Source organism: Eleutherodactylus coqui, chromosome 11 (assembly GCF_035609145.1).
Source record: "Eleutherodactylus coqui strain aEleCoq1 chromosome 11, aEleCoq1.hap1, whole genome shotgun sequence".
Classification (NCBI taxonomy): Eukaryota; Metazoa; Chordata; class Amphibia; order Anura; family Eleutherodactylidae; genus Eleutherodactylus; species Eleutherodactylus coqui.
The window spans coordinates 26,383,342-26,527,520 of NC_089847.1; positions in this window are offsets into that span (position 1 = coordinate 26,383,342).

The window sequence follows — 144,179 nt, forward strand, 5'->3', positions numbered from 1 at the left end:
GGGCACTATTACTACTGGGGACATTGAAAGAGGGCACTATTACTACTGGGACACTGACAGGGGAATCCTGTTACTACTCGGACCATTAAAGGGGCACTATTACTACTGGGGACATTGAAAGAGGGCACTATTACTACTGGGACACTGACAGGGGAATCCTGTTACTACTCGGACCATTAAAGAGGGCACTATTACTACTGGGACACTGACAGGGGGATCCTGTTACTACTCGGACCATTAAAGAGGGCACTATTACTACTGGGACACTGACAGGGGGATCCTGTTACTACTCGGACCATTAAAGAGGGCACTATTACTACTGGGACACTGACAGGGGGATCCTATTACTACTCGGACCATTAAAGAGGGCACTATTACTACTGGGACACTGACAGGGTCATTGAGAGGAGTACTAATATTGTTGGGTTCACCAAAGGGTCTCTTACAATATTGGGGCCACTGAAAGAGGGTTCTATTACTACTTGGGCCGTTTTTACTGCTAGGGTCATTAAAGGGAGTCCCTATTAAAATTGGGACCATTAAGAGGGGGCACTAATATTATTGGGGTTACTAAAGGGGTCCCTTATACTACTGAAGCCACTGAAAGGGGGTGCTATTACTAGCGAGACCAATGAGAGTGAGCACTATTACTAGTGGACACATTGAGGGGGGGCACTATTACTACAGGAGCCACTAAAGGGGGCCCTATTACTATTGAGGCCACTGAGAGGGGGCACTATTATTACTAATGACGGAGGTGAATACATACATTATGACAAACCAAGACCCTAGCCACTCTCCTAAACCTGCCCATTGTAGCTAGGCCGTATTTTTTGATGACCAAGGTGGCAACACTACGTGAAACCTGCGAAAAACTTGTAGTGGCACAGAGGCTACATCAAAGGAGGCGCCACTGGACCTGATAACATGGACCCTTGTAGCTTGCACCCCTAATCCAACAATTTTCATCCAGAAAGGTGTAAAGGTAGCGTCACCCTGAGCTCCAGTCCTGCCTAACTGGGCACTGTATGGTTGTATTATATGGGAGGTATGTGGTACCCCATAACGGAGTCATCCCCCCTGTATACAATTATGCAAAAATGATAAACCGTTGAATCATTATGACTCTGGCCACGGCAGCACAAAATAATGCAATCACAGCTTGCAATAACCTGAATGGCTCAATAGAGGGCAGTGTAGCCTAACAGCAATTAGCAGTCGTCTGCATTCGCTGCGATCACTTCTAAGCTGATTATACTCAGGCAGTCTCCTCATTAAGGCTACAGGCCATTACTGTAATATAGGAGATAATGGAGGCATGTTCAGGTTCTATGTGTCAGCGGTGGGTTCTAGGTCAGCGTACGGCGCTGGATGTATCTATATATGCCAGCAGACGCTATTAGTCCCCCTGGGCTCGGCATTTATGCCAGTGAGGGAGCCGATGGACCTTTTCACATTTCCAGGCGATTAGCCGCTATTTGTTGTCAGGAAAGGCTACTCATGTACAGTCAGAGATCGCAATCTTCCGCCTTTTGATTTATTGCTTTTATGAGCCGCTACTTTTTGCCGTCTCCGCTTAATCGTCTGCGGTTTTTGCTCTACTTTTTTTTTCATTCGCGTGTTTTCTATTACAATATCTACAGACGTTTGCGAAAATAACGACGGCGAGTTATTCAGACGAGGTCATAGCTTTCTGCGGCTACAGAATCCTCCTCTCTTGAGCCAAGACTTCTCAGGTCGGACGTATTTGCGCGCTCATTTGAGCACGAAAAATTGGCACTACGCAGGAAATAGAATACATTGATTTCCATGGGTTCGTTCACAAGCGCATTTTGTTCTTTGCGTTTCGGTTGCGCAAAAAAATACGCAGTGTGCTCTATTTCCTGCGCATCTAGAACTCATTAAACTAGTTGGCCATTTCAATGGCTGAACGCATCGGTACGTTAAAATACACCGAAACGCGTGGAAAAACGCAACGAGCATTCCACGAAAAAACGTAAATAGTCGTACGCTCGTATGAATCCAACCTGACGTTCAAAAAAAAAACTTTGTAACCGCGCTGATATGAACTTCTGCAGTGAGAATGGAAAAAAAATTTACGATGAAGGACTTAAGCACACGGGCGCATACGCAAATACGCTCACCGCAACAGAGAGTATTTGCGCATGAACTAGTGAAAATTAGTTTTTTTTCTTATTTTTGCGCGGTAAAAAAAAAGCTGAAATGTAGGTCCTGCCTTTTTTTGCGTGTATAAAAACTACGAATGATAGTTCTATTGCGCAAGAATCACGCTAGTGAAACTGAAACCATTGAAATCATCGGTTTTGTTTCGTCGCGTTTTGTGACCGTGATTTTCATGCCCGCAAAGAGTTACGAATTACTGAACGTTGGGTTCATTCACACGGGTGTTAATATGCGTGTGTATATTCTGAATGAACACTTTAGGGCTCATTCACATGAGCGTGTTTGCGCGCGCAAAATTTGCACGCACAATATGCGGAGAGCAGCGCCCAATTTTTTTTCCAGTGGTTTATCACTTTCATGAACGTGATACTGCAACCTACAAAAAGTCATGCGATCGCGTGCGTTTTTGCGCATTTCATAATTGAAGAGTCCCTATATGGAAATTAGAGCCGTGGGCGGGGACTGCGGCATAAAATCATGTGACACGTTTTCCGTGGATCAGTTTCAGTGTGAATCCATATTAGATGGGCAAATTGAGCGATCCAAGTGACTTCCAACGAGGCCGGGTCATCGGAGCTGGACCAGCCGGGGTCTTATAGCTGACTGCAGGGGCTTTTTCGGTGTGGAGAGTATACAGAGAATGGCGTGATCGAGGAACACGTTTTGCGAGAGGGGATCCGGTGGATGGAAAGAATTTTCTTGAAAAAAGGGGTCAGAGGAGGATGTCAAGAATCGTTCTGATGGAGACGCTGCACACTATAGAAAGATACAACCCTGGTGCTCCAACTAACGCGTCCGAATGTACAGCTCGTCATTTCTTAGTACGGATGGGCTATAGCAGCAGATGACCAGTTCCAGCGCCATTGTGTGCATTCACACAGGCGACCGCGAATTGTGCCTGACGTTCTCGGGCGTGAGTCGCATTGAACAGGACACAGTCCCTGTGCTGTATGATGTGCGGGAGACCACAGAGCTGCAACTTCTTTCCACATGTGAGACTCGCACAAAAATAGAACATGCTGCAATCTTTCCGTGTTCCAGCGTCGCCGCAAGAGAAAAGTCGCCCGTGTAAATACACCCATCGCAAGTAATTGGTTGTTTTATTGTGTGCGATTTTGTGCATCTCTCAACGCACACAAATAGCATGATTTTCTCACCTGTGTGGATGCGCTATAAGGCCTTATTCACACGACCGCGAAAATGCCGCAATTTAGCAGCGCTAAAAAAAAACGCCCAAAAATCGTGACCATCTGAAGATTGGATTCCAATGTATTCATTCACATTACCAATTTTTGGGCACGTAAAAAAAATCACGCCAGGAAAAATAGCATATCCGCGACCGTTTTCAGTCCCTGATTTTATACGTCGCGTCAAAAGACCTTGCCCCATCCTTTGCCGAAATACTTAGTTCCCATAGACTTCTATGGAAGTGGAAAAAAAGGGAGGGAGTTTAGCAGCGTCCAACGCTGGGAAGAGCAGACCGCCGGCTCTATTTAACCATCACTAGTCATTCTGATTTCCTCGCCGCAGCGTATTTTTTTCCCGATACGCAGCAGCTGCCCATGTGAATGGCAGAAAATACGCTTTTCAAGATCAGGACTTGATCGTGGCTAATCTTCATTCACGCGATTATATGGCGCGTAGAGGTGAACGCTCGATAGTGATATGGACGTAACTCTTTCATGCTAATAACGCAATTTGGCGCACCTGGAGGAATTTACGCCATGATGAATTCCTGCAGCTCAAAACGGTCCAACGTGCTAATAGATGGTGTAGAATCGGGCGCCCAAAATGAAGGCGCAAAAGAAAGCAATGACTAAAAGCAACGACTGCGAAATTGTAATTTTGGATTACTTTGGACGAATCTGCTGCGAGATCAGCGCGCAAATTTTCATGCGGCCGTGCCATAGAATTCCTTTGCTAGAACCTGACTGGCTGCTGCGAACAATGGATATCTACATATGTATGAATTGGATTGTCGCCGCATCACTTCCCTATTCTGTCCTGTAAATACTCCGCCGCCGCTCTCTGCCTGGTGACACGGCGGCTAATTACCCCAATTTCCTGACGGCGTAATCGCGGCATTTTCTGTCGTTTTATCTCAGGATTTATATTATCTCAAATTTCAAAGCCGTAAATTTCCGTCTCTTCCCTCCTTTTCCGTCTGATTTATAAACCCCCCCCCTCCCAATAAATCTTCTTACGTGTTTTAGGCAGAGCCATTAACTAGGCGCACGTTAACTGCATCCCGCTAATTGACGCCGTACATTTTATTTTCTTAAGCATGTGGCATTCACAGGAATTTCTCTCTTTTAATTAATTGTAATAAACTCGCACAAAACCATTTAAAATTCATGGACTTAAAAATATATATTCATGAGGAGCAGATGCGGCATCCTTCGTGGCAAGATTCACGGCGGCATGCATATTATTCGCTTAAATGCGGTTTATGTCGCTCAGAAATCCCTTTTAATTACGGCTTGTAGGAAATTAGATGCGACATCACTTGGTGGTTGTGTACAGTAAATTACACACAATCATCTGTCAGATGTGCCCGGGGCCGCAGCGCCCGCGGGTGGCTGAAATGGGCCTAATGGAGGACATTTGAGGAGACTCGAGGGAGAGGAGGATGTTAACCCCTTCATGCCCCGCGACGTATATCAAGGGGTTTGTACGGAAGGGAATCGCGGCATCGATCCAGCTCTTACAGCTAACGCCCACCAGCAACAGCCGCGATCAGCGTTAATGCTGAGCGATGCTGTTAACCCTTTAAATGCAGCAGTCAATTCTGATAGCAGTATTGAAATGTTCACGGGTCCCAAATGAGGCGTGCCGTTCGCTTACCAGATCAACCTTCTGAAAGCCCCCAGTGCTGCCATTGCAAATGACCTATGCTCTGTGTCAGATCACAGTATAAGGGCTTAGTCACACGGGCGCATCAGCGCCCGCGTTACTGCACGAAGAAGACGGACGCACTTCAGGACAGACGTCTCTCCGCAGCGCTGGAAGAAAGAACACATGATCGGAAATGGAGCCAGTCACATGTTCTTTCTTCTGGCGCTGCGGAGATACGGCCGCATCTGCCGATGCACCCGTGTGACTAAGCCCTAATGTAATACTGTGGTATTACATCATACTGCAGGAGCGATTAAACCATCATGTTCTTGTCTGCGATTGGGGCTAAAAAAAAAGTTTAAAAAAAGTTGTATTAATCATGAAAAAAAAAAACACAATAAGGTAAAGAAAAAACTTTTGCCATATTTATAATAATAATTTTAAAAAATCGACTCCTCCCACCCCCCCCAAACAACATATTTGGTATCGCTGTGTCCATAAAAGTCTGATCTTACCCCTATCTCAGGAGCTTATACAGAATCGACTGTGCATCCCCAAGGAGCTTTAACGAACACAACTCGTCCCGCTAAGGGTGCCTACTCACTTGCGATTTTTTTTCCTGTGATGTTTTGCGTTTTTTCTCAAGAGCAATTAGTATAGAATGTGTTCTTGTCCATCTGGGTTTTTTTTCCGTTTCGTGGGGTTTTTTCACATAGGAACTGTCAGTTGCATATGTCTCCTTATTTTTCTCTTAATGCACCCATGATTGTCAATGGAGGGCTGCAAAAAACGCCGCGAAAAACGCGCAAAAAATGTGCGAAAACGCGCGAAAATTGGCAACGCAAGTGGGTAGACGCCCTAGGAAAAAACTTTTATTTTTTACAAAGCTAATTTAATTTTTAAAAGTAGTACAGTAGTTCCATTTCCCTCCACTTAGAAATCTTTAAAGGTTTTTCAGTACATTATATGGTACTATTGAAAACTACAACTCGTCCCGCAAAAAACAGCAAGCCCTCATACAGCGACGTCGTTGCGGAGGAAGAACCAAAATTAAGAGAAAATAAAAAAAGGATGAGTACTTAAGGGGTTAAAAATATTGACATTATTTTTAGACCAGGAATACTTATCTCATGGAGGATCATAATAATAGATAAAAGTGTCTATATGGGGCGTAGAAACGAGGGCAGGAGTGAAGATGTTGCCCATAGCAACCAATCAGGTGACTGTTTCATTGTCTAGCTTGGTCTGTAAAAAATAGAAGTTGGAATCTGGTTGCTATGGGCAACATCGGAAGCGGCTGCATTCCGAGCGGAGGTAGCTATTGACCCCTCAGGTGTGATATTCGCTGACACATACACCACCATTACTATAACTGACACATGGTCAGGTCCCGCTAGTGCCCCGTATTTCATGCGTACAAGGCTATTGAAATGAAATTCTGTGTGTACAAATACACCCGTGCGAGGGCTTCTTCACACGGGCGCGTTTTACTCCCGTTATGCGGCTGTGATAATCACGGCAGAATAACGGGCCGAAACAAAACCCTTGATTTCAGTGGTCGTGTTTCCATTAGTGGTATTCTCAACCGTTAATAGTACATGAGAGAAATGATAGGACTTCCCCCACCTGTCTCCATATAGTTATTACTACAGGGCAGGACCTGTCTTCCCGCTGTTTTCCTGTGCGATGTGTTTTTATTGACTCTCGCGTGAAAAAAAACGCACGTAAAAAATGCTACTGTGAAGGCACCCCAAGGCTCCTTCACAGTGGCGATTGCGATATCGCCGCGAGAAAATCGCGGCAAAACCACAACTTTTTTCCCTGAGATTTTTGAGCATTGGCGCTGCTTTCTCTCACAAAATCATCGCTACCACTTGCGCATTTTTTTCCTCAATTTTTTTCACAAGAAAGACAACGCATCGCACGAAAATCGCAAGTCTGTGCTTTGCGATGTGATAAAAAGGAGGTTCCATAGGGAAACATAGGAGATAGAGCAAAACGCAGAAAGATAGGACATGCTGTGATTTTTTTTTTCACTCCACACTGCATAAGTGAAGGAAACCATTGAAAATCATTGTTTTCATAATTCTGCGCTTTCACTCACTCTTGCTTTGCACTATTTTATCGCCGGTGTGAAGGCACCCTGAGAGTATGATCACATGGGTTGTATCTGCTTGTGGATTTTCTGCAGAAGAAATTACATCAGATACTCCCTGTGGCATACTTTCTACTAACGTCCGATACACTTCAGCTGCTATTTCCCTCCATTCATCCTGCAAATACCCGATGAGTTTTCTCTAAGAAGACAGACGCTGTTCATATTTCCTGACCCGATCTTCCAGTTGGTCCCAAAGATGTTCAGTAGGTTCAGCCGGTCCAATTGTGGAACATCCATATCCTCAAACCACTGTAGAACAGTGTTGGATCTGGACAAGGAGTGTTGTCTGGTTGGAAGTATGGCCGACCATTCCCAGAGTATTACCACATTGTCGGCAGCACATTATTGTCTAGAATGTCAGGATACGCCTCCATGTTCATGGTTCTTGTCACTGCAACCAACGGACCGAGACCATGCCACGTAACACATCCCGGGACCATAACACAACCTCCGCCATACATAACTGTTGGCACAAGACACTCAGGTAAAAGACGTTCCCCATCGTCTTCCACACCCGGGTATGTCCATCTGATGTGAAGATGGAGTAGTGTGATTCATCACTCCATAGAATGTTCTTCCATCGCTCAATTAGATGGGCCGTTGCATTACTCTACATGCTGGATGGCTTGTGTGCAGCGGTATAACCCGTATATCCAGTAGCACGCAGTTCCCATCACAAGCTATGGCTGACACCTTCGAGGGTCTTATAGACACGATCCGTTCTACAGATAAGAGGGTCCAAGTACTTTTTGTAGGATAAGGTATATATTGGGGAATACTCCTGATTAGAAATGAGTGAGCATACTCCTAAGGACAATTACTCGAGCGAGTATTGCCCTTAGCGGGTACCTGCCCGCTCAGAAGAAAAGATTCGGGTGCCAGTGCGGGTGAGCGGTTAGTTGCGGAAGTGAGCAGGAGGGAGCTGGGGGAGAGAGGGAGAGAGAGATCTCCCCTCTGTCCCCCCCTCCCCCGCTATCCCCCGAATCTTTTCTCCCGAGCGGGCAGGTACTCGCTAAGGGCAATATTCGCTCGAGTAATTGTCCTTAGCGAGTATGCTCACTCATCTCTACTCCTGATGTATGCTGCACTGTCGATGGAAGGAACAACGGAGATATGACAGAGCCTTCAGTAATCTTACGCCATATTTCCCGTGAGTAGGATTGGTGGAGTTACCCTTTAAGCAGCGGCGTGAACATTTATTCTAAGCCGCACCGGCTCGGCGTACAATAACTCATACTTGAGTGACACTTTGTAGAAGTTTGTTGACTCTAATTATAACTTGATGCAGTTCCGTATCGGCTTCTCGCTGCCCAATATCTCAGTGCTGTTTTCATGGCAACCAGTGACCCGCTATGTTCCTGCTCATTATTATGCCATCCGCTGGGCATGCTTTCGGTGAAGGCGTAGATACCTTTACATTGTCAGTCGGATGTTTATATTTATCATTTGTCGTTTATAGGGCCGCATCCATGTAGGACCGGAGTGCCGCTCTTAGATACGTGACACTTGAGTAAGATGTGCCAAATGTCAAGCCTTTTATTACTTCTGGCACATCTTAGACCAGCCATGCACCACCTGCTGAAGGCGATAGGAGGTATAACCCGCCATACATTTGTGCCCCTCCCTCCAAGCCCCGCCCACAAAGGGGACAAACATGGCGTAAAAAGCCGAAAAGTCACACATTTTTGTACAAGTAGAGCTTTGTGACTTTTTAATGGCAGAATTAAGCTTGTTCACGACTCCCCCCCCCCCCCCCCCGCGGTGTGATCATTCACCTGTCCTCATATATTGTACTCCACAAGAGCTGCGAAATCTGCAGCAAAGCGCTCCATGACTAACTTGGGGACAGCTTCACGTCATCGCATGATTTGAACCCATATTCACAGTTTATGGTCATTGGTAAAAATGTCTGAAGTTAACCCCCAAAAAATTGTGTTTTTTTGTTTTTTTTTAACACATCTAGGATGTGGCCTTTTTTTCATTTTTACTTCTTCCTCCCCACTTTTATTTATCTATCATCGACGTAGCGGTCTGAGGGCTTGTTTTTTGCGGGATGAGTTGTTTTTTTCAATGGTGCTATGTAATGTACCATATAATGTACTGAAAAACGTTTAGAATATTATTACATTATGCCGCGATCTGGCAAGCAATCTATCATGCCACACCACAGGCATGGCTTGATAGGCAATCTACAATGGCAGCCCTCGGGTCTATCAGAAGCCTCTCGATCCCCCTCCATACAAACCACGAACCTCCATGACGTAACTGTATGTTCTGGAGCCTTAGGCCTCATGTCTACTGGGAAATTCGGGTCACACGCGGATTCTCCATGCAGAATCCCGCAGCGGGTCCCTCCTTTCCCGCAGACATGAGGCCTGAAAATAAGATTTACTTACCTGTCCGGACGCTGCGGATCTGCTCTCCGTCATGGCTGGATCTACTTTCTTTGGCCTGGCGGATGTGCTCAGCACGCCGGCAGTGTGCCGCGCGCATGTGCCATGCACTCTTTTTTTAAATTTTTGAACTCCTGCTCTCCTGTGCTCCCACGGCAGAGCAGAAATTCAGCTGCGGGTGTGCCGAGGATACAGACGGCTTGAATGGAAGCCTGCGGGAGCCGTCCGTGCAGGAAACCCGCAGAAAATGGAGCATGCTGCGGGTGATTTCCCGCATGTGCGATCCATGCGGCAGGGAAAAATGACATCTGCAGGTATTTACTCACCTGCGGGTGTACAATGCATCCCTATGGGGCACTGATCACGCATGCGGGACACCCACGCGGATTTTGTAAATAGAATTAGCCAGTGGGCATGAGGCCTTATCCTTGGGATAGGTCATCAGTAGTAGATCTGTGGGGGTTTCGCCACTTGGAATCCCCACCAATCAGATGACTGCTGGGCACGCTGTCAGTGTGGCTGTGCTGGAAGCAGATAGCGCTGTCAGCATGGCAGCAGCCTGGTATGGTATTATAGGTACAGCTCCCATTGAACTCATTGGAGCTGTGCTTGCGGTGCCCAACCGGGCCGTTGCCATCCGGGTAGCTCTATCTGCTTTTATCTAAAAAAACTCTGGTGTCATCTGGAGGCAGCAATAATAAGACGGACTGCAAAATCCTCAAGACTGATACTAAGTGTTCCTGCTAGTAGCCTTGGAAATGACAGTGTAACACTAGCACGAAGGGTTTATTTTGTGATGATTATTTGCTTTTTCTCTTTTATTCTGTTTTAATGACTATTGAACCCGTGAAGATAATATGTTTTAATTAACATGAAGCGGTAAACATGCACAGCATGAGTATCAGAGGGAGGAAAGTGTGTGGCAAGGATGACTATGTGCCGCACCGTGACATAACAGAGCTTTATGAAGTGAATATCAGGAGCGCCCACACTAAGCTGTTCAGCAGGGTAGACTTTGGGTGCATCAGAGGCCAGAACATGCTGCAGATAAAGCAAATTCTAACTTGACATTCAATGTGCTAAAGTGATATTCCAGATGGGACTTTTGCTACTGATGACTTATCCTTAGGATAGGGCCTCAATAGTTAGGGTCCATCGGCCAGGATCCTCGCCGATCTCTGACTCGCTGTCTGCAAAGCGAGGCTGGTCATCGTCATTGGTGGTCAAGGCTGGAAATGTAAGAGGTGGCTTCTCTCCCTTTGAAATAAATGTTAGTGATGCCTCCAATGACACTTCCAGCTTCTCATTGCAGTCAGATCTGGAAGTGTAATGGGAAGCATTGTCACCTTTGATTTCAGTAGGAGCAAAGGCTTTCTATCGCACTTCCAGCCCTGACCACTGATGGTGATGTTTGGTCCCACTACACTGAAAGGCCTGATCAGCAGGGATTCTGAGCAGATCCTTGACAATCAATCACGGATGACCTGTCCTGAGGATAGATCATCAATAGTAACTGCCCAGAAAACCACTTTAATGTATTAAATAGCAAACTTGATATTGAGACTTAAAGGGGTTGTCCCGCGCCGAAACGGGTTTTTTTTTTTCCAACCCCCCCCCCCCCCCCCCGTTCGGCGCGAGACAACCCCGATGCAGGGACTTAAAAAAAAAAAACGCACAGCGCTTACCTGAATCCCCGCGCTCCGGTGACTTCTTACTTACCGGTTGAAGATGGCCGCCGGGATCTTCTCCCTCGGTGGACCGCAGGGCTTCTGTGCGGTCCATTGCCGATTCCAGCCTCCTGATTGGCTGGAATCGGCACGTGACGGGGCGGAGCTACACAGAGCTGATCTCCGGCACGAGCGGCCCCATTCAGGAAAGAAGAAGACCCGGACTGCGCAAGCGCGTCTAATTTGGAGCTTAGACGCTGAAAATTAGACGGCTCCATGGAAACGAGGATGCCAGCAACGGAACAGGTAAGTGAAAAATTTCCTATAACTTCTGTATGGCTCATAATTAATGCACAATGTACATTACAAAGTGCATTAATATTCCCATACAGAAGTGTATAGACCCACTTGCTTTCGCGGGACAACCCCTTTAACAAGGGTTTTTGAAAAGTCAAGTTGAAGGGGTTGTCCAGGTCTTAACTATTGATAACTTAGCCTCTGGATAGCTCATGGTCATCCATAATTGATCGGTGGTGGTTCTGGAGGTCAAGACCCCAAGTAACCAGCTGTTCACCTGGATGAAACAGGAAACTGACAGCTCTATGCACATTGCGGTGGTGGATATTGCAAACACTGCTCCCACCGACTTAAACCGATCGCCCAACCCACCCGCTGCCACTTCATTGATGCCTCCAGTACGACATTAGGAACCAGTCAAGATCCACCAGAAGTGGTTGACAATCATTTACTGCAGAAATCCCAGGCACTATCCAGCAATAAACAGCTCATTGGTTCAGCGCCGTTTACATACGGCACGTGGTGGTTGGAGAGGAACTCCTGAAGCAGGCTGAGCACATGGGAGATAAGTATTGGCTGTCCCCCAGGTTAACGTTCCTGCCGTGCCACTAGTTTAATAGCTGCAGAAGCGCTGACAGATATCCTTCACTTAACTTCAGATAGATCTTGACAACATTGATGATGCTATGCTCTCCCCAGTCATTTGTGACATAGGGGACACCGTATGCATCAAAATCAATGGACATATCCTCTTCTGGACTTAGGTTCTCTTTACATTATACACCTTTGCATGGAGAGGTCAGTCGATGGGCAGGTGGTAACTGGAGGTAGCTTGGGTTGTGCTGCAGCCGTGAGATACACCACTTGACCACATTGTGAGTTAACAAAACCTTTACAGGGCAAACGTTCTGGATACAATATAAGGCTTCTTTCCAACAAGTGGTTTTGCGCGGCTAATTTAGCCGCTATTAAAAAATCGCAACCATTGGAAGCATTGGATTCCAATGCATTCATTCAGATGTCCGATTTTATTATCCGTGAAAAAATGTCCGACCAGCAAAAATAGGTTATCGGCGGCCGAATATGGCGGCCAACTTTATCCACAGTTGGAAAAGATAGGTCTTGCCCTATCTTTCGCCTGAGATACACTGGCGGCTCCCATAGCCTTCTACGAGAGCTGCTGAAAAAAGGAGGGAGTTTAGCAGTGGCTAGTGCTGCTAAAACATAATCACTGGCTCTAGTAAAGGATTTGAGGTAATTCTGAGGATTTATGTCGACCGAAAGAATAGATGAAAAGGCGCTAACTTTAGTCCTAAGTTGATCGCAGCTTTTTCCCGTTTATGCGCTTTTCGCCCATGATACAGCCTGTGTACGCACGCAATGCCTGTGGGAATAAGACCTAACTCACACTTTACCGGTCTGCGCCCCTTTCGCCTCTGAGAAGAGTCCAGAGATCAGTGGCACTGGTTACCCTACAGGGTAGCGTAGCGGGTCTTCTTGTACCCCTGTGGGTGCTGCGTCAGCCAGGTTCACACGACACACAGTCCTGTAGTGCACCCTCATCACCCAGCATACTGATGCCTGATGTACACTAACGTCTTCCCTGTAGCAGTCTAACACTACAGAGAGCTACTTTTGGCCTCTTTTAATAACTGTGGTGCAGATCAATTTCTACCTCCATGACTCGAGAATGAAATTCTACCACCAGATTTTTAAAGAAACAGCACACATTTTAACAAATGCTCAATAATAAAGCATTTTTTCAACAATCTTCAGGTCACCTGACCCCCCTTACACTTGCAAAAAAAGCTGTAAAATGATCTTAACAGGACACCCATTCCTAGGGAGAGCAGCTACAATCCTGAGTTTTCTCCACCTGTAGAGAATCTGTCTTACCGTTGATTCATCTACACCCAGATCTTCGGCAATGCTTTTATAGCATTTTTCATCTTCATTCATCCCTATGACACATCTTCTAAGGTCTTCTTTTTTTTGCATCGAGGCGTGCTTCACACTAACCACTCTTTCTTGAGAAGAACAGATTTGTCAGTAACCAAACTCAATGTACCTTCATTCAATGGGCAAATCACCTGCAAACCTCACACTTTCAATTTAATTTTTCTTAATAGAGATGAGCAAATATACTTGTTTCGAGTAATTACTTGATCGAGCACCGCGATTTTCGAGTACTTCCGTACTCGGGTGAAAAGATTCGGGAGGCGCCGGGGGCGGGGGGAGGCGTGGCGGAGCGGGGGGTAGCAGCGGGGAACAGGGGGAGCCCACTCTCCGCTGCAACCCCCCACTCACCCATGGCGCCCCCCGAATCTTTTCGCCCGAGTACGGAAGTACTCGAAAATCACGGCGCTCTGGCGAAAAAGGGGCATGGCCGAGTAGGTTCGCTCATCTCTATTCTTTAATTAAAACACCTTTTGCCAATTAATTCTTGAAGACGTCATTAACACAGAGGTTTACTTACTATTCTCTCACTATGGATGTTACTCAATGTGCTCAATAATAACTCATGAAACACCACTGCGCGACCAGAAAACTGGCCTGCGGTACGCAGTGTCAGAAACACGAATAGCAGGGGCAATTTTCTTTGAACCAGCTTTGAATACCGAAGTTTATCTAACATTGTTTGAACAGCTTTATGACCAACTAACACCAGAAGAAAGAATGAGCTGCTTTTTCCAACATGATGGCACAACATGGCAACTTTCCAGCATTCACTGGCACAGGCTCATGACCTGTTTACCAGTGTATTATAAGCAAGAGGTTATTGCCACCACATTCCCTGTACTTGTCCATATGCCCATATGCAATTTTTATCTATGGGGAAAGTTAAAGCAGAAAGTGTACACCAATAATCCACATATCCTGGCTGAACTGAAGGAAAAAAAATCACCAACACTATCCACAGCATCACCGTTGAAGAGCTGCAGGCAGTATCAGCCAGCATGTTACAATGTGCACACGGGTCCATAGAAGTCAATGAGGACAACTTCTAGCATTTGTGGGTTCTTTCTGTTGCAATATTGTCAGCGGCGGGCTACTTTTCCATGACACACCCTGTATAAGAGAACTGAATGGAGACTACAGCATCAACTTTGCATGAGCTGTAACAGGCCCTATTCGCATGGAAGAAAATACCAAACTATTGGCCATTTTAAGCGTACCCTCTTCCGATCTAGGAATTCCACAAAGTCATCCAGAAATGCCAAATTTCATTGATATTTGCATAATCTCTACCGCTTTAGCTGTCTGGTTTCCCTGGACAGTCTGTGAATATCAGGACTGTTTGCATTGATGCACTAGTCACCCAGTCCACTCCTGTCTATATCATACAATCGGAACATAAAAGAAATCGACAAACATATTTTTGCTCCTAAACTCTTTAATATCTGTTTAACTTTTCTCTGAAGTAATGCAAAAAAATACAAAAAGCCTGAAAAGCCATGCAAATTGATTTGTATCATAGCCTGCTAATTATGCGTGACTGTAGCGCTTCTGCCGGCAGAGGGCAATAGCATGCTGGCATTGTGCAGAATGGATCCCTTGTGCTTTTATGTACTTGTATGTAGAAATAGAGTAGCTTTGTTATTGCTAATATTTAGCAATGTATTCGATAAAACAAGGCTATGGAGTATGATTTAATAATCATCACCATCATAATAGTAGTAGTGGAGATAATAGCGTACGGCCAATCTGTTTCCAGAGACCTGAAGTGACTTGCAGCGCTCTGTGAAGAGAATGTTAACCAGGCGTTGTGACAATTTTAAAGAGAGAAGAAATATATTCCTCATTTGCTTGCCCACGTTTTGCAGAGTCACTAAACAGACAGTATTCTTCCTATGGCAGATGCCACTCATCTGTGTATTACATAGATGCCCAGGACCGTCATTAGATGGGGGATCACGGGGCATTGCGCTGATTAGTCCAAAAAAGGGAACATCTGCCGGGTCCCACCATCTCCCAATAATCACTGCATCGGACCCTGATAGTTACACTTCGGTAACATTGGTATACAGGGAATGGGCTCCATAGGCAATAATGTGGTCCATTAAAGGGATTTTCAAGGCCTTCACTGGTAATGACCTATCCTCAGCATTAGTGTTGAGTGAACAGAAACAGTAGAACTCTGTTTCAGGTTGAACTTTGACAAAAGTTTGGTTCGGCATGGACCTGAACCTTGGGTGGTTCAACTCTGCCAAGCCCACTAGAAGAAGAGGGAGAAGAAAACATATTTGTCCTCTTCTTCCTCTTCCTCCTCTTCTTTCTCTGTAAGGGGAAAGTGCTGCATGGCTGATGGCAGCTCCATGTAGCTCTACCACCTCCTGGTCCAAGATGTGGCTGGAGAGAGAAAGCGGAGCAGGACCAGGCACAGGAAGCGCCTGGTGAAAACAGCACTTCCGCGCTGTGCGTGCTCCCCTCCGTGACAGCCAGGGAGGAGAGATTTCCGATAAGAGGCACTTTTTTGGAGAAGCCGCTCTTCTTTAAACATCACATATTACCCCCTTGCCTATACTGACAGTTCATTTCCCTTGCAACCCTTCACCAGTGAGCGCTACCAAGTAGCCTGCCGCTGTCACCTATTTTTCAATTGGACTGGTGGAGGACTTTCTCTGCTGATCTAATGCTCATACTTGAGGAACTTTAGATAGGATCACGTGATATGATCATGAGACCATATCTCAAAGCAGAGGCGTAACTTGAAGCTCCTGGGCCCCAATGCAAAACCTGTAACAGGGCCCCCAACTATAATGCTTTAGTCATAGTACTGGGTTCCCTATATAGAGAATAGAGGCCTTATGGGCCCTCTAAGGCTCCTGGGCCCGGGTGCAACCGCATCCCCTGCATCCTCTATAGTTACGCCAGTGTCTCAAAGATCCTTCAGCAAACCCGTGTAGGTTCTTGCCGGCTAGGGATACTTGCAGACTGCCAGTACAGTGTTCCATCACTCCCCTCAGTCATAGCTGCACCCGGAGCACATGCCCCGACTGCTACCCTCTAGCTACACCCTTTCTTCTATTCAGGATCCTTATCTATTAAGTGGAGAACAGATACAGGGTATCTTTCTAGCATTACACAGACAACCTACTGATAGGAATAGCCAATGTGTAATGCTTCATTTTCCTTTTGGTTGGTGCTGCAGAAAAACTGAACACTTGCTACTTGGTTTTCCATGGCTAACAGCTTATAATTGGGGCCTCAGTTGGTGGATGCTTTGGGATCAACTTATTGTCAAGAGACCCTTTAAGCAGGTAGGGATGCTGCCTGTGATAGGGGTTATGTCATAAACTGAGATAGCCAAGCTTGCAGTCAGTCAGATCAAGGAAATGACCATCACAGCAGGAGACGAGTGTGTTGATCTTGTATGAGGCAGCGACTTTTCCTCTCATAGTGAGGACAGGGGTTCTGCTATGAGGTTGGGCATAAAATATACTGCAGTAAATCATACTATGGGAATGATCACAGCAGCACAAGGGTCTCCATGAAGTGCCAATGATATACTTGGAAAAGGGCCCTACTTCACCATAACCACCATCAGCAGTCTGTGCATTTAGGAAATAAAAAAAAATATTATTATGGTCTTCACTCTGTGTCTCCTCTTTGGTCTTTTTTCTCTTTGGACTCTATCATCCACTACCTCTACTGCCTTCCCTACTCAATTTTTCTCCCCTACTCCATCTGAAGTGAATCGGACAGGGACTGGCACTTTGCTACTAACAGGTATAGGTCTATGAGGGGCTAGAAGTCCAAATTCTGGTAATACCTTACCAGTCTCACCAGCTGTGGCTCCAGACTCTCCCGATTTCGGCGCAGATTCCAATGATTAATACCCTATTTAGACCCAACGATTATTGCTCAAAATTCACTCAAAAGCCCTCTTTTGAGCCATAATCATTGAGTGCATTTACGCGCTCCGAGAACTGTGGTGTTCTCGGAGCGCTCAGCTGGTAGCCAGGTAAGCGCTCCGAGAGGTGTATGCTGAACACAGAATGCAAAACTCAGTGGGATGAGCCAAACACTAAGGCTTTTTGGTTGTCATACCTCAGGAAGAAGGCTCTATTGCAGGGCTGGCTTACAGTCATCATGGCGCTAGCAACAACTTTGTCCATGGCACCACATTTTCTGCTTCAGAACTCTTTATTCTCAACTGAACAGTTTGTCTCCACCATACAGCCATAGATGTAAATGTGTAGGCAGGCAAATGTTGGGGTAGAGCTGTTTCTTGGCACTCTCGGGTCAAGGGTGCCACTTAGGAGACAGTGGGGTAACCTCCTGTTCTAGGATGCTGCAGCCACTGGTAATGGCACCGGGTTAACTAGGACCAGGACTCTCTGGGCAAAAGTGTGGTCCCATGGCTTATCCAAGCCTCAGCCCTCCACTTCATCGTGCTTGCCAACTGGAACTTTTATTCAGGAGAACAATGTAACAGCGTCTCTCTTGCCCAAGAGCTGGACCAAGGTCTAAGAGCAGTTAGGCCTTCTCAGCAGTACTCTGTACGAGTTCCTAATTTTAAAGGGACATACTCCCAAACTTTCACACAACTAACTTTTAGTCCTCACACGTCATGCAGATTCACAATGACAACACAATGCTCACTAGTGGGACCTCATCTGAGAGGTTCCTTTATTAATAGAGGCCCCCTGAGCTGCTGGGCCCCTACAACATCCTCTTCATGTGTTGCACTAATTCTTATGTTCCTATTCAATTAGCAGCAGCAGAGGATGATTGTGTTGATCTTGTGGGAGGCAGTGACCGTCAGCGAGAATAGGAAATTTCTTTCAAATAGTTCTGACATTAGAGTCCTTTAAGAAATCAAGTTGATATATTCAGCTTAGTATTTCATTTCTCTTTTTCTGCTTGACTAACAGCTGCATTATAAGATAGATTTCAGCGTCTTGTGGGCTGTGATTCATTATTAATACCGAAAGCATTGCCAGTCATGTAGGATGTCTGCCACCCCCAGTTCCTCTCTCTTGAGTAGCATATTAAACTAAGGACAAGGAGTGTTTTTGGATGGAACATATCACCCGTGGTGGGGTGGGGATGTGTGGGGGGTCACATTCATTTTTCCTGAGCAGCTGTACGGTCCCAGGTCATGTATTAGAATATACGAGAAAAGCCTGTACTGTCTTGCTTAGTACCTCCAACCTGTTTATCCAAGATGGCTGGGAAACTACTACTCCCAGCACATCCTGAAAAACTTCATTTAACTTAATTGCCCATTGAAATCAATGGAAGGATGCTTACTTTTTTTTTGCGCTCCTGCAAAAATATGCAAACATGCACGCAAATTCTGTCCTGAAACCAGAGAGTGACTTTAAATATTAAGGCCAGCTTCACACGGTACAAGCACAATTTTGCAACTGTTTTGCGCTAAGGATGAGGCTTTTTTGCACGTGTATCCGTCCGTGTAATGAGCTGCATCTTTACTGCCCGCAGGGCATGTTCTTTTGCGTGTAGCAAACAGAAGCACCGATTGATATGGCTAATTAGTTCCAGATGAGTTTTTTTTTTTGCAGTGGAATTGCACAGTGTTTCACCCATCTTCTGGCGTATTCTACGCGCATTTGCGCACCCCCATTGACTTCTATGGGGACGTTTTGGTGCACAAATGCGCAGAAAGATAGAGCATGTTCTATCTTTTTTTTGCGGCTGAAAATGCGCTCATGCGAATGATTCCATTGAAATAAATGGACTCTATTCACTGTGTATTGCACGCGCAAATACGTCCGTGTGAAGCTGGCCTATTCCAGGGCTGTTAGACTGAACCCTTTTATTAGTTCATTATACCCACTGCCAAACCCATCTTACACCATGATAAATTTTACAATATACTTCCTCTACCTTCTATCCACCGGCGTGTGCTAATGCTGGCTATGTGATTTCACCTGCATGCAGCTTTGAAGCGTCTGCCAATGGCATGAAGATGGGCTAGCTAGACCAATCTTCCAATGGTGATGGTGCAATTTGGGTCCATCATAAGATAGATCTGATTGGCCAGTATGTGTCATTTTCCTGCTCCCAAGACTTTACAAACACATAGGTACACTTTTACACATATACACCCCTAGCTACTCTTTAACATACATACATACATAGCAGGCACTGGCGTCACTATAGGGGATGGAGTTGCACCTGGGCCCAGGAGCCATAGGGGGCCCATAAGGCCTCTCCTCTCCATATAGGGAGCCCAGTACTATGAATAAAGCATTATAGTTGGGGGCCCTGTTACAGGTTTTGTCATGGGGCCCAGAAGTTTCAAGTTACGCCTCTGGTTGGGGGCCCTGCTACAGGTTTTGCATTGGGACCTAGGAGCTTCAAGTTACGCCTCTGCTAGCTGGCATACTTTTACGCACACAAGTATACACAAATGCACACAAACACGTAGATATATATAGAGCACATAGCTTTATGAAGAGCTCAGTGGACAACCATGCCGGGGCACCGGTAAGAGGAGGAAAAGAGCGGCATGTACAACAGACAGGCGAGAGGTGGTGCTTAAGCGCCTAACAGTTGTCCCATGCTTAAGGACTGACCCTTATCCAAGCCTTGGTGTGGCGGCCCAGTATATATAAGTATTGAATTTATACATTTAAAAGTCACAGGTTGGGTATGAGCGTCCCCTATCAGATCAAAGGCAGCGGACCACCAGGAATCTACCTGGTAGGGCAGTCCGGGCCGGGTTCTGTCCATGAGCGGTAGCGGCAGGCTTATATATAGATTACATGATTGGGCAGACAGAAGCCAACACTGGAGTTTACTTCAAGCATGCAAAGTTCCCACTTCTTTAAATTCGAGCTCTGCATGCTCAGTGGAAGTGAAAGGGATGTACAAGGTATTCCTGAGCGTGCTGGGGTCAGCTTTAGCCAGCACTAAGGCCGGTAGGAACTGGAGTTGAGCGGAGAGGGAAGTGACATGAGCAGAAGTCAAGCATGGAAGTAATCCCAGTTCATGGCGAGATAACATAGGAGCTGGGGGACAACTGGAAGAAGGCAATAAGTGGTTTTTATATGGAATATATACAATGTGTCAAAGTTAGCCATATTTTTTAAATCACTTATCGGGATAGGAAAAACCCTTGAAAGCATCAAAGCAGGTGGTGAATTCATGATACTAATAAACTTGTGGGTGCTAATGTGATTTCAGCAGTTAATGAGTTTATATTTAGCTGTCTAGAGGAATTCGTCTGCGGTGTGGGTAGATGATAAATTCATACATCTGGTGGACATCGTGTATGGTAGGGTGTATAGTACATGCTTCTATCTCCCATTGCTTTACTCATTATTAGCATTGTATCATGTCACTGGACTTTACACAATGACGAGTCCAGGTTGGATACCTTAAAGGGAACCTGTCACATTGAACAGGCCATCCTTTCTACAGACAGCAGGCTATAAAGCAGGAAAAGCTGAACAGAATGATATATAATGTTGTGGGTAAGTATTCAGTATAACTTGGAATTATTTCCTGTAAATCCAAGCTCCCCCCTGGGTTTATGAGTCCAGTGGGCGGGTCTATTTGGTTAAGTAGGACCGCCCACTAGACTCATAATCCCAAGGAAGCTTAGATTTGCATAAAATTATTTCAGGTTCTACTGAATCTTTCCCCACAATATTACATATTCCGTTCAGCTCCTCCTGCTCTACAACATGCTACCTGTATATAGCACATATTCAATGTGACAGGTTCAAGCTAGTTAGAGAGCATTTGCTTGACATTCGATCAGCGTTCCTACATATTAGGATGCCAATTGGTAACGGAGCTTTTGCTTACATGTACAATGATGAACACTTTTCCATTGGTCAGAAGTAATCATTTAGTATCACAGACATAATGATTATAGTTAATGACCCTCCAGTCAGGGGCTGACAGTTGGTTGCATGGTCTCACAGGGCACCAGCCACCAGTTTGTAATAAGGAGGGTGGGGATAAAGGCTGGCGGTCGTTGCCTCCTTTAGGTCGGCTCTGCTAGATAACCTTTTTCCATGTGTCAGCATCTTGGGGAGCTATATGAATCATCATCCTCCTGGCTCTGGCTCCTCCCCTTTGATGTTCTGAGACACGACTGGCAGCCTATCGCCACCCACACAACATAACTGTTTAGTTCTGCTACTGTATTTATGTTATGAGCTTGGTTCTGGTATTGTATCTATGCACTGAGGTTGATTTTGGCTTTATTTATGCTATGAGCTTAGTTTTGGTACTGTATGTTATAAGCTTGATTCTGGTGTGGTGTTTATGTTATGAGCCTAGCTCTAGTGCTGTGTACATGTATTGAGCTTGGTTCTGGTGCTGTATTTACATTATGAGATTGGTCCTAGTGCGGTGTTTATGTACTGAGCTTCATTCTGGTGCTGTATTTATGTTATGAGTTTGGTTCTAGTGCTGTGTTTATGTTAGGAGCTTGTTTTTGGTGCTGTGTTTATGTACTCAAGTGGCTCTGGTGCTGTATTTATGTTATGAGTTTGGTTCCAGTGCTGTGTTTATGTTAGGAGTTTGGTTCTGGTGCTGTGTTTATGTACTCAAGTGGCTCTAGTGCTGTGTTTATGTTATGAGATTGGCCCTAGTGCGGTGTTTATGTACTGAGCTTGGTTCTGGTGTTGTATTTACGTTATGATATTGGTTTTAGTGCAGTGTTTATGTACTGAGCTTGGTTCTGGTGCTGTATTTATGTTATGAGATTGGTTTTAGTGCAATGTTTATGTACTGAGCTTGGTTCTGGTGCTGTATTTATGTTATTAGATTGGTTTTGGTGCTGTGTTTATGTACTCAAGTGGCTTTGGTGCTGTGTTTATGTTATGAGATTTGTCCTAGCGCGGTGTTTATGTACTGAGCTTGGTTCTGGTGCTGTATTTATGTTAGAAGATTTGTCCTAGTGCGGTGTTTATGTACTGAGCTTGGTTCTGGTGCTGTATTTATGTTATGAGCTTGGTTCTGGTGCTGTGTCTATGTTATGAGCTTGGTTCTAGTGCTGTGTTTATGTTATGAGCTTCGTTCTGGCGCTGTGTTTATGTACTCAAGCGGCTCTGGTGCTTTGTTTATGTTATGAGCTTGGTTCTGTAATTGCATCTATGTACTGAGGATGGTTCTGGTGCTGTATTCATGTTATGAGCTTGGTTCTGGAACTGTAATTATGTTACAAGCTTTGTCTAGTATTTATTCACTGAACTCCAATGACGTGGGTCTGCTACTATCTTGCGGCTTTCTGCACTAACAGAATACAGGCAGGCCGTCTGCCAGCTAAATGTAGAGTATATTGTTTTTTTTTTCTTACGATCGGTGGCCACAAAAGAGAATCCTGTATAAGGTGACATTTAACCTGGTCACCTGAATAATCATCATTCTGCCAAATGTCCACATTTAGTAAGAACTGCTCCACCTACTTTACCTACACTTTCTATACAATATTCGTAGGTTTTCATAAACTATGTAATTGGCACTGCAACAAAATTGAATGGGGCTCAATGCCCATAATTCCCCCCGGCGCCAGTCATTTGCAGCTCTGATTCCCAACCACACGAGTAGAAAGTGTCATCACCACCGCATGGACCGTACAGGTCTCTTCAATTCATTTTGCATCACTGGGGAAAGAATTAAGATTGCTATTAACTAAAGTGTCGGCTGCTCCATTCCCGAAGCAGTGATCTGGTTGTTCCTCCAAGCCACATCATTAAGCCTTGTTAAGTAGGGAAAGAATAAATTGTCAGTTCAGTCTTTTCTTCTGATTCTCCATCCGTCCTCTGCATGAAAAACAAAGCATAAAGCGACGGCGCTATTTGTGGATTTATCCCTCCCTGTAAAATGCAATGATATGTTTCCCGTAAAGTAACCGTCAGCGAGCATAAAAACAGCCGCAGATGTCCACAAATCTATCACGCGTCTCCCATATATTACGGTGATTTAGCATGCGTGTCTGTGATGCATGCAGTATTATCCAGGCTGCAAGCTTGGCACATAAAATGCCCAGGTGTTTAAAAAAAAGGGTCAAATGGGGACAAAGCACAATCTTAATCGAAGATGACAGTAAAGGAACTTCATAAAAGCCAAAAGAAGAACAGCATGAAAAATGTCCCTCTGCTCCCATACATCCTCTTTTTACTGATGTTAGGGATAAAATAACAGTCATCCGTCTTATTAGAGGCTCGTTTAACGCAGGGAGACGCAACCTTCGCTACTGTCACTGAACTACATATCCCAAGATGCTCACTGTGGCATAAGTGACAGCGAATTGTGTTGCTAGGCAACATAGGAGACCAATATTCTACATAGAAACAGGATAAAATAGACTGAGTGTGGCTTCAGTGAAAGGTGTAGTACGATAGAGGTAGACCTTGCCGTTGCGATGGGGTCCCATCCTGGTTGTTTCCATTGCCTTGGCTATTAGTTGGCAAGAAATTGTGTAGGACTTTCCCGTCATCCATTTTTACCCAGGTCTGTAACAAGGGGGTGTTATCTTCATCTAGAGGAAAGAAGGTTTCTGCACCAACATAGAAGAGGGTTCTTTACTGTAAGAGCAGTGAGACTATGGGAGTCGGGCAGGCTATCACTTTGCATGGGGGGGGGGGGGGGCGGGAGTCGGCCGGGCTGTCACTTTGCACTGGGGAGGGGGTGCGGGAGTCGGGCAGGCTGTCACTTAGCACCCGGGGCGAGGGGGGGTGCGGGTGTCGGGCGGGCTGTCACTGCGCACGGGGGGGTGGGGGTTCTATTACATAGACTTTTTGCAGTGGGGGTGCTGTCACATAGACTTGCTGCTGGGTGCTGTCACATAGACTTCTTGTGGGGTGGGGGTGCTTTCACATAGACTTGTCGCTGTGCTGTTTGCTGTCACATAGACTTGTCGCTGTGCTGTTTGCTGTCGGGTGTGCTGTCACATAGACTTGTCGCTGTGGGGTGTGCTGTCACATAGACTTGTCGCTGTTGGGTGCTGTCACATAGACTTCTTGTGGGGTGGGGGTGCTGTCACATAGACTTGTCGCTGTGCTGTTTGCTGTCACATAGACTTGTCGCTGTGCTGTTTGCTGTCACATAGACTTGTCGCTGTGCTGTTTGCTGTCACATAGACTTGTCGCTGTGCTGTTTGCTGTCGGGTGTGCTGTCACATAGACTTGTCGCTGTGGGGTGTGCTGTCACACAGACTTGTCGCTGTTGGGTGCTGTCACATAGACTTGCGGTAAATTGCGATTTTAACATTACAAGCATATCCTGAATTCCACGTCTCTATCCTTCCACCCACTACACTTGCACAGCCGGATCTCCTGAGGACTCTTCAGCAGCTCCTTGTGCACCGATCTGTACTCAGGACTGATGCCCATTGATCAACTCACAGACTGTAATGCATTTTGTTGCCATACCCTCTACACTGTTATGGCAAAATGTTGCTCTCAACTGATGGGAATTGAACCCACATATATGACCAGCTCTCAGAGACTTGGGAGTGACACGACATGCCACTTCAATTCCCTGATGTTCCCTTGATCTAACAACTCAGATGCAAGGTGTCCCCCTGTTCTAAGATGGCCCAGGGGTTCTTGGAAGGCATTTATAATTCCCAGCTTGATCGCTCCAATGAGAGGCAGCCCCAAACAGGTTTGGTGGACCACTGAGTTTTTTGGGACTTTCTTTCAATGATCCCATTGAGTCAGGGAGGGTATGGTTTTTCCTTAGGGAGAGCACCTAGAAGATGTGAGAAAACTTATAAGGCCATGCATGCTCCTCTGGGAAATAGGCAAATGCGAAGATGGTACAATGTCTCTACAGTGCCACCTATTAGAAGGTAGCCTTCTTGCAAGTCAATGTCAGACCTTTTCACAGGTCTTGTAATTACTGGGAATATAAGCCAAAGCCAGAGTCTTCTCCAGAAGGAAAAGATAAACCATGCACTGGCAGACTATTTCTAGTTTTTTACCCCTCATCAGTGTGCAGTAGGTTTACTGGCTAGCGCCAGGAGAGTCCTATGAAGTGAGTTGGGAAGGGTATGATTTCTCCTTAGGTAGAGCACCTAGAAGTTGTGTGGAGGCTTATAAGGCCATGCATGCTCCTCTGGGAAATATGCAAATAACAATATGGAACAATGCCTTTACAGTGCCCCCTATTTGAAGTCAATGCAGTGACCGAGGATCGGGCCACGGCCTAGGAGGCAGCAGGGTACAGTTTGGGCCTTGTCACGATGGCCCCACTGTCTCCCATCCGGAGGGTAACCGGTGACACGTCCAAGGGGTGAGAGCAGGTTAATAAATGGGGAACCCAAATAATGGCTTACCTTAGGTCCTGTTTTGTCTCGTGAAGCCACCGTTTCATCCACAGTGGGGGATTCCTGAGTAAATCCTCTCCCGTGCAGCTTCCGTGGGGGAATTCCTAGGTGACGGAGTAAATCCACACACACATAGGGACTATTTAAGACACAGCCTCCGGAAACAGACGGGCAACTGGTCGTTTTACTTAACTTCAGAAACAGAAATAGTTCCGCAGCTTCTTGAGAAGTGACATGACCGGGATAACTCACGAGGTGACAGGAGACACCACAGTCACAGTTATCTGTAGGTCCTGGCCTGATACCACACTTGTCTCTCTCTATACCTTCCGGTTTACATTTACGGACGGAAACACGCTGCAGAACTTCTAGCAGTAGTCCCCAACTTTCACCAGCCCATCCTCTCGGCCTCCTCCATTCTGTGTCTGTGGGTTGGAGGTACCCACAGACAGCTGCCTTGTCCTCCTCTCACTAGCACCAGACAAACAGAACTTGGACCACCCTTGCAACATCTCGCAAACATATATCTAGACTTGGTCACATGACAGACAAAAGATACATTTTCCAGACAGTCAGCTTGCATACCAGACACTTAACTCATTCAGTGCTGCAGAGTAGGCAATACAAAGAAAGACACAAGACTCAATCAAGACACCTAATTCTTAACCCTTTAATGAGAGGCAGCTTTATGATTGTTCCAAATTGGAGCAAATATACATATCACGCACTTAGTGCATTATATATCTCCTCGTGCTATTATCTCATCCAGATCTGAGAGCGTCACCTGCTGAGCTTTACTGTTCGAGAGGGAAGCAAACGTTATGCTTTAATATAATACTTGTACAAATAACGGCCGGTAATTATTTAGTGAGCGACTACTAATAGTGATATTGAAGCTCTAAAACATTTTTAATTAAAAACATAAAATACAGGGAGGATATTTGACAAAAAGCGGTACAATTACTTATCTTGTTGTTTCTCTGCTCGATATTAAAGGGAAACTTGGGTAAGGCCGGCTTCATACGGCGTAAACGTACTCGCCGCGTCGCAAAATCTGCGCCTGCAATGGGCAGCAAATAGAACCTATTGATTTCAATGGGTTGCTTCATATGTGCGCATTTTGAGCATGGGCAAAAAAACACGACATGCTCTATTTTCAGGCGCAATTGCGCACTGAAGCCCCTATCTGCATGAAATCGAGCATGGAACTGCATGGTTTTGCGGGGTTAAATGATGTCTCCAGCGCCTACTAGGTCAGCTGACCCGCCTACTGAGTCCCTGAACCACTTACAAATCAGCTGACCCGCTGGCCCACCTACTGAAACATGGCGCTGCTGGGAGCGCGCCAATGTGAGTGGTTCCAGTGGTGCAATGAAGTACAGTAAAATCACCAATCTGGGCGCAATAGCTCGCAATCGTGTGCCCTGCATAGTGCATATATGACTCGCGATAGCAAGCGTATATGTGCTTACACCCGTATGTGGCCACCCTAAATGCGCTTATGCCCGTGTGACACCAGCTTCGGCGCTTATTTACGCAAAGGCATTTAAACTACGCATAACACGTGCAACATCAGCGTGCACTATACGCAGTGCGTAGAACGTATTGATTTCGATGGGTTCCGTTCAGTATATTCTATTTTTGTGTGTATTGCGCACGCATTAGGGCTCCTGCACATGGGCGGTTTTGCGCATACTTCTGCGCATGCAAAATCGCTCTCACAAACCGCTGACGATAGAACCCTTTGATTTCAATGGCCTCCAACACTTTCAGTGTGCTCGTGAGAAAAATGCGACATGCTCTGTTTTTGTGATGTGCGCACCCATGGCACTATAGGAGTCTATGGGGGTACGCAGATGTGCACTCTGTCCACACAAAATCGCTTTCACGCTGCTAACAGATAGCATTGAGGACTAATTAGGCTGCCCTGCTGGTTTGATGTGAACGGGCCCAGGAGCGCAAAAAAGAACAGTAGAATGGGTGAATACACACGTGCTGGCACTCCATTCACAGCGCAATCACGTAATGCTCTCGCGAGGGTTTGTACGCATACGGAGCCCTTAAACTAATTACTCTAAACCACTTACTGAAATCAGCGGCAGCGTGCTTGTGGGCTTTTTTGCGGGCGCAAACATGCAGGACATGGAAAAAATACTGCAAAATAATTACAGAAGCTCACAAAAATGCAACGCCTACAGCGCAAACGTGCGGCGCTAATGTGCGCATAGATACGCTTACGGTCGCGTGAAGCCGGCCTAAGAATATGTTTACACGGGGTGGAATTGTTGCGGAATGTCCGCAGCAGAACATCCAAAACATATTCAACATCTGCAGATTCTGATTCAAAAATCGGATTTTGACTCGATGTCAGTGTGATCCCGCAGCTGATGTAAGATGATCTGGCGCTCACCTCTGATGTCATCGTCTGTCAGCGCGCTCCTTCACCCGATACTGAGCGCAGCGCCGCTGGTCAGGTGATGGTATTTTGGATGCTAAATTTTGTGACTTTTGACTGCGGACATTCCATCAGCATTTCCGTCCTGTTTAATCACACCCCAAGGCCGGCGTCCCATGAGCGTAAGCGCAATTGCGCGCGCCTTAACGCAACTTTTTCGCGCTTTGAATGACTTTTCTCTGAAGCAAGTCCCATTGGACAATATATGGATGTCCCACCCCATTTATAGGACCCTGCATATGTGCTACAAGAACAGGACCTGTATATACACCAACACCTATGTAAGGTCGGCTGCACACAGGTGGATTAGCATTGCGGCAAATACCGCCCATAGCATGCTATGGCAAAACGCGATTTCCTCTACGCGAGCGGAAATCGATTGCATTTTTCCGCTCGTGGAGAAGAAATCGCAGTATTCTGTGTGGCTTCCGTGTGGACAGCTTCCATTGAAGTCAATGGAAGCTGTCCGCCCCGCGACCCGTCCACAAGCGGAAAGGTCTGCGTCATCGTCTAGCGATGGCGCGGCACAATCTGTACCGCGCATATGCGCCAGCCGGCACATCCGCAGAACAGATTAGAAGGCGGCAGACAGGTATGTTGGGGTCGCCGACCGGTCACAGGGTCGGATTCTGCATGCGCAATCTGACCTGGCAGCGTGCAGGCGACCGTAAGCTGAAGTAGATGCTTATAGCAACAAATCATATCTAATTCCTAATTTTCCACAGAGCTGTAATCTGATTGGCTGCTGTGTACCTGCCCCGTTCTCCCTCCCCCCCTTCCCCCATGTGTCTATCTCCTGCAGCTCTGGGAATAATCCGGCTCCTCGCACCTGTAGCAACTTGTAAATTAATTTCTACAGATGAGAAAATACGGCGCCTCCGGAACATCTGCTCGGAAATACATAGAAACTTGGCACTGCCCAGGCTACCTGATCCTGGCACCAACTCCCCCGACTTCTTATTTGTGCTTGTAATACAATCATATATCCCGAGCGTCGCGTGAAGTTGTCACATTTCTCTGTATTTCAGTGTCTCCTGGAGAATACACGGTTTTTGGGAAATCTCCCTTTTTATCCGCACATTATTTCCAGCAGACAAGTACATCAAGATAAGGAAGCTGTCAAAAGGCATTTGTCACTTCCTTCAAACCGCGAGCGCTAATCACGTCTGGCGCCAATTCCTGATATTAAACATATTTCCTCACACTCCTCCATTAGTGCGGTTTATGCCAAAATATTACTGCCCAAAATATGTCAGCTTCCCCTGTGTTCTCCTAATACACGTCGCATTACATTAGGAGAGAGCGGCAGAATGTGATGGGCATCAGCTACGCAGCGCTCGTGGATCACCTGGTGACCGCGCTCGTCCAACGCCGGCTAATATCCAATGCAAACTGATTTACATATTTCAGAACCAGCAGATTTGCCCGTAGCAACCAATCTCATTTGCATTCATTAAAAGGGAGCCGATATCCATTTATTTATATACAGTGTATAACGTCTGTTACATACAGGGGTGGACAAAAATATGGAAACACCTTAGAAATTAATGGGATTCTAAACCCTTAGTGAACAAACCTGTTTGCGCCTTAACCCTTTAATAACATGGCCTATTTTGGGCTTAAGGACGCAACGATTTTTGGTGGATTTTCTTCTCCGTTTATCAAAGGTCATTACTTTTTTATTTTTCCGTCGACGCTGCCGAATGAGGGCTTGTTTTTTGCGTGGCGAACTGTAGTTTTTATCGCCATCATTTTTGGGTACATTGACTATATTGTAAAAGTTTTATTTTTTTTTTTTAATGATAGCAGGGAGAGAAAACGCATCAATTCTGCCATAGATTATTTTTTTTTACAGCGTTAATCATGCAGCATAAATAAGACATTCCCTTTTTTCTGCGGACCAGTACGGTTACAACGATACCAAAACTCTTACATTTTTTTAAAGTTTTTCCACTTTTCTACAATAAAAACCCTTTTTTGGAAATCTTTTTTTTTTTTCTAAATCGCTGCATTCAAAGTCCTGCAACTTTTTTATTTTTTGATGTACGGAGCTCTATGAGGGCTTATTTTTTGCAAGACGAGCTGTAGTTATAATTGGCACTATGCTGGGGTACATAAGGCTTTTTTGATCAATTTTATTGCGTTTTTAGTGAGGCAAAGTGCTAAAAATTAGCATTTTGCCTCAGTTTTTTAGGGTTTTTTTAACGCTTTTTTCCATGCACAGTCAAAAGCATGTTCAACTTATTGTACGCGTCGTTACGGATGCGACAATACCAAATATGTTGGGTTTTAATGTTTTTTTCACCTTTTTTTATGCTAATCGGAGAAAAAGCATAAAAAAGGTTTTTTTTTACTTTTTTTACATTTTTTTAATTCATTTTTTTAAATCTTTTTTTTTTTACAACATTTGTGTCCCCCTGGGGGAGTTTTACCACAGCCCTATTGATCGCTGTGATAAGGCATGGCAGGGCTACTGCCCTGCCATGCCTTATCACTTATACAGCGATCTCAGGCTCTGGCAACACAGGACGCTAGAGTCTGGCATCCTGTTGCCATTGCGACAGGCCGGGCTCTTGCGATAACATCGCGAGAGCCGGCCAAAGACACAGAGGGAGCGCGCTCCCTCTGTGAACTCTTTCACTGCCGCGATCTACTTAGATCGCGGCAGGGAAGGGGTTAACAGCGGGGGGCCGGCTGTGACTGACAGCTGGCTCCCGCTGTGGGATAGCACGGGATCATATGTGATCTCGCGCTATCCACAGGACGTAAGTTTACGCCCTGTTGCGGGAAGGGAACAGGAATTTTGTAAATCTGACATGTGTCACTTTAAGATAGAATAACTCCATAAAGGTTTTGCATATCCAAGTGACTGTTTTTTCGCCACATGTTGTACTTCATTTAGGTGGTAAAAATAGTCCGATAGAATTTGTGTATATTTATTAAAAGCGCCAAAATTGGGAATTTTTTTTTTTTAATTGTCATTTTTTTACATTTTCAATTGTAATATATCTAATATGTGCAAACATACTGGACACATTTTTGCTAAGATATATATATATATATTTTTTTTTAACCATTTAGCAGACGTACAAATTTAACATCAACACTTTCTTCCTATTGTGAGGGATTAGCGTTTAGGATCGGTAGCAACCTGGGCATGAGCAGTCAGAGACAGTGACACATAGGATAAAGTCTTTAGTCCAGGCTTGGCCTGGGTTTATTTCCAAGCAAACAAAAGCAAAAGACAGGCCTTAACATCAGGCAAACATAAAGGAAATCCTGCTCGTCTGAGCACTTACTAAACATGTAGCGTTCCTGTCTACACACTGGTAATCAAAATGGCTCCTGCACACAGCCAGCCAGGACTCTCAGACCTGCAGAGGTCTCAGCTCTCCCCCTGGCCCTGTAGGCCCAGGCTTTATAAGGCCTGGTACCAGCCCCACCTGGTACGTGGGAGTGACCATCCCACCCTTCACTTTGGTCACTCCAGGAAAAGCCGGCCCGGATTATGCGGCTTGGAGCCACTTACTTACTACAACGTGTTAGTAGCTTAATGCTACTAACACTATACTGCCGGCTTCCTCCACCGAGCCCAGGCTGCTCGGTGGCACGTATCTGCCCAAGCGCTCCCCAAAGCAGCATAGGAGAGCATCCTAGGCGATATATACCTGCCCTCCAGCACCTTGCCGGTCACCGTCTCACACTATTGAGAGCTTAAACAGATGGCCGTGTTTGTGGAGCTTTTTGCAGACGCAAAAAGTGACAAAACAAAATCATTGATTTCCATGGTTTCATTTTGACTAGCGTAATTCTCGTGAGATATTACCACGCGCGAGAAAAGATAGAACTCGCCTTATCTTTCAGCTTTATTTTTTCTCGCAGGCCCAATGGCGTGGAGTTTGAACAGTTAAAAAAAAAGACTTTCCACTGGTTCATGTTCTAATACGCTCCATAGCGGCGAGTGTTTTTGCGCATGCGCCCGTCTGTTTAAGCCCTGGAAGATTTCCCCAGATGGCAGCGGACAGATGGTATAGTTCACCAGAAGCAGGAAGACTGCAAGCTGGGGGGACAGAAATAATCAGAAGTGTAAGGCCCCATGTCCACGGGCTTAAAACCCGCAGCGTTTTTCCCGCACGCGGATCTGCGCCCCATAGGGATGCATTGGACACCCGCAGGTAGTTAAATACCTGCGGATGTCATTTTTCCCGTCAGGCGCGGATCCGCATGCGGGAAAAAAAAACGCGACATGCTCCATTTTCGTATGGGTCTCCCGCGGGGACGGCTCCCGCAAGCTTCCATTGAAGCCTATGGAAGCCGTCCAGATCCGCGGGAGACCCATACCAGAATTAAACTCACCTGCTCTGGGCGATGCGGTTCTTCCCTTCTTCAGGGCCGGATCTTCTTTCTTCGGCCTGGCGGATGTGCCCGGCGCATGCGCGTGGCATGCCAGAGCGTGCCGCGCACATCCGCCGGGCCGAACAAAAGAAGATCCGGCCGCGAAGGAAGATCCGCATTGTCCGGAGCAGATGAGTTTATTCTGATTTTTAGGCCTCATGTCCGCGGGGCAGGAGGGACCCGCTACGGATTCTACATTGAGAATCCCCGGCGGGCCTGATTTTCCCCGTGGACATGAGGCCTTAATCTGCAGCAAAATCTGCATGTGGATTTTAGTGTTTGTGTTTGATTTGAAAATCGGCTGCATGTCTGTTTTCTGCTGCAGATTTTTCCACTGTGATTCATTTACATTGCACTATACATTGTTGCAGAACTTTGGTACCAACAGTTCTGCAGTGTGTGCAGTCAGTAAGTCCGGGACATGGAGATGCTGTTGGTGTTTCACCCGAAAATAAGACCTACATTGAAAATAAGCCCTACCCTGATTTTGCCAGATTTTTGGGGAGGCTTGAAATATAAGCCATACTCCAAAAATAAACCCTAGCTGCATTACATTAAAAAAAGGAATACCTACCTAGCAGGCTCAGTCCAAGTCCTCCTGCTGCTGTCTGGAGCTCTGCAGTCCTCGTTCGCCCACGGAAGATCACTTTCTGTTTACGGGGTTCATAAATCTCACCTCCAAGAAGCAATGGCTGTGATTGGCTCTCGAGCGCTGCATTGATTGGCTGAACAGTGGTCGAAGAACCAATCACAGCCATTGCATTGTGTAGGCAAGATTAATGAATTGGCCAATCAATGCCATGGCGCGGATCATCGGGACTCCAAAGAGCAGTGGGAGGAGCCTGGATAGAATTTGTTAGGTAAGTATAATAAGAAATTCCCTGAAAATAAGACCTAGCTCCTCTTTTGGGGCAAAAATTAATATGGCAGGGTTTTATTTTCAGGGAAACACAATATTACGTTGCTAATAACCATGTCAGACGGTCCCACAGCTAGTCCGTAGTTGCTCTGGTCTGTGTGGTTGGATACGATGAGAGTGCCGTAAGCTAGTGAGTAGAAGATGAGGACCCTGCAGGTAGAGAGCGGGGGGTGGCCTAAAAAATCTATCAATCAATAGGGGGTAAGTAATAGTTCCTGGTCTCTGGGTAAATATGATGACTTCCCAATATCAAACAATACAAGGCCCCTTTTACACGGAGCAACTATTACTCAGCTCATCACTCAGAAAAAGTGTATGAACAGCAGTCATACAAAATATTGTTTGTAGAGGGGATCTCCATTCAAATTTGTTCATAATTCGCTCTAGTGCGACTTTACACCCGATGACTTTTGATCAATCAGTGACTATGTTTTAGGTGAGCGGAAATGAAATGACCAGTGAGCAAATCATCCCTGATGACCTTGCCGGTGGCCGTGTTCAAGCAGGACGACTATAGTTTGTATTCAGTCTAGTCAAACGATAGTCAACCCATGTAAGGGCTCCTTCAGATGAGCATATGCACAAATACGCTCCCCTCCGCACAATGCAGTGAGCGCACACATGCCTGCGTACTTTACTGTATTTGCGCAGGCATGGCATGTTCACACGGGGAAGGGAACCCCCACCATCCCGATACAAATGGCTATAAAGCCTAATGAGGTCCCAGTGTCTTCTGCTCTGTCAGCTGTTTTAGGCTCCTCCCAGCAGTGGAATATCTACAAGCGCTATATGAGGCTATATGGGGCCATCTTCTGTTGCCGGAAAAAGTCAAAAATGCCCGATGGAGCCGGAGAGCCCCGGTGATCGTGCAGGTACTCCTTAAATAAAGCAGTGCTAATATTCATGGGTGCTGGAATGAACCATTTGTAAGAAGTTCTGCATGACTGACCCAGCGGCTGCTGCGCCGTGCCACATGTTTCAAGATCTAGACATTCATAATCGTGGTGCGCTGCAGTGATAGATTTTTCTGCTGTCACAGTGGGCAGGGCTTTACATTTGCTAATTAATAAAAAAAAAATCTTTTTTTTAACTTTCCTTTTAACCCTTTCCAATCCAATTTCTATCCTGGTTTTCCTAGGGGGCTTACTCTTTTTCTGCCATTATACAATGGCGCTATCTGCTGGCTAAACCCAGTACTACATGAGGTGACACGTTGGATAGGCTGTGTCAGCAGAGAGGCTGGCAATATACAGTAAGAGAACCCTGACGGACGTCTTACAACATAGGAGCTGTACAGCCTTAAATCATAATGTCTTCAAAGGTCAGACAGTGGATTGGAAAGGGTTAAGTCCATACAGGACCTTGTACTAACGAGCAACTAATTCCTTGTACAATATACTACGATACTTTAGTATCAACCAACCACTATATGATAAAACTGTAATACACCTTTAGGCCTTAGTCAGACGGGCGTTTTTAGCCACGATTTCCGCATGCGCATGCGATGTGCGATTTTATAAAACCATTGCTTTGCAATGGTATCGGACACATGAGCGCTTTTTATGCGCTCGTCCGATAAATTATAGAACAAAGAATCGCAGATCGCACCTATCTGCGATCTGCGATTCCTGTTCTCTTCTCTATATGCGCTCAATGGGGCCGGCGGCAGCAGCGCCGACCCCATTGAGAACATATAGAAGACAAATCATTCTTCTCTGCCACAGCTGTAACAGAGAAGAACGATGTTTGCCCATTGAATTCAATGGAGCCGGCAATACAGCCGCTCCATTGAAAGCAATGGGCTGCCGGCGTGCGCGGGGTGAATTGTCGGGAAGGGATTAAATATATAAGCCCTTCCCTGCAATTCATCCTAAAATGTGTTAAAATAAAAAAAAATTGTATACTCACCTTTCCGCTGCAGCCGGAGTCCAGCCGCGGCCGCTGTCAGTTCTCCTGAACTGCTTCTCGGCACTATTCAGCCGGCGGGGCTTTAAAATCCCCGCCTGCTGAATGATCTGCCTCTGATTGGTCACAGCCCTGACCAATCAGAGGCCGGTTTCACTCACACACCCATTCATTAATTCATGAATGGGTGAGTGACTGCTGCCTCTCAGCGCTGAGCCAATCAGGGGCAGGTCTGACTCACATCCATTCATGAATTCATGAATGGGTGTGAGTGAGGCATGCCTCTGATTGGCTCAGCGCTGAGCCAATCAGGGGGCAGGTCTGACTCACACCCCCTTCACACCCACTGCTGGACGGCCGGGCGGAGCTCCGGCTGCCGGGAGAAGGTGAGTATACAATTTTTTTTTATTTTAACACATTTTAGGATGGATTGCAGGGAAGGGCTTATATATTTAAGCCCTTACCGACAATTCATCCCGGGCTCGCCTGCAGCGCATTGCTTTAAATGGAGGCGGCTAATTGAAACGCGGCTAGGAGCAGATTTTCGGGCGATTTGCGGGCGACTTGCGCGCACCGGTCCCGCGATTTGCGGATGCGCATCCGTCATGCGATCCGCAAATCGCGCGAAAAAACACCCGTCTGACTAAGGCCTCAACGAGCAGAAATATAAACAAATCATTAGAATTAATTGTTGCATAATGAAGTTTTGCAACTTTCTAAGGGTTTTCTCGGACTTTAAATAATATTAAATATATTTTCTTTATTTTCCGCTATTTTAAGCCCGTACATTTTTTTGAAGACCTGGAAAACCCCTTCAAAGTACTTTTCATTTCCACCCCTTTAGCATATTCACACAGGAATGTAAGCTTTGTTATTTAACCCTGCACATATATATGCTTTAAAAAGCTTCCAGGAACACGGACAAGAGTCACGGGGGCGGGGCTAGTCTACGTTTACCTGTTTGAACTGGCCAAAAAGACATTTCTCTCCCTATACACAATCTGGGAGTGATCTGTCAGTCTGGGTGGGAAGAAGGTCCAATCGCTGTGACCCTTACTGATCACAAGAATGGAGGGCCAAGATACCTGTAGGAGTGCTGCTGCCCCTTATAGTGTAGACACATTTCTGTTCTCCTCTATTGGCAGTGTTGGGTATTGCAGCTCAGCCCTATCGCCATCATTGGCTCCTTCATTCTTATGACTGGTGGTGATCTCGGCGGTCGGACCGGCACTGATCTCACATTGTAATATTTTAGGGATACTTCAGTAAAACTGTAAAAGTACGGAACTTCGAACGAGTTGTCAGTAGAGCCCAAATGGCACGGACTGAGCGTATTGTATCTCCAGCTTCCTCTTCTTTCATCTGGTCTCGCTCTTTTTCAGGTAATAGATGCCGATAAGAACATGGAGGAGATGATTCAGCATTATGAAGAGAATCACAGGAAGATCCTTGCAACTTGACAGAAGAACGGCGCCGTTACATTGTGCCTTATAATGCAGGAAGACATTTTAAAAAGGGATGATGTGCGCCAATCTAAGAGCAGCCGCCAGCTTAATGCAAGAGGAACTAAGTGGCTTCACTATATGGGAAAACATAGGATATAAATCCAGCTGCACCATTATGGGGGACCGAGAGCCGACTCACAAGGTGCTATCGGTGGACCAACGTTCCATCGCTTCCCATCAGTATCTGATAAGTCTAATAGAGGATATCGTGTAAATAGTCATATTTATTCATCTCCGTTCACCTGTTATATTTCTTCCCTTTAGAGGGCCCATTTCCTTCTATTCCTTACACTGATGTTACTGCTGTCGTTTCTTCATGTTGGTTTACTGAATGTGTTAAATAAACTGGAAGTATTGTAAAGTACATGAGAGTTTTGTTACCGCTGCATTCTCATGATCATTGGTTCACAGCAGGTTTGAACGTGACTTTTAAAAGGTGAGAAAGGTAAAGCAGGACTAAGGGCTCATGTCCACGGGCAAAATATGATTTAAGATCCGCAGCGGATCTCCCGCATGCGGATCCGCATCCCATAGGGATGCATTGACCACCCGCGGGTAGATAAATACCCGCGGATCGTCAATAAAAGGGATTTTAAAAAAAATGGAGCATGGAAAAATCCGGACCATGCTCCATTTTCGTGCGGGTCTCCCGCGGGGACGGCTCCCGCGGGCTTCTATTGAAGCCTATGGAAGCCGTCCGGATCCGCGGGAGACCTAAAATAGGAATTTAAAGTATTTACCATCCGGCGCGGGCGGGGAAGGTCAGCTGTTCCTCACGGCCGCATCTTCCTTGCTTCGGCTCGGCGGATGTGCCCGGCGCATGCGCGCGGCACGTCGGCGACGTGCCGGCGACGTGCCGCCGGCGTCAGGAATTCATCCGCCGGCCGAAAATGAAGATCCGGCCGTGAGGAACAGCTGATCTTCTCCGCCCGCGCCGGATGGTAAATACTTTTAAATTCTTATTTTCGGCGCTCATGTCCGCGGGGCAGGAGGGACCCGCTGCAGATTCTACATGTAGAATCTGCAGCGGATCTGATTTTCCCCGTGGACATGAGGCCTAAGTGTGAGGTATCTGCAGGCTATGGTCCCAGTCCTGGCCTACTGACTTAAAGGGATATTTCCATCTCGGCAAGTTATCCCCTATCCACAGGCCGGTCTGCAGATTGGTGGGAATGTGACCACTGGGACCTTCATAGATCCAGAGAAATTGTCCCCAAGACATCCCTGAAGTTTGACAGTAGTGGCTGCACATGCGCACCACTGTGACATTAATGAGAATTGACCCAGATTGCCAAGTGCTTGAACTCTGCTACCTCCATCTGTCCCAAGGAAGTGAATGCTGCGCATGCTCGGCCACCCTCACTTAACATTTTTTGGCCCACTGGGGTTGATTTCTCTGGATTGGTAGTGTTCCCACTGTTCGGACTCCCAACGATCGGCAAGTAATCCCCAATGCTGTGAATAAGGGATTACTAGCTGAAATGGGAATATCCCTTTAGAGGGTTTTACAACACAAAACCTAATACTAAATCCACTGTAGCATTAAAAACAGCCCAGTTTGCATTACACTTACATTTTAGAATTGCTACAGATTTTCTGATCACCCCACCGGTCACGTGATGCTGCCCCCTTCAGTCTCATGGCTTCTGCTGATGTCCTCTCTACTTCAGATTCTAGCTCCTTCCGGCGTTTTTAATGGTCAACCGAGGAAATGTTGATACATATACTGAGCATGAGCAGTTAAAACATCCAGGTTTTTGCCATGCATGCTCATTGAAAAGGTTCTGCTGCGCATGCGTGAGAATTCCATAACAGGACCAATCAGAGCACTGCAAAGTTATTGTGGGACGTGTTTATGTGCCCCCACGGAAGTACAGATGATTCCAAGATGGCGCTGAGAGATACAGTGGGTGGGCTTGATGAGTAAGAGGGCGATGCAGTGGGTGGCTTCACAATTTGGCTGAGATGCCAATGCTGTGTATTGTGTAAATTGACGCCATAGGAGCCCAGAAACTGCTGCAGACCAGAAGGCAAGGATATAAGCAACCAACCCAACAAATGGAGGATCCATCAGTTTCATGGAAATGTGTAGAAAAAAAAAAGAAAGTAAAAGTATGTGGAGGTATTCACAGTCGTACATGTAATATAAGGAAGGCAAGATTAATACTTTATTGTAGCATCAGGAAAACCCCCTTTAATTACAGTCTGAGGAACCGCAGAACAGGAGTATTAATATGGGTCACCTATAAACTGTAACTATGGATGGTGGCAGATTGTACAGTCAAAACTTCACACTTTTAAACGGCTTATTTCTATTGATAGCGCCCCTCTTGTCCACTGCTAGTGGCTGGTATTGCATGTCACCCCATTCTTTTGAATAAGAAAGACCTCCAATAGACACAGCCAATGCCCAATCTCCCTGCTTGCCCAGAGCCCGCTTGGTATGCTAACAGAGGAAATGGAAAGATTAAGAAGGCCTTTCAATAGAGCACAAAAGCTGCAGAAACCTGGACTTCTCTACCAGCTTTTGGGCAGTAGCCTCGTCTCCACACTAGAACTATATGAGAGCAAACCAAAGAGGAAAAAACAGCTAAAACCGTAATAAATACCAAAGTGTTCACCAAAGTATATATTAGGACCGGCCTTATGGAAGCACTTATATCACAAACCAGGATGTTACTCTACTGGTACTGTAAGCCAGGGGTGCACAACATACCACCTGGAGGCCACATGTGGCCCACAGTGCCATTCTGTGCCACCCAAGCCATCTAGACCCTGAAATATCTATGTGTGGCTGCTCACATGTACTTTCCATGTCAGGGTGCAGAGTGGCGGCACATAGCAGGGCAACAAGAATGGGCAAGTACTAAGGGTGCGGTGTGTAGCCATGTCTGGGTTCCATATATATTAGGACAAGCACTAAGGGTGCACTGTGTAGCCATTTCTATGTCCCCTGTATATTAGGACAAGTACTAAGGGTGCACTGTGTAGTCATGTCTGGGTAACCTGCATATTGGGACAAGTACAAAGTGTGCACTGTCCAGCCATGTCTGGGTCCCCTATATAAAAGGACAAGTACTAATGTTGCATTGTGTAGCAATGTCTGGGTCCCCTATATATTAGGACTAGTACTAAGGGTGCACTGTGTAGTCATGTCTGGGTCCCCTATATATTAGGACAAGTACTAAGGGTGCACTGTGTAGTCATGTCTGGGTCCCCTATATATTAGGACTAGTACTAACGGTGCACTGTGTAGTCATGTCTGGGCCCCTATATATTAGGACAAGTACTAAGGGTTCACTGTCTAGTCATGTCTGGGTCCCCCTATATATTAGGACTAGTACTAACGGTGCCGTGTGTAGTCATGTCTGGGCCCCTATATATTAGAACAAGTACTAAGGGTGCACTGTGTAGCCATGTCTGGGTCCCCAATATAATAGGACAAGTACTAAGGGTGCACTGTGTAGTCATGTCTGGGTCCCCTATATATTAGGACTAGTACTAACGGTGCACTGTGTAGTCATGTCTGGGCCCCTATATATTAGGACAAGTACTAAGGGTTCACTGTCTAGTCATGTCTGGGTCCCCCTATATATTAGGACTAGTACTAACGGTGCCGTGCGTAGTCATGTCTGGGCCCCTATATATTAGGACAAGTACTAAGGGTGCACTGTGTAGCCATGTCTGGGTCCACTATATATTAGGACAAGTACTAAGGGTGCACTGTGTAGTCATGTCTGGGTCCCCTATATATTAGAACAAGTACTAAGGCTGCACTGTGTAGTCATGTCTGGGTCCCTTATATACTAGGACAAGTACTAAGGCTGCACTGTGTAGTCATGTCTGGGTCCCGTATATATTAGGACAAGAACTAAGGCTGCACTGTGTAGTCATGTCTGGGTCCCTTATATACTAGGACAAGTACTAAGGCTGCACTGTGTAGCCATGTCTGGGTCCCCTATATATTAAGACAAGTACTAAGGCTGCACTGTGTAGCCATGTCTGGGTCCCCTATATATTAGGACAAGTACTAACGGTGCACTGTGTAGTCATGTCTGGGTCCCCTATATATTAGGACAAGTACTAAGGGTGCACTGTGTAGCCATGTCAGGGTCCCCTATATATTAAGACAAGTACTAAGGCTGCACTGTGTAGCCATGTCTGGGTCCCCTGTATATTAGGACAAGTACTAACGGTGCACTGTGTAGCCATGTCTGGGTCTATTATATCTTAGGACAAGTACTAAGGGTGCACTGTGTAGTCATGTCTGGGTCTCCTATATATTACGACAAGTACTAAGGGTGCACTGTGTAGCTATATCTGGGTCCCCTATATATTAGGACAAGTACTAAGGGTGTACTGTGTAGTCATGTCTGGGCTCCCTATATATTAGATCAAGTACTAATGGTGCACTGTGTAGTCATGTCTGGGTCCCCTATATATTAGGACAAGTACTAATGGTGCACTGTGTAGCTATGTCTGGGTCCCCTATATATTAGTACAAGTACTAAGGCTGCACTGTGTAGTCATGTCTAGGTCCCCTGTATATTAGGACAAGTACTAACGGTGCACTGTGTAGTCATGTCTGGATCCCCTATATTTTAGGACAAGAACTAAGGCTGCACTGTGTAGCCATGTCTGGGTCCCCTGTATATTAGGACAAGTACTAAGGGTGCACTGTGTAGTCATGTCTGGGTCCCCTGTATATTAGGACAAGAACTAAGGCTGTACTGTGTAGTCATGTCTGGGTCTCCTATATATTACGACAAGTACTAAGGGTGCACTGTGTAGTAATGTCTGGGTCCCCTATATATTACGACAAGTACTAACGGTGCACTGTGTAGTCATGTCTGGGTCCCCTATATATTACGACAAGTACTAACGGTGCACTGTGTAGTCATGTCTGGGTCCCCTATATATTACGACAAGTACTAACGGTGCACTGTGTAGTCATGTCTGGGTCTCCTATATATTACGACAAGTACTAAGGGTGCACTGTGTACTCATGTCTGGGTCCCCTATATATTACGACAAGTACTAACGGTGCACTGTGTAGTCATGTCTGGGTCTCCTATATATTACGACAAGTACTAAGGGTGCACTGTGTAGTAATGTCTGGGTCCCCTATATATTACGACAAGTACTAACGGTGCACTGTGTAGTCATGTCTGGGTCTCCTATATATTACGACAAGTACTAAGGGTGCACTGTGTACTCATGTCTGGGTCCCCTATATATTACGACAAGTACTAACGGTGCACTGTGTAGTCATGTCTGGGTCTCCTATATATTACGACAAGTACTAAGGGTGCACTGTGTACTCATGTCTGGGTCCCCTATATATTACGACAAGTACTAACGGTGCACTGTGTAGTCATGTCTGGGTCTCCTATATATTACGACAAGTACTAAGGGTGCACTGTGTAGTAATGTCTGGGTCCCCTATATATTACGACAAGTACTAACGGTGCACTGTGTAGTCATGTCTGGGTCTCCTATATATTACGACAAGTACTAAGGGTGCACTGTGTACTCATGTCTGGGTCCCCTATATATTACGACAAGTACTAACGGTGCACTGTGTAGTCATGTCTGGGTCTCCTATATATTACGACAAGTACTAAGGGTGCACTGTGTAGTAATGTCTGGGTCCCCTATATATTACGACAAGTACTAACGGTGCACTGTGTAGTCATGTCTGGGTCTCCTATATATTACGACAAGTACTAAGGGTGCACTGTGTACTCATGTCTGGGTCCCCTATATATTACGACAAGTACTAACGGTGCACTGTGTAGTCATGTCTGGGTCCCCTATATATTACGACAAGTACTAACGGTGCACTGTGTAGTCATGTCTGGGTCCCCTGTATATTAGGACAAGTACTAACGGTGCACTGTGTAGTCATGTCTGGATCCCCTATATTTTAGGACAAGAACTAAGGCTGCACTGTGTAGCCATGTCTGGGTCCCCTGTATATTAGGACAAGTACTAAGGGTGCACTGTGTAGTCATGTCTGGGTCCCCTGTATATTAGGACAAGAACTAAGGCTGTACTGTGTAGTCATGTCTGGGTCTCCTATATATTACGACAAGTACTAAGGGTGCACTGTGTAGTAATGTCTGGGTCCCCTATATATTACGACAAGTACTAACGGTGCACTGTGTAGTCATGTCTGGGTCCCCTGTATATTAGGACAAGTACTAAGGGTGCACTGTGTAGTCATGTCTGGGTCCCCTGTATATTAGTACAAGTACTAAGGCTGCACTGTGTAGTCATGTCTAGGTCCCCTGTATATTAGGACAAGTACTAACGGTGCACTGTGTAGTCATGTCTGGATCCCCTATATTTTAGGACAAGAACTAAGGCTGCACTGTGTAGCCATGTCTGGGTCCCCTGTATATTAGGACAAGTACTAAGGGTGCACTGTGTAGTCATGTCTGGGTCCCCTGTATATTAGGACAAGAACTAAGGCTGTACTGTGTAGTCATGTCTGGGTCTCCTATATATTACGACAAGTACTAAGGGTGCACTGTGTAGTAATGTCTGGGTCCCCTATATATTACGACAAGTACTAACGGTGCACTGTGTAGTCATGTCTGGGTCCCCTATATATTACGACAAGTACTAACGGTGCACTGTGTAGTCATGTCTGGGTCCCCTATATATTACGACAAGTACTAACGGTGCACTGTGTAGTCATGTCTGGGTCTCCTATATATTACGACAAGTACTAAGGGTGCACTGTGTACTCATGTCTGGGTCCCCTATATATTACGACAAGTACTAACGGTGCACTGTGTAGTCATGTCTGGGTCTCCTATATATTACGACAAGTACTAAGGGTGCACTGTGTACTCATGTCTGGGTCCCCTATATATTACGACAAGTACTAACGGTGCACTGTGTAGTCATGTCTGGGTCTCCTATATATTACGACAAGTACTAAGGGTGCACTGTGTAGTAATGTCTGGGTCCCCTATATATTACGACAAGTACTAACGGTGCACTGTGTAGTCATGTCTGGGTCTCCTATATATTACGACAAGTACTAAGGGTGCACTGTGTACTCATGTCTGGGTCCCCTATATATTACGACAAGTACTAACGGTGCACTGTGTAGTCATGTCTGGGTCTCCTATATATTACGACAAGTACTAAGGGTGCACTGTGTAGTCATGTCTGGGTCCCCTGTATATTAGGACAAGTACTAACGGTGCACTGTGTAGTCATGTCTGGGTCTCCTATATATTACGACAAGTACTAAGGGTGCACTGTGTACTCATGTCTGGGTCCCCTATATATTACGACAAGTACTAACGGTGCACTGTGTAGTCATGTCTGGGTCCCCTATATATTACGACAAGTACTAACGGTGCACTGTGTAGTCATGTCTGGGTCCCCATATATATTAGGACAAGTACTAACGGTGCACTGTGTAGTCCTGTCTGGGTCCCCTATATATTAGGACAAGTACTAAGGGTTCACTGTGTAGTCATGTCTGGGTCCCCCTATATATTAGGACTAGTACTAATGTTGCATTGTGTAGCAATGTCTGGGTTCCCTATATATTAGGACTAGTACTAAGGGTGCACTGTGTAGTCATGTCTGGGTCCCCTACATATTAGGACTAGTACTAACGGTGCAGTGTGTAGTCATGTCTGGGCCCCTATATATTAGGACAAGTACTAAGGGTTCACTGTCTAGTCATGTCTGGGTCCCCCTATATATTAGGACTAGTACTAACGGTGCCGTGTGTAGTCATGTCTGGGCCCCTATATATTAGGACAAGTACTAAGGGTTCACTGTGTAGTCATGTCTGGGTCCCCTATCTATTAGGACTAGTACTAACGATGCACTGTGTAGCCATGTCTGGGTCCCCTATATATTAGGACACGTACTAACTGTGCATTGTGTAGTCATGTCTGGGTCCCCTATATATTACGGCAAGTACTAAGGCTGCACTGTGTAGTCATGTCTGGGTCCCCTATATATTGGGAGAAGTACTAATGGTGCACTGTGTAGCTATGTCTGGGTCCCCTATAAATTAGGACAAGTACTAAGGCTGCACTGTGTAGTCATGTCTAGGTCCCCTACATATTAGGACAAGTACTAAGGCTGCACTGTGTAGTCATGTCTAGGTCCCCTATATATTAGGACAAGTACTAAGGGTGCACTGTGTAGCCATGTCTGGGTCCCCTATATATTAAGACAAGTACTAAGGCTGCACTGTGTAGCCATGTCTGGGTCCCCTATATATTAAGACAAGTACTAAGGATGCACTGTGTAGTCATGTCTGGGTCCCCTATATATTAGGACAAGTACTAAGGGTGCACTGTGTAGCCATGTTTGGGTCCCCTATATATTAAGACAAGTACTAAGGCTGCACTGTGTAGTCATGTCTGGGTCCCCTGTATATTAGGACAAGTACTAACGGTGCCCTGTGTAGCCATGTCTGGGTCTATTATATCTTAGGACAAGTACTAAGGGTGCACTGTGTAGTCATGTCTGGGTCTCCTATATATTACGACAAGTACTAAGGGTGCACTGTGTAGCTATATCTGGGTCCCCTATATATTAGGACAAGTACTAAGGGTGTACTGTGTAGTGATGTCTGGGCTCCCTATATATTAGATCAAGTACTAATGGTGCACTGTGTAGTCATGCCTGGGTCCCCTATATTTTAGGACAAGTACTAAGGCTGCACTGTGTAGTCATGTCTGGATCCCCTATATTTTAGGACAAGTACTAAGGCTGCACTGTGTAGCCATGTCTGGGTCCCTTGTATATTAGGACAAGTACTAAGGGTGCACTGTGTAGTCATGTCTAGGTCCCCTGTATATTAGGACAACTACTAAGGGTGCACTGTGTAGTCATGTCTGGGTCTCCTATATATTACGACAAGTACTAAGGGTGCACTGTGTAGTAATGTCTGGGTCCCCTATATATTACGACAAGTACTAACGGTGCACTGAGTAGTCATGTCTGGGTCTCCTATATATTACGACAAGTACTAACGGTGCACTGTGTAGTCATGTCTGGGTCCCCATTTATATTACGACAAGTACTAACGGTGCACTGTGTAGTCCTGTCTGGGTCCCCTATGTATTAGGACAAGTACTAATGGTGCACTGTGTAGCTATGTCTGGGTCCCCTATATATTACGGCAAGTACTAAGGCTGCACTGTGTAGTCATGTCTGGGTCCCCATATATATTAAGACAAGTACTAATGGTGCACTGTGTAGTCATGTCTGGGTCCCCTATATTTTAGGACAAGTACTAATGGTGCACTGTGTAGCTATGTCTGGGTCCCCTATATATTAGGACAAGTACGAAGGCTGCACTGTGTAGTCATGTCTAGGTCCCCTATATATTAGGACAAGTACTAAGGGTGCACTGTGTAGCCATGTCTGGGTCCACTATATATTAGGACAAGTACTAAGGGTGCACTGTGTAGTCATGTCTGGGTCCCCTATATATTAGGAGAAGTACTAAGGCTGCACTGTGTAGTCATGTCTGGGTCCCTTATATACTAGGACAAGTACTAAGGCTCCACTGTGTCGTCATGTCTGGGTCCCCTATATATTAGGACAAGTACTAAGGCTGCCATGTGTAGTCATGTCTGGGTACCTTATATACTAGGACAAGTACTAAGGCTGCACTGTGTAGTCATGTCCGGGTCCCCTATATATTAGGACAAGTACTAACGGTGCACTGTGTAGTCATGTCTGGGTCCCCTATATATTAGGACAAGTACTAAGGCTGCACTGTGTAGTCATGTCTGGATCCCCTATATTTTAGGACAAGTACTAAGGCTGCACTGTGTAGTCATGTCTGGGTCCCCTGTATATTAGGACAAGTACTAAGGGTGCACTGTGTAGTCATGTCTGGGTCCCTTATATATTAGGACAAGTACTAAGGGAGCAATGTGTAGCCATGTCTGGGTCTCTTATATATTAGGACAAGTACTAAGGCTGCACTGTGTAGTCATGTCTGGATCCCCTATATATTAGGACAAGTACTAACGGTGCACTGTGTAGTCATGTCTGGGTCCCCTATATATTAGGACAAGTACTAACGGTGCACTGTGTAGTCATGTCTGGGTCCCCTATATATTAGGACAAGTACTAAGGGTGCACTGTGTAGTCATGTCTCGGTCCCCTATATATTAAGACAAATAGTAAGGCTGCACTGTGTAGTCATGTCTGGATCCCCTATATTTTAGGACAAGTACTAAGGCTGCACTGTGTAGTCATGTCTGGGTCCCCTGTATATTAGGACAAGTACTAAGGCTGCACTGTGTAGTCATGTCTGGGTCCCCTGTATATTAGGACAAGTACTAAGGCTGTACTGTGTAGCCATGTCTGGGTCTCCATATATTACGACAAGTACTAAGGGTGCACTGTGTAGTCATGTCTGGGTCCCCTGTATATTAGGACAAGTACTAACGGTGCACTGTGTAGTCACGTCTGGGTCCCCTATATATTAGGACAAGTACTAAGGCTGCCATGTGTAGTCATGTCTGGGTCCCCTATATATTAAGACAAATAGTAAGGCTGCACTGTGTAGTCATGTCTGGATCCCCTATATTTTAGGACAAGTACTAAGGCTGCACTGTGTAGTCATGTCTGGGTTCCTGTATATTAGGACAAGTACTAAGGCTGCACTGTGTAGTCATGTCTGGGTCCCCTGTATATTAGGACAAGTACTAAGGCTGTACTGTGTAGCCATGTCTGGGTCTCCATATATTACGACAAGTACTAAGGGTGCACTGTGTAGTCATGTCTGGGTCCCCTGTATATTAGGACAAGTACTAACGGTGCACTGTGTAGTCACGTCTTGGTCCCCTATATATTAGGACAAGTACTAAGGCTGCCATGTGTAGTCATGTCTGGGTCTCCTATATATTAGGACAAGTACTAAGGCTGCCATGTGTAGTCATGTCTGGGGCCCAATATATTAGGACAAGTACTAAGGGTGCACTGTGTAGTCATGTCTGGGTCCCCTATATATTAGGACAAGTACTAAGGGTGCACTGTGTAGCCATGTCTGGGTCCCCTATATATTAAGACAAGTACTAAGGCTGCACTGTGTAGTCATGTCTGGATCCTCTATATTTTAGGACAAGTACTAAGGCTGAACTGTGTAGCCATGTCTGGGTCCCCTATATATTAGGACAAGTACTAAGGGTGCACTGTGTAGCCATGTCTGGGTCTCCATATATTACGACAAGTACTTACGCTGCACTGTGTAGTCATGTCTGGGTCCCCTGTATATTAGGACAAGTACTAAGGCTGTACTGTGTAGCCATGGCTGGGTCCCCTGTATATTAGGACAAGTACTAAGGCTGTACTGTGTAGCCATGTCTGGGTCCCCTGTATATTAGGACAAGTACTAAGGCTGCACTGCGTAGTCATGTCTGGGTCTCTATATATTACGACAAGTACTAAGGCTGCACTGTGTAGTCATGTCTGGGTCCCCTGTATATTAGGACAAGTACTAAGGCTGTACTGTGTAGCCATGTCTGGGTCTCTATATATTACGACAAGTACTAAGGGTGCACTGTGTAGTCATGTCTGGGTCCCCTATATTTTAGGACAAGTACTAAGGCTGCACTGTGTAGTCATGTCTGGGTCCCCTATATTTTAGGACAAGTACTAACGGTGCACTGTGTAGCCATGTCTGTGAGCAGGATGATGTTCTGATGGGCCTAAAACTACATCTGTCTTTAATCAGCTGGTAGTGATGGCAGCCGTCAGGATTTTATCATTTTCTCTATGGCTATGTCATTGGGAGCGAGGGATCCGGAGACCCCGAACATGTGTGCGCCAATTACAAGTAGAACCATGGAGACACCTTGTAGAGAGATATTATCATTAATCACCATATCTATACAAGAGACCCGGCCTGTGGTTAATCTATCATCAGGTCATATGGGGGAAAATGGGGACATATTGGGAAATCTGCCAAATCTGACACAACCGCAACGTGGATTATTACAGATGCTGATTTATATGTGAAGGTTAATATGGTGGATGGATTCAAAATCTTATAATATAAGATTATATTTACGAAAATAATAATATCTGGCAGTAAGAAAGAAGAATAAACTGTAAGAATGTGAATGTGGCCCCCAAATATCACCCCGCACCAAGTCCTGGACGGCTTCAGCACTCAGACATGACAAGTTCCCACTATAATAATAAAGATTGTCATTAGTCTGAGGAAAATGGTGAGAATATTCCTGTAAATGTCCTTCATCACATCTCAGTAACTGCGGACATACGATTTCAAACTTATCATGGTTGGCTGTGATTGGTCAGTTACTGATCACATGACTGCTGCCATGGTTACAGCCAGGGCAATTGTGTTGTCGCGGCAGTTGGCAGTTGAGAGTGTTGGAGACTGGCGATGGAGAAGGAGGCGATGTCTGCTGGACCAGAGCAGAGCGATTTTATGGAGGGAGAGGAGGAGATTCGGAGGAAGAAAGGAGTGAGAAGACCAAGACATGTCTTGGATTCTTCAGATGAGGCTTCAAGCAAGAGCCAGAGGAGGAAGAGGAGGAGGAAGTCATCGAGCTCAGCGAAGCCCATCGTTCCACCGACTGATTCGGTGAAGAAAGACCTCGTTGGGAAGAAGCGACCCAAGAAGAGGCATCTGGATTCTTCGGTGGGAGAAAAGAACCCACCTGTAAAGATACAGAAAGAAGACCCGGGAGGCCCAGGTACCGCTGGAGATCTGCGGAGCTGTAGGAGCGCATTCACACATGACAGATATTGGTGCAGATCGGCAGCAGATTTCATCTTTTCGGTTGAAGGGGTGAAGTCTGCTCAGGATCCGCATCAAAGTCCACATTAGAATCCACACCAATGGTTTGTGTTTGGACGCAGAATTTGATGCGGATTTTGGTGCAGATTTTCAGTAAGTCCGCTAAGTGTGAACGCAGCCTGAGGGTCCCACACTGTACCGCCATGTCTGGTAATTCATGGGGGTTGTCTGCCGGAGAGGAGGAGGGAGGAAAGTGATCCAAATGTTCCATTGTATTACACTGTATGTACATTGTATGATGTTCCTGCGGTTATGGATGAGCTGCTGAAATGGACCGTTTTCTGGTTCGTCGTCTTCTTACAATTCACGTGTTTTGGGGAGAAAATGATGGAAATGTTACATTGTATCAAACTGTATTTATGTACATTGTATAATGTGAAATGTCCAATATTACTGTGATAAGGGCTCCTGCACACGTGTGACGTATAAACGCTCGCAAGAAGATGGTGCGATTGCGCTGTGTATGGAGCGCTATTACGTTTTCACGTGAACCTTTCCACGCTGCTTACTGTCCTTTTTTGCGCTGCGGAGGTCTCTCACACCCATTTTAGAGCTGGCTGAGCGGCCTAAACAGTCCGAGTTTTATCAATTAATACCGCACAATCGCGCCGTTATGGCGGCTCGGGGGCATTTCGAAATTTTTTTCCCAACGGAAATACAGGTGCAAAAACGCTGAATGTTAGCGGTTTGAGGGAGCAAAATCGCCCGTGTGCAGGAGCCCTTAGAGATGAGCTGCTGGAATGTACCGTTTTCTGGTTCTTCTTACAATTCATGTGTGTTGTATTTTGGGGAGAAAAGATACAAATGTTACATTGTATTATGATGTTTCCCCGAAAATAAGACAGTGTCTTATATTAATTTTTGTTCAAAAAGGTTTAACTTTTTTACATGTATGGCTGACTGGACAGTATTTAAATTGACTTTTTTAATTAACAGTTAGCAGGGCTTAATTATAGAGTAGGGCTTATATTTCAAGCATCCTCAAAAAGCCTGAAAAATCATTTTGCATCCTCCAAAATTCAGAAAAATCATGCTATGTCTTATTTTCAGGGAAACAGGGTATGCTGTATTTATGTAAATTGTGAAATGTCAGATGTTCCTGTTGTTTAGGCCCAATGCCCACATCCTGACTTGTGCAGCATATTGCGCCCGCAGCGAACAGAACCCATTCATTTTAATGGGACAATCAAATGTAGTTTTTCTGCTTACGCCCCAAAATATGCCCGATTTTCTGCAGTTTTGCACAATGCAAGAGCCCATTGATGCGCTTGTGCAAATGCGTTGTGAATACTCCGGAGACCTGAATGAGATATTCTGTCTATATATATGTTTGTGTCCGAAATACACCGATCTTGGCATATTTTGGGCGCGCAAACACGTGCTGCTGAAATGTACAGCTTCCTTGTTACTCGTCTTCTTCCAGTTAGATGACCTATTCTTCGGATACGTTCACACATCGCTGATTTGCTGCAGATTTTGGTGCAGATCTGCCGCAGCAGTCACCCATGCAATTTGTATTTAAATGAAAGGATGAAATCTGCTGCAGATCTGCACAAAAATCGGACAAAATTCAACCAAAAATTGTGACTAAACCTTTAGGAAGTGTGTAGATTCAGCAATTGTTCCTCAGCGGAGGTGATCACAGCGCTATGGCTGCCCCCCACTGTGTCAGGGCTCCTACCCACTAGGGTTTCTTTAACGCTGCGATATCGCTGTGTTTTTTTAACACGATTGTTAATGGGACTTTCTAATGTTAGAAACGCATCGCATAAAAATCATAAAGCGCCAACTTGTGATGGGTTTATAACATTAGAAATCCCATTGACATTTGCGTTAAAAAAGCGCAGCGATATCTTAGCGTTAAAAACCCCTAGTGGGTAGGAGCCCTGACAAGTACCAAAATGTGGTGTTTTTGAAAAAGAAATGGTCGTTTTCCTGCGGGCAGCATGGTGGTTCCGTTGCCTTTCAGTATGGGGGTATCTGGGTTCATATATGACCCCATATTTTGTGAGTTTCCTCCCACACTCCATTGTGAATATAGATTGTGAGCCCCCAGGGGGACAAAGCCCAATGTAATGCTAAACTGTGTACAGCGCTGTGGAATATGTATGTGCTATATATGTCAGTGCAATAAACAATAATGGACCGTGGTGGGTGATCTGCCGTCTATTAATGCCCTTACTATATATATGTTAGTAATGTATGTTATATAAGGAACGCCTCCGACTGCCCGAGTGCCACAGAAGGAGATCTCTGCCAGCCAGAAACTGCAATAGACTCTCGCTATAAGTTACGCCACTTTCTGGTCTATAATGTAGCATATCTGAGGGGTCCGCACCGCTACAAGAGATACAAGAGTATCCGCTGTATGACTGACTGTATAGAGCCTGACACATGAGGGACACTACAAAACACCAATACCTGCTAATCTCTCCCGACTCCTGCTTTCTTACTGCTTACAATAGTGATCATAGGCTATTGCAGACCAGGACATCAGTGACTGGCATCTGGTTGACATGGCAAGCCATCATGCCCCCTCTGTGAGCTTGTTACGTGGCGCAATGTATATTGGTCGTGGCATGGAGGAGTTAACAGCGGGGTGGACTATACTCATCGATCCCCGCTGTTGTAGCAGTAGGCTACAAACAGTCACAGCCGACTCCCACTGAGGGATGGATCAGGCCCCATCTACATGATGCAAGTTTATGTCCTCTTGCATTAAGTGCCACCCTGCTGGGACGTAAACTTACATCATGTAGCAGTTAGTGGGAGTTTGAACCATTCTCCAGCTTTTATCTTGAGCTCATTCTGCATCTCTGTGTGGCCAATATTAGTTGGCTGGTTACCTGGTTGGGCAGCAGCTCCTCAATAGACACATCACCATTATCCCCCCACAGCTTCCATATAACCATGCAAGCAGAGGCGTTACTTGAAGCTCCTAGGCCTAATGCAAAACCTGTAACAGGGCCCCCAACTATAGTGCTTAATTCATAGTACTGGGCTCCCTACATGGAAGGAGAGACCTTATGGGTCCCGTAAGGCTCTTGGGCCTGAGTGCAAGCACATCCCCTATAGTTACATTCCTGCATGCAAGCCTTTAGGCACCAGCCCAGCATTGCTCCACCCAACTTTTTTGCCTCTTCACCAGTCCTAATGTATATTGTATGAATCTGGGAGGGTCTAGAACATGTATGTGCACGAGCTAGTTCCCCTAATGCAACGAAATGCGAATGTGCTAGTAAATATGGTGAGAATATGTCACATTGCCCTGCATCACTTATATAATAACTGATTCCCCAAATACTGCGAGATCCTGTAAGATTCCCTTATGTTATCGGTCCTCCTAGTAGGAAGCGCCTGCGCAGCAGCCACTTGAATAAACCAGATGTAACACCCACAGACACGGCCAAGTGCGCTAAACGTCTACAACAGTTAGATATGACCGATAGATTACCCACATGGCAACCAGCATCCGCAGATATGTGCCCACACTATATGGATAACTGTACCGCCACGTCTGTGAGCCGATAGGACGTAGATGGAGGTTATAATATAATGGGGAGTATATAAAGTCAGGCGCACCCTTCCTATTCCAAGCACAATAACTATGGATTATCTTTAGTGCCGGAGGAATCACAGTATACATGCCGGGCCGGCGTTACCACCCGGCAAACCTGGGGCAGATATGGGGACACACTGAGCCTGGGGGGCCACATGGGGTGGGATTAATCTGGTTCTAGGTATTTTTAAATCCATTGTAAGATGCAAATACAATAAGCTGTGGCAGCGACACTGCAGGAAGCCGAGCGCTTATTGTTCTGCCACCCGGAACTTACTCTACCACACAGACAACATGGTAATGTCATTGCACCGCCTGCGCTGGTCTACATATTCATGGCCAGAAAAGGCCAGGGCAGAGGATGTGATGGAGGTGGGTTTATTATCATTATATTGCTGGAGAACAGTGGGGCCATATCAATTACTGGGGGTACACAGTGAGGCCTATAAATGATTCAAGGGGAACAGAGGGGCCTATAAATGATTCAAGGGGAACAGTGGGGCCTATAAATGATTCAAGAGGAACAGAGGGGCCTATAAATGACTTAAGTGCTTAGTGAGGCCTTATTAATTAGTCCAGGGGAATAGTCAGGCTTATGAATGACTCCGGGGGCACTGTGGGGCCTATAAATGACTGGAGTGCTTAGTGGGGCATTACTAATTTATCAAGGGAAACAGTCAGGCCTATAAATGACTCAGGGGGCACAGTGGGGCAAATAATTTACTTAGGAGCACAGTGCTACCTCTAGAATACTAAGGGGCGGAGCAAGGCCTATAAATGACTCAGGGGGTCACTGTGAATCTGTCACTCAAGGGCCCATGTAAATCTAGAGCTGGCCTGCATGCATCAAAAGGCCAAATACTATTAAAGGGCAACATAAAACCTATTCAGAATACCACGTGCGAGGGCCAACGCACCAAATATGTCTGAGTTCACCTGCGCAAGTGACTATACGACAGCCAGATGAAACAGATCTAGACCTAAGGGACATATATGAGTATACTGATATCACTCCAGCCTCAGTCACAGAGCAAACACTATAAATACTGACTCATATTCTATTGGATCTGAGGGGAAAAGAGAAATAATGTTTGTGTTATTACTGAGAGAAGGATGAAAGAAAACCATAAAGAACAAACTGCTACTAAGTGTAATCAGAGCCGTGTATAGGGGTGCAGAATATATATATACAATGGGCTGTACCGCCTACAGCGACCCTCCGGTCCTGGACAAACAGAGGGGGCCCCACTTCTCTGACCACCTGATACACGCTGTACATTAGTATACATCATTAGTCGTAGACTCTACATGCTGATGGGACCGGACAGGACTGCTCACAGATCCCTCTTCATCCCTACAGAGGTATATTGTTGGCCAGTCCCCAGTATCTCGGCCGGTGGGCAGTATATACAGCACTTATATGTTATTGTGCTATGTGGGGCATGGACTGTATATTTATCATCGCTTGCACACGATTTGATATTTTACTGCTTTTTGATGGTATTTATTGCCACTTATTGAGTTTTATGTCTCGTTGGGAGTTTGTTCTAATGTTTTTAATCAGTGTTATTTATTAATAAAGCTGATATTTGTGGAGCGTGTAGATGTCCTACTGGGTTCATTTCATACCTCTACAGTGATGCTACCCTCACACGAGATAGATAATACAGATACCACTTACACACTGGGCACATACCACTTACACACCGGACACCTACCACTTACACACTGGACATCTACCACTTACACACTGGGCATGTATCACTTACACACTGGGCACATACCACTTACACACTGGACACCTAACACTTATACACTAGATATGTACCACTTACGCACTGGGCACCTACTACTTACACACTGGACACATACCACTTACACACCGGACACATACCACTTACACACCAGACACATACCACTTACATACTGGACACATACCAGTTACACAATGGGTACATACCACTTACATACAGGACACATACCACTTACACAATGGGCATGTACCACTTACACACTGGGCACATACCACTTACACACCGGACACCTACCACTTATACACTAGATATGTACCACTTACACACTGGACACCAACCACTTACACACTGGACACCTACCACTTACACACCGCACACATACCACTTACACACTGGACACCTACTACTTACACACCGGACACCTACCACTTACACACCGTACATGTACCACTTACACACTGGACACCAGCCACTTACACACTGGACACCTACCACTTACACACTGGGCATGTACCACTTACACACTGGACACGTACCACTTACACAGTGGGCATGTACCACTTACACACCAGACACCTAACACCTAACACCTACAGAATGGACATGTAAAACCTACAGACTGGACATATACCACTTACACACCGTACACCTACCACTTACATACCAGGCATGTACCATTTACACACTGGACACATACTACTTACAGACCAGACACCTACTCCTTAGACAACAGACACCTACTACTTAGACAACAGACACCTCCGTCTTACACACTGGACACCTACCACCTATACACTGGACACCTACCACTTACACACTGGACACCTACCTCTTACACACTGGACACCTACCACCTACACACTGGACACCTAACACTTACACACTGGGCACATACAACTTACACACTGGGCACATACCACTTACACACCGGACACCTACCACATACACTAGATATGTACTACTGACACACTGGACACCTACCACTTACACACTGGACACCTACTACTTACACACCGGACACCTACCACTTACACACTAAACACCAGCCACTTACACACTGGACACCAGCCACTTACACACTGGGCATGTACCACTTACACACGGGACACCAACCACTTACACACTGAACACCTACCTCTTACACACAGCACACATACCACTTACACACCGCACACATACCACTTACACACTGGACACATACCACTTACACACTGGGCATGTACCACTTACACACCAGACACCTAACACCTACAAAATGGACATGTAAAACCTACACACTGGACATGTACCACTTAAACACCAGACACCTACTACTTACATATCAAGCATGTACCATTTACCCAAAGGACACGTACTACTTACAGACCAGACACCTACTACTTACACAACAGACACCTCCGACTTACACTCTGGACACCTACCACCTACACTCTGGACACCTACCACTTACACACTGGACAAATACCACCTACACACTGGACACCTACCACTTACACACTGGATTCCTACCTCTTACACAATGGACACCTATCACTTACAAACTGGACACCTACCTGTTACACATTGGACTCCTACCACTTACACACTGGACACCTACTACCTACACACTGGACACCTACCACTTACACACTGGACACCTACCTCTTACACACTGGACACCTACCAAATACACACTGGACACCTATCACTTACACACTGGACACCTACCTCTTACACACTGGACACCTACCACTTACACACTGGACACCTACCAGTTACACACTGGACACCTCCCACTTACACACTGGACAGCTACCTCTTACACACTGGACACATACCACTTACACACTGGACAGCTACCTCTTACACACCGGATACATACCACTTACACACTGGACACCTACCACCTACACACTGGACACCTACCACTTACACACTGGACACCTACCACTTACACACTGGACACCTACCACTTACACACTGGACACCTACCACCTACACACTGGACACCTATCTCCTACACACTTGACACCTACCACTTACACACCGCACACATACCACTTACACACCGCACACATACCACTTACACACTGGACACATACCACTTACACACCGGACACATACCACTTACATACTGGACACATACCACTTTCACAATGGGCACATACCACTTACACACCGGACACATACCACTTACATACAGGACACATACCACTTACACAATGGGCATGTACCACTTACACACTGGGCATGTACCACTTACACACTGGGCACATACCACTTACACACCAGACACTTACCACTTATACACTAGATATGTACCACTTACACACTGGGCACCTACCACTTACACACCGCATACATACCACTTACACACTGGGCATGTACCACTTACACACTGGACACCTAACACTTACACACTGGGCACATACCACTTACACACTGGGCATATACCACTTATACACTAGATATGCACCACTTACACACTGGACACCAACCACTTACACACTGGACACCTACCACTTACACACCGCACACATACCACTTACACACTGGACACCTACTACTTACACACCGGACACCTACCACTTACACACCGTACATGTACCACTTACACACTGGACACCAGCCACTTACACACTGGACACCTATACCACTTACACACTGGGCATGTACCACTTACACACTGGACACGTACCACTTACACAGTGGGCATGTACCACTTACACACCAGACACCTAACACCTACAGAATGGACATGTAAAACCTACAGACTGGACATATACCACTTACACACCGTACACCTACCACTTACATACCAGGCATGTACCATTTACACACTGGACACATACTACTTACAGACCAGACACCTACTACTTAGACAAAAGACACCTACTACTTAGACAACAGACACCTCTGTCTTACACACTGGACACCTACCACCTATACACTGGACACCTAACACTTACACAGTGGGCACATACAACTTACACACTGGGCACATACCACTTACACACCGGACACCTACCACATACACTAGATATGTACTACTGACACACTGGACACCTACCACTTACACACTGGACACCTACTACTTACACACCGGACACCTACCACTTACACACTGAACACCAGCCACTTACACACTGGACACCAGCCACTTACACACTGGACATGTACCACTTACACACTGGACACCAACCACTTACACACTGAACACCTACCTCTTACACACCGCACACATACCACTTACACACCGCACACATACCACTTACACACTGGACACATACCACTTACACACTGGGCATGTACCACTTACACACCAGACACCTAACACCTACAGAATGGACATGTAAAACCTACACACTGGACATGTACCACTTAAACACCAGACACCTACTACTTACATATCAGGCATGTACCATTTACCCAAAGGACACGTACTACTTACAGACCAGACACCTACTACTTACACAACAGACACCTATTACTTACAGACTGGACACCTACTACTTACACAACAGACACCTCCGACTTACACTCTGGACACCTACCACTTACACTCTGGACACCTACCACTTACACACTGGACAAATACCACCTACACACTGGACACCTACCACTTACACACTGGATACCAACCACTTACACACTGGACACCTACCAGTTACACACTGGACACCTACCACTTACACACTGGACAGCTACCTCTTACACACTGGACACATACCACTTACACACTGGACAGCTACCTCTTACACGCCGGATACATACCACTTACACACTGGACACCTACCACCTACACACTGGACATCTACCACCTACACACTGGACACCAACCACTTACACACTGAACACCTACGTCTTACACACCGCACACATACCACTTACACACCGCACACATACCACTTACACACTGGACACATACCACTTACACACTGGGCATGTACCACTTACACACCAGACACCTAACACCTACAGAATGGACATGTAAAACCTACACACTGGACATGTACCACTTAAACACCAGACACCTACTACTTACATATCAGGCATGTACCATTTACCCAAAGGACAGGTACTACTTACAGACCAGACACCTACTACTTACACAACAGACACCTATTACTTACAGACTGGACACCTACTACTTACACAACAGACACCTCCGACTTACACTCTGGACACCTACCACTTACACTCTGGACACCTACCACTTACACACTGGACAAATACCACCTACACACTGGACACCTACCACTTACACACTGGATACCTACCTCTTACACAATGGACACCTATCACTTACACACTGGACACCTACCTGTTACACATTGGACACCTACCACTTACACACTGGACACCTACTACCTACACACTGGACACCTACCACTTACACACTGGACACCTACCTCTTACACACTGGACACCTACCAAATACACACTGGACACCTATCACTTACACACTGGACACCTACCACTTACACACTGGACACCTACCACTTACACACTGGACACCTACCACTTACACACTGGACACCTACCAGTTACACACAGGACACCTACCACTTACACACTGGACAGCTACCTCTTACACACTGGACACATACCACTTACACACTGGACAGCTACCTCTTACACACCGGATACATACCACTTACACACTGGACACCTACCACCTACACACTGGACACCTACCACTTACACACTGGACACCTACCACTTACACACTGGACACCTACCACCTACACACTGGACACCTACCACCTACACACTTGACACCTACCACTTACACACTGGGCACATACAACTTACACACTGGGCACATACCACTTACACACCGGACACCTACCACTTACACACTGGACACCTACCACTTACACACCGTACATGTACCACTTACACACTGGACACCAGCCACTTACACACTGGACACCAGCCACTTATACACTGCGCATGTACCACTTACACACTGGACACCAACCACTTACACACTGGACACTCACCACTTACACACCGCACACATACCACTTACACACCGCACACATACCACTTACACACTGGACACGTACGACTTACACACTGGACATGTACCACTTAAACACCAGACACCTACCACTTACACACCAGACACCTACCACTTACATACCAGGCACGTACCATTTACCCAAATGACACGTACTACTTACAGACCAGACACCTACTACTTACACAACAGACACCTATTACTTACACTCTGGACACCTACCACTTACTCTCTGGACACCTACCACCTACACAGTGGACACCTACCACTTACACACTGGACACCTACCTCTTAAACACTGGACACCTACCACCTACACACTGGACACCTACCACTTACACACTGGACACCTACCTCTTAAACACTGGACACCTACCACCTACACACTGGACACCTACCACTTACACACTGGGTACCTACCTCTTACACACTGGACACCTATCACTTACACACTTGACACCTACCAGTTACACACTGGACACCTACCACTTACACACTGGACACCTACCACCTACACACTGGACACCTACCACTTACACACTGGACACCTACCTCTTACACACTGGACACCTACCACCTACACACTGGACACCTACCAGTTACACACTGGACAACTACCACTTACACACTGGACACCTACCAGCTACACACTGGACACCTACCACCTACACACTTGACACCTACCACTTACACACCGCACACATACCACTTACACACTGGACACGTACCACTTACACACTGGGCATGTACCACTTACACACTGGACACCTACCAGTTACACACTGGACACCTACCACTTACACACTGGACACCTACCACCTACACACTGGACACCTACCACTTACACACTGGACACCTACCTCTTACACACTGGACACCTACCACCTACACACATGACACCTATCACTTAGACACTGGACACCTACCTCTTACACACTGGACACCTACCACGTACACACTGGACACCTACCAGTTACACACCGGACACCTACCACATACACACTGGAAACCTACCACCTACACACTGGACACCTACCACTTACACACTGGACACCTACCTCTTACACACTGGACACCTACCACCTACACACATGACACCTATCACTTAGACACTGGACACCTACCTCTTACACACTGGACACCTACCACGTACACACTGGACACCTACCAGTTACACACCGGACACCTACCACGTACACACTGGAAACCCACCACCTACACACTGGACACCTACCACTTACACACTGGACACCTACCACTTACACACTGGACACCTACCACCTACACACTGGACACCTACCACTTATACTCTGGACAACTAACTTTTACACACTGGACACCTACCACCTACACACTGGACACCTACCTTTTACACACTGGACACCTACCTCTTACACACTGGACACCTACCTCTTACACACTGGACACCTACCTCTTACACACTGGACACGTTCTGGCCACTTATTTACTTGTCATTTAACAATTACAAACTGGACACAGATACCACTTCCACACTTGATAAATACCACTTATACACCGGACACTGATACTACTCACACACTGCACACTTACCACGTATGCCACATACAAGTACTGCACACCTACCATTTACACACTAGGCAAATACTGCACACAGCAGTTACACACCGGACACTGATACTACTCACACACTGCACACTTACCACGTATGCCACGTACAAGTACTGCACACCTACCATTTACACACTAGGCAAATACTGCCCTCACCAGTTACACACCGGACACAGCGCACACTGACGCCACTCATAGAATAGACACAGGACCCAAATGTATATCTTATCCAAAGTGTATATTTCCCTCATACAATCTATATATACTTCCCCTGTCACTCACTGCACACAACTGGCAGCCATAGGCATCAGTACTTGACATCCCCTTTCACCGCTCTCTAAACTCCGGCACTTTTCATTAGCTGTAGCCTAATTATTGTCATGGATTATAGCCAAAGAACAGTCCAGTGTGCTAGTCCGAGCCTGGGGGGCCCTGTGCCGGCAGGAGAGCAGGGACAGCCAGGGGCCACCTGAGGCAGAGACTCCCCAGTCTATAAAGGGGATGTTTGGGAATACAACCAAATTGAGGATATCTGTGCTGCCTGTGGTAACTCCTCCACGGACCGGAGAATGTACCTCTAGACTGGAGGAACAAAAACGAGGGGCTGTGGTCAGCATTAGGGATGGGGCTGGAGCCTTATTGCACAATGTTTGGTAGTTTAAATGGCCCCAAAGATAAAAGTCCAAAGATGTTAAGTCCAGCAAACTTAAGGCCTATTTACATGAGCAGATAATTGCTCAAAGATTGCTCAAACAACCTTTTGAGCGACAGTTTTGAGCGATTATTTTGCATAAAAATTAATTGGTATTCAAGTAGCTTCTCAGCTACTTAAATACCAATTATGTATGTAAATGAAGCCTTCACTGAATGCAGGCTAATAGCCAGAGGCAATTATCTGCTCTCAGATCCTTTGTTCACCACGTGGGCTGGGGGAGGGGTGGGGGGAGGGAGAATGACTGAGAAAAGTGATTGTTAAAATCAAGTGAGCTTGATTTTAATGATCACCAAAAATTGCCCGAAATGCGGGTGCTCCGCGCCCATTTAGACGCACCGATTATCGCTAAAACGATCGCCGATTAGCGACTTTTTAGCGATAATCGTCCAGTGTAAATGGGCCTTAACTCTGGGGTCATTTAAAGCCCCTTGTGTATGCAAAAAAAATACCCAATACAGTTCACCTGAAACAGCGAATTCAGCGAGTTCATGAAGACTGAATTAAATGTCTAGCCATGAGCATCCAACAGAATGGTGGCCACATCAACACATCATAAAGAGCACTTTGTGAGACTTTCCCGTCAATTAACCGCTGAGCAATAAAATTGGTCAACACTGACCCTCCCATTGTGTGTCTGAGTCAAATCTAGTCAAGACTGTTATATTCCTAAGTATACTATTATATATATTATATCCAGGGAAAAGTTACCAAGATGGTGAGCCGTCTGTAAATCATGTCCTATGAAGAACGGTTAAAGATTAGAGAATGTTTAGCTTGCAAAAAAGAAGGGTGAGAGGAGACTTAATAGCTGTCTACAAATATCTAAAGAGCTGTCACAGTGCAGAGGGATCAGCCCTATTCTCATTTGCACAAGGAAAGACTAGAAGCAATGGGATGAGACTGAAATGGAGGAGACACAAATTAGATATTAGACAGTGAGGATGATCAATGAGTGGAACAGGTTGTCACAGGAGGTGGTGAGTTCTCCTTCAATGGAAGTGCTCAGACAAAGGCTGGACAGACATCTTTCTGGGATGATTTAGTGAATCCTGCACTGAGCAAAGGGTTGGACCCTATGACCCTGGAGGTCCCTTCCAACTCTACCATTCTGTGATATCACATGACCCCTTCCTATTGGAAAAACCAAAGCTAATTCAATATGTTGGATGTCAAAATGGCCTACCAAAACATCCTCTTCACGAAGAAATGCAGCCACCTCCCCAATTTATACTTTCACACTTTGGAAATCAATTTGCTCATTATTATACCAGTTAGGCCGCCTGCAGACGAGCGGGTCGGATCCGGCAGCGAGAAATCTCGCCGCGCGATCCGACCCCAGAGCCTGCAGGGACGAGCGCGTACTCACCCGCGCCTGGCGGCCCCGGCTCTTTGATGTGCCGGCTGCCGCGCAGCCGGCGCATGCGCAGACCGGAGCCGGCGGCCAGGTGAGTGCGTGCCCCGCAGAAAATTAGAACATGCCGCGGTTTGTTTGCCGCGCGAGATTTCGCGCGGCCAAACCGCGGCCGTCGGCATAGGAGTGCGTATTGTAATGCACTCCTATGCAGACTTTCAGCGGCGGAAATCCCGCGGGAAATCCCGCGGCGGGATTTCCGCTCGTCTGCAGGCGGCCTTAAACGTGTGTGTCCAGACTTTAGCCTCAGCTGTATTGTTGTACCTGAGTGCTATATACTTTATACCAAAAATCCAATGGAACCCAGGAGTAAGCAGGACAATCTTTCCATAGGAGAAGGTTTTCCTGCTGTCTTATGAGGTCTGATCTGTTATTTATTTATTTTTTACACACTATATACAGCATTCGCAGTTACTGATCACATAACTAGGCAAATAAGGCCCGGACTAGTAAAATATATATCTAAAGCCTACGTCACATGTCCATAATACAGATACAATACATACTGAGCCACTTATAGGAGTGATAGTTAATACCTACAGACTATATAAGACGTTATCTTCTGTATTAACCCTTTCCAATCCACTGTCTGACGTCTAAAGACATTATGATTTAAGGCTGTACAGCTCCGATGTTGGAAGACATCCATTGGGGTTCTCTTACTGTATATTGCCAGCCTCTCTGCTGTCGGAGTCTATCCAATGTGTCACCCCATGCAGTATTGGCTTTAGCCAGCAGATAGCGCTGATATATACTGGCAGAAAAAGAGTAAGCCCAAGAGTAAGAGGAAAACCAGGATACAAATTGGATTGGAAAGGGTTAAAGTGGTTGTCCTTCTGCTCCCGTCACGTGATGGCCGATTTTAACGTAGCAATTACAGTTCCCAGAGGGGCCTTGTATCTGACCGTCTGGCTGCAGGCACCAACCTCTATTATAACCTATAGCCTGTATATTGTGCTATTATAATCACTATTAGGAGGACCCAGCGGTGTTCGACCAACTTGCTCAGGAAGCACCACATCTACAATCATCCAAGAAAGACTACGATTTCATCATGTGCTCGGCCGGGGAGCCTACGGAGAAGTCGTGCTGGCAGAAGACATCGTTACCTGTCAGCAGTTTGCGGTGAAGGTGATCAGGAAGAGGGCCCTGCTAGCAGAAGTGGAACTGGCGGACGTGATGGTGGAGCACCGCGTGTTGCAGATGACGTCTGGAAGTCCCTTCCTCATCCATGCAGAATTTGCATTTCAGACCAAGGTATAGTTGTTATCGCACATCTCCAAACTCCACCGCCATGTGCACCGCAGATGTGGACTTTCTAGTATAACTTCATATTAACCAACCTCCTTACATGTCTCTTCTACATTGCAGACGCACGTTCTACTTGGATTAGAGTTTCTAAGCTGCGGGGACCTGAATCAACTCCTACAGTCAAAGGGACGGCTCGATATCAACAGTTCCAGGTAAAGATTTAAGGTGGTTTTACACGGCACATATTTTGCCTATTAACAAGCAACAACTGACAAGATAGCATGTTGGTTGTTGCTCGTTAAGATGGTCTAACATTAGAAGATCATTAGTATGGTCCTTCATCCACATACAGATAGAATTCGTTAGCAGCACATTCCGCTGTTTACACGGGGAGATGTGCTGCTGGTGAGCCAACACTTTTATGACAACCATTAGCTCACAATTGTCTGACCATAAGCCTCCTCCTACATGGCTGATGATTAGTGATCCACCCAATAAACATAATTTAGCTATAGTTTAGGAAACAGAGCATTTTGTCGCTCCTCATGATTTCACACCAACTCCTTATTCTTCTTTCTGACAGATTCTACGCTGCGGAGATGGTGTGCGGCATCCAACACCTCCACGCCAAGGGGATCATCCACAGAGACCTGAAGCCGGAAAACATCTTGGTGGCTGAGACGGGGCATCTGAAGATCACCGATTTCGGTCTCGCCCTGGACAACATGCTTGGAGGTCTAACAGCCACTGACTATGCTGGGACCGAAGACTATATTGCTCCTGAGGTGAGAGGAATACAATCTTCTTACCAGTTGTGGATGTAAGTGTATTAATGTTCTTGGGTTGTGGATCATGGAGACAGCAGTCCAGGGATGGAATAGAGGACTGCCGTCTCTACACAATGCTAATCTAGAGCAGTGCACATATCCCATGTAATGCCTTTCTTTTAGGGCAGACGACTTATGTTATAATGATGTAGAACTTATTTCCCAACTTACTAACTGTTGTCTGTTTATGGCAGATGGACGCCGGAGAGGAGTACAACGCCGCCGTAGACTGGTTTTCATTCGGAGTCATCATGAATCAAATGATCACCGGCGAGCGTAAGTATCATCACAAACTCTTTAATGAGTCCACCTCCGGAGCGAAGAACATCATAATGCAGGTAAGCATGTTACTAATTTTGTATGCTTTTAATGTCTTTACTAGTCAGATTCTTGTCATTGTAGTTAGTATTAAAAACTACATTTCTGATTTCAGCTCCTCAAGAAAAATCCAGCCAAGCGTCTAGGAGTCAATGGGAATATCCGTGGTCATCGGTTCTTCCAGCACATAGAATGGGACTCTGTGGAAACCCTGAGGCTGGCCCCACCGCACATCCCTGAGGTGCCATCTAAGCCTCAACTTCTTCAGCCATTCGATCTGGACAACGTGGAAGCAGCAGAGGCCAAAGACTTCCATCCATCGTCTAAAGACCAGGCCATGTTCAGAGGGTTTTCATTTTCCAACTTGAAGACCCTCTTGGATACCGGCTCGACGATCACCGGAGCCAGAAGTTGTAATGAGCCCCCGTGAGGACATCAAGAGGAAGGACGTCGAGGGACCCTTTAGGAGTGAGCCAGCAGTACCATCCAGCTGGCGGTAAGTACAGGCGCCACAACATCTGCGCCCATAGACTCATAGACATGTGCATTACACTAAAGACCTTAAACAGTGTATTTTTTTTCTTACCAGTAAATGGAGTTCCCCGTACCAATGACAGCAGCAGCTGATGGTGCTGCCACGGGTGGCGGGAAACACATTGGTGCGCGATGGCCGGCTATTAAGGGGTGGAAGGAGGCCGGATTTTTTTTTTATCTTAGCACATGTCTATGACTATTTCACATTTACTGGTAATTGCATTTCCTCACGCCCATAACAGTACTGTAATGAGCGATGGGGAAATGAGGTGAGTGTTGGCCGGCTATTAAGGGGTGGAGGAGGCCGGATTTTTTTTTTTTTACCCCTTGGTGACATCTACCGTACATGTACAGGAGATGTGTGTGGGGTCTGTATGGAATGGACTTGGCTCCCAAGCTCACTCCATATACTGAGGGGGCGCCGCCTGTCTTTGACAATTTACACCTGGAAGCAACAGCTATGATCAGAAATAACTTCAATTATGGCTGTTGGGTATTTTAATGCCACTGTCAATTCTTACAGTGGCATTTGAATGACCTAATCAGCATTTAAATGTTCCAAATGGCCTTCCCTGGAATGGCTTTGCAGGGGGTCATTTGGGTTGTAAAAGAAAATAAATGATCTCAAGTTCAAGCACCATTAGAGGCCTAAAAAAATAAGTGTAAAAAAACTTTTAAAAAAGTTTAACCCCTTAACGACCAATGACGTACCTGGTACGTCATGGAGCGTCGGGGTATGTATGAAGAGAGGTTGCGTGGCAACCTCTCTTCATACAGTGCGGGCATCAGCTGTTTATAACAGCTGACACCCGCGGGCAATAGCCGCGAGCGGCCGCGCGGCCGATCGCGGCTATTAACCATTTAAACGCCGCTGTCAGTTCTGACAGCGGCATTTAAATCCCCCGAACGATGTTCGGGGGTCCCGCGCGGCTCCCCCGCGGTGAGATCGGGGGAGCCTTGCACGTATCATGGCAGCCGGGGGCCTAATGAAAGGCCCCAGGGCTGCCTTAGCAGACTGCCTATCAAGCCGTCCCCGTAGGGTGGCTTCATAGGCTGCCTGTCAAAAAGCAGTATGACGTAATGCTATAGCATTACGTCATACTGCAGGAGCGATCAAAGCATCGCATCTTAAAGTCCCCCAGGGGGACTTCAAAGTAAAGTAAAAAAAAGAATCAATAAAGTTTTTTTTTAATTGAAAAAAAAAAAAAGTTGTAAAAGTTTAAATCACCCCCCTTTTGCCATATCTATTATTAAAAAATCTAAATAATAAATTAAAAATATGTATTTGATATCGCCGCGTCCGTAAAAGTCCGATCTATCAAAGTAGCACATAATTTTTCCCGCACGGTGAACGTCGTCCGAAACAAAAAATGAAGAACGCCAGAAATGCACTTTTTTAGTTACCCTGTCTCCAAGAAAAAACGCAATAAAAAGCGATCAAAAAGTCATATGTATTCCAAAATGGTACTATCAGAAACTACAGGACATCCCGCAAAAAATGTGACCTTGCTCAACTACGTCGACGTAAAAATAAAAAAGTTATCGCGCGCACAAAATGACCACAGAAAATAATTGAAAAAAATTTTATGTCTTTAAAAAAAAAAAAGAGGAGTATAGTAAAAAAAAACCTAAACAAGTTTGGCATCGTAGTAATCGTACCGACCCATAGAATAAAGTTATCATGTCGTTTTTGTTGCCATTTGTGCGCCGTAGAAGCAAGACGTACTAAAAGATGGCAAAATGTCGTTTTTTTTCCATTTTACTCCACTTAGAATTTTTTAAAAGTTTTTCAGTACATTATATGGTACTTTAAATAGCACCATTGAAAAATACAACTCGTCCCGCAAAAAACAAGCCCTCATACAGTGACGTGGATGGATAAATAAAGGAGTTATGATTTTTTTAAAGGGGGGAGGAAAAAACGAAAATGGAAAACGAAAAATGGCCGCGTCATTAAGGGGTTAAAAAACCCCCTGTCCTATATTTAAAAAGAAAAGAAAAGTAATTTGCCTGCGTAAAAATCTGTAAAAAATATTGAATTATTTATCCCAGATGATGAACACCACAGTAAAAAAAATAGATAACACCAGATTTGTATTTTTTTTATTACCCTGGCTCCAAGAAAAAATGTGAAATATAAAGCGATCAAAAAGTTACACAACCACTAGTCATCCTGCAGAAATTGAGTCCACACATCTGCTGCATCAACAGTAAAATGAAAAAGTGATGGTGCCTTAGAATAGCGACAGAAACTAATTAAAAAAAATATATATTTAAATTTTTAAAATTAGTATAACAAAAAAAAAAAAAGTAGTTTGTAAATTGTGGTAAATGTGCTGACACACACAGAATAACGTTTTCATGTAATTCGTGCCACAGTGTGTACACCAAAAACAACAGGTCCAAAAATAAGCATAATTGCATTTTTTTTTCATTTAATTCCACTTAGAAATCTGCAGAAGTTTTTAAGCATATTTTATGGTGTATTAAATTTTACCAGTGAAAAACACAAGTCACCCCACAAAAAGCACTCAGACAGCTAATCCCATGAAAAAATATCTGGCTATTTAGACCCCAAACATTAGACCACAATTTAACAATTATATTAGAACAATGTGGTGCGCTTCTGATAAAATCTAGTGCCCCCTGCAGCTTTTCCCTTATGCCTCCTTGAATGTTGTTGTTACCATACAGCGCGGCGCGTCGCTCCGGCGTCGGCCCCGGCGGCCTGGAGCCCTGTGTCGAGGTTGTCCCAGCAGCTGTGGGCGGCGGCATGGGCGTGTCCGCCCGTAGGGTGCCGCCCGCCCTCCTCCGTTCTTCTTATACAGCAGTGGGCGGAGTTGCCTCCTCCCACTCTCCGCCCCTGGGCGGAACCTTGTGGTTAAAAGACTGGCAGTGAAGTGAGCTCATTGCCAGTTATTGGTTCTGCATGCACCTAGCCAGTCTGTCTGCGGTTCGCCTCAGCCAGTCCCTAGTTGTCGGTCAGCTCCCTCTGGTCCCCTATTACTCTGTCTGTTTGTGTTGGTTCTGCTAGCCTCTAATCTAGTCTGGCCCAGTCAGTACTAGTTGCTATCCAGCACCCTGCCAGTTTGCCTGTGAGTTCCATCTCCAGCCTTGTATGTTTTGTTGGTCTGATTCATCTGCCTCCTCTGTCGGCACTCTGTTCCCCCCATTAGGTAGTTTCCTGCTTGTCAGTCGCCAGGTCCCTAGCCAGGGCAGGGACCGCCGTCCAGTTGTCCGCCTGGGGTTAGCCAGGGCCGAGGCAAGTAGGCAGGGACAGTGGGGGTGCGGGAGATCAGGGCACCCCAACTGGCGCTCGGGGGGCAGAGTGCCGTAACATAATAACTGGCCCTTAAAATACTGTTTTTCTTTTCATGGCGGCGATCAGCGCCCTTGCAAACCAGCTGCAAGACCTGGTGCCGGTGATCCGGGATTTGTCAGCTCGCATGGTGGCCCAGGAGCAGTGGGCATTGTCGCAGGAGCAGAATGCCGTTACCAGTCCCGAACCCAAGTGCCCTCTTCCCGAGGTGTTCTCTGGGGAGAGGAACAAGTTTTTCGTTTTTCAACAGGCGTGTCGCCTGTTTTTTCGGATGCGTCCCCGCTCTTCCGGCTCGGAGGTCCAGAGGGTCGGGCTCATAATGTCCCTGCTGCGGGGCTCTGCCCAGACTTGGGCCTTTTCCATTCCCGAGGGCTCCCCCTCCCTGCATTCGGTGGACTCCTTTTTTCAGGAACTCGGGGGCATCTTCGATGAACCGGACAGAGTGGGGTTGGCGGTTTCACGGTTGCTGGCGCTGCATCAGGGGTCGCTTTGTGTGGAGGATTATTGCTCCAGTTTCAGACGCTATGCGGGTGATACTGCATGGAACGATAGCGCCCTGAAAGACGTTTTTATGCAAGGTCTCTCGGACGCGGTCAAAGAACTGTTGATCTCCCATCCCGTTCCCGGGTCCTTAAAGGAGGCTATGGAGTTAGCAGTGAAGGCAGATAGGAGGCTCAGGGCTGGGAAGCAAGATAGACCGACCCATAGAGTCAGGGAGGTCATTTGTCCTGTCCCCTCCCCGCCCGTACCAGTCTCTGTTCCCGAACCTATGGAACTGGACCTGCTGGACCCCGAGGTGCGACGCCGGATTCGGTTATTACATCATCTCTGTCTCTACTGCGGGAAGGCTGGACATCGGGTGATAACCTGCCCCCGGAGGCCTCAGCGCCCACAGTCTGAATCGGCAGAAAGACTTCCAGTCCTAGGCGATTGCAGGGAGGGTCGCCTAGGACCTCAGGTACGTCCTAGACTTCTGATACCCTGTCAGGTTAGATTCCGGAACTTCTCCCGCCTAGGGCAGGCATTTATTGATTCCGGAGCAGCTGCTAACCTGATAAGCATGCGTCTCGTTGAGCCCCTGAGGGCTGAATTTGTGGCGCTAAAGACGCCAATTCGTTTTGCTAGCATTGATGCTACTCCTCTTGCTTCGGGCTTGGTACGATGGAGGACCCCAGTGTTACAACTCACGGTGGGGGGTCGCCATTCGGAAGGTCTATCGTTCCTGGTAATGGAGAAAATGTCGGTAGACATGATACTAGGGATGCCGTGGCTGGCGTTGCACAACCCCCAATTCGATTGGGCCACTGGGGAGCTAACCCAGTGGGGGCCATCCTGCCATAGCCATTACGCTTCCCTTCCTCCCTGCCCAGTCGATACCGCACTCAGTCCCCGAGGTCTCACTTACCTTCAAACCCCGCCCGCCCGCCCTGCTGCTGATGTCGCCACCGATGCCCTGCATAGGGGACGGAAGAAAGGGGTGGGGTCTCGTAGGCAGTTGCGTTGTGAGGAGAGTCTGTCGGTATTTGAGCCGTACAGGGTGGGACAGAAGGGGTACCGGTCCTCTGGAAATCGCAAAAGGAGGGGTCGCAGGGGGTTCCATAAGTCATTGTCGAAACCTGTTGTCTCTTCTGTGATGCCCACCTCCGGTCCCCCGCCGCCCACCCTGGTCTGTGATGAAGTTGAACACGAGGCTCAGGAGATCCCAGATTGTCGCCGGGGTACAGGAACCTTACAATATTTGGGGCCCCGGAAGAGTTTTTTGGAGTATGATAGCTCAGATGACAGTGATTTTAAAATTGGAGTTGCCTCATATTTTGAAGACAGCGTCATTGGGAGCGAGGATGGGACAAGAGATAGTGGTGAACGTTCGGGCATTGACTCGGAAGACGACCTGAAACACGACGATATGTCAACGGTTGGTCCTGAAGAAGATGTAGAAAGGAGAGCCCCTGAAGGAAATGGGGCAGCCACAGGCTACCGAAGTCATGGACCTGAGGATCAGTCCATGGTGACCGCTCGGGAGGGTCACATTCTCGGGTTGGTACAGCGTTTTCGCAGCCGTTTTTTGGATAAGCCTGGTCGAGCTTCCGGGGGCCCGGAGGTCCCCCGTCAGAGGGGGGGTAATGTTACCATACAGCGCGGCGCGTCGCTCCGGCGTCGGCCCCGGCGGCCTGGAGCCCTGTGTCGAGGTTGTCCCAGCAGCTGTGGGCGGCGGCATGGGCGTGTCCGCCCGTAGGGTGCCGCCCGCCCTCCTCCGTTCTTCTTATACAGCAGTGGGCGGAGTTGCCTCCTCCCACTCTCCGCCCCTGGGCGGAACCTTGTGGTTAAAAGACTGGCAGTGAAGTGAGCTCATTGCCAGTTATTGGTTCTGCATGCACCTAGCCAGTCTGTCTGCGGTTCGCCTCAGCCAGTCCCTAGTTGTCGGTCAGCTCCCTCTGGTCCCCTATTACTCTGTCTGTTTGTGTTGGTTCTGCTAGCCTCTAATCTAGTCTGGCCCAGTCAGTACTAGTTGCTATCCAGCACCCTGCCAGTTTGCCTGTGAGTTCCATCTCCAGCCTTGTATGTTTTGTTGGTCTGATTCATCTGCCTCCTCTGTCGGCACTCTGTTCCCCCCATTAGGTAGTTTCCTGCTTGTCAGTCGCCAGGTCCCTAGCCAGGGCAGGGACCGCCGTCCAGTTGTCCGCCTGGGGTTAGCCAGGGCCGAGGCAAGTAGGCAGGGACAGTGGGGGTGCGGGAGATCAGGGCACCCCAACTGGCGCTCGGGGGGCAGAGTGCCGTAACAGTTGTCTCTTCCCACAGTGAGAACTTAAAGGGATTAGCCCAGCAGGCCTAAAGAGAGGTTAGAGTAGTGTAGGTCCCATCTACAAGAGGTCGCCTTGACGTGGCAGATGGGCTCACATGTTTTGATCAAAATGTGTGCTAAGAACCTCACATCTTCATATGTCAGTAAATATAACAAGAATGCCATTTAAATTCAGATATTAAGTGCTTGCAGTAGTGTTGGGGGCACTTGTATTTACTTGTATCGTCGCAGCCAGGATGTATGGTGCCCCTACTCATTTAATTTGATTGTACAAAGCGCTGATTACATTTTTTTTACATGCTTTTCAATGTATTTCCACACTTGGAGTGGTGGCTGTCTCCATATCTGTCATGAACCGTATCCACCCATGTGCCCCAAACCTTTTAATTAGTAACTAAATCCCACTTTCCCTAAGTGGAATTGATGAACCTGTCACCAGCGGTGCACCAAAGCTTTTTGGTATCTGAGGTGAACACTGAAATGGCGCCACCATCCACACCAAAGATGGAAGTAGGAGGAATACTATGTTTTCTTACACCAAGCCAAGATTGCAAAGGCTCATAGGTGTCAGAATGATAGATACGCCCACAAATGACCCCATTTTAAAAATGACACCTCTGTCTGTATTCACTGAGGGGGTCAGGAGTATTTTGACCCCACAGGTTTTTTTCAGAGGTTAATGCAATTTAGAGGAGAAAAAATAAAATTTCATATTTTTGCAAATATGTCATTTTGAAGACAGTTTTTTTCCTATAGTGCACATGAAAATGATTTACACCCCAAAATGGATCCCCCTGTTTGTTCTGTGTTCAGAAACATACTCCTTGTGGCCCTAATCTTGTGTCTGGATGCACAATGGGGCCCAAACTGAAAGGAGCAGCTGGTGGGTTTCAGAACAGACATTTTGCTTGAAGGTGATTTAGGCCCCATTGACCACTTGTAGAGCCCTTGAGCGGCCAAAATGACAGACAACCCCCACAAATGGCCCCATTTTGAAAACTAGACCCCTTAACGAATTCATCTAGGGGTGTACTGCGTATTTTGACCCCACAGTATTTAAATAAATCTAAGCAAAGCAGAAGGAAAAAATTACAATTTTCATTTTTTTGGCAAGTGTGTTATTTTAAAAACAGTTTTTTTTTGTACAGTGTACATAGGAATGAAGACATTCACCCCAAAATGGATCCCCCTTTTTGTCCCATGTTCAGAATCATACCCATTGTAGCCCCAATCTACTTACAGCACACATGGCTAGGCCTATAATGGAAGGAGCACCCGTTGGATTTCAGGGCACAACTGAATAAATTCCAGGCCCCATTGCTCACTTGTGCAGAAAAAAATTGACTCCCTAAAAATACCCCCCCCCCCACCGCACCCATGTTTTTTCATTCGCTAAATGTTAGATAAAAGTAATAATATAAACTGTGTGGTATGTCCAAAGACAGGGGTAATTACGGAGGCTGGTTGGGATGGGCACATGGGGCAATAAAACCGGGTATCCTTCCTCCTATGCTTTTTTGGGGGGTGGTATTTCCTGACCTGAGAGGCAGGGATGGGGTGTAAAAAGTGGCGCTCCGTGAGGCTTCATAATCTTGCGGAGGTGCGGCGGTTTCACACAGAAGACGCTCAACAAGCTGCTCCTGGAACTGCAGGAAGGCGAGCGTTCCCGGGGCTTCTTGTAAATTACGTATTACAAGTAGCGGTCTGAATAACGCCGGCCTCACACGGATGGATGTGGAATCAGCATGCGGAGGCCGACAGCGGATCCCATCTGTGAGCCCGGCTGTGGTGCTGCACATAACTGCCTACTAACACAGGCAGTCATGAGCAGTACACAGCTTTTTGTTTGTATTTCCCGCACCGTCACTTAGCGGTACCCGCAGCCCGTACACAATGTAGTTACATATGGGCTACGGTTATATCTGCGGCCATGGAGCACAATGGGCTCTATGTTGCAAATATCAGCAGTAAAGCTGAACCTGCTGCGTTCTCTTTTCTGCAAGTAATTACCTAATTCCGACCCGCTAATGTGAGCGGAACTGTGTAATCCAGTGCGATTGATCTGCGTATTACTGCAAACGGAATCAGCAATTTCTATCCGGTCATGTGAGGCCGGCCTAATGGTAGAGCGCTACCTTTTTATCATGTGACCGGGGACCACTCAACGAGGTCACTGCTCCAGGCTCTCAGGGACTGTTCATCGGGAGCAAGGAGATTTAAAATTTCCTGGGCTCCCCGGCTACTGCGCATTTGTCCTGCATTTTGCCGGCGGGCGCATGCACAGAGCAGGAAAGGTCCATGGAGGAGAATCGCATCGGAGTTCAAATCCGGAGGCCTCCGGTAAGATGTTTTATCCCCTCTCACCAATCGCATCAGTGAGGGGAGATGAAACTTCAATTTATTTAAAAACTTTTATGTCCGGTTTTTGTTGCAATGCTAATATCCTTACTTTTCCAGATCTTTTCCATTCCTTGCATTGCAATCCTACCAAGTGTCCTCTTGCAGCTATCTCTCCCTGCAATTCAGTCTCTCAAGGCTGAGTACCACTGGGATCGCTCCCTAGCTAGTCTCGCTCCTACCTAGAGTACACCCGGCCCATGCACCTCTCTAGCATCCCCGTTCCTCCAGACATCCCATCTGATCTCTGCAGCCAATGGGAAATAGTTAGAGATGAGCGAGCGTACTCGTCCGAGCTTGATATTCGTGCGAATATTAGGGTGTTCGAGATGCTCGTTACTCGAGACGAGTACCACACGATGTTCGAGTTACTTTCACTTTCATCTCTGAGACTTTAGCGCGCTTTTCTGGCCAATAGAAAGACAGGGAAGGCATTACAACTTCCCCCTGCGACGTTCAAGCCCTATACCACCCCCCTGCAGTGAGTGGCTGGCGAGATCAGGTGTCACCCGAGTATTAAAATCTGCCCCTCCCGCGGCTCGCCACAGATTTATTCTGACATAGAGGAGGGAAAGTGCTGCTGGTGCCGGAGCTGCTATAGGGAGAGCGTTAGGAGTGATTTTAGGCTTCAAGAACCCCAACGGTCCTTCTTAGGCCATAGAAATCGCAGATCGCACCTATGTGCGATCTGCGATTCCTGTTCTCTTCTCTATATGCGCTCAATGGGGCCGGCGGCAGCAGCGCCGACCCCATTGAGAACATATAGAAGACAAATCATTCTTCTCTGCCACAGCTGTAACAGCTGTGGCAGAGAAGAACGATGTTTGCCCATTGAATTCAATGGAGCCGGCAATACAGCAGGTTCCACTGAAAGCAATGGGCTGCCGGCGTGCGCGGGGTGAATTGTCGGGAAGGGCTTAAATATATAAGCCCTTCCCTGAAATTCATCCAGAAATGTGTTACAATAAAAATATATATATATACTTACCTTGTCCCGGCAGACGGAGTTCAGCCGCGGCGGCCGGCAGTGGGTGTGAAGGGGGTGTGAGTCAGACTCAGCGCTGAGCCAATCAGGGGGCAGGTCTGACTCACACCCCCTTCACACCCACTGTAGGCCGGCCGCGCTGAACTCCGTCTGCCGGGACAAGGTAAGTATATACCGGCGTATAAGGCGACGGGGCGTATAAGACGACCCCCAACTGTCACCTTATACGCCGGGAATACAGCGGAGCAAAAAATAAAAATCATTACTCACTTCCCCTGGCGTTCTGCGGCGCTGCTGCAGGCTGTCGCTCCCTCCTGGTCCCTGGCAGAGCATTGGTTTCTGGCCGCAGGGCTTGAAATCCCCGCCTCCAGAAAGCTACTGTGATTAGCTAACACACGCCGTCAGTCAATCACAGCCATTCAATGACATCATTGTCATTGGCTGTGATTGGCTGAAGGCACGTGTGTTTTCTGGAGGCAGGGATTTCAAGCCCTGCGTCCAGAAAGCAATGCTCTGCCGGGAACCAGGAGGGAGCGACATCCTGCAGCAGCGCCGCAGAATGCCGGGGGTAGTGAGTAATGATTTTTATTCTTTGCTCCACTGTATTCCTGGCATACAAGGTGACAGTTGGGGGGTCGTCTTATACGCCCCGTCGCCTTATACGCCGGTATATACGGTATTTTTTTTTTTTTTTTACACATTTCTGGATGAATTGCAGGGAAGGGCTTCTATATTTAAGCCCTTCCCGACAATTCATCCCGCGCACGCCGGCAGCCCATTGCTTTCAGTGGAACCTGCTGTATTGCCGGCTCCATTGAATTCAATGGGCTAACATCGTTCTTTTCTGCCACAGCTGTTACTGCTGTGGCAGAGGAGAACGATCTTTTTGCTGACAGTGCGGGGGGGGGGGGGCACTCTTGCCGCTATTGTGGCTTAATAGTGGGACCTGGGAACTTGAGATGCAGCCCAACATGTAGCCCCTCGCCTGCCCTATCCATTGCTGTGTCGTTCCCATCACTTTCTTGAATTGCCCCGATTTTCACAAATGGAAACCTTAGCGAGCATCGGCGATATACAAAAATGCTCGAGTCGCCCATTGACTTCAATGGGGTTCGTTACTCGAAACGAACCCTCGAGCATCGCGATAATTTTGTCCCGAGTAACGAGCACCCGAGCATTTTGGTGCTCGCTCATCTCTAGAAATAGTATACAACACTCCATAAAGAACTACACAAAATGTAGTGATGTATGACGACCAATAGAGGTTGCCCATATATCATCCAAGGAAATATCATCTGAGCCTCTTAAAGTTGTTGTTGTGAGCTGTTTAGTTGTTCACGACCCTCGGCTCCATCCACATTTTTTGGTTTTGCGCTGGTTCTTTCAGTTATGTGATATCCATGCCAGTATCTGCTCTGACAGTATCGGCCATTGTGTCCTTTGTCGGCCGGATCTTCTTTTACCACTGATCTGTCCAAACATTATAGATTTTTCAAGCGACTCTACTCACATTACATGGCCAAAATCTGTGAGTCTGAGTCTGGGTATCTTCCCCTCCAGTGATGTATCAGATCTTATACGATTCAGGACTTCTCTGTTTGTTCCTCTCGCCGTCCAGGGTATACACAGCAGCTTTCGCCAGCACCACAGCTCCAACGCATCAATCCTCCTTCTATCAGCTTTTTTTCGCAGTCCAGCTTCCACATCCATACATGGCTATGAGGAAGATGGTGGTTTGTGCTATCCTGCGTTTAGTTGCTATACCCATATTCCTACTTTTCCAGATTTTGTCCATGTTTAGCATCGTGCTTCGCCCCAATGCTATCCTATGTTTTATCTCCATCCTGGTCAATTTTTGAGCCAAGGAAGATAAAGTCTCACATGCATTCTATGACCTCATTGTCGATTTTGATTTGAATTTGGCCATTTTTTGCAGTTGTCATAATTTTAGTCTTCTTTAAATTCAGGTAGAGACTAGAGATGAGCGAACGTACTCGTTTCGAGTAATTACTCGATCGAGCACCGCGATTTTCAAGTACTTCAGTACTCGGGTGAAAAGATTCGGGGGGTGCCGGGGGGCGGGGGAAGGTGTGACGGAGTGGGGGGTAGCAGCGGGGAACAGGAGGGAGCCCTCTCTCTCTCCCTCTCCCCCCCATTCCCCACTGCAACCCCCCACTCACCCACCGCGCCCCCCCGAATCTTTTCACCCGAGTACGGAAGTACTCGAAAATCGCGGTACTCGGTCGAAAAAGGGGCGTGGCCGAGTACGCTCGCTCATCTCTAGTAGAGACCCATTTTTTTGGATGATTCCTACACGGCTGGGTTCCTCTTAAAGAACAATCCCTTTAAGCCTAACAATACCTCATTGATACAACACTGTGGAATAAGAAGATAGAACTTGTAGCGCCTGGACCCTAATGCAAAATCTGTAACAGGCCCCTACGGACCATGTGCAGTTTATAATACTGGTGTCTTCTTATATTGTCTCATATTGTAGTCCTCTCAGGTACCAAAGTCTGGCGCAGCTGCTACCTCTACATCCCCTATAGCTACTGTAGCCCCCCGTGATGCTATGTAAAATAAGCATCATAAAGGAATTAAAACACTTGATAAAAGTATAAAGAAACGTGTAGCAGCAAACTTGCCAAACTTACTTTGAAGTCTTTGTTTAAAGATGCAAAGTACTTCTTTATCGCTGCTCAAGACATGGAATAGCATCATTCTGAGCAGATGGAGAAGAGCTCCGGGCCAGAGCTGTACTCAAGGGTATTGATTTAAGAAGCTCTACATAAAAGTGGTGTAAAATCTGGTAGAAGGGCGAGACCTGGATTTCATACTGACCTTTAATGAATCATATTATCTTCCGCTGCCTCGGGCGTCATAGACAGATGTTTCTGTAGATTTTGCTGTATTTAATGTGTTGTAAAAGAGAGGCATTCAATATATAAACCCCCGAAGTTATTAGTTATATAAAGCTGGAGAACTTGGCAAGAAAGCAATAAGTGCAAACAAAAATGGTGGCTCTTCCTGTAGTAACTATTCGGGTTCCAAGGGTCTTATTTAAGGGTTCCAAGGGTTACTGAATTTGTACCTTGAATGGGTTTACCAAGATCGACTTTTGTCAATAGATAGATTGTAAAATTTGGATTAGTGCGGGTCCCACCGCTGAAACCCCCACCAATCCCAGGAACATGGGTCCCATGTCCCCTCTTCTCCTTATTGTGGACTGCACCTCGTGGTGAGGAGGAGATAAAATGGACTGCTGGTCACGCGGTGCGGTGCTGCTCCATTCATCTTCAAGGGTCTCTAGCTGAGCGCTTGTACTTGCCTATTTCTGTCAGCCACGTTGAAATGTGCGACCACCAACCCATTCAATTTTCACGCCAGGTGGGTGGGTGCAGCCAACCTACAGTAACAACAAGAGGGGGACATGGGACCCCCATTCTTGGGATCGGTGGGGGTCTTAGCCGTTAAATTGGTACAACCCTTCACGGCCCTTTTTACACAGACTGATGATTGGGCACAAACGTTCCTAAGAATATTTACTTTCTTAATCATCGGTCCATCTTAGTATGGTCACCATCAGACGATGAATGAGCAAACTCTTGTCCATCTGCTGATTGGGTCATTTATGCAACCTTAAAAAAGGCCTAGTGGTCTGCAACAAATTCAGCATGAGGACCAACAATCATACTAATGGTTGTCCATTCCCATACTACCAATCATTTATGAATGAAGACTGATCGACATTGTTGGTTGGGGGCCATTACCACTGGCAGACTATCTTGGTTGCCCATGTAAAACCCCTTTTAGTGCCCGTGAATCTGGCCATCATATGGCTCTACACAAGCTCCCTCTTTATATGGAACTTTAAAGCCTATATGCTCCAAGCCACACAGTTATGTCCTGTGTGCTCAGGGTTTGTATCGAGGGGAATCGAGAGCCAATCCTGCTCCATATAGTTCGGGTGTTGGCTGTTTCTGGGAACTGACACCTGCTGGCAACAGTTGCGATTAGCACTCACGCTGATCGAGGCTGTTAACCAACCAAATGCCAACATCAGTTCTGACTAGAGATGAGCGAGCATACTCACTAAGGGCAATTGCTCGAGCGAGCATTGCCCTTAGCGAGTACCTGCCCGCTCAAGAGAAAAGGTTCGGGCGCCGGCGCGGGGGAGTGGTGAGTTGTGGCAGTCAGCAGGGGGAGCGGGGGGGGGGAGGGAGAGAGATCTTCCCTCCGTTCGTCCCCGCAGCTCCCCCTGCCCGCTACCGGCACCTGAACCTTTTCTCTCGAGCGGGCAGGTACTCGCTAAGGGCAATGCTCGCTAGAGCAATTGCCCTTAGCGAGTATGCTTGCTCATCACTAGTTCTGACAGCAGCATTTAAATTCCGTATTTGGAGTTAGGGGCTCTCTGATGGCTCTACCACGATGAGATCATGGGTTGTTCTTCAATTGCCATGGCATCTGGTGGGCTTCTGAAAGGCCCCCAGGCTGCCACTGCATATTGCCTGTCAAACCATGCCTGTGGAGTGGCTTGGTAGACTGCCTGTAAGATTGCAGTATAATGTAATACAAGGTATTACATCGAACTGCTGGAGCATCAAACCATCGCAAGTTCAAGAACCAGAAAGAAAAGTAAAAAAATTAAAGGTAATAAAAGAAAAAAAAAACACCTTTTCCCATATTTACAATAAAAAAAAAATCTAAATAAAAAACTCAAAAACATATTTGGTATTTCTGCATTCATAAAAGTCAGATCTACTAATCAATCAGGGTGGCTTCACACAAGTGTGTTTTTGTGCGTACATAAGTGCGCACCCATGTACGTGCAAAAACACGCGTGAATGCAGGTCTGTGCATTGTTTTCAATGGAGCCACGGCTGCTGCCGGCAGCTCCATTGAAAACAATGGTCTGCTGGCCCCCTGCATTCTTTTTCAGGGAAGGGCTTTACATATAAGCCCTTCCCTGAAAAACAAAAATTTAGTGTAAAAAAAAAAAATTTAAATAATAAATAAGCTGCCGTGTACTCCGCAGGGATGAAGAACACATCTGCCGCATGCAGCAGATGTTTCCTTCATCCCTGCTAGTTAAAAGAATTCTTGGCTGCTATATCTGCCACATCTGTGACAGATGCAACAGAGGAATTCTTCAATTCTCTACCCCAGCTGTCACACATGTCAGCTGCGGTAGAGGATTCTGCTGCCGGCATCCTTGTCAATTGATTTCAGGGAAGGGCTTTAAATATAAGCCCTTTCCTGAAAATTCAGTAAAAGTGGTGTAAAAAACAAAAAAAATAGATACACACCTTGTTTCAGCTGCTGGGGCTCAGCCGCGTCTTCTCCTGCTGTCCCCTGTTCTTTAGTGCTGATCTATCAGCAGGTAGGGATTTAAAATCTTCATCCCCGCGGGGTACACGGCAGCGGTGGACGGGTAAGTTTATTTTCATTTTTTTAATTTTTTTTTACACTAAAATCTTTCTTTTTCAGGGAAGAGCTTATATGTAAAGCCTTTCCCTGAAAAACAATGCAGGGGTGCCGGCAGACCATTTTTTTCAATGGAGACGCTGGCTCGGCTCCATTGAAAACAATGCGTGCATTCACTATGGTGCACGCATGTCCTATCTTTGCAGACACACGCCTGTAAAGCACGGACATGTGCTCACCATAGCGAATGCATTGGGGCTAATAGACGCGTGTTTTTGTGCGTGTGTATGCACGCACAAAATACACGCTCGTCTGAAGCCACCCTCTAAGTAACGCATTATTTATTCTGCACATCGAATGTCGTCAGCAAAAAAATAAAAAAATCACAACACCAGAATTGCACTTTTTTGGTCAACCCGTCTCCAAGAATAATTTTAATAAAACGCAACCAAAAAGTCACATGTACCCCAAAATGGTATCAAGAGAAACTACAAGACGTCCTGCAAAAAATGACAGTCGCACAACTATGTTAACGGGAAATTAAACATAAAAAAATTATGGCTTTCAGAAAATGGCGGCAGAAAATAATTGTATGTTTTCCCAAATGTATTTTATTTTTTAAAAGTAGTAAAACAAAATAGATTTTGTATTGTAGTAATCATACCGACCCACAGAGTAAAGTTAGGATGTCATTCTTACTGCAGTGTGTACACCGTAATAATAAAACCCATCCAAAGATCGCGGAATTGTGCTCCCCCCCCCCCTTTTCACTCCGCTTAGAATTTTTAAAAAAAGTTTTTCAGTACATTATATGGTAAAATATATGGTACCTTTGAGAAATAGAACTGATTCCCCCAAAAAAACCAAGCCCTCAGATATCTACACTGATGGATAAATAAAGGAGTTGTGATTTTATTTGAAAGTGGGGAGGAAAAAACGAAAATGGGGGGAAAAAACGGCTACGTCCTTATATGGGGTTAAGAAGGGAAAGTAAGAGAGAGGCTAGTTGAAGTGGAAAAGGAAAGGTTATCCTGAGAGAAACATCGTGTGAAAAACGGGGATTGGTCCTTCGAACTCTGAACCTGAAGCCATATGAATGGGGATTCCATCCCAGTCAGATCAGACTGTGGAGGTCTTAGCATAGCAAGTGAGAGCAGCTCCCCTACCCTTACTAGAGAGGTTTATACGATGAGAGTTATGTGACGAGGCACTAAAAGCATAGCAGCGCTGTCATGTAGATGTTGATTCGCACTTAAGTTGCATGTGAGTCCATAGTAGTGCAGAGCTCCAAAATTTAGAGACGTACTCTGGTACCTACGGTGCATTAAGCAGTGTTGTTGGCACGCCTCGGACCTTTGGTAATATGGAGTACAATGACGATGATGGAGCCATAATACGTAGTAATAGTAATGATGGTAGTGAAGTGCCCTGTCACCCCAAGAGAAGTTACGGAGATGTACCCTACTCCAACGGGGCACTGGATCCGCATGCTGGGTAGTTCTGGGAATATTGTATAAAGATCGATGTTACTAGTGTAAAGTCCGGTTAAAGTAGGGTTAGCATTAGAGATGAGCGAGCACCAAAATGCTCGGGTGCTCGTTACTCAAGTCGAACTTCCCGCGATGCTCGAGGGTTCGTTTTGAGTAACGAACCCCATTGAAGTCAATGGGCGACCCGAGCATTTTTGTATATCGCCGATGCTCCGCTAAGGTTTTCATTTGTGAAAATCTGGGAAATTCAAGAAAGTGATGGGAACGACACAGCAACGGATAGGGCAGGCGAGGGGCTACATGGTGGGCTGCATCTCAAGTTCACAGGTCCCACTATTAAGCCACAATAGCGGCAAGAGTGGGCCGCCCCCCCCCAACAATTTTTACTTCTGAAAAGCCCTCATTAGCAATGCATACCTTAGCTAAGCACCACACTACCTCCAACAAAGCACAATCACTGCCTGCATGACACTCCGCTGCCACTTCTCCTGGGTTACATGCTGCCCAACCGCCCCACACAACCCAGCGTCTGCTGCACACACACAAGTGTCACTGCGCTCCCTTCAGCTGCCCCATGCCACACGCTCACTTCATAGCCACACCACCCTCATGTCAATTTATAATTGCCTCTGTGATGAGGAGGAACCGCAGGCACACACTGCAGAGGGTTGGCAGGCACAGTGCAGCCAGAAAAAATGATGCGCAAGGCTGGGTATTAATGAGCGACTACTACCCCCAGCACACACGCAGTAAACTGAAGACGGTCACAGGCAGTCCAAATATAGTATTGTTTTCCAATTTTTGGGAATAAGCCCACTGCCTATATAGCCTGTATATGGATTTCCCTGTTGGAGGATGACTGTGGTTATTGAAAGCACAGTGCAGCCAGAAAAAATTATGTGCAAGGCTGCAGTAACACCTAACTGGGTATTAATGAGCAACTACTACCCCCAGCAGACACGCAGTAAACTGAACACGGTCACAGGCAGCCCAAAGATTTTTTTTTCCAATTTTTTTGAAAAAGCTCACTGCCTATATAGCCAGTATATCTCTTTCCCTGTACCACTGTCCCTGCCTCACCAGTACTGCCCCTATACTCAGTAAAATGACTGCAGACTGAGGACGCTATGGTCTGCATGCCCGATATACAAAAAAAAAAAAATTTGCAAAACTTGCTAAAAGCAGCCTCAACAGTACTGCACATGGTCAGATGTGGCCCTAAGAAGGACCGTTGGGGTTCTTGAAGACGAAGATAACAGCCTAACACTCTCCCTATAGCAGCTACAGCAGGACGGCACTTTCCCTAATGTCTCTCAGCGTGCATCTGTGGCGAGCCGCGGCTGGCCCCAGTTTGTATACTCGGGTGTCACCTGATCTCCCCAGCCACTCACTGCAGGGGGGTGGGATAGGGCTGGAACTTCACAGGAGGAAGTTGTAATGCCTTCCCTGTGTTTCTATTGGCCAGAAAACGGCGCAAACTTTTCTGGGAAGAAAATAGAAGTAACTCGAACACCGCGTGGTGCTCGTCTCGAGTAACGAGCATCTCGAGTACCCTAATACTCGAACGAGTATCAAGCTCGGACGAGTACGCTCGCTCATCTCTAGTTAGCATGTTATGTTCAAGTATTCGTACCCTCCTATGGAGCAGAAAACATTATTGCCAGGTCGTTAAATAAAATCATATTTTTACATATAAAAAAGTGACTTCCGTCTCCATCTGCCATCGCTGTGCCATCTTTAACCTGGGCATGTACCCCCTGCCCATTACAAACGTGCGCAGCTTCTCTCCCATTGCTGATTGCAAGGACTGTGTCACACAGTCTAACAGGCGGTGCTTGCCCAAGGTGCTCTCCAATGTCATTGGAAAACAGCAGGCGCCTTCTACTTCTATTGGACCATAGCCAGCCATGGGTGGAACTTCCACCTGTCCTCATCTGCCGTTGACATTGAGCTAGAGAGGATGGGAAGGGGGATACGCTCAATGGCGGCTGAGTTATTCCCAGTATGGAAGCCCCGGCACCCCGGTTGAGAATCACTGGGATAGATGATAGATGGTTGATGAGTGCGGATCTCACCTTGAATGGAGTGATGGTTGAGTATGTGCAGTGCTGCTCAATTCATCCTCAATGGGACTACTGGAGATAGTGGAGTGCTTGTACTTAGCGATTTCCATCAGCCCCAGTTGAATAAATGGAGGGGCATTATTTATATTTTGCTGCCACCCCATTCAATCTCCATGTCACTGCAGTGTATTTATTATAAAGCTTCTGAAACTCAGCCAGAGGCTGAGATTCATAGGTCACCATAGCTGGCAGACCTGAAGGCCATATACAAGATCTAGGGGTCTTATGTAGGTGAGAGCCCCTACATAAGGAGCCCCTTCTCTCTGTCAACCCTTTACATGTCGTATTTGCATTAACTGAGCATGCAAAGGATTTAGTAGCAGGGATCGGAGGTTTCTTTGCTGTTAGAGCAAATGCCAGGCAGTCATCCTACAGCTAAGTACCCACTCACCCTGGCACAGGAGACCATAGTAGGCTTCTGATATAGCACCGCAAAAAAAGGGTATGCATCAGAATAAGGATCCTTAAAGGTGGTTGGATGGTCATTGGCCTCATGTGGTGCAGAGTGTTAAGGCAGCAGAAGGCAGTCCTAAGCTCCTGCTTACGACCTGAAGTTGGTGGATTTAATCCCCACTTGGTTCAGGTAGTCGGCTCAAGGTTGACTCAGCCTCCCATCCTTCTGAGGTTGATAAAATGAGCACCCAGCTTGGTGGGGGTTAATAAACAAATTACCTGAAAGCACTGCGGAATAAGTTGGCAAACAATAAATCCTCTCCCCTTGTTAAGGGGTTAAAGTGTTATTTCCACCGTAGATGTTTAAGCGAAATCTACAAGATATGCCATAAATGTCTGACAGATTGGCGGTCCCCCAATCTAGAGATAGAGGCGAGACCTATGTTTGAGACCGCATATATCTGAGGTCCAGGTCTCAGAGGTGGGTTCTGAGTCTATTAGACATTTATTGCATATCATGTAGATGTCTAAGTTTGAAATATCCCTTTATGTTATAGCTGGAAGCATGTTATATGCATTTCTTTATGTCCATGGCAGAATTATGTATATGAAACGAGTAGATGATATCCCACTCCATCACCAATCCCTTTAAGCACATAGTTATATAAAGTCTATTTTGCAAAGTCAAAAACCCTGTTAGTTGGTGGATCTTCTCAACAGTTCTGTCTCCTCCCTTAGAAACTCATTAAAATATATGAAATCTCAGTTTAGCAATATATGCAGAACTCGGTGAAATAATGATGTAGCGTAAACAGCCCTTAGCGCGCTCTTCTCTAGAATTTACTCATCGCCGAAGCATTGTACAGATACCATTGTTTCTATGATGTCTGTCTACAGTGGTGGGAGCCTGACCAAAGGAAAAGACACATCTATAAAAGTTTAGCCCTATGGAGGAAATTTATAAACTCTATCGTTCCAAAATTCAGTTGTCAGAAATACATAATTTTAGCGTAAACTGGCTTTTGCACAAAAACGTTGACTTTGCTGTTTCACACCAAGTTTGCTAACTTTTTCAAAAAGAATGGGACATGGCCTCCCGAGATGTGGCATATTTACTATAAACTGTTGTAAATTACAGTTCATATCTCTGCCTGCTCAGAACTGGTGTGGATGTGTGGCTCTGGCACATGGGATGGGCAGGGGTGCAGCTAACTTATTAGGAAGCGTGGGCCTCTTAATAAATTAGGCACATTTTGTTTCTGCGCAGCTCAGATCAAAAATGGGAAAGGCCTGTCTTGATATATTTTTCCATGTGTGTCTATATACAAATATAGCAGGTGTGGCAGGATGGTAGGAGTTGTAGTGGATGGGAGATATATTTCTCACAGACTCCTGTCATCCGGTGAGGCAGCAAGCAATTTTACGTTCACCGGCATTAGCTAGACTCTGGATTAGAGTTGAGCGAACATACTCTGCCGAGCTTGATGCTCGTTCAAGTATTAGCGTACTCATTGGTGCTCGTTACTCGAACGAGCATCAAGCCGTGTTTGACCCCGCCCCAGTTTTTGGCCCCTCCCCGCTGTGACGTGCCTGTTTTGGCCCCTCCCTGCCGCAGCGCGCGTCATTGGCATACTTTTTGTCAGGCAGGCGAGAGAGAGAGAATGCACGCATTGTCTTCAGTGGAGCTGCGGCTACTGAAGACAATGGTCTGTCGGCATCCCTTAATTGTTTTTCAGGGAAGAGCTTTAAATATAAGCCCTTCCCTGGAAAAACGACCCTTTTAGTGTAAAAAAAATTACAATATACTTACCTGTCTGCTGCTGCCGTGTCCCCCGAGGTTGAAGAACACGTCTGCCACATGCAGCAGATCCATTATAGAACAGTGCTATCTGCTTGCTTAAGTTAGTGTGTGCACTCCAGAGAGGCTCCGACAGTGAAGTGGCTGGCAATAGACGGTAAGAATACCCTGTCGGACGTCTTCTGACATTGGAACTGTACAAGCTTCAATCAGAATGTAGCATTCTATAGTGCTGGCTCCTAAGAAACACTGCAATAGACATATGTAATCCGCTATGGTCCTGGCTTCAAGATTAACCCTTTTATGTAAGAGACAGTGCAATAAACATGTGAAATCTCCATGATATTGACTGCAGGATTAACCCTTTTATATAAGACACATTATTATAAACTTGTATGTTTCTCTTGATACTAGCTCAAAAAAATAAAATAAAATAAATAATAATAATGTTTGCAAAAATGCAATGAACCAGAATTATTATATATGTAAGACAGATCTGATCTATTATTAATTCCTCCAGGGATTCTGGTATCTAAGAGGGGCTTCACACAAGCATGTTTTTGTGTGTACATAGCTGCGCACCCCTGTACGTGCAAAAACAAGCGAGTAGGAAGGTCCGTACATTGCCTTCAATAGAGCTGCTTCTGCAAACCGTACATCTCCCACCTCCACAACAGAAGAAGCCCCTCTGAGAGAGCCGGCAGCGGGAGCCCCTGGCTCTCTCAAAATGGTTGCATGACAATTTGTCGGATAAACTCCTATTTTTTCTTGTTACGCAAATTGCACCTTTTTCCAAAATTAGTTTCAGGGCTTATTCAGACGTCCGTATATCGGTTGGGTTTTCACCGATATACGGTGTCCCTTTCTGCAGGGGGAGGAGGCTGGAAGAACCGGGAGCAGTGCACTGAGCTCCTGCCCCCTCTTCGCCCCTCGCCACTGTTTTCAATGGGAGGGTAGGGCGGGGGCAGAGCTACGTTCCGCCCCACTCTGCCTCCTCTAATTGCAAATAATGGCAAGGGGCGGGGAGAGGGCAGAGAGGGGCGGGAGCTCAGTGTAGTAGAAAGGGGGCAGGAGCTCAGTGCACTAGAAAGGGGGGCAGGAGCTCAGTGCACTGCTCCCTGCCTGGGCCGCCTCCTCACCTGCAGAAAGGGACACCGTATATCGGCCGGGCGTGAAAACCTGGATAATATACGGACGTCTGAATAAGCCATCAGAGTGTTGTCCTGCTTGAGGATCGGAAGGTACATATAAAATATATGCTTAATCTTATAAATTGTTTGCTGTATGGAGTAGAAATAGGACAGTATTTGCATGCAGAACTGTATGGCCTGCACTAGGTTTCCTAAAATGACATCTATCTACTGTATCAGTGTCCCTGTTCACTGTTAGGCTTAAATCCAAAAATGGTATTGTCGTATCATCACAATTCCCCAAGAAACACAACTTGCAATGGTTGTCATTTAAATAATGAATGTAATTGATACTATCTTCCATGTCAGATTCCCAGATGACAATGATGTCATCCATATACCGTCCATACCACACCAACCTATCCACAAAAGGGTTATTGTATGTAAATAGGTAGTTCTCCTCCCACCATGCCATGAATAAATTAGCCAAGGTGAGGGAGAACTTAGAGCTCATTGGTGCTCCTGTGATCTGTAAATAAAAGATATTGTCAAATGTGAAGACATTATATTGTAGTAAATATTCAATACTCATGATTCGCAATTCTTTTAACCCTTTCCAATCCACTGTCTGACCTCTGAAGACATTATGATTTAAGGCTGTACAGGTCCGATGTCGGAAGACGTCCATAGGGGTTCTCTTACTGTATATTGCCAGCCTCTCTGCTGTCGGAGCCTATCCAATCTGTCACCTCATGCAGTACTGGCTTTAGCCAGCATATGGCCCCGTTGTAGAATGGCAGAAAAAGAGTAAGCCCCACAGGAAAATCTGGATACAAATTGGATTGGAAAGGGTTAAATACAGACCATATTCACTATATATATGTAGATGATGTGTATTGCCAGTTGGTGTGGTTGCACGAGTAAAGTCCCACGACATTACACATCAGCCATTTATATTCCTTATTCCAATTTAACCCTTTCCAATCCATTTTGTATCCTGGTTTTCCTAGGGGGGCTTACTCTTTTTCTGCCGTTATACAATGGCGCTATCTGCTGGCTAAAGCCAGTACTGCATGAGGTGACACGTTGGATAGCCTTCAACAGCAGAGAGGCTGGCAATATACAGTAAGAAAACCCCGACGGACGTCTTCCAACATCGGAGCTGTACAGCCTTAAATCATAATGTCTTTAGATGTCAGACAGTGGAGTTGTTGGATAGCATCTTTGCTATCCCTAAGGAAACCGGGAATTCTTGTGACCAATGTTTGTAGTGCTCCGTCAACCCATTCGCTTAATTTCTCATTGATGGAACCTATGCCTGAGACTACCGGGCATATGGGTGGAGGGAAAAATTTCCTTTTGTCATTCCTTTTACAGATGCCTTTTCTAAAAAGTTCTTCTATAATTTTCTTGTAGCTCTGCTACATCTGTATTTCTACCCATTGTGGACATAGTAAACTGCTAGTTCACCCAGTCTATTGTTTACAGTCTTGTATCGCCTATGGGTCCCGTTATTTACAAGGTCTCTAGATCCCCAGTAGCGACATTGAGGTGTAGAAGGCAAATTTCAACACAGCCATCGCTTGGAAATTGCAGACCTGGGTGTCATCGGCATTCATTACCATCCGCACCCCTGATAATGATACAAGGAAACGTTTGCAGTTTGTTATGTGCTGAGAGTCATTTAATTGCCTGATAATAGGTTTTCATAACAATAGAAGCCCTTAGAAAATTGGATAAGAAATCCCAACAGGGCCGTTGCAGTTGCTTTGAATGTTCCACTCGCAGCCTGGTTTATTTTAAGAGGTCATTATAACAGATGGCTTCTGCAGAAGAGGAGATGCCCCCTTGTCTCCACAGATAAATAACGCTCCATGTGGGATCCTTTAAATTATTAAAGACTTTATCCGAGCATCAATAATCTGAAATGTAAACTGGTAATCTCATTAAAGGGTGCCTATCTCTGCGGTGACAGAGGGGCTTTAATTATTTATTTGTATGTGTACACTCCATTACTGTTACAGGCGATGGATCGCCGGTGTTTCTTTTAGTTTAATAATTAAAAGGTAGTAAAAAGGAAAAGTAATAATTTATTTTATATATACACATATATGTATGTGTGTGTGTGTTTATGTATATATATATGTTTATGTATATATATATATATATATATATATAGTGACAACACGGGGGTTAAATATCACGCCAAATGGTCACTTTCCTTCTTGTTTGGTTTATTTACACACAATCTTTCACAGAAACATAGGCGACTGGGTCTCCAGGGAAATCATAAATGCTTGAAACAACAAAGTCTCTTCCATATAACATCCCTTCACAGTCCTTTTCAAAGACCCTTCAATATGGTCCTCCACAGGGTTGAAGGTACAGCAATAACAAGTCCATTTGCTTTGCACAGTCCTGTGGATGTCCAGAGCGCAGCTGGTCCTCCGTCTTTAGTGCCTTCAGACACTTAGTCCACGGGCAGGCGTACTCCAGGGGTCCTGCTGGAACCACGTAGCTCCCAGTCTGGTCGCAACACAGCCTTAGTTGAAGTCTGGTCCTCCCAGACACACACCTCTCCTAGGTGTTGAGGTGAGGGGCATCTCCCTGTCCACCTCTGGCCTTCTCAGCCACACACTCTGGGCTAACAGCCCTGCAGCTCCACTGAGCTGTCTTCCTGGCCTTCTCAGCCAGACACTCTCCTCCACTACAGTAAGAACAACCCTTTTTATATCACTGACCACACTGGTGGGTGTTTTCCCTCTTACTTCAGGCACCAGACTGATTGTCTGTTGCCTCCTACAGGCCATCCTCTGTAGCGCACCCCTATAATATATATATATATATATATATATATATATACATATATATATATATATATATATATATATATATATACATACACAAATGTATGTGTATGTGTATATATATATATATATATATATATATATATATATATATATAGTCCTGAAACTTTTCCTCTTTCTTATCTGTTTTTATCTTTGGATTGTATTGTTTCTTAATTCCATTCCCTTTACACGATGATGGTAGTGGCTATTTTTCCTGAGGTGCTGTAAAGACTACTTAAATGGGTCTAAAAAAGGGGGGGGGGGGGCTTAAATGGTATAAAATAAAGAAAAAAATGGATGCTCATCCCCTCCAGTCACTGCCTATCCAGCACAGGAGCTCAGGTCCCACCCATTCGGAACCTATATTTAGCAGGCAGGCAGGCAGTCACACGCTGTACATTGTACATGTATTGCTCAGCCAATCACATGCTTCAATGGTCATGGACGAATCACCGCTAAAGCCTGTGATTGGCTTAGTGGTCACACTCTCGCGTATGACCACCCACTTGCTGCTTCCACGTTCCAAGCAGCAGAGACCTGGGCTCTAGTGCTAGATGGCGAGCTCCTGGAGCAGTTGAGTATACATTTATTTCTTTATTTTATACCATTTTAGCCTATTTTTATTAAAGTCCACTCTCTCAGCGATACAGCGGCCCCCGACCAGAGATACTACAGTTAGAATGGTCTGACTGTCTACGCACCTTGATTTTGACCAGGAGGTCCCGGGGTTTTCAAAGTTCATGTATGCAAGTTGCACCCAACCCGCTCATACAAACAACCAGGGCTTCTGTCTTGGCTCATGACTTGGGCACACACAACCATGCTTCCTCCACAACCACAGCAAACACAAGAACAACATGCATGCCACATCCCGAGACGTGTCCTACCATTCATCCATGGGATGCACATGCTTCACCCGCACATTACCTGGGGATGTACCCCTTCAAATCACCACCATGTCTTAAATTGGAACCACACAAAACATTCATGAGGGCCACAACATTGCCTGTTACAGAAATCAGTTTCATAATACACATTAAAGGGGTATTCTGGACTGATCGCAAGGAGGAGCTGGAAGTGGATTAAGAGGCATAGTTACCATTTATTTCAACAGGAGGGAAGCAATCCATTACAGCCCGCTGCACTGACAGAGGGCTAGATGATCAGCTGATCAGTGGTATCCTGAGTGGTGGGCCACCATTGATGACCTATCCTAAGGAATGCAAACAATGCAAAATACGCCTTTATAGTTACCCAATAATCATTGATACTGAAGCATTTCTCCTAATAAAGTTCATGATTTATATCAGGGGTGTCCAACCTTTTTTTTTGGCTTCTCTGGCCCACACTGGAAGAAGAAGCGCCATCTTGGGATGCACATTAAATACACAAACACTAACAAAAGCTGATAAGCAAAAAAAAAACAAAAACGTCAGTGCAGAATTTTTGTGATATCAACCACCACAGATAAGCAAAAAAGTCCTTACATAATAATCCTAATCCACAGTCCTCCAAATAATCCCCATCATCCTCCAAACAGTCCCCCATTGTCCTCCACACAATCCTCATCATCCTCCACACAACCCCTATTGTCCTCCAAACAACTCCCATCATTCTCCAAATAACCCCCGCCACCACCACCAGACCATATGGACTCCAGACTGGATTCAGTACTAGCTTCTGCATGCAAGCCTGGACACAGAAACCTGTCCACAGTTCGCGGCCACGGGCCCGTTTCTGACACTAGCGCAGGGACACACAGCGTCAGCTGACCATAATGAGACCACTGTCTCTTGTTGTCACCCTGATACTGGATAGCAGCGGTCAGGACTTGGGAGGACAGCAAGGAGAATCGCCACCGGAGTGACTGAGGGAGTAATACAGTGCTGCCCACTGGCTCGTCATCTGTATGAGCTTGTCTGTGAGTGGAAGCTACAGCCTGCCATTGCCTGGTACCTCATGTGCCTTCTCCAGATTCAACCTCCCCATTTTATTGGGCCAAATTCATAGCCATTCTGGGTTGCATGCGACCCATGGATTGGACACCTCTGATTTATATAATTTTCTCTAATAAACATTAGTATTTTATATCACTTTCCTAAATAAACTTTAAGAAAGTAATGTATTGTATTTATGAAGGAGGGAGATGGTGGTAATATATTGTGCATCTGTGACAAATGGAGGCAATATTTATATAATCATAGAATCCTAGACTGGTAGAGTTGGAAGGGACCTCCAGGGTCATAGGGTCCAACCCCCTGCTCAGTGCAGGATTCACTAAATAATCCCAAACACATGCCTGTCCAGCCTCCCTTTGAACACTTCCATTGAAGGAGAACTCACCACCTCCTGTGGCAACCTGTTCCACTCATTGATCACCCTGAGAAAGTTTTTTTCTAATATCTAATCTGTGTCTCCTCCCTTTCAGAGTGTTATCCTCCACTCCTCCTGCTGTCTTCAGCTCTCTATCACTGGTACCACCAGCATTTTTGGGTCCCATACCCTTAGTCCCAGAAGTGATGTACCACCAAGCTTGACTGAAGAAGGGGTTCTCCCCGAAACGTGTATCCTATGCTGTTTTTTTTAAAATATACTTAATAAAAGAGACTTTGGATAATACATCCTACCGTCCCACCACTTTTTCTGGAGAATTGCGCCTATCCACCAGTCTTTTTTTTCTATAGCTCTTCACACATCTACTGTGCCCACCTTAGGTGGGTTCTCCTAGTTGGCACCACTTCCATAGTTCACTCATACTTCACAACCCTTCCTAAGGCATTTTTTGTCTCTAGACATTCATCTGGGGCCAAAGCCTCCCATAAAGCTCCACCCCTCTCTTTTCCTATTCCTCCTTTTCAATTTCATCCTATTGCTCCTAGTTTTTCCTTGTACAAATGAGAATAGGGCTGATCCCTCTGCACTGTGACAGCCCTTCAGATATTTGTAGACCGCTATTAAGTCTCCTCTCAGCCTTCTTTTTTGCAAGCTAAACATTCCCAGATCCTTTAACCGTTCCTCATAGGACATGATTTGCAGACCACTCACCATCTTGGTAACTCTTCTCTGAACTTGCTCTAGTTTGTTGATGTCTATTTTAAATTAGGGTGCCCAGAACTGGACACAGCATTCCAGATGAGGCTTGGCCAAGGAAGAGCAGAGAGAAAATATAACCTCTTGTGATCTAGACTATATGCTTCTCTTAATAATCCCAGAACTGTGTTTGTCTTTTTTTGCTTCTGCATCACACAATTGACTCATGTTTAGTCTATAATCATTAGTATACCCAAGTCTTTTTCACATGTGCTGTTGCTTAGTCCAATTCCTCCCATTCCATATATACTTTTTTTTATTTTACTTGCCCAGATGTAGGACTTTTCATTTTTTTCCCTGTTAAATACCATTCCGTTAGGTACGGTCAACATCAGCTCCATGCATGAGCACACTGGCTTTAGCAAACAGCTGATCAGGGGAAAACCTGGACAGCGAACCCCTCGTGATCGTCTATTAATCATTTACAGCTGGACAACCCCTTTAATAATACATTTCTGTTACAGACCTTGCATTGAAGGCCAGAAGGTTCATGCTATTCCTTTGGTGTCACATCTCTTTATCAATGGTCCGAGGCCTTCAAAGAACTTTTGACTCCCCAGAGCTGCAGCAAAATGCTAATTTACTAAAAATTATTGCTAAAGGTTCTTAATTTCTCCCGTGGGAAGAGAAAACCTGTTTGTTAGCGAGAAACTAAGATGTTTACATTGAAACGCTTGTTATATTAGCAGAAGCAGAGATTGACTCCCACTTACATGTCATCGCTCCTTCGGTACGTGTCATTTTGTATAGATAAATGACATGAATAATACATAGCAGGCTGTGGAGAATTTCACATGCAGTTTGTGACATTCCTATCAGGATCAAAAACAATTCTATAAGGTTTGAAAAAAGCAGCTTTGAAAGTAATTAAGAGCAATGTGACGGTGAGCTCTTAAAATGAAGAAAGCGCAAGTAAATGTTTTAGGAAAAACATATTTGAGGAAGGAAAAACCTCGTATAATAGAGGAGTATTCAGTTGCTGCGCCATTGTCTTCATGGCTTAGATACTGACAGCCGGACTCCTATTGTTATGCCCGGGAGCAGAAAAACCTCTGTTACTGACTGTTTGACTCCTTGGTATGCAGCAATCAGTAGCGATCGTGGCATGTAAGCAGGTGACCGTAGGAGAGGGCACACACTGTCACCCATCGGCACCCCGCAATGTGATCATGAGGTGCCAGTAAGTTTCCACGGCGGATACTGGGAGACAAAGCAGTGTCTGAGAGGCCAACCTAGAGAAATTGGAGTTAGATGTAGGACATGGATTCAAACTTTCCCTCTAGGACTCCAGCGTCCAGGCGGCAGATAGACCCCCCCCCACCACCATCTACCAACCGATGCCAATCCTGGTGAGCTGGATGCTACCCCCACAAGCTCCACTGGGATCACTCTCCAGCTTGCCACTCTTTCACCCATTGTCCGACTCCTACAGTTCCCTCCCGATCACACCGAGCCCGTGCGCCTCTCTATCATCCCGGCTCCTCCAGACGTCTTACCTGACCTCTGCAGCCAATGGGAAGTAGCATACAACACTCTATAGCAAAATACACAAATGCAGTGATGTATGACGGCCAGTACAGGTTGCCCTAAAACCATCCAAAGAAAAATCATCTGAGTCCCTTATTGCACAGGGAGTCCCAATTCATAGATTCCCACCAATGCTGTCTTCTCTCCTGTCTCGATGACCTCAGATGTACACTCTATTAACTTCCAGCAATGGCAGAAGACGTATTAGCAATTTTTAATTAGGCCCACATGGGAATCCTATCTACCCGACTGATTTACCTTACGCTTTATATTATTTCACATATTAGTATAGCTCCCCACCATGACAAAAGGACAAAGTTTGAGAATAGCAACTAGTTATTTTTCCCAGCCTGGTCCCAGGGTAAATGAGGTATCGCCACATTTCAAAGGCAACCAGAAAGATGTAAATGTATTCTGTAGGCTAATCTGGATGCTACAGGATGTTCGTGTCTCCGGTACTCATTATTCTCGCATGCCATTTTTTATTTGAGAAGTTTGATAAGCTTTCAGCTTATCTTTGTGCTTTGCCTGCTTTAGCCCTCTGCTGCACTACATCCATGATATTGCCAGCCCTCTGGATATTTCACAAAGAAAGGCTCATAGACATTTGGTGGAAATTCAGTTTTTGTACATTTTCTCATAGCAAATGCACTTAGTGGTGATTGGTAATTTATCTGGAGAAGCCCACATGTTTAGGCCATAAATAAAATCTGCATATATATGGATGTGTACAAACGCCTTCTCAGAAACAAATTTGTGCAAAGATTTCTGAAAGGTCAACTAAGGGGAAAATAGTGGAAGGCTATTCTCCAGGGCTCGGTTCTCGCAAGGAATATAGTACTGCATTAGGAAGTTCTCGCCTGTGTTCAAGAAACTGCAGCGGCCAAAGAAGTTCAGAGTGAAGGCAGACGCATGAGATGATTCTAAAAGCCAATTTTCCTCTTAAAGGGCTTATCCACTTATAAACTGTTGATTGTCTATCCTCAGAACAGTCATCAATAGTAGATCATAGGGAGTCCATTGCCCAGGACTCTCACCGATCAGCTGTTCTTTGTGCTTGTGCACAGAGCGGAATTATGCAGGAAGCAGGCAGCTCCGTTCCTATTTTAGTGGCCAGGCTTGGTATTACAAGCAAAGTTTTTATTGAAGTGAATAGAAACTTGGCCTGCAGTACTAAGCCTGGCCACTACAGTGAGAGCAGAGTTGTCTGCTTCCATGCACGAGTGCACTAGCTAAAAAAACAAGTGATTAGTAGGGTTCATGGATGATAGACCCCCACTGATCCACTATTGATGATGTATCCTTAGGATAGGTAATCGAATAGTTTACTACTGGACAACCTATTTAATTACATTTCGTCATTATACAGTACTGTCAATAGCAGGTAAGGGGAGCATTGTCTCAATTTGTAAGAAAGCCGCTACAAAATCATTGAGAGGAGGCGGGCATTGCAAAATCAAAGAGGATCCCTCTCTTACTGATTGTTTATATCACAGCAATCCCATTCGAGGACTTGTAATACCCTACCCTCTCATTCTCAGTCCTGTCAGACTCACTCGTCATTTGTGTTAGGGTGGCACCCTAAGGAGTTAAGGTTGGTATGGAGATGAATTGGAAAATGCACCACAAATTGAACCAAAATCTGTGCCAAATTTTGACGCAGCAGACTGAGCATGCTCAATGGATGCCTGCTGATTGACTGATGCCTGGCCACAAAAAAAAGAACAATTCTTGCTGCGGAGCAGGAGTGCAGGGAATAGAATGCAAGACTGCAGGAGCTGCTATCTGACACACTGAGGGAGGAGAGGGACAGGATAGGGGACAAATTGCTGATTGGTAGAGATCTCACTGCTGAGACCCTCATTGATCTCGAAAACGAGATTCCTTCGGTGAGAAGACTGGATGGAGCATTGGTCGAGCAAGCGCATTAGCGCTCCATTCACTTTCATTGGGCTTGTGGAGATAGCTGAGCGGTGCTATGTGCTTGGGTATTTCTGTGAATCCCATTGAACTGCATGGAGCACCAACCATGTATGCTCGACTGGCATTCCATTCTCAGTGAGATCACTGCAGAGGGAGATGTGACTCCCACAGTTATAGGCAGAGCGGGACATGCCAGTCCAATTTTGAGATCGGCAGTGTTCTCAGCAGTGAGACCCCTATCAACCAGCAAGGTATTCTCTATCATGTAGATAAAGGATAACTTGTAATTGCAGTTACAACCTCTTTAATGTATTTTGTTATAGTGCGGGGATGTTTCCCTTGGCTATTCATGACCCGGGTATACCAGAGTCCTTACCAGCTGTAGCCCCATTACCTCATTGTTTCAATTACCAACCCCACACCCACTTCATCCCGAGTAATGACAAAGAGTTATTCATTTTGGATATTTTGTTACAAACAATAACATAAATTAACCCAATTTAACCATAAAAATCATTAATTAAATTTACCATCCACCAAAAAGAGGGGAGGTCCTTGGAGCCCCCAAATCTGTCACCTCTCCAATTAAAGGGAAATATCCCAAGTGCCTCCAGCCACATTCCAACTGACTCGGAGACCCCACTAGCCTTAACAAGGCTAGACACTCCACCATCTCTGCAAGAACTCCCCCCCTGTCAGAGCCAAGAGGCGACAGACCCAACACCAACCATCCAATGAAAAGGGGAAGGTGGCTATCCACACCCTGCCTCCCTCCAACCAATTTTATAACTGACTCCAAGGATCTCCCCCCAACCCGCCATCCACTGCCATGACAATGTTAATACTACCCAACAACCGTGCCTCCCCCATCTCACATTCTTCAACATTTACCCTTAATGATTTTTCCCCATTTAATAAAAAACATCCATACGGCGGGAGGATCGGACTTCCTTGTTCTCCTGCTTCTGTCTTCTTCTCCTCTGATGTCTCCAAAAGTTTTCCTGCACTTTTGTAACTCCTCCCATCCCTGTCCTAACTCCCCCTTCTTGGCTTACTGTTAACCCTTCCCTTTCCACTTCCCTGTTAACCCTCTCACGTGGACCTTCACCCTTTGTAGTTGCAGCCATCAGAAATTGAAGATGTTGGAAATCTGTGAAGGAGCCAAAAAGTTGGAAATGCCCACGGGAATTGCAGCAGTCAGTATACCGTTTCCCGCTCCGTGGTTAACCACCTTTTAAAGGGACATTTGTTTGAGTGTTAAGACTAAATAGAAGTTGTGGTTGACCTTCACCCAACAACACATGTGTGTTATTTCGGGTTGAGTTCCTGGAAGGAGGCACCGATGTTTTATCTTTCCTGATGGTCACTATACCGGCAGTCTGATTGGTAGATCAGCGCTCGTTTGCACCAGCCAGGGAATGGTGTAATGTAAAGCGGCCTTCCTGAAAGTGATTGTTCTCATAGACAGTAGCTGTTGTACGTCCATTAGTAGACATCCCTAATCTGTACGCAGGAGAGATAGTAAGTCTTCTTGTTTGTTGATTAACTTTGTTATACTGTCTTGTAAAATGAGATTATATCATCCATTTTTGCAAATATGTTCACGGGGAACTTAATTAATTAAAACCTTATAGATAATACATCGTTATCACATATCAATTCAATCACCATTGCTTTGCTCCACGACGCAGTCTGAATGTAATATTTACCGTGCGCAGCGCTGGGCGGCTTCACACACACACTGTAGACTTGGGAGAACTTCTCCAACATTAGTTACATAAGTCATTTAAAAATTAATTAAAAGTTTTATATGTGACAGTAATTAATTGAGGGTGACATTGGAGTGCAGAAGACAAAGATAAATTAATGGGCAAATGGATGCGCAATTTAATATCAAATCTGATTTGTTTGAGGTCGTTCGTAGTAATCTGGAAGTATCCGTATGTTCTACTTGTGATACAGGCTTACGATAACATTGAATACAATACTATATTTGCATTATGGTTCTCAATTGAGTATTTAAAGGAATCAACATTGATGAGCTGAACTTGCCAGATCAGGAATTTTCTGATCAGCTCTGGCTAATGGGGTGGGGGGCGGGGAAGTGGAAGAGGGTCCTGCCACAGCTGGCCATGAGTGCCGGATCGGGAAATGGGTTATATCTAGAGATGAGCGAACACCAAAATGTTCGGGTGTTCGTTATTCGTAACGAACTTCCCGTGATGCTCGAGGGTTCGTTTCGAACAACGAACCCCATTGAAGTCAATGGGCGACCAGAACATTTTTGTATTTCGCCGATGCTCGCTAAGGTTTTCATGTGTGAAAATCTGGGCAATTCAGGAAAGTGATGGGAATGACACAGTGACGGATAGGGCAGGCGAGGGGCTACATGTTGGGCTGCATCCTAAGTTCACAGGTCCCACTATTAAGCCACAATAGCGGCAAGAGTGGCCCCCCCCCCCTCCCAACAACTTTTACTTCTGAAAACCGCTCATTAGCATGGCATACCTTTGCTAAGCACCACACTACCTCCAACAAAGCACAATCACTGCCTGCATGACACTCCACTGCCACTTCTCCTGAGTTACATGCTGCCCAACCGCACCCCCTCCCCCCCACAGCGCATACCAAACTGTCCCTGCGCAGCCTTCAGCTGCCCTCATGCCACACCACCCTCATGTCTATTTAGAAGTGCGTCTGCCACGACGAGGGACCGCAGGCACACACTGCACAGGGTTGGCACGGCTAGGTAGCGACCCTCTTTAATAGGGGCGGGGCGATAGCCCACAATGCTGTACAGAAGCAATGAGAAATACAATCCTGTGCCACCGCCATCAGGAGCTGCACACGTGGGCATAGCAATGGGGAACCTATGTGCCACACACTATTCATTCTGTCAAGGTGTCTGCATGCCCCAGTCAGACTGGTTATATGCACCTTAACAGTAACCGCGTTGGTGGTAATGTGGTGGTGACTGCGGACCTAGTACCACGGTTGTATTTTGTTGGTTTTCGGAATGTGGCCAGGATTAAGTGGGCCGTGGCGGGGGGATGGTGGGGGGGCTGTCTTGTAGTGTCGGTAAAGGTGAAATTCTTGGACTGCCACCAGACGAACCAATGCAAAGGCATTTGCCAACAATGTTTTCCCTGTTGGAGGAGGAGGGGGATGTTTTTGAGGCACTACGTGTCCTCTCCACGTGTCCGTGGTTATATGCACCTTAACAGTAACCGCGTTGGTGGTAATGTGGTGGTGACTGCGGACCTAGTACCACGGTTGTATTTTGTTGGTTTTCGGAATGTGGCCAGGATTAAGTGGGCCGTGGCGGGGGGATGGTGGGGGGGCTGTCTTGTAGTGTCGGTAAAGGTGAAATTCTTGGACTGCCACCAGACGAACCAATGCAAAGGCATTTGCCAACAATGTTTTCCCTGTTGGAGGAGGAGGGGGATGTTTTTGAGGCACTACGTGTCCTCTCCACGTGTCCGTGGTTATATGCACCTTAACAGTAACCGCGTTGGTGGTAATGTGGTGGTGACTGCGGACCTAGTACCACGGTTGTATTTTGTTGGTTTTCGGAATGTGGCCAGGATTAAGTGGGCCGTGGCGGGGGGATGGTGGGGGGGCTGTCTTGTAGTGTCGGTAAAGGTGAAATTCTTGGACTGCCACCAGACGAACCAATGCAAAGGCATTTGCCAACAATGTTTTCCCTGTTGGAGGAGGAGGGGGATGTTTTTGAGGCACTACGTGTCCTCTCCACGTGTCCGTGGTTATATGCACCTTAACAGTAACCGCGTTGGTGGTAATGTGGTGGTGACTGCGGACCTAGTACCACGGTTGTATTTTGTTGGTTTTCGGAATGTGGCCAGGATTAAGTGGGCCGTGGCGGGGGGATGGTGGGGGGGCTGTCTTGTAGTGTCGGTAAAGGTGAAATTCTTGGACTGCCACCAGACGAACCAATGCAAAGGCATTTGCCAACAATGTTTTCCCTGTTGGAGGAGGAGGGGGATGTTTTTGAGGCACTACGTGTCCTCTCCACGTGTCCGTGGTTATATGCACCTTAACAGTAACCGCGTTGGTGGTAATGTGGTGGTGACTGCGGACCTAGTACCACGGTTGTATTTTGTTGGTTTTCGGAATGTGGCCAGGATTAAGTGGGCCGTGGCGGGGGGATGGTGGGGGGGCTGTCTTGTAGTGTCGGTAAAGGTGAAATTCTTGGACTGCCACCAGACGAACCAATGCAAAGGCATTTGCCAACAATGTTTTCCCTGTTGGAGGAGGAGGGGGATGTTTTTGAGGCACTACGTGTCCTCTCCACGTGTCCGTGGTTATATGCACCTTAACAGTAACCGCGTTGGTGGTAATGTGGTGGTGACTGCGGACCTAGTACCACGGTTGTATTTTGTTGGTTTTCGGAATGTGGCCAGGATTAAGTGGGCCGTGGCGGGGGGATGGTGGGGGGGCTGTCTTGTAGTGTCGGTAAAGGTGAAATTCTTGGACTGCCACCAGACGAACCAATGCAAAGGCATTTGCCAACAATGTTTTCCCTGTTGGAGGAGGAGGGGGATGTTTTTGAGGCACTACGTGTCCTCTCCACGTGTCCGTGGTTATATGCACCTTAACAGTAACCGCGTTGGTGGTAATGTGGTGGTGACTGGGGACCTAGTACCACGGTTGTATTTTGTTGGTTTTCGGAATGTGGCCAGGATTAAGTGGGCCGTGGCGGGGGGATGGTGGGGGGGCTCTCTTGTAGTGTCGGTAAAGGTGAAATTCTTGGACTGCCACCAGACGAACCAATGCAAAGGCATTTGCCAACAATGTTTTCCCTGTTGGAGGAGGAGGGGGATGTTTTTGAGGCACTACGTGTCCTCTCCACGTGTCCGTTCCATGTAAGCAATAGTAGCACTCAAGACAGGCCCCAGTAACAATTCTGAAGCAGCAGTATAGCGGGAGCGCAGTCTTCGTTCCATGTAAGCAATAGTAGCACTCAAGACAGGCCCCAGTAACAAGTCTGAAGCAGCAGTATAGCGGGAGCGCAGTCTTCGTTCCATGTAAGCAATAGTAGCACTCAAGACAGGCCCCAGTAACAATTCTGAAGCAGCAGTATAGCGGGAGCGCAGTCTTCGTTCCATGTAAGCAATAGTAGCACTCAAGACAGGCCCCAGTAACAATTCTGAAGCAGCAGTATAGCGGGAGCGCAGTCTTCGTTCCATGTAAGCAATAGTAGCACTCAAGACAGGCCCCAGTAACAATTCTGAAGCAGCAGTATAGCGGGAGCGCAGTCTTCGTTCCATGTAAGCAATAGTAGCACTCAAGACAGGCCCCAGTAACAATTCTGAAGCAGCAGTATAGCGGGAGCGCAGTCTTCGTTCCATGTAAGCAATAGTAGCACTCAAGACAGGCCCCAGTAACAATTCTGAAGCAGCAGTATAGCGGGAGCGCAGTCTTCGTTCCATGTAAGCAATAGTAGCACTCAAGACAGGCCCCAGTAACAATTCTGAAGCAGCAGTATAGCGGGAGCGCAGTCTTCGTTCCATGTAAGCAATAGTAGCACTCAAGACAGGCCCCAGTAACAATTCTGAAGCAGCAGTATAGCGGGAGCGCAGTCTTCGTTCCATGTAAGCAATAGTAGCACTCAAGACAGGCCCCAGTAACAATTCTGAAGCAGCAGTATAGCGGGAGCGCAGTCTTCGTTCCATGTAAGCAATAGTAGCACTCAAGACAGGCCCCAGTAACAATTCTGAAGCAGCAGTATAGCGGGAGCGCAGTCTTCGTTCCATGTAAGCAATAGTAGCACTCAAGACAGGCCCCAGTAACAATTCTGAAGCAGCAGTATAGCGGGAGCGCAGTCTTCGTTCCATTTCAGTAGCCTTAGTATAGCCAAGGCACAAGTGACATTTATGTAGCTAAACTGTAGGCCAACCCCACACACCTTTCTGTACCATGAGTGCAGGCGAAGAACATAGAAATTACTATGATTACACTGTAGGTGAGGGCCCCAAAAAATTGGTGTACCAACAGTACTAATGTACCTCAGTAAAAATTGGCCATGCCCAACCAAGATGGCAGGTGAATCGCTTTGGTTAATGTGGCTTAAGTGGTAACTAGGCCTGGAGGCAGCCCAGTGTAACGAAAAATTGGTTCAAGTTAAAGTTCCAACGCTTTTAAGCTAATTGAAACTTATAAAAATTGTTCTGAAAAATTATTTGAGTGAGCCTTGTGGCCCTAAGAAAAATTGCCCGTTCAGCGTGATTACGTGAGGTTTCAGGAGGAGGAGCAGGAGGAGGAGGAGGAGGAATATTAGACACAGATTGATGAAGCACAAATGTCCCCGTTTTGGATGGTGAGAGAGAACGTAGCTTCCATCCGCGGGTGCAGCCTACGTATTGCTTACGTATCGCTGCTGTCCGCTGGTGGAGAAGAGAAGTCTGGCGAAATCCAGCCTTTGTTCATCTTGATGAGTGTTAGCCTGTCGGCACTGTCGGTTGACAAGCGGCTACGCTTATCGGTGATGATTCCCCCAGCCGCACTAAACACCCTCTCCGACAACACGCTAGCCGCAGGACAAGCAAGCACCTCAAGGGCATACAGGGCTAGTTCAGGCCACGTGTCCAGCTTCGACACCCAGTAGTTGTAGGGGGCAGAGGCGTCACCAAGGATGGTCGTGCGATCCGCTACGTACTCCCTCACCATCCTTTTGCAGTGCTCCCGCCGACTCAGCCGTGACTGGGGAGCGGTGACACAGTCTTGGTGGGGAGCCATAAAGCTGGCCAGGCCCTTAAAGACTGTTGCACTGCCTGGGATGTACATGCTGCTCGATCTACGCACATCCCCTGCAACATGGCCCTCGGAACTGCGCCTTCTGCCACTAGCGCTGTCGGCTGGGAATTTTACCATCAGCTTGTCCGCAAGGGTCCTGTGGTATAGCAACACTCTCGAACCCCTTTCCTCTTCGGGAATCAGAGTGGGCAGGTTCTCCTTATACCGTGGATCGAGCAGTGTGTACACCCAGTAATCCGTAGTGGCCAGAATGCGTGCAACGCGAGGGTCACGAGAAAGGCATCCTAACATGAAGTCAGCCATGTGTGCCAGGGTACCTGTACGCAACACATGGCTGTCTTTCACTAGGAAGATCACTTTCAGGATCCTCCTCCTCCTCCTCCTCCTCAGGCCATACACGCTGAAAGGATGACAGGCAATCAGCCGGTGTACCGTCAGCAGCGGGCCAAGCTGTCTCTTCCCCCTCCTCCTCATCCTCCTCATGCTCCTCCTCCTCCTCCTGTACGCGCTGAGAAATAGACAGGAGGGTGCCCTGACTATCCAGCGGCATACTGTCTTCCCCCGCCCCCGTTTCCGAGCGCAAAGCAGCTGCCTTTATGGTTTGCAGGGAATTTCTCAAGATGCATAGCAGAGGAATGGTGACGCTAATGATTGTAGCATCGCCGCTCACCACCTGGGTAGACTCCTCAAAATTACCAAGGACATGGCAGATGTCTGCCAACCAGGCCCACTCTTCTGAAAGGAATTGAGGAGGCTGACTCCCACTGCGCCGCCCATGTTGGAGTTGGTATTCGACTATAGCTCTACGCTGTTCATAGAGCCTGGCCAACATGTGGAGCGTAGAGTTCCACCGTGTGGGCACGTCGCACAGCAGTCGGTGCACTGGCAGCTTAAAGTGATGTTGCAGGGTGCGCAGGGTGGCAGCGTCCGTGTGGGACTTGCGGAAATGTGCGCAGACCCGGCGCGCCTTTACGAGCAGGTCTGACAAGCGTGGGTAGCTTTTCAGAAACCGCTGAACCACCAAATTAAAGACGTGGGCCAGGCATGGCACGTGCGTGAGGCTGCCGAGCTGCAGAGCCGCCACCAGGTTACGGCCGTTGTCACACACGACCATGCCCGGTTGGAGGCTCAGCGGCGCAAGCCAGCGGTCGGTCTGCTGTGTCAGACCCTGCAGCAGTTCGTGGGCCGTGTGCCTCTTATCGCCTAAGCTGAGTAGTTTCATCACGGCCTGCTGACGCTTGCCCACCGCTGTGCTGCCACACCGCGCGACACCGACTGCTGGCGACATGCTGCTGCTAACACATCTTGATTGTGAGACAGAGGAGGAGGAGGAGGAGGAGGGTGCTTTAGTGGAGGAAGCATACACCTCCGCAGATACCACCACCGAGCTGGGGCCCGCAATTCTGGGGGTGGGTAGGACGTGAGCGGTCCCAGGCTCTGACTCTGTCCCAGCCTCCACTAAATTCACCCAATGTGCCGTCAGGGAGATGTAGTGGCCCTGCCCGCCTGTGCTTGTCCACGTGTCCGTAGTTAAGTGGACCGTGGCAGTAACCGCGTTGGTGAGGGCGCGCACAATGTTGCGGGAGACGTGGTCGTGCAGGGCTGGGACGGCACATCGGGAAAAGTAGTGGCGACTGGGAACTGAGTAGCGCGGGGCCGCCGCCTCCATGATACTTTTGAAGGACTCCGTTTCCACAACCCTATACGGCAGCATCTCAAGGCTGATGAATTTTGCGATGCGGACGGTTAACGTTTGAGCGTGCGGGTGCGTGGCGGCGTACTTGCGCTTGCGCTCGAACACTTGCGCAAGCGACGGCTGAACGGTGCGCTGAACTACACTGCTGGATGGGGCCGAGGACAGCGGAGATGAGGGTGTGGGTGCAGGCCATGAGGCGGTAGTGCCTGTGTCCTGAGAGGGGGGTTGCATCTCAGTGGCAGGTTGGGGCACAGGGGGAGAGGCAGGGGTGCAAACCGGAGGCGGTGAACGGCCTTTGTCCCACCTTGCGGGGTGCTTGGCCATCATATGTCTGCGCATGGTGGTGGTGGTGAGGCTGTTGGTGTTGGCTCCCCGGCTGAGCTTTGCGCGACAAAGGTTGCACACCACTGTTCGTCGGTCGTCAGGCGTCTCTGTGAAAAACTGCCAGACCTTAGAGCACCTCGGCCTCCGCAGGGTGGCATGGCGCGAGGGGGCGCTTTGGGAAACACTTGGTGGATTATTCGGTCTGGCCCTGCCTCTACCCCTGGCCCTGGACACCGCACTGCCTCTTGCAACCTGCCCTGCTGATGCCCTTGACTCCCCCTCTGAAGACCTGTCCTCCTGAGTAAGCGTTGCACACCAGGTGGGGTCAGTCACCTCATCGTCCTGCTGCTCTTCCTCCGAATCCTCTGTGCGCTGCTCCCTGGGACTTACTGCCCTTACTACTACCTCACTGCAAGACAACTGTGTCTGATCGTCATCGTCCTCCTCACCCACAGAAAGTTGTTGAGACAGTTGGCGGAAGTCCCCAGCCTCTTCCCCCGGACCCCGGGAACTTTCGAATGGTTGGGCATCAGTGACGATAAACTCCTCTGGTGGGAGAGGAACCGCTGCTGCCCAATCTAAGCAGGGGCCCGAGAACAGTTCCTGGGAGTGTTCCCGCTCCTGAGCAGGTGTCATTGTAGTGGAGTGAGGAGGCTGGGAGGAAGGAGGAGCAGCAGACAGAGGATTCGGATTGGCAGCAGTGGACGGCGCAGAACTGCGGGTAGACGATAGGTTGCTCGAAGCACTTTCTGCCATCCAGGACAGGACCTGCTCACACTGCTCATTTTCTAATAACCGTCTCCCGCGTGGACCCATTAATTGGGCGATGAATGTGGGGACGCCAGAAACGTGCCTCTCTCCTAATCGCGCAGCAGACAGCTGCGACACACCTGGATCAGGAGCTTGGCCTGTGCCCACACCCTCACTTGGCCCTCCGCGTCCTCGGCCACGTCCACGTCCACGTCCTCTAGGCTTACCCCTACCCCTCAGCATGCTGTATTACCAGTGATTAGATTTCCCAGGCAGGAAATAAATTGGCGCAAGACTGCAGGCCAAATATAATTTTTGCCCTTTTTGGAAAACGAAAGGCCCCACTGCCTCTAGTGAATGAATTATCTAAGTTTAATAACTGTGCTGTGTCCCTGCTTATGTGTCACAGAACGTGAGGGTAGCAGAGTTATTATAACTCTTGGAGAGCAGGTATTTTTTTTCCCAATTAAGGAAAGCAAATGGCGAAGCCAGCAGTAAAGCGTAGCTGGCTGCGTATGATTTAGCAATGTTTTTCACGCAGCTCACACGTCTCCACAGGCGTAAGGACGGACACAGGCTGGACAAATAGATTTCTTTTCAGTTTTTTCCCACCAACAGGCAGCACTGCGTATATTCAATGAACCTGAGAAGTTTAATAACTGTGCTGTGTCCCTGCTTATGTGTCACAGAACGTGAGGGTAGCAGAGTTATTATAACTCTTGGAGAGCAGGTATTTTTTTTCCCAATTAAGGAAAGCAAATGGCGAAGCCAGCAGTAAAGCGTAGCTGGGTGCGTATGATTTAGCAATGTTTTTCACGCAGCTCACACGTCTCCACAGGCGTAAGGACGAACAGAGGCTGGACAAATAGATTTCTTTTCAGTTTTTTCCCACCAACAGGCAGCACTGCGTATATTCAATGAACCTGAGAAGTTTAATAACTGCGCTGTGTCCCTGCTTATGTGTCACAGAACGTGAGGGTAGCAGAGTTATTATAACTCTTGGAGAGCAGGTATTTTTTTTCCCAATTAAGGAAAGCAAATGGCGAAGCCAGCAGTAAAGCGTAGCTGGCTGCGTATGATTTAGCAATGTTTTTCACGCAGCTCACACGTCTCCACAGGCGTAAGGACGGACACAGGCTGGACAAATAGATTTCTTTTCAGTTTTTTCCCACCAACAGGCAGCACTGCGTATATTCTATGAATAATAACTGTGTTGTGGCCCTGCCTATACAATTCTTTCCCTGCAGTATCAATGGAGGGTGGAATGCTCTGCAGAGGCGATTTTGAGAAGCCCAAAAAAAATGCAGCACAGCCAACAGCAGCCTGGACAGTACTGCACACGGATAAATATGGCCCTAGAAAGGACCGTTGAGGTTCTTGAAGGCTACACTCACTCCTAACACTCTCCCTGCCTATGCAGCACTTCTGTCCCTAATGCCAGGTGCAACGGTCTGCAGAGGCGATTTTGAGAAAAAAAAAATCCCACTGCTAACAGCAGCCAACACACAGCTATCAGTGGCCCTAATAAGGACCTTTGGGGGGTCTTGAAGCCTACACTAACTACCAATTCTTTCCCTACAGCAGCTCCGGTATAAACAGCACTGTCCCTCATCTAACTCACACCGCATCTGAGGCGAGCCGCGGGAGGGGCCGACTTTTATATTAGGCGAACACCTGATCTCGCCAGCCACTCACAGCAGGGGGGTGGTATAGGGCTTAAACGTTGCAGGGGGAAGTTGTAATGCCTTCCCTGTCTTTCAATTGGCCAGAAAAGCGCGCTAACGTCTCAGGGAAGGAAGTGAAAGTAACCAGAACACCGCATGGTGTTCGTCACGAATAACGAACATCCCGAACACCCTAATATTCGCACGAATATCAAGCTCGGACGAACGCGTTCGCTCATCTCTAGTTATATCATTACGTCAGCCATCCCCAGGTAATCCATATGCCGGCATATGTTCAATGTCTTTTGTGTTGGACTGTGACAGGAGCACTTCTCTGCTGGTGTGTGGATTGATTGGTCGGCTGGGAGGTGTGTGTCCCAGCCAGCCAATCAGTGTTTGTCTGTATATATTTATTCTGGCTCCTCCTCATTAAGGACACTGGTTATACTTCTAGTCTGAAAGTATTTTTAGTTAAGTCAGGTACTCCTGTCCTGTTCCCCTTTCAGATAAGTCTATTTGATGTTAAGAATATTTGGGGTGTTATAACATCTACCTCCTGAATTATTGCTATTTCTGCATTGGTATTCCATCTGGTTCATTGCATGATTGTTTAACATCTATTCAGCATATGTTGTCATTTATGTAGCAAATATTATCCCTTTCTCCAATTAGGGAGAATCAGGGTCATTCCAGTTTTCTGTCGTGGGGTTGCCCTCATCAGGGCAAGTGCTCCACTTTTAGGTACAATCTTATTGTATAGGTAGGTTAAGGTCAGATCTCTTGCATGCCTGCTTTTTGGGTTTTATTATAAATATATTGTGTTCTCCGTGTTAATGTTTGTGTATATATTCATCCTTTTAAGACAAGAAATTACTTTCAATGCTAATAAGGTGTTTTGCTTCCAGCTCGGACGTAACAGGTCTCTTGAGATGGGTTATCAGCTCTATGACATCCTTATGCTCTAGTAGTACCTCGCTCTGTGTGATTTTAATTCCTCAGCAATTTTAAGACCTCTATTTGATGAAAACATTACTGAATCAACCAAAAACCAGAGCCTCTGCCAGTTAACACAATGTGGCTCATCCATGTGGAGGGCCGTAATGCAGCTCATCCTATTCAGTCACAGTCAAGTAAATGTGGCTACCTGTGGTACATGGCGGTAATGCTGTGTCTGTGTAAGTAATAAAGGGGGCACAGCTCTCAGATGGGCAACAAGACTCATCCATTGTACTGATCATTAGGAGTCTTTATAGGAGTATTCTGGTAATAAGACGTTATCCCCTATCCACAGTGGATGTAGTCTGCTGGCAATCCTCCTGTTAAGGTGTGCTGCTGGGACCTGTTGTTCTACATGGGTTTCCAGCAGCGCAGCCCCAACAGGTGGGGGTTGATTGAGCTGACTGGGTGTGGATTTCTCCAGCCAGCCAATCACCACTGGTCTGCTGCTCATATATACAAGCTCCTCTGGTAGAGGCTGCTGGGCTTTCTTCTATTTGTTCAATGTGAACAGCGCCATGTTCCTACATGTCGTTGCATGTGCCGCATGTGTGGTGTGAACAGTCCTGTTCAGGGTGCATGGTGTGCTGTGTTGTATGTAAATCCCTGGCATGTTGGTGTGAGCTGTATTCAGTCCTTATGTACTGAGATTGGTTTCTGCTGTATTTATTAGTTTGGTTCTAGTGCAGTATTATGTTATAAGCTTGGTTTTGGTGCTGTATCTATGTACTGAGCTTGGTTCTGCTGCTGTAGTTATATTAAGAGCTCATATCGGGTGCTGTATGTATTGTATCTATGTACTCAGATTGGTTCCTCTTGTATTTATTAGTTTGGTCCTGGATCAGTATTATGATATAAGCTTGGTTTTGGTGCTGTATCTATGTACTGAGCTTGGGCGTGGTGCTGTAGTTATATTAAGAGCTTGTTTCTGGTGCTGCATTTATATTCTGAGCTTGGTTATGATGCTATATGTATGTAGTAAGTTAGGCTCTGGTAATGTATTTATGTTATGAGCTTTGCTTTGGTCCTGTATTTATGATATGAACCTGATTGTGGTGCAGTATTTATGTTATGAGCTTGTCCCAGTGCTGAATCTATATACTGAGCCTGGTGCTGTATTTAGGTAATGAGCTTGGTTCTAGTGCTGAATTTATTCACAGAACTGTCCTGCTGCTGTATTTATGTAATGAGCTTGGTTCTGGTGCTGTATTCATGTAATGTGCTTGGTTCTGGTGCTGTACTATGTTATGAGCTTGGTTCTGGTATAGTATTCTGTTCAAGGTGGGTATGCTGCTATCTCAGTGCTTTGTGCATAAGCAGAAAACAGGCAGAGTGCCTATCCGTGCAATATATAAATGTGCATCCTTTTTTACCTGTGATGCTGGGGTGATGTGGGAGGGGGTGGATCAAAAAAATTTTGCCCAGACTGCCATTAAACATAAAGCTGACACTGCTTTAATCGAATACAGTGTGTCAGTATTATATATATCTATGGAAAAGTAACTGTTACCATATACATAATACACCTGTCCAGACTCTGTGGTGACCTTCTGGATGTAATCATGAGCCGGGACAGGTTGATGGTTATGGCAGTGCCCAATGGCCATGGCCACAGGTGGCCCTTGCATCTGAACAGTGTGGTCAGGAGGTGCCCAGACTATTACGGCATTCGGGCTCTGCCCGCCCCTGATTGTAATTATGTCTGAACATGAGACAAACATTTACAGAAAACTTTTCGCAACCTTTGTATGAAGTTAGGCTTTTACTTGATGATGGGTGGGGGGTGGGGGGAGGGGAGGGGGGAGAGACAAGTAATTCTGCTTAAAATAAGAAGTCAGACGTGCCACATGGTGTAATTAAATGTATGCAGGATAAGAACCCAGGATAGATTCTGCTGGCAGCCTTGCTAAAATAAACACACAAGATAAAAGACTACATGACAGAACATAAAGCTAAGTGTTCTGCACGCTTCCAGGCTGCCACTTCTTCTCCCTCTCAATTTGGGTTACTTTTGTTGATTTAAAGTAGCTACTGTCTTGATGCTCCGAAATTGTCAAGGGACTTCCAAGCAATAATGTAAAATATATGAATTACAGAGGTTGGAGATGCAGTGATGCAAATGTTCATATAGAAAGGGCAAGAAATGCATAAATGAGCGGTTATAGACTTTCCTTATCTGCCGGGATGAGCGGAATGACTTGTGAATATGAATTTTTAATGAAGAGAAGTACAGAAACAGGGCAGCGCATGGAGGCTCCAACATCCCTTATTATATTTTATATATATCTCTGACATGCTCTGCGGTGCTGTACAGAGAACGGAATCAGTCACATCATTGTCGGACCCCTAGAGGAGGTCTAAATTTAATCAAGTGTATGCCAGAGAGCAAATTTCAGAGATATTTAACCTGGAATTGTGGGTATTTTTTTATTCCAATAGTATAAAGGACTCGGAATACATTATACTTCCAGTCGCTCACTAAGTATAAGTCATAGTGTGCTGAAAGTCGCCCATTGTAACCCAACCATAGCCATAAAGAACTGCATCAGATGTGGATTAAGTTGCCAATCATGATGGGTCTATGGCAAATGGCATATAGTTTAATTAATTAGTTAGTTAGTTATCACTCTTGGACAATGATGGTTCGTAGCGCCAATCTAGAATGACCATGACCAAGAGCATTGTTCCATTCGGTGTTGATGTTGGAGGAGGTACCGTTGCCTATCTGTTGTGCCCATAAGCGCCGCAGACGACCAGGAGGTCTCTGCCATTCGGCAGGGGGTCGCCTCTTGATTTTCCTAACAATTGCTGTGCTTAATGCCCCGTGGGCCGGGACAGCTTCTGACAAGCGTGCAACATGACCAAAAAGTGTCATCTCCTAGTTATTGTTTCTGTGATTGACTTAAGCCCCGTACAAGCATGTATCTCGCTGTTTCTGATGAAGTTAAACCAACGGACATGGAGAATCTGGTGTTGGCATCGCATATGAAAGAACTCCAGACGCTCAGTGGTTTGCGACAGCAAGGTCGAAGTCTCTGAGCCGTACAATAATATTGGCATTACACAGGTCTGGTAGAATCGAATCTTAGTCCTGAATGTTATGTTTTTCCATGGACCTCATCGCCGGGGCTGCCAGAGCTATTCTCCACAGGATGTCCGGATGCGCCCTCCCATCTGTGTGCTGAACACTTACGAGGTACACAAACCCGCTTACAGCGTCAACTCTCTGGCTGTTCACGTCTAGGTCCAGAGGGATTACGCCGGCTCCTAGATACTGCAGCTTGGTTTTTTTGCCAGGAGATGTGAAGCCCAAGACCGGATGCCTCAAAATCAAACTGTTCCAATAAGTGATTATTAGATGCGACATCCAAGAGTGCAACATCGTCGGCGTAGTCCAGGTCAGTAATGTGGTACTGCGGAAGAGTGGACAATATGCTGAAGAATACAGTCCATAGCCCTGCAAAAGAATGCGGGAGTGAAGATGCAACCTTGTTGAACACCAGACGAGGTCTCAAAACTAGCAGAGGTTTAATTGTTGATACGGACTTTGGCGAATGTGCCCTTAGGCATGTCTTTTAGTAGGTTTAGAAGGGATGTGGGGATGCCAATGCCACGCATGGCTTTCCAGAGGGCTTCTCTGTTGACCGAGTCAAACGCCACCTTGAGATCAACATACGCGACGAGCAACGGTTTGTTAAATTCTCTGTGTATCTCTGAGAAGAGCCTAAGAGCGAGTATGGCATCAAAGGTGGAGCGGCCTGCCGTGAAGCCTGACTACTGGGGTCTCCGCTTGGAGGTCAGGAGTGGTTGTACCCTTGGGAGTAGAACATGAGCGAAGACCTTGCCAGGAACAGAAAGGAGCGTTATCGGCCTGTAGCTAGTGCATGCTGTTTTTGGGCCCTTCCCCTTGTACAGGGCGAGGATGATGCCCTCCTTCCATTCGACGGGGACTTTCCCACAACACAAGATGCACAGAGATAGTTGATGTAAAGCAGTGCTTATCGGATCAATTGCACATTTCAGCAGTTCAGGTGGAATGCCATCTGAGCCAGTGGCACGTCCGTGTCTAATTTTCTGAATGGCAGAATGGACCTCTTCCCATGATGGAGCATCCGTAGGCACAGTATGGTTGTCCACAGCAATGGATGCAAGGTCATCGAGGTCATGGCACAGATTAGCTGGTGGATGGTTTAGGGCGAATGAGAAATGTTCAAGCCAGCGTTGAAGTGTCTTGTCATGGTTGGTACAAGGACTGCCATGATTAGGGCAATCCCTGACAATAGGTAGGCCATTCTACCATATGCCATGACCAACGCAGTGATCACTCAGGGATCTCAAGCTGTATGGTGGACCCGACTAGGTTCAATAGAATGGCTAAGGAGTCAAACCTCTGCCGGGCTTAAGACCCCCTGCCCACGGACGTTGCGGTAGCCGCCACCCGGGAGCAGGAGCTGCCGGCAAATCTCCGCCGGTCAGCCTAATCTGATAGGCTGACCGCGGAGAATCGGGGCAATTCGCAGCATACTGCGAATTGCCCGCCGCGAGCGGAGAATCGCAATGATTCTCTGCTCGTGGACACGGGGGCGGCACTTTCCATAGCAATGCCAAGGAAAGCTTCAGAGGGCGTGATTCGCCGGCGGAAATCACACCCGTGGACAGGCACCCTAACTCATTCTAAATGGACACCAAAGAAGCTATAATACTGAATGTGACCGGTCGGGAGCACCCGCATCAAGTGATATTGCTTTCTCGGTTGCGCTCGGTTCAGAGAAACTCTGGCTTCTACCGATGCAGGCAATTGCTAACACTTATGAAGCCATTGTGGGTTGTATTTCTGGAACCCTGGCTATGTGGCATACTAAAGGTAGCACTTAGCAGTGCCAGTCTTGAGTTAGATGGTATGCCTTGCAGAATTTTTGGGGCGCCTGCTTAATCATAAGCAAAGAAAATGTAGTCTGTCTGTATTCTGCTTGTGTAGAAAGCAGCAATATAGCAGCATACCCACACCACAGCAGCATAGTGAATAAATCTGGTACCAGAAGCAAGCTCCTATATAAATACAGCAACAAAACCAGCCTCTGCACATAAATACAGCAGCAAAAGCAATCTCAGTTTATAAAAATAGCACCAGAACCAAGCACATAGCATAAAGACAGCACAAATTAACCTTGGCATCTAGATAACATACCAGAACCAAGTCATTATATTTATACAGCACCAGAACCAAGTTCATTGCATAAATAAAGCACCAAAACAAACCTCGGTACATTGATACAATACCAGAACCAAACTCAAAACATACATACAGCCCCAGAATCAAGCTCAGTACATAAATATGTCATGTACTGCGTCAATCATATGGCTATTTGCTGCTCTTCTTTTTGGCACCATCCGTCTGCATCTTAACGGAGGTTGCGCTTTGTCACCAGGCCCATTATACACGCTACTGGTTTCTTGACCTGGACAAGCATGTTTTGACAGTATGGTCCACTTATGAGGTCAATATGGTTGGCACTTTTTGTGGTCCTCGCAACTGTTATAGGTCTTGCAGTGTTGGAGTTTTGTGCCGATGCCGATGCCTAATAAACCCCATTGACTTACAATGGAGCCCTTCGACTCAGATGGAGCATTGTCTGACTATTCTATAGGAGAAGGCACTCATAAAAGGGCAAACGAAAAGTCTACCTTTTGAAGGTCATGTGATGCCAGAGATGGGTCCTCTTCTTGGTGTTTCGGCTCTTTGCTCGTAGCTTGCCTCCTTCCTCTGGTTTGCGCAGCATTCGCCGGCTGGTGATGATTTTTGAACTTTTTGCGCTCCATGGTGATAAAAACCTCCACGAACCCAACCGCAAACCTCTATGATAATGAGTGAAATAAGGCAAAGGAAAAACAAGCACGGGCGGCAACTAAAGGTCTCCCATGGCGGGTGCGGAGTGACTCCAGAGCGCAGCACTCCAGCAATGATGATTTACGGAGGAAAGGTCATTTTTCAATGTTCATTAATATCAGGAAATGCTTCAGCTGGAAAATATCAAGATAATGATTGTGCGGAGATGTTACTCAGGATGAATGTCTTCGCTCGCCACGCAAGGAGACATTCACTATAATGGACGCTCTATGTATGTATTGTAATCACACGGTCGTTACAAAGGTTGCTATAAAGTAGGATAATATAAGGGAGGATCACGACTGCCAACACAGCGGTGTCTTAAAGGTTAATTCACATGCCGCAAAGTGGTGGGAGAAATTTCCGTGACTTAACCCTTTGCAATCCAATTGTGGATTCAGGGTTTTCCTTGGGGGTTTTCTCTTTCTGCCATTATACAATGGCGCCATCTGCTGGCTAGAGCCAGTACTGCGGTATGGGATATGCTGGAGAGGCCCCCGACAACAGAGCGGTCAGTAATCTACAGTAAGAATACCCTGCCGGACGTCTTCCAACATCGAAGCTGTACAGCCTTCAATCAGAATGTCTTCAGACGTCAGACAGTGGATTGGAAAGGGTTAAAGTCCCTTCCATGTATCTTAATGGTGCTGTTTTGGTGGAAGTACGCGCATGGCTTTCTGCAAGCCCCATTGAGGGCTTCTTTGGGGCAGTTTCCGATGACCATGTGCGTAATTGCGAACGATTGAGTGCAATGCATTTGGCAGTGAACGAGGTTGATGAGGTAGATATGCACGCATATCGGCGCATCGTACTGTACGTTTTGCTCACACAGGGCCTGTTCACATACACGTGCGACACCCAGCTGCGGTGATTTACAAGATCACTTAGTCTAGTTAGGTCCAGAAGTGTTCCTTCTTTCATGGAATTGCGCAGCGTATTGTAAATTTTAGCACATATTGAAAGCACATTTGCGCACCTTCCATAGACTTCTATGGGACACTTGGTGCGTAAATGCGCACAAAAATAGAGCATGTCCTTTTTTTTCGTGCGTGCAAAATGTACGTGCAATATACGGAAACGAGAACAAACCCATTGAAATCAATGGGTTCTATTCTCTGTGTGTCGTGTGCGCAAATATTGCACATGCAAATACGAGCGCCAATACGGTCCTCTGAAGTAGCACAATACACCAAGAATAGAACCCATTGATGTCAATGGATTATTTCACATGAACATTTTGTCAGCTCACCCCACCAAGTGCACAGAAGCAGAGACCACTGCTAGTGGTCATAGAAATATATGTTGGAAATGGTTTTCCAACAACTTGGGGGTATAAAACGATTTCTGTATTTCAGTGTGGGTATTTTAAACACCTACATGTTTCAAGCAGGAGCTGTGAATCATGGCATAAGCTCCTATACCATGACTAAGAGCTCCTGCTCAAAACATGTAGGCGCCCAGGTTAACAGGGAAGGAGGTTACCTATGCCCAGGACTTGATGCACTGTGATTCTGATTCCAGCTTGTGTTCAGCTGCCTATCATAACTTATCAATACTACTGATGAAGAGGCCGTGAGCCTCGAAACCCATTCAATTGCTGGTTGATCCAAATAAAACAAGAGTAGTAGAATTAAACCCTTCGACCTCTCATTCTGGTATTTTGGATGGTTGCACCAGTCATTTTTAACTTGTATCCAGTATCCTCAATATGCTTGTCAGTAGCGGAGTGTCAATGTGGTTGGGCAGCACTGCCATGTTATCTTTACTTTATTATTTTGGTCCTACATCAATCATGTTGACAACCCTATGAGATAACTGCATCTGAAGTTTTCTTCATAGTTTCTGTCTGAGTAGACTCATCAGACTGCACACAGACTGAAAATACACTGCCCCCTATGGTAACTCACTGGTAACAGTCACCCAATCAGAGTATGTACGTTTTCATAACCCCCTCTGCTTTCTATCACTGACCAGTTACTTACCTGCTTACATTCACGCCCAGACCAAGCATTCTCATCAGAGGCGTAACTTGAAGCTCCCGGGCCCCGATGCAAAACTTGTAACAGGGCCCCCAACTATAATGCTTTACTCAACAGTGTGAAGACAAAATACGCTACAGTATTTACCCTTCCATTGCGGCATTTTGCCTCGTTGCCTATCCTGTGGTGTTTTATTGAATACTTCATGTCCTTTTCATCCTCCGCAGCCCATAGTAATTGTTTACTGTGTACATGTTCAGTAAATAATGGATCATTCCGTTAATAATGTATATTTCACGTATTTTTCTAGCAAGCCAATTTCCAGCAATTCCCCGCGGAGACCCGGATTGCAGGAGGCAACATATGTTGAAGTGGCATTGGTGACTCTGTGTAACGCGGGCTGGCACATTTACAGGTGTCTCGGCTCTGGGTCATTTCAGTTGTCACATTGAGAGATATGGAGTGATGAGCCCCACGTTCACATTAGCAGCAGATGTGACAGCGTCACGGCTATGCCATCCTGATTCAGTCAGATGTGGAGAGCGGTGAGAGGAGCTGACATGGGCTCTCGCTGCCACTTCGACTATGATTAAGGAACCTGATCACATACATCAGCCGCTTAACCCATTACCAGGGCGGTGATGACCATCCGTGCAAGGGACCTCTGCATCTGTTATATCTGTCGCGGTAGGGGCAGGCGAACACAGGAACCGGAGTATGATGCGGACGCAGGCTTACAAGAATATATATATATATATATATATACTTTTATTATGACTATACAGGAAAATTGGATGTGCATGTGCAGAAAAAAAGGAACTGTCGAAGATATTATATGACCTTAACGTTAGAGTTTCGACCCTGGCTGAACTAACTAAAAATCATGACATGTATTAATAGATTTCACACTTCACACTTAGTACATACATGAACAATGTATTTTGCAAACTGGGTAAGTAAATTCTCTGAACTCAACTATGGCGCAATGCCACACAAGGGGCTGACTGAAGCGCTTGCACAAATAAGACGAGAAGATAGGATTTTAACACAAAGTTCTGGCTTGTCTCTCAGTCCGTGAAGTACATTACTACATGCAAGAGCTAATAGAACTGATTGAGTAACACAGTATGTCCCTGTCCCTGACTAGTAGGCCTGCTATCTAACACCAGTTGTTTTTGTGTGCACACTCAGTTTTATAGAGGTCCGTCCTCACTCACAACCTCTGGCGTCCTCTGTTCTGTTGTCGGAGTGATGAGGACTATGAAGTTCATCAAGGGTCTCCAGTCTGGGTGACTGTTTAATGATATGTCGTCCTCTGTGGTGGTCTCAGAATTTGCAACACAAACTTCTGCAGCAGAACTCTGTCTCAGTAGTCCTTCCTGACACAGGGTTAGCACAGCAGTATACAGCCCATTCAGTCACTCAGCTGTACTCCATTTGGAGAGTCTCTCACTCACACTGCCATCCGTTTCATTCTAGAATGTGGGAATTCATGCCGGTTCCAGGGACAGAGTCTCATTGTGGCACCAAAACATCCATGCAAATAAATGTTTGCATGGGTGTTCAAAATTTGCAAATTGTTCTCATCCATGGGGTCCCCTCTTTATATATAAATTCTTAAGGGGAATGTAAAAAAAACTGAAAGACGAGGTCTTTTTCCAAAAACAGTGCCTCTTCTGTCCATGGCTGTTTCTGGCATCACCGTCCAGCCCCATTCTTATTCAATATTATCCTCATTTCTCAGTTCTGTGACTTTATAATACATGGGGGGACGTTTATTAAGACCACCATTTCAAACACTGGTCTTAAAGCGGTTGCACCAAGATTACAAGTTACCCCTAACCACAGGATAGGGAAGAACTTGCTGATTGGCTGGGGTCTGAATGGAGTGCTGGTTACACAAAGCATTAACACTCTCTTCACTTTCAATGGGACAAGCAGCAAGAGCTTGGGTATTACCACCAGCCCAATTTATATGAATGGAGCGCCAACAGTACATGCTCAGCCAGCACTCCATTTGTTCTGACGTCACTGCGTGGGGGGGGAACGACCACTGCAGTGACAGTCAGAAGGGGACATGGAACCCCCATCATCGAGACCCCCATGATCAGCAAGTTAATTTCCAATCTTGGTACAACCCCTTTAATATTATTCCTGTCAACGCACAATGGAAAAAATGTATTAAGACCGCCATATCAAGTACAATCCTCTTCATATTAATAGGCCCATCTCAGCACCTCAGTGCACCTGCACAGAAATGTGCGCCGGATCTGACCTGGCATACATTTAGGGTATAATTTTTGCCAGTTTCAGGCATACACTATACATAAATGTGTCGCCCCTTCTCAACAAGCCATGCCCCCTTTAATAGAAAGTGGTGGATGGCAATGCAGACCCAAAAAAGTGGCCAAAAAATATTTGCACAGGTAAGCCTTGCACAAAATTTTGCAACCTTTTTATGCCACAAACTGGCGTAAAAGTATTTTATAAATGTCCCTCAATGTGCCTAACGCATGAAAATGCACAAGCCTCTTCATATATTATGGTCATTGTGGCTCCTCCAAGCGCTTACATGCCAGATAAAAATTGCCATAGATTTATGGTGTAATCTCTGTCAGATTCTGGAGTGAATTATGCATAAATGTCTTGCGATGGAGTGACCTCGCCCCCTCCAGAAATCCCACACCCTTTTTTGGGGGGAAAATGATGTGAACCAGCATACCTGTTAAAAAGTCACAAACATTTTGTAACTTTTTTACACCAGAATCTGGCATAAACAGTTTTGTAAATATTCCCCTTGTCTAGAAATTGGGACCATTATCAAAAATCTGAAAGTAACTTTTATGGACCGAATATTTCTCCATGACAGTAATTGTGTCTTGATGGACCTTTAGACTGATGACGCACTATACAATAAAGGGCATGGAGAGTTCCCATGGTTAAGTGTTTGGAAGATGGAGGAGTAGATACCTAGGAATGAGATAACATTGAGCAGCACACCTTTTAATTGTAGAACTGGACGGTGATTTTGTGATGGAGGGTCCTGACTTGCTTGTTGGTTTAGAGCAGTGTTTCCAAAACTTCAGTCCTCGCAACCCCCAAAAGGTCATGATTTGAGGATATCTTTTAGAGAGAACATCCGTTGCAGCATCCTGTAGGGTGACCCCAGGGCATACATTGAGGAGCGGGGAGGGTAGGATGCTGGCTTGTCACGGCGGCACTTACCACGCTCCATCCTGGAAGGATACACGTAGCCATGGCCAGGGCAGCACTGGGCCTCTTCCAGACACCCCTAGCAGAAGGATGCCCAATAAACGGTAGAATAGGGATAGTAGTTGTCATAGGTGACACCACTGTTCCGAAACACACCGTAATGACCTTCAGCGGAGAATAAATGAGCCGCAGACAGACATAGCGTACCTCAGGTCCCTGGGAACGGTCAGGACCTGGAACAACCTTACTTAAACAGATTCCAGCAGTACAAGGCAAAATAGACAATGTTCAAAGTGCAGGCATTTAGACAGACTTGATTAGGAGTACCTCCACTCGGTAATCCCAGGTTTCAAGACGCCCGTGTGTGAACAATTGAAGATGTGTACCTCCACTCAGCGGTCCCAGACTTCAGGACACTTGGGCATGAACAATTGCAGAAGAGTACCTCCACCCGGTGATCCCAGACTTCAGGATGCTCGAGTGTGAACAATTGATAAGAGTACCTCTGCACTGGGCCTTGGGGAAAACTCCACTTACTTCTCTCTCATGCTCTCTCTCCAATTGGGGCTCACTGCTCTCTCAGGCAATCCAGGGAACCTCTCCTCCTCCTCCATTCTTCACTACATGTGGGTTGAAGGTACGCCCATGTACCTGGCACTCTTGGTCAGGAACCCAGAAGACACGGACCTCTTCCCGCTCTCAGACCCTCTTATTTATACTCTCACTCACACCGCGTGACAGGACATAAATTGATACATTCACAGGCAATCGGCAGGCTCTTGCAAACACTGAAAGCTTTGTAACCACAAATTCACACAGTGCATGGCAGCGGCCTCAGATGTCGTTCAGTCACAAGTTAGACCACTATGAATTATAAGCAGACCTTATGTAGCCAGCAGTGGGGTTTGGGGAATTCAATACGCTGTACCAAACAGGGACAGCTCACAAAGATACAAGCTATACTCTATGGCCTACTGTTCTGATAAATTGTGCCTCCCAGGGATTGTGGCTTATTTAGTTGCCGATGCTTTTTTGTTAATATAAAAAGAAAACCCAACAGGGAAACAGCAAAAACGCACAGTGCGTGTCAGTGGCCTCAGACGTCATGCAAAGTCGCCTGTCCGATCACTATGAATTATTTGTAGTATTTATGGACCCAAAGCAGCTAGCAGTGGTATTTTGCAAACTACAAAGTTAGCTGATAAGTTGCATAAAACCTCACTAAGGAGTAAGCAATAAAAAAAACAAAAAAACAAAACATAAATTAAAAAGAAACATGAAGAAAGCAAGGCTTAGGGGCTTCTTTGTAGTGGATGACACAGCATGCCTCAGGTACCAGCACTTCCTCTTCCTCCCAGTTGCAAGTACACAGTAGTCAGTGTACACCAGTCAGCCGCTAGCATCCGCCCTCTGCTTTACCCAATGCCAAAGTGCCCTCACTCTATCAAGTAGTCCACACGGGAGCCAGGATCTTTGATATAATGTGTACATGTGCAGACACACACAGACATGTGGACTTGTGCTGTAACAATAGGAGAGGCAGAGATTGTGGAGCCTGCAAACCCTGTGTCTGCAGATCTGTCAGCCTGTGTGCAGGGAGCAGCCTGTGAAGATAGTCCCTCCCCCACAGCTAAGCAAATATTCTAGCCTCCCTGTTACTACAGAAGCTCAGTACCTAACAACAGACAGTGGATTGCAGAGGAGCTAGAAAGGAGACCCCTGGTAGCAGCCACTTCAAACTTGGTTTACTGTGGTAAAGCAATAACATTTTTACTAGAGATATATTATAAGATTGATGCGACACATTAGCATAAGTCGTCTGAAAAACGTATACACATTTTAGTGATTTTGCTCATATGTTGGCTTTATGGTCCTATTTTTTGCCCCTCCTGACAAAATTATTTTTGCTGCCTGTTTTCGTCACATATACTGCTATTTTAAAGGCCTTTGTTGACTGAAGTTTTTTTTCCGTTTTTTATTTTATTAGGGATAATGTGTACAAAAAGTACACAGCTCTTTATTTTTAAAAGTATTATATTTATGTTAAAGCAAAAAATAGGAATGACTCACTGTTTTGTTTCAGATGTTTTGATATATAATTTACACAATCCTGGATTACAGGTTACATATAGCGACTAGAGATGAGCGAGCGTACTCGGTTCGGGTGTTTTTGCACTCGAGCACCGCTCTTTCCGAGTAACTGACTACTCGGACGAAAAGATTCGGGGGGCGCCGGGGGGTAGTAGTGGGGAGCAGGGGGAGCTCTCCCCCCCCCCTCCCCCACTCCCCTCTGCAACCCCCTGCTCACCCCCGGTGCCCCCCGAATCTTTTCGTCTGAGTAGTCAGTTACTCGAAAACAGCGGTGCTCGAGTGCAAAAAACACCCGAACCGAGTGCGCTCGCTCATCTGTAATAGTGACGATTTAGGTTGGTATCGGCGGTAGGTGTTTTTAAAATTTTTTTTTATGTATATATCTGTTTATTTTATTCTGTAATTTTTTTTAGCACCTGTGTCCCCCATGACATGACATGAGACCTCTGGGGGTTATTCATGCTGTTTTTTTTTTCATTTCACATTTTTTTATTGTATCTGAGTCATTTTTTTTAGGAGCCTAATTTAAAAAATTGTGCCGGAAAAAATAGCACATCAGCGACCGTTTTATATGATCTTGCCCTATCTTTTGACGAGACACGCAGGAAGCTGCCATAGACTTCTATGAAAAATGAAAAAAAAAGGGAAGGGGAGGGAGTTACATGGCCTACAACGCTGGGAAAAGAAGACAGCTGGCTCTATTTAAGCATTAGCAGCCATTATGAGGATTTCCGTGCCGCAGCCGCTTGTATGAGTGGTCGAGAATACGCTATTTAAGATCGGGACTTGATCGCAGCTATTCTTCATTCATGCGACTTTAGGGCACGTACCGGTGAATATAAAAACGCATGCGGTCATGTGAATGAAGCCTGAGAGCTGGACAGGGTTTGCTAAGACCCTACAGCCCTGTCATGGTCCTTAATGAGTTAAGAAACATCTAGAGTTCTGCTATTCATATATTCCATGTAATCGTATGTTCTATTAAACAATGTATCGCTGTTGGCAATCTACGCTATTTTAATTGTTGCCATTCTCGGGAGACCCCTCTGTGGTTTTGTGAGTTTTGCCCTTTGTCTCATTGATCTCGGCAGAACTTGAGTGAAAATGTTCGATGTTAGAGGATTGGGTGAGGAGCAGAAGCGGCTGCTTTATAAAACTAATTGAATATTTCTTTGTCTGATTATTTTGGAACAGATGTGCCGAGGACAATTCAATTACTGGTAATTCCCACTGCCCGCTATGTGCGATGATCTCTTAGGTAACACAAGTTCTTAAGCATGGGGTCCTCTCTGAGTGTTTAATTTACCATCTTATGAGAAAACTGTGGTGGGAAAACTCTTCTCATAATGTGATTTCCCTAAACAAGTCTTCAATAGGAAATGTACAGCAATTAAATGAAGGCTATGGTAATGAAAACCTTCTATATTGCTGTAAATATAGAATATAATCAAGCACGGTACATACCGTGTTTCCCCGAAAATAAGACAGTGTCTTATATTAATTTTTGTTCAAAAAGGTTTAACTTTTTTACATGTATAGCTGCCTGGACACTATTTAAATTGACTTTTTAAATTAACTGTTAGCAGGGCTTAATTTTGGAGTAGGGCTTATATTTCAAGCATCCTCAAAAAGCCTGAAAAATCATTTTGCACCCTCAAAAATTCTGGAAAATCATGCTATGTCTTATTTTCAGGATATGTCTTATTTTTAGGGAAACGGGGTAGTACCTACCTCATACGGTGCAGCCTTATGTCTTATATTATATATGTGCTGTGAGTTCTATACGTCATGAACCTTCATTATTATTGGACTGGTGTTAGAGTTAGTGGCCGTCGACTTACCCATCATGGCAGCCACGTTGGGCTCTCACTCTCATGTCTGCTCTGTCAGTGGTCAGGAGGGCATGAACACTTCTGGCCGCGTTCTTAAAAGACCATTGTGCCTCTATTTAAATGTTCCCCTATCAATCATTTAAAAGGGTTGTAGTAGAATTACAGGTTATCCCCTATCTATAGGAGAGAGGATAACTTGTTGATTGGTGGGGGTTCCAGCGCTGAGACCTGCACTGATCTCTTTTTTCCCATCCTCCTCACTGTGGATTCGCAGCGCCCCCTGCAGTGAGAATGATGATGAATGGAGCGACGGTCACACAAGCACGCTGCTGCTCCATTCATTAATGCAACTTTGGAGATAGCCCAGCAGCAAGTGCTTAAGTAATTCCATCAGCCCCATCGAAATAAATGGTACGCCGACCGTGCATACTCGGCCGGCGCTCCATTCACTTCTACGTCACTGTGGCTGGGAGAAGCATCCCGCAGTGACGAGAAGAGAGGGACATGGGACCCCCGGTGTTGGGATGAATGGGGGTCTCAGTGGTAAGACCCTCACTGATCAGCAAGTTATACCCTATCCTGTGGCTCTCAAGGTCCAATTAAGTATGTTCTGTAGTGAAGTTCCTGACATACATGTTGTAGCGTATCACGTCTGACTGATGCATTGGCTTCTGGGATGTGTACTCGTGGATCATGCTTGGTGAGGGGGCATGTAGACTTTATCTATAACCCTCCTACAGAGGAAATATCCCATGGCGTAAGGTGCGAAGAAAGTTGAGGCCAAGGAAGAAGTTCACTATCGTCACCACTGGCATTGCCAATCGATTTATGTGGTAGTCACCTACTGAGCTCACTTCTGACTTCATTGTGATAATGGGGGGTGCCCCGTCCTGTTGAAAGATGAAACCTGGGATTTCCTGTTCAGTCTGCAGCAGAAGCCATAGCTGTAGGGTCCAGGTACGAAATACCGGAAAAGGGGCCGTACACTTTCCTACAGGTTATAGTGCAAAACACATTCACCTTAGGGGAGTCGCGCATGCGCTCCACAGAGACAGGTGTCTTCATCACTAAACACTAAAGATTCCATGAAACCATCACTTTCCATTACAGTTTGCATACTCTCGAAGAAAGAACGTCGCTGCACTTTGTTGTCTGGTTTCAGGGCTGGTAAAAATTACAATCCGTAGGAGTAACATCACAAACGTTTGCACAGAATCTTGGCATATACAAGATGTGATACGGGCGGGCATGGAGGCGCTAGTACCCTGTGATACCACCTCTTGCTTGGATACAAGATGTGATATAGAAGGGAATGGAGGTGCTAGTACCCTGTTGTACCGCCTCTAGCTTGGATACAAGATGTGATACAGGCAGGCATGAAGGCTCTAGTACCCTGTTGTACCGCCTCTAGCTTGGATACAAGATGTGATATGGGTGGGCATGGAGACTCTAGTACCCTGTTGTACCGCCTCTAGCTTGGATACAAGATGTGATATGGCCGGGCATAGAGGCTCTAGTACCCTGTTGGGTCACCTCTAGTTTCGATACAAGATGTGATACAGGAGGGAATAGAGGCGCTGGTACCCTCTTGTACCGCCTCTAGCTTGGATACGAGATGTGATACGGGCGAGCATGGAGGCATACAGGTTCTGTAAGGTATCCTGCAGCATATTGCTCCACATTTGCTGTAACTGAGCCTCTAGATCGTGCAAACTCATAAGCTGTCGAAATTGGTGTCCCAGATGGTCCCATACATCTTCTACTGACGGAAGTGTGGCAATGTTGTGTAGACATTCCTGTGATCTCCTTGTGTGTGCGGCCGAGCATTATCCTGCTGGAAAATGCCTCTTTAAAGTCGCCATGAGAGGAACACATGTGGCTGCAGGATGTCCTGAACATATTGCTGAGCTGTCATTGTCCCTCGTACCACTACTAGGGGGGACCGACTGCCATATGAAATGGCCTCCCAGAACATCACACCAGCAGGGGGTAGTGTGCCACTTCCAGGCAAAGGCAGGATTGAGGTGCTTACTCCGAGGTCTCCAGACACGAATATGTCTATCGACAGTGCCTAACCTAAACCTGGATTATTCTGTGAAGACAACCCGGTTCCACTTTGTAGCAGTCCAGTTTTATCATGCTCGACACCACTGCAAACAAAGGTGGCAGTGGGTGTCAAAGGCTGTAGACATAATGGGTGCCGTAAGACCAAATGTCCTTCAGCCAAGCACCTGGAAATGGTTCCAACAGACACAAGGGTGTAACAATGGTGCCACCTGTCTCTAAATGATAGACAACTAAACAGTTGGAGCTGCTCATACTTGTTGGCCGATCAGACAATACTCTCTACTGGTGGTCATAGAATCATAGAATGGTAGAGTTGGAAGGGACCTCCAGGTTCATCTGATCTAACCCCCCTGCTCAGTGGTCTGTTGAGGGCGCCCTTAGCCCGCTTGCTGTGTCTGTGTGCTCTCAGGCATCCACTGGCCCCAACACCTCCTAACAGTCTGGTCAGAGTGGCCCGGTGGTGGAGAGATCATTGATACAACCATCCAGCTTCTTGCATCCCAATAATGCGCCCCTCTCAGACTCTGTTAACTGGGCAAACTCTCTTTGATTGTGTTGTAGAGGCGTCTAGTGGTCAACAGGCTTAACACCAGCAGAAGTAGTGGTCCACTACACACAAGGAGCCTCCGAGAGCCTATGCTACATCTTGTTTTTTATTGTAATAGCAGTTAAACTATATCCTTTTACATCTGCCTGAGATTGCTGTTGTCCCGAGTCCTTCAGCTACATAAATATAAGGCTAAACTGTAAACAGGATGCACAAAAAGGATGTGATTTGAAGAATAATTTCCTGACATTATCTACATTTTGCACGTAAAATACTGTTTTTATTGACACAGTTTAGAATGGAAGTGGAATTGATCTTGCGGCAGCATTATAAGAATTGTCGAAGTGGGAAGCTGAATGTTAGTGCAGGCAGGATAGCTGATGGAAGGCACAACAATTCATCAAGCGATTGGGGTTGATTGATCTTGCCACATGCATACCTGCCTTTATATTGCTGCAGTGTTACTCAGCTATTATGCTCAGTTTTCACAATGTATACAATATATAACCATTAGTATCAGAGCTCCACTGTTATAAGACCATAAGTGTTAGTGCGTGAATTTAGGAGGTGCTTACTCCTTGGTCTGTGGAGTGAAGGAGCCAGTGAGGGGCTGTGACAATGGAGGAGCCATAGAGGGGGCTGTAGCCTCCTATGTGCCCCCACAACTTATAACTTTCTGTGGGCACAGGCTCTATTACCTTGTGGGCGTGCAACATGGACTCTATTACCCTGTAGGAATGTAGAAGAATTATAGGTCGTGTGGCCCAAGTTGTGTGGATAACCCAGAGCCAAGGGTGTACTTAATCCACCACTGGTTATAGGACCCCAAGTGTTGCAGCTCCATTGTTACAGGTCCATGTATGTCAGAATCCCATTGTTATATGACCCCAAATGTCGAAGCTCTATTGTTAGGGGACCATTTGTGTCAGAGCTCCATTGTTATAAGACCCCAAGTGTCAGTGTTTCATATTCGCAGGACAGCAAGTATCAGAACTCTATTGTAATAATCGTCAGTAATAGAGTTAGACCCCATGTTTCAGTGCTGCATTGTTATAGGATCCCATGTGTCAGAACTCTACTGTTGGGGAATCAATAATATCAGAGTTCCTTTGTTATAGATCTCTTAATGTCATTCTTTCATTTCTGTATGACCCAAAGTGTTAGAGCTCCAATGTTATAGAGACCATATGTCCCAGAACGCCATTGTTATAGGACTTGAGGTGTGACAGCTCCATTGCTATAAGACCCTTAAGTAATAGAATTCCATTGCTCAACTCCGAGTTTCAGTGTTCATTGTTATAGAACCTCAAGTGTCACAACTCTATTGTTATAGGACCTTAATTGTCAGAGCTCCATTCTTATAGGACTCTTAAATGTCAGTACTTCCCTGTTATAGGACTCCAGGTGTGATTGCACCATTTTTATTGGACTCCCAAATATCTGAATCCATTGTGAGACCCCACTTTTCAGTTCCCCTATTGTCATAGGACCCCAAGTGTCAGAGCTCCATTATTATAGCACCGTGTCAGAGCTCCATAGTTATGGGACTTCAAATGTCAGTCCTTCATTTTTCTAGGATCCCAAGTATGTGAGCTCCATTGTTGTATGACCCAAAGTGTCAGAGTTCCATTGCTATACAACTTCAAGAGTCATTGTTAGCAGGGTGGCCAATCTGAATTTTTCTTTTTTCTGGGCAACTATCCAAAAATCACAGACAACCAACATTTTTTACAGACATAATAGAAAATCACAATGAATGCTAAAGATAATAAATGATGTATGTCTGTAGGTCAGCTACTAACATAAACTCATTACCGGCATTTACTGTGAGGCCTAAAATTACTATAATTACAGTCATATTAACCACCAGACTAAAAAAAAAATCACCGCTGCATCTATTTTCTTTCATAGACATTGGAAAAAAGTCCTATTTTTACAGATTTTCCAGGAATTTCTTGCCAATTAGCAACTCTGATTGTTAGAGCCCAAGATTCAGAATGCCATTGTTATAGGACCTAAAGTGTCAGAACTCTATCAATATAAGATGTCATCTGGTAGTGCACAATAATTGTGTAGAGTTTCGGGCACTAGGTTGGAGCTGTGGGTGTAGTAGCCATTCAGGTCTCAGTTGATTGTAGAGGAGCAGATTAGTAGCAGAGCTTGACTAAGGCTGTGGAGCACAGTAATCACACACTGAGGGAGTGTCAAGGCCAGGCTTTTATAGTGAGCCTAATCAGGAACTAGGGGGAGCTAGAACAGGGACTGGGTTTGCATGATCTGGGAACAAGGCAAAAGGTATGCTAGGGAACTGTCCAAAGGGCTGAATGACTCAGCAGTGAGAGCTTCTGACTGGAGCACTGGAGGTCCCAGAATCGATCCCTGACAAATTGTGTCCTATGATCAAACATTTCTGTTTTTTATGGATGCAACTTCCTCCCTTAATGATCTTCTCCCCATGTATATCATATACGGTAAAAAAATTATATTATCTTAAGGTTACTGTTGTGCACTATGATGTATCTTCTTGGTTCTCTCCTGCCGTCAGTGGAATACTCATGCACTGTACGTTCTCAGCAACTAAACTCCCAGCAATCCTGATATGGCCACAAAATATTGAGTCATGATGTAAGGTAGGGGCGGCCAATGCTGCATCTACACTTCTGAAAGTTACAGGAAGGATATAAGGTCTCATGCAGAGAGGTGTATTTTCATGTGAATGAATGCATTGGAATCCAATGCTTCAGATAGTAGCGATTTTTGGTCGATTTTTTTTTTGACGTCGCTAAATAGCAGCGTACATACAGTCATGTGAATAACGCCTCAGAGTGTAACACTGGGAGATCAGCAGAGGTCTCAGCAACAACTTGCTACTTTAGTACAACTCCTTTAACTTTTATTCAAAACTTTTTGTAAAAAAATTCAGCCCCCCGTCCTTCCCAGAAGAATCCATCCAGTGCCTGGTTGATCACAGCTCAGTCTACAGGGGCGCCTGTGTGGCCGAGGCTGCTCAGTCCCACATTAGTCTAATAGGTAGTTTGTTTGTGGTTCTTATAAACACCCCGATTAAGAGTGCAATATTCTTTAATTTCAGGATATATTTTCCTCTGTAATTACAGCTCATTGAGCCAATGTGCCGCATGCTGAATGTTATGACACCGCGAAGCCTCTTAGCCAGAAATGAGATGTGCACTCATCAGCCCAAATTAGCACACAAAAATAAAAGGTATCAGTATAAAATAAAAATGATGTGATCTAACAAAATGGAGCATACTGGGCATGAAATGAAAAATTAGTGCCGCTAATGGGATACCGTATCTCACCAAAGCTGCCTTACTGGTATCATCTACAGCCCGTCTGTCAATCATTTTGTCTATATCACCTGTAATTAGGTGCTGGGCACAAAATAAAATTCTGTGCAGCAAACTGGAGAAAATGTGTTTTTGTCCTTGCAGAATAAATTCTTCATCACCAAATACTTTGACCAGTTTCTTCTGACACCATCTGCAGGATAGGCCGCCAATAGTAGATTGGAGGGGTTCTGCTGCTCGGGATCCCTTCTGATCAGCTGTTTGCCAGGCCAGTGTTCTTAGGCACTGAGATGATTTCTGCAGGAAGCCGACAGCTCCGTTCTCACTGCAGTGGCCTGGCTTGGTATCACAGGCAAAATTCTCACTTCAATGAGAACTTTGCCTGTAATGCCAAGCCTGGCCACTGCAGTGGGAACAGAGCTATCTGCTTCTTGCAAAAAGCAGCTCAGTGCACAAGCCCAGAGAACAGCTGATCAGAAGGGGTCCCAGATGGCAGATCCCCCTATAGGTGGTCTATTCTGTGGACAAGCCATTAGCAGTTTACAACTGGACAACCCCTTTAATTTTGTAAATGAACCTGTGTTCTAAAACAAAACTTGTGTAACAGAATACAGAAATATTTGATGTTATTTATTGTGTTTTGTAACAGGAAAAAGAGAATAAACAGATCTGGATACATTAAAGGGGACGGACCTTTCTCAAACCCAACCTACGAGGTGCATTTAAGTTTTAACGTCTCCTATTTTTTTTTGTACTCAACATAATCTCCCTCTTGATCTACAGATTTTTTCACAGCATACACACCATGATTGTATGGCCGCTGCAAACGCTTCTTTAGGGGTCGGTTTTGCCCACTGGAAAATTGCTGATGCAAGAGCGGCATGACTGGAAGACGTATGATTATGGGAAGCTTCCTTCATCTACATCTCATCCATTGTGACAATGGACGGAATGAAGGCACCATTCATGCTGTCATCACATGTGAAGGTTACCTGATACATTACAATGTGCGAAGCTCTGTGGTCGTTGGTCTACATTTGCAGCACCCACCTGAAGCAAATCTTCTGCATCTTCAGGTCTTCACATAAGATGGTGTGCAGACCCTATAGAAATGCCAACTTTGCAGACAGTCTCTACCACAGTCAATCGACGGTCCTCCATAACCACTTGTTTCACTCGTGCAATCATGTTGTTGGACCGGCTGGTGCATCGCCAAGGCTCCTTTGGTTTGTTCTCACATGACATTCAGCCTTCTTTGTTATGGACGCAATTGCACAATTTTGATATCCATGACGCCTTCACCCCATGTCTCACTCAACTGACGAACGCTGATGGGTGTAATTCCACACAAGTGAGGAAAATGGATGATTACACGCTGTTCTTGGAATGTGAACATCGCCATTTTAAGTACTGTATATGCTTTTAACCCAACCGCCATCACATGGGTTGTGCCCAGTGAACGATGCTGCCATCTGTCTCACTCATCCCCAAAGAATGCCTGTGTCTTCTAAAATGTGTGCCATGATCTTAAAATCCATATGAGGCAGATCTGGATGTAGATTTTTGTATGGATTTGCTGCTGCAGAAAATCCACAGTAAGGCCCCCTGCACACGGGCGGAAATTTTGCTGCGGGATTTCCCGCAGAATTTCTGCCCATGGAAACTGCCATAGGATTGCGTTAGAAAACACAATCCTATGCAGACGGCCGCGATTTGTCCGCGCAAAATCTCGCGCAGAAGACAAATTGCGGCATGCTCTATTTCTGTGCGCGGCTTGCAGAGCCCCACACAGAAATGTCACTCCTCGGCCAGCGGCTCCACTCTGCGCATGCGCCGGCTGGGCGGCAGCCGGCACATCACAGAGCCAGAACCACGGAAGTAGGTGAGTGCCACGCTGGTCTCTGCAGGGGCTCAGAATTCTCGCAGCGGGATCCGACTCGGCCGTCTGCAGGCGGCCTTAATCTACTATATTTGTGAACATATCTTTTATATAGTCTCATCCATGATTGCCCCTACACTTCATTAGAAGGCCAGGACAGCGGGACTGACTCCCTGAAAAAATGGTCTGCACCGGTGATTGGAGTGGAGATGGATTTGCGGCTAGCCTGCAGCAATTTTGTAACAGCAATGCAGACAGCTGCTGCTGATTAGCTGAAGGAGCTGCTGGTTTAGGGCGCGTTCAGACGACCGTATATCGGCTGGGTTTTCATGCAGTATTACCGTGTGACTCACCAGAGCCTGCCTGCCATGGATGTGCTGAAATCTACTTCCATTTTGCTATTTGGCTCATTATGGAATACATTTGCAGCAGCTTTTAGCTCTAATAGGACGTTTTTCCAGACACATTTATTAAGAGGCTTCACAAATGCAGTAAATGAAAAGAAGCTGTTAATTTCGTGTCACTACACTTTTGACTTGTTAGCGGCATGTAATATGATTACAATAATCCAACAAGTGTATGATGACTTTAATAAAGAGACCTCTTAGCGTGAGGACCACAGATATTTGGAGGTAAGAAAAAAAGCAATTCAAAAATAAAAAGCACTATGAGAGCCGCTGCTTGCAAAGCCGGACATCAATAGCTAGATAGCTGCTAAAACGCAGCATAGTTGAAATGATTTAGGTCTTCATTAGTGGTGCGCTAAAGTCTTGATTACAGTTTTACGTTGCTTGCTTTATGGAAATAAAGCTGACATCATTCCAGCCGTGACTGCAATTATAGAGAAAACTATTCAGATCTATTCAGAACAATGCACTCCAGTTCCACCCATGAATATGAAGCTCCTCCCATTGTACACAATGGGACTGCCCCCTAGGATCAGTTGATTGGTACATATTAAGTATGTGTGACCTAGAATGAAAGAGGCCAAGCTATGGTCTGTAGCCTGCCCTGGCCCCACACTACCCAGGATGTGCCGGTGCTACCACTAAGCACCGAGGGAAAGAGAGAAAGAAGCACTTGAAGAGTGAGTGTTGACCAGTAGAGAGTAGGAGGGAAAGAAAGAGTAGCTAGGAGCGGGATCTCAAAGAGAATTAGCCTGTGGATTGCACGGAGTCATCCTGAGAAGTCCTCCCTGTCACACCACCTTCTGGAAGGGTAGTTTGTGTCAGTACCCTAGTATTTATTAGAACTGTTCTGAAGTTGAAGTAAACGGACACTACTGACCATGAAAAGTTACTCTGTGTGTGGACTCTATTATTACAACTTCCAGCTTCACCGCAGAGGACGGAACAGTGGCGTCATGAGTGACAAAAGAGACTGAAGGTAATGCTCAATTGCCTTTCCTTATGACCTCCCCCAACAGTGACTTTGTTGGGTCCCGAGCTACCCTCAGGGGAGGAGATGGTAGATCCACCCGTGACAAAGTCTGTATCTCCCTGCCATCTCCTCAGCTGTGGGCCTGCTCCTTGGATGCTGCACTCGCTACTTCCTGGACGCGATGTAACGGAAGGGTGTCGGTGCACCGGGCTAAAACATATAGTAGTGTACACCTGTTGCACTGAGTCCCTGTCCATACATCGGGTCCAGCAATGAGCAGGTGCTGTGAGGAGAGAAGCCATCTGCAGAATAGAAGGGCTTTTCCTGACACAGCATGATGCCAGGGTACAGCAGCATATGAGCGGGGAGAGCAGTAAAGCTTCAGGGGTGGTGGGCCACGGGGGGCACAGGGCTATTCAAGATACATGATATGTAAGAGACATTGAGCAGTGAAATGTTGTGCAATCTCATTTCAATCTTCTCATTTTCGGAGGACATTAGAACAAGAAGATTTCACTCACAAATACGACATTTTCTCGAAATATTTTTCCATTTTGAAGTTTTTTGATCTCCCTCCTCTTCATCGTCACCAATAAGGAACCAAAATATAAATAGATGTCGATTCAGAAAACTGTGAGCTCCATTTTACTAAGTATCTGCTGGGCCATGAAGGTGGGATAGTGAGATAAGGAGCATCTGCCGCATAATATGGCGGGTGCATCTCTAGGCAGTCGTATACCGCAGCAAATGATTCACTGGGTAAAGAGACCTAAAAATGCAGCAAATATCACAAATCTATATAATCCATACAGGACCCCTTTGTAGTTGTTTGTTAATTCATATGCTATGCTGGGACTCTATAGTATACAGTATGAAAACCACACACTAAATCTAATAAAGGATTTAAAGGAGATACATTAACCCCTTAAAGGCTGTCCAATTGCAAACTATTATTGGCCTATCCACAGCGTAGATCATCAATAGTAGATCAGTGGGGAACTGACGTGCAGGTGCACTTGTGCACAGAGTTGATTTCTGCAGGAAGTAGACAGCTCCATTCATGCTGCAGTGGTGAGGCTTGGTATTACAGGCAAAGTTCAATGCCAAGCCTAGTCATTGCAGCGGGAATGGAGCTGTCTGCTTCCTGCAGAAATTAGCCTAGTGCATAACCATACTAGCGCAAAGAAAAACTCATCGGCCAGGGTCCCAGTTACCAGATCCCTGCTGATCTACTAGCATATTAATGACCTATACTGTGGACAGACCATTGATATTTCAAAACTGGACAACCTTTAAGGAGTTGTCTCATGTAGATGACTTCTATCCATATGCCTTCTATGAGCCAGAACAAAGAGCAGTTCTATATGAGTGTCTCTTGTTCTGAAAGACTGGAGCCGTCCTTGCAATCTGAAAATTTGTTTTATTTTATGCATTTATATAGCCAATATAAATTCTGCAGCACTTGATATTGTTCCCATTGGAATAGTCTAAGTTTACCTATTAGTATGTTTTTGGAGTGTGGGAGAAAACTGGAGTACATGGAGGTAACCCATGCAAACACGGGGAGAACATGTAGATGTCACCATTGGTCGGATTTGAATCTAGAACCCCAGCACTGCAAGGTAAACATGATAACCACTCAGCTGCTATGATGTCCAAAATGACCATCCATTTGAATGGCCGCCATATAGTACTCTACTCCTTCAGCAGCATAAAAAAACAGACTATCCATAGCTACCGTACCGGCAAAATCAGTTGTCCCGGGGTGCTGGGAGCGGGACCAGAGACGATCTGCCTTCTAAATGGACTGTCTCTGATTAAATTTTGCACAGTTGAACCACCCTACAAATTTGTATGGTTTCAGATGATCAAGACAGCTATTGGTTTGTGTATTTTTTACCAGTTTCTGTATATATTAATTTTTATATAGTATATAGCCTAGAAAGTCATAAATGACCTCATATTTATACTTCATTATCCCGTTATTTGGACTATCCAGATTAGTTATCGGCAGGACTGATCTGGTTTTTCCAAAATCCACAGTTCTTCGGCACCATGTGATGAAAGGATCAGTCATGTGATCGTTGGGTTCAATAGAGTTTAATAGCTTAGTGACTATAAATACACTTTTTTTTACGGAGAGAGAGATGCTACGAAATTTATTTAGTATTTCTAGCACTACAGGTAATGAAGATTCTGGGTTGGTTGTTGTTGTAAGCGGCAGCGACCCTAAAGGCGAGCTCCCTCCATGTTTTTCGGTTTTGCACGGCTTCTTTCAGTTGTGTGATATCCATGCCAGTATCGGCTCTGACAGTATCAGCCATCATGTTCTTTGGCAGCCGGGTCTTCTTTTGCCACTGATCTGTCCAAGCATTATAGATTCTCCTAGCGACTCTGCTCGCATTACATGGCCAAAATACGTGAGTCTGAGTCTGGTCATCTTGCCATCCAGTGATAGATTTTGTCCATGTCGCGCTTTGCTCCAATGCTATCCTACTTTTTATTTCTGGCATGAATTTTCCATTCTGGTGAAATTTTGAACCCATGAGATTAAGTCTTGCACGTGTTTTATGGCCTCATTGTCGATTTTGAGTTGAATTTGGCCATTTTTTGCTGTCAACATAATTTTTGTCTTCTTTAAATTCAGTTAAAGGCCCATTTTTTCCACTTTTAGTTTTAATCTTACATATCAGTTGCTTCGGACCAGTCTCTGTTTCTGCTAGCAGAGTTGTGTCATCCATGTAACAGAGATTGTTGATGTTTCTGCCACCTATTTTCACCTTGGTTTCCAATTCATTTAAGTCTATTTTCTGCATGATTACTTCTGCATATAGGTTAAATAAGAAGGATGAGAGGCTGCATCCCTGTCAGATGCCTTTGCTGATCCCAAACAAGTCTGTTCCCATACTGTGTTCACACAGTGGCTTCTTGATTGGTATAAAGTGATTTTATCAGCTTCACTAGATGTGCCGATATGCATAGCTCTTGTAGGGCGTGCCATAGCTTGCCATGGTTGATGAAATCAAAGGCCTTGATGTAGTCAATGAAGCACATGTAGATATTCTTTTGATATTCTCAAGCTTTTTCCATAGTGCAGGCATGATAACATTTAGTTTGTTTTTGTTTGGGGCATAAATGATTCCTATAGTATAATTTATTTTATTTATTGTACAAACCAAGATAATATATCTTCCCACTGGGTCAAGTCTGAATTGGAGGAAAAGCTAAATTACTTTCCACCTTTATGACAACTCCTACTTTTTTGGTAATGGCTAAAGTAGCGGGAATATATGGGAAATGTTTGTATTTTAACCAGAAAATGTCTGCCTGATTAAGGTGTGATTCTTGTATGCACAAGATGTCTGCATTTAAGCTTTTAGCCTCTTTCCAAAGAAGAGACCTTTTAAAAAGACTGTTAAGTCCTTCTACTTTCAGCGATATTATGTGGAAGATCATTTCTAGAAGTTTGTATAAAGGCAGCGAAAGACGTCTTAACCAGCTAACAATATGTGAATATATTATCCTCTTCTGAAGAAGATAGTAACATGAATTAACATCAAACAACACAAACATATATTTGAGTTTGCAATGATTAGTAATGATGCAAAGGAGGGTTTACAAGTTAAGAACATCTAACCAGGGGAGTAACTATAGAGGGTGCAGGGGATGTGGTTGCACCTGGGCCCAGGAGCCTTAGGAGTCCCATAAGGCCCCTTTTCTCCATATAGGGAGCCCAGTACTATGAATAAAGCATTATAGTGGGGGTCCTGTTACAGGTTTTGCACTGGGGCCCAGAAGCTTCAAGTTATACCTCTGTGTAGCATGGTTTAGGTATGGGTACGGGTACAGGTACAGATAGAGGGGGGGCTTCAGCTCACCTTTTGCTTCATGGCCCCTGAGCCTTTAGTTACGCCCCTGCATCTAACCAAAATGTTTTTGTATGCCACTCCTCGGCTACGATGCATGAAGTATGGGTGCATGCTTATGGGCGGATTTGCATTGTACCTCCGGATTCCGCAGCAAATACCACCCATAGCATGCTATGGAAAAGTGATTCCTCATGCATACGAGCGGAAACCAAATGCAGTTTCTGCTCACAGGTGAAAATCGCAGCATGCTCCATTTTGCAACTTGCTGTAAGTTGCGGAAAAGTCACAGATTCTGCATCATCACCTAGCGATGACGCAGGAAAAGCAGGAGTTTAAAAAAAAAATCTGTACTGCGCATGTCTGATGGCTGACCGTGCGGACCATTGGCAGCACAGAGAAGAGAAAAAGAAAGCAGGTATGCACAGATGCTGCTGCTGCCGGGGCCGCATTTTGCTGCAGGGCTCCGCATGCAGAATCTGACCTGCCCGTGTGCATACGGCCTACGCAGTCCTGGTATGGATACTCAAAACAAATATTGAAAAAGCTACATAAAATGTAACCACAATAAATGAGGTTATAGGGTAAGAAATAGTTCTGCATGCCCTTCAACCATCACAAATGAGAGAAGGTGTATGGATACTAATTGATAAGAGATGAGCGAGCCCGCTCGTTTAAGGCAGATGCTCGAGCGAGCATCGGTCTTCTTGAGTAACTGACTACTCGTCCGAGCAAATGCAGGGGGGGGGGGGTGGCGGGGGTGAGTGGGGAGGAGCCGGGAAGGGGGGGGGGATCGCTCTTACTCTCCGCCCCCGCATTTGCTCGGACGAGTAATCAGTTACTCGAGAAGACCGATGCTCGCTCGAGCATCTGCCTTAAACGAGCGTGCTCGCTCATCTCTATAACTGATATAATTTATATACTTAAGGGGTTGATTTTGTAACCCATTTATCTTCCAGTCTTATAGCTTGATTTCTTCTAGATACATTTTGATCAGTAGGGAGTACCCAGTCCTGGAAAAGCTCTGTCAACTTGGCAAGAGAGTAAAAAACTAGTTTGCTCCCCTCTTTTGTTACCACTAACTTCACAGGAAACCCCCACTTGTAGGGGATAGTGTTGGCATGTCTAATTTTTGTGGCACTAGCGAATTTGCAGCAGAGTGGCTGCAGACAAATCGGTAAACATGGAAATGTCATTCCTAGCCACTATTTCTTATTAGTATAGTGCTGAGTATTAGAGATGAGCGAGCACCAAAATGCTCGGGTGCTCGTTAATCGGGACGAAATTATCGCGATGCTCGAGGGTTCGTTTCGAGTAACGAACCCCATTGAAGTCAATGGGCGACCCGAGCATTTTTGTATATCGCCGATGCTCGCTAAGGTTTTCTTTTGTGAAAATCTGGGCAATTCAAGAAAGTGATGGGAACGACACAGCAACGGATAGGGCAGGCGAGGGGCTACATGTTGGGCTGCATCTCAAGTTCCCAGGTCCCACTATTAAGCCACAATAGCGGCAAGAGTGGGCCCACCCCCCTCCCAACAACTTTTACTTCTGAAAAGCCCTCATTAGCAAGGGATACCTTAGCTAAGCACCACACTACCTCCAACAAAGCACAATCACTGCCTGCATGACACTCCGCTGCCACTTCTCCTGGGTTACATGCTGCCAAACCCCCTCCCGCACGACGCAGTGTCCACAGCACACACCAAAGTGTCCCTGCACAGCCTTCAGCTGCACTCATGCCACACCACCCTCATGTCTATTTATAAGTGCGTCTGCCATGAGGAAGAACCACAGGCACACACTGCAGAGGGTTGGCACGGCTAGGCAGCGACCCTCTTTAAAAGGGGCGGGGCGATAGCCCACAATGCTGTACAGAAGCAATGAGAAATATAATCCTGTGCCACTGCCATCAGGAGCTGCACCCGTGGGCATAGCAATGGGGAACCCATGTGCCACACACTATTCATTCTGTCAAGGTGTCTGCATGCCCCAGTCAGACCGCGTTTTTTTATAAATAGTCACAGGCAGGTACAACTCCGCAATGGGAATTCCGTGTGCACCCACAGCATGGGTGGCTCCCTGGAACCCACCGGCTGTACATAAATGTATCCCATTGCAGTGCCCATCACAGCTGAGGTAACGTCCGATTAAATGCAGGTGGGCTTCGGCTCACACTGCATGCCCCAGTCAGACTGGGGTTCTTTAGAAGTGGACACATGCAGTTACAACTCCCTGTGGACCCACAGCATGGGTGGCTCCCTGGAACCCACCGGCGGTACATTAATATATCCCATTGCAGTGCCCAACACAGCTGATGTAATGTCAGCTTTAATGCAGGTGGTCAAAAAATTAATTGGATTACACTGTAGGCGAGGGCCCCAAAAAATTGGTGTACCAACAGTACTAATGTACGTCAGAAAAATTGCCCATGCCCAACCAAGAGGGCAGGTGAAACCCATTAATCACTTTGGTTAATGTGGCTTAATTTGTAACCAGGCCTGGAGCCAGCCCAGTTAAAATAAAAATTGGTTCAGGTGAACGTTTCAACGCTTTAATGAGCATTGAAACGTATAAAAATTGTTTAGAAAAATTATATGACCGAGCCTTGTGGGCCTAAGAAAAATTGCCCGTTCGGCGTGATTATGTCAGGTTTCAGGAGGAGGAGCAGGAGGAGGAGGATGCATATTATACACAGATTGATGAAGCTAAAAGGTCCCCGTTTTTGATGGTGATAGAGAACAATGCTTCCATCTGCGGGTGCAGCCTACGTATTGTTTAGGTATCGCTGCTGTCCGCTGGTGGAGAAGAGAAGTCTGGGGAAATCCAGGCTTTGTTCATCTTAATGAGTGTAAGCCTGTCGGCACTGTCGGTTGACAGGTGAGTACGCTTATCTGTGATGATTCCCCCAGCCACACTAAACACACTCTCTGACAAGACGCTAGCCGCAGGACAAGCAAGCACCTCCAGGGCATACAGCGCGAGTTCAGGCCACGTGTCCAGCTTCGACACCCAGTAGTTGTAGGGGGCAGAGGCGTCACGGAGAACGGTCGTGCGATCGGCTACGTACTCCCTCACTATCCTTTTACAGTGCTCCCGCCGACTCAGCCTTGACTGGGGAGCGGTGACACAGTCTTGCTGGGGAGCCAGAAAGCTGTCAAAGGCCTTAGAGAGTGTTCCCCTGCCTGTGCTGTACATGCTGCCTGATCTCTGCGCCTCCCCTGCTACCTGGCCCTCGGAACTGCGCCTTCGGCCACTAGCGCTGTCGGATGGGAATTTTACCATCAGTTTGTCCGCCAGCGCCCTGTGGTATAGCATCACTCTCGAACCCCTTTCCTCTTCGGGTATGAGAGTGGAAAGGTTCTCCTTATACCGTGGGTCGAGCAGTGTGTACACCCAGTAATCCGTAGTGGCCAGAATGCGTGTAACGCGAGGGTCATGAGAAAGGCATCCTAACATGAAGTCAGCCATGTGTGCCAGGGTACCTGTACGCAACACATGGCTGTCCTCACTAGGAAGATCACTTTCAGGATCCTCCTCCTCCTCCTCAGGCCATACACGCTGAAAGGATGACAGGCAAGCAGCATGGGTACCCTCAGCAGTGGGCCAAGCTGTCTCTTCCCCCTCCTCCTCATCCTCCTCATGCTCCTCCTCCTCCTCCTCAACGCGCTGAGATATAGACAGGAGGGTGCTCTGACTATCCAGCGACATACTGTCTTCCCCCGCCTCTGTTTCCGAGCGCAAAGAGTCTGCCTTTATGCTTTGCAGGGAACTTCTCAAGAGGCATAGCAGAGGAATGGTGACGCTAATGATTGCAGCATCGCCGCTCACCATCTGGGTAGACTCTTCAAAGTTTCCAAGGACCTGGCAGATGTCTGCCAACCAGGCCCACTCTTCTGTAAAGAATTGAGGAGGCTGACTCCCACTGCGCCGCCCATGTTGGAGTTGGTATTCCACTATAGCTCTACGCTGCTCATAGAGCCTGGCCAACATGTGGAGCGTAGAGTTCCACCGTGTGAGCACGACGCACAGCAGTCGGTGCACTGGCAGATTAAACCGATGTTGCAGGGTGCGCAGGGTGGCAGTGTCCGTGTGTGACTTGCGGAAATGTGCGCAGAGCCGGCGCACCTTTCCGAGCTGGTCTGACAAGCGTGGGTAGCTTTTCAGAAAGCGCTGAACCACCAAATTAATGACGTGGGCCAGGCATGGCACGTGCGTGAGGCTGCCGAGCTGCAGAGCCGCCACCAGCTTACGGCCGTTGTCACACACGACCATGCCCGGTTGGAGGCTCAGCGGCGCAAGCCAGCGGTCGGTCTGCTGTGTCAGACCCTGCAGCAGTTCGTGGGCCGTGTGCCTCTTATCTCCTAAGCTAAGTAGTTTCAGCACGGCCTGCTGACACTTGCCCACCGCTGTGCTGCCACGCCGCGCGACACCGACTGCTGCCGACGTGCTGCTGCTGACACATCTTGATTGCGAGACAGAGGTTGCGTAGGAGGAGGAGGGTGGTTTAGTGGAGGAAGTATACACCGCCGCAGATACCACCACCGAGCTGGGGCCCGCAATTCTGGGGGTGGGTAGGACGTGAGCGGTCCCAGGCTCTGACTCTGTCCCAGCCTCCACTAAATTCACCCAATGTGCCGTCAGGGAAATATAGTGACCCTGCCCGCCTGTGCTTGTCCACGTGTCTGTTGTTAAGTGGACCTTGGCAGTAACCGCGTTGGTGAGGGCGCGTACAATGTTGAGGGAGACGTGGTCGTGCAGGGCTGGGACGGCACATCGGGAAAAGTAGTGGCAACTGGGAACTGAGTAGCGCGGGGCCGCCGCCGCCATCATACTTTTGAAAGCCTCCATTTCCACAACCCTATACGGCAGCATCTCCAGGCTGATAAATTTGGCTATGTGCACGTTTAACGCTTGAGCGTGCGGGTGCGTGGCGGCGTACTTGCGCTTGCACTCCAACACTTGCACTAGCGACGGCTGGACGGTGCACTGACAGACATTGGTGGATGGGGCCGAGGACAGCGGAGGTGAGGGTGTGGGTGCAGGCCAGGAGACGGTAGTGCCTGTGCCCTGAGAGGGGGGTTGGATCTCAGTGGCAGGTTGGGGCACAGGGGGAGAGGCAGCGGTGCAAACCGGAGGCGGTGAACGGCCTTCGTCCCACCTTGTGGGGTGCTTGGCCATCATATGTCTGCGCATGCTGGTGGTGGTGGCTCCCCGGCTGATCTTGGCGCGACACAGGTTGCACACCACTGTTTGTCGGTCGTCTGCACTCTCAGTGAAAAACTGCTAGACCTTTGAGCACCTCGGCCTCTGCAGGGTGGCATGGCGCGAGGGGGCGCTTTGGGAAACAGTTGGTGGATTATTCGGTCTGGCCCTGCCTCTACCCCTAGACACCGCACTGCCTCTTGCAACCTGCCCTGCTGCTGCCCTGGCCTCCCCCTCTGAAGACCTGTCCTCAGTAGGCGTAGCAAACCAGGTGGGGTCAGTCACCTCATCGTCCTGCTGCTCTTCCTCCGAATCCTCTGTGCGCTCCTCCCTCGGACTTACTGCCCTTACTAGTACCTCACTGATAGACAACTGTGTCTCATCGTCATTATCCTCCTCACCCACTGAAAGGTCTTGAGACAGTTGCCGGAAGTCCCCAGCCTCATCCCACGGACCCCGGGAACTTTCAGAAGGTTGGGCATCGGTCACGACAAATTCCTCCAGTGGGAGAGGATTCGGCACCCTTGCTGCCCATTCTGGGCAGGGGCCCGGGAACAGTTCCTGGGAGTCTGCCTGCTCCTCAGAATGTGTCATTGTAATGGAGTGAGGAGGCTGGGAGGAAGGAGGAGCAGCAGCCAGAGGATTCAGAGTTGCAGCAGTGGACGGCGCAGAACTCTGGGTGTTCGATAGATTGCTGGATGCAC